The sequence below is a fragment of the Bubalus kerabau genome, chromosome 1 (genome assembly GCF_029407905.1).
Source record: "Bubalus kerabau isolate K-KA32 ecotype Philippines breed swamp buffalo chromosome 1, PCC_UOA_SB_1v2, whole genome shotgun sequence".
In the NCBI taxonomy this organism is placed as follows: domain Eukaryota; kingdom Metazoa; phylum Chordata; class Mammalia; order Artiodactyla; family Bovidae; genus Bubalus; species Bubalus kerabau.
Genome location: NC_073624.1, coordinates 238,805,458 through 238,949,636, shown reverse-complemented (window position 1 = coordinate 238,949,636; position 144,179 = coordinate 238,805,458). Strand labels below are relative to the sequence as shown.

General features: G+C 38.3%; 1 protein-coding gene and 1 pseudogene across 3 annotated transcripts; one reads left to right on the top strand and one right to left on the bottom strand.

Annotated features, from left to right (window-relative positions):
- Positions 1-69,621: 69,621 nt before the first annotated feature.
- Positions 69,622-70,630, bottom strand: LOC129642270 (galectin-4-like; annotated as a pseudogene).
- A 14,504-nt stretch (positions 70,631-85,134) lies between these two features.
- CLINT1 (clathrin interactor 1) lies at positions 85,135-142,678 on the top strand. Of its 3 annotated transcripts, XM_055560687.1 has the most exons (13): positions 85,136-85,409; positions 114,807-114,853; positions 115,177-115,281; positions 115,816-115,912; positions 117,376-117,484; positions 118,430-118,594; positions 121,527-121,704; positions 125,230-125,476; positions 127,574-127,643; positions 134,423-134,497; positions 138,019-138,311; positions 139,810-140,014; positions 140,966-142,678. In XM_055560687.1, the coding sequence occupies exons 3-13, from the start codon at positions 115,190-115,192 to the stop codon at positions 141,310-141,312; spliced, it is 1,878 nt and encodes a 625-aa protein (XP_055416662.1). In that variant the 5' UTR covers positions 85,136-85,409; positions 114,807-114,853; positions 115,177-115,189; the 3' UTR covers positions 141,313-142,678. The 3 variants fall into 3 exon arrangements, with proteins under 3 accessions (XP_055416661.1, XP_055416662.1, XP_055416660.1); XM_055560686.1 differs by lacking the exon at positions 114,807-114,853 and having other exon boundaries at positions 85,135-85,409; positions 139,864-140,014; XM_055560685.1 differs by lacking the exon at positions 114,807-114,853.
- Positions 142,679-144,179: the final 1,501 nt, after the last annotated feature.

Here is a 144,179-nt window from a genome sequence, read left to right as displayed (position 1 = left end):
TTTTACTTTATTCTGCTCTTCAGAAGTTATTTCCACCATTTTATCTTCCAGCTCACTGCTTCATTCTTCTGCTTCAGATATTCTGCTATTGATTCCTTCTAGAGTATTTTTAATTTCAGTAATTGTGTTTGTCTGTATGTTTATTCTTTAATTCTTCTAGGCCTCTGCTAATTGATTCTTGCATTTTCTCCATTTTATTTTCAAGGTTTTTGATCATCTTTACTATCATTATTCTGAATTTTTTTCATCTAGTTTGCATATTTCCTCTTCATTTATTTGGACTTCTGTTTCTTCATTTGTGTAGTATTTCTCTGCCTTTTCATTATTTTTTTTTTTAACTTACTGTGTTTGAGGTCTCCTTTTCCTAGGCTTCAGGGTTGAATTATTTCTTCCTTTTGGTTTCTGCCCTCCTAAGGTTGGTCCAGTGGTTTGTATAAGCTTCATATAGGCTGAGATTTGTGCTCAGTTTTTCTTTGTTTGCTTGTTTTTCCTCTGATGGGCAAGGCTGAATGAGGTGGTAATCCTGTCTGCTGATGATTGGTTTTGTATTTTTGTTTTGTTTGTTGTTTAGATGAAGTGTCCTGCACAGAGTGCTACTGGTGGTTGGGTGATGACAGGTCTTGTTTTCAAGTGATTTCCCTTATGTGAGTTCTCACTATTTGATACTCCCTAGAATTAGTTCTCTGGTAATCTAGGGTCTTCGAGTCAGTGCTCCTACTCCAAAGGCTCAGGACTTGATCGCTGGTCAGGAATGAAGATTCCACAAGTGGTTGGTTATGGCATTAAGGAAGAGCAAAACAAATATCCAAAAACAAGAAAACCCTAGACAAATGGCAGTTACAAAACCAGGCAAATAATAATTAAAAGAATGGAACATACACATATACATATATGCTATGCTATGCTATGCTAAGTCACTTCAGTCGTGTCCGACTCTGTGTGACCCCATAGATGGCAGCCACCAGGCTCCCCCGTCCCTGGGATTCTCCAGGCAAGAACACTGGAGTGGGTTGCCATTTCCTTCTCCAATGCATGAAAGTGAAAAGTGAAAGCAAAGTCGCTCAGTCATGTCCGACTCTTAGCGACCCCATGGACTGCAGCCTACCAGGCTCCTCCATCCATGGGATTTTCCAGGCCAAAGTACTGGAGTAGGGTGCCATCGCCTTCTCCGATATACATATATACCCATGAGCAAAGTCAAAGCAGTCCAACAAAAATACAGTAGATTGATCCAGCGAACAAAGGAAATCAAAAATTATATTTACCAGTTAAGAACAAAACTCACTAAAGCACAAACCTTGAAAAGAAAACTAAAGCAAGGTGCCAAGTGGGGAATAAAGCAATGAAAAAAGAAAAAAGAAAACTAACAAATATGTTCAGGGGAAAGGAAAGAAAGAAAGAATAGATATGCAAAGTTAAATAGAGGTAGATAAAGATTTATATACATTAAAGATTAACTGCAAGGGGAAAAGGACAGTAGGATAGGCAAACAAAGGAATAAATGTAGAAAAAATATAATAGGTTTAAAAAATTAAAATTTAAAAAAAGAGGAAAAAAAATGAAGAAGAAAGAAAAAAGAGGGAAAAAAAGGAAAACACAGAACTGCAAAAGCCCAACATAGAGGCAGAGGTTTATAACAACAGTAAAAAATGTGACTGAATATACATATATATATATATATATACATGTACACCCATAAGTAAAATCAAAACAGCCCAACAAAAATAAAGTACAATAGATTGACCCAGCGAACAAAGGAAACCAAAAGTTATATCTACCAGTACAAAACTAACTAAAGCACAAACTGGAAAACAAAATTAAAGCAAGGTGCCAAGTGGGGAATAAAGCAATGAAAATAAAACTGACAAATATGTTAAGAGGAAAGAAAAGAAGGAAAGAATAGATATGCAAAGTTAAATAGAGGTAGATAAAGAAGATTTATATACATTAAAGATTAACTGCAAGGGGAAAAGAACAGGAAAAGCAAACAAAGAAATAAATGTAGAAAAAAATAATAATAGGTTCAAAAAATTAAAATTAAAAAAAGAGAAAAGAAAAAATTGTCTAAAAGAAAACTCCACAGAACTGCAAAAGCCCAACGTAGAGGCAGAGGTTTATAACAACAATAAAAAATTTGACAGAGAGAAAAAAAACCTCAAAAGCTTAATTAGATTTCATAGTGCCAATAAAATGAACAACTACAATGTGGGGGGAGGAAAAGAAGAAAGAAAAAAATCCAAAAGAATCTACAGAACAAGTCAAAACATAAGAATAATAAATGTTTTTCTTGAGTCACTGCTGCCAGAATCCTTTCCCTCTCTGGGAGTCACAGTCCACCCCACCTCCCTAGGATGCCCCCCAACACTGTGCTGATCTCTGGACCTGCTGTGGGGGCAGCTCAGATTCTAATCTGGCCCTGTTCTTACCTCCAGTTTCCACAGCTATCAGAACTAGTGTGTTTTCTTTTGTGGGAGCTCTCAAGAACCTTTTATATATTCCATAGACACAGTCTGCCTAGTTGTTTGTGTGGATTTAATCTGCAACTTGTACAGCTGGTGGGAAGGTTTGGGATCTTCTTCCTTAGCCACACTGCCCCTGGGTTTCAATTGTGATTTTATTCCCACCTCTGCATGTGGGTTGTCCACTGGGGTTTGCTCCTGAGGCTGCCCTGGAGAACTTGGGTTTGCCCCTGTGAGGGCCAGGTGTGGAGGTTGTACAGCTGCTTGGGTTGCAGCAGGTACTCAGGGGAGTTGGCAGCTAGGGCAGCAGAAAATATAGTGCTCTAGAAGGGTATGGCAACCAGTATTGGCCTATACACTCCAGTATTCTTGCCTGGAGAACTTCCCTCCTTGTCAGAGAAGCCTGGCAGGCCACACTCTGATATCTATCAGAGTCTTTATTTGAGCCTCTTGTAGCTGGCAATCAGAAGGCCTCTTTGGCCAGTCTTTCTCCATAGCTCTGTCTATTCAGGCACTTAGAGGGCTCCCCTTGCCTGGGATCCTTCTCTGTTGTTCCATGCATCAGGCACATAGAGGGGACCACCCTGGCTGGGGTCTTACTGTGTAGATCAGCACATCAAGCACTTAAAGGGACACCCTGGGTGGGGTCCTACTCTAATTCAGTGCATCAGGCATTTGATGGGCCAGGCTCCCTATTGTTCAGCTGCCAATGCTGGTGTGTGGAGAGAGAGAGGCTATGGTGATGGCTCCACCCTGGGATTGCTCCACAATCCCTAAACTTCAGCTCCCAGCCACTGCACCTTCCAGGGGACCTGGGTCCCTATCCGGGGTATGTCTGGGGTATGTATGTCTTGGCTACAGCAAAAACTGTCTGATCCTCATTCCATTTAGGCTGCCACAGATCAGCTGTTTCACTCTCAGTCTTAAATGTTTCTCCTCTGACTCAGACAATTGCCCTGATGAGGGGATCGGACCCCTGCTTCAGTTCCCCCACTGGCCAAGGGCAGGTCTAGTCCTACTAACACTCCTGTTTTTTCCCCTAGTTCCTACTTCATCCTACCAAGTTTTGTGTCGTTCTATATATTCTTTTCCACTGGTCAGGTCCTCCTGTCTGCTCTCAGCTGGTGTTCTGCATGCACTTCTGTGCCTGAAGGTGTATTCCTGATGGATCTGTGGAGAGAGATGTACTCCATGTCCACTTACTCCTCTGCCATCTTGTTCTCTCTATCCCTGCAATCTTGATTCCAGCTTGTGCTTCATCCAGCCCAGCATTTCTCATGATGTACTATGCATATAAGTTAAATAAGCAGGGTGACAATATACAGCCTTGACGTACTTCCTTCCCAATTTGGAACCAGCCCATTGTTCCATGTGCAGTTCTAACTGTTGCTTCTTGACCTGTATGCGGATTTCTCAGGAGGCAGGTAAGGTGGTCTGGTATTCCCATCTCTTTTTTCCCACAGTTTGTGGTGATCCTCATAGTTGAAGGCTTTGGCATACTCAATAAAGCAGAAGTAGATGTTCTTCTGGAACTCTTGCTTTGTCTATGATCCAACAGATGTTGGCAATTTGATCTCTAGGGCCAACTAATTTGCAACTATTTAGATTGTTCCAGAAAAGAGAGGATTCACTTGGTGTTTTAGTGCATTGTGGGTAAGAAACGAAATTCCTCAGGCCTGAGGGTGGGGAAGAGGAAGAGCTGTCCCCCCTGCTGTGACCTTGGGAACCTCAGCCACAATCCCACCGTAGGGCTTGGCACCATGGTGACCACTTCAAATTGAGTGCCAGAAATTTTCACCATTTTCCTGGGCTGCATAAGCCTTGAATCTCCAAGCATATTAGGAAAGGGAGCAACTGCTGCCCCCATACCCACATATACACTCAAATGACTGGTACTATCAGCCTAGTCAAGCTTGCCAAGGGGGAGCCTCAGCTAGGAGTAACATTTTTAGGATATGTAAAAAGTGCTGCACCCCACTTCACGAAACAAATATACTGCCTACAACACATATTTCCTACCAGCACACAGGGAAAAAAAAATTATTTCCATTTCTTTAATATTAACCTTTTCCTCTCTTTCCTCCTCTTGGTTCTCTGATATTGTTCCTGCTGTACAGGTGATACTTGAGGCAAGTCACTTCTTGTTTCTTTTACATATTTGCTTGTTTCATCCCCTGTGGTCCTCCAGAAAATCATTTCCATGGCATTTTTCTTTTATCAGATCAATATTTACGGAATGTCAACTAGCTTCTGAGCACTTACTGGCAAATTAAGACCCACAGGCCAAATCCTGCCCACAGCCTGTGTTTGTGAATAGAGTTTCATTGAGATATATCCTCTCCCATTCAATTATGTATTATCTATGTATTTTCACACCTTATCGGCACATTTGAGTCTTTGCAACAGGGACCCTCAAAGCCTAGAATGTTTACTACCTAGTCTCTTTCAGAAAACATTTGCCAACCCCTGGATTGGCAGAAGAAAATTATACGTTGTACTGCATATTATTAACCTGTACTCTATCCATTTTGGAGGGTGATGTTTTAATAGAGGTCAATGCAAAGTGTTCTAAGAAATATCATTAGATTTTAATAGGTCCCCTACACTTAGTTTATAGCTGTCATATATACAAAGTTGAAGCTTAGTGTTGAAAATAATGAACTATTCAAGCTATATGGAGTCAAAACTAAGAATTTTTTATGAAATAATATGATGCTGGTTTCTTCTATATCCGTTAGTATTCAATTAGAAACAGAACCACTATCACTGTTACAGAATATCAAATTTATTATTTATTATAGAAATGATATTTTGCACAATTGTGGGAGTAGCTGGGAAAGAAAAGTTCTGGAAAAGGCAACTGGAAGATGAAGGGAAAGTCACTAAGCAGCCTTCCTGAAGCCTAGCCTCGGGGGACAAGCCAGGACAGAGTCGGGAAGCAATGAGGGTACAGAAAAGCTTGTGTCTACTAACGTCTACATTGACATTAACATTGACTGCTGCCCCTCCTCTCCCTCTCCCTTTATAAGAGTCCCACTTGCACCCATTCAAAGAACAGAAATGCATCCCAAAAGTCTAGCCTTTGGAGGAGTTATAACAGTTTACTTTATATTGGAGTAACAAGGGTCCACATTCAAACTCCTCATCTTTATCCTTTTATATAAGAAGTGATGATGATATTCTAGTTTTACTTCTCTGCAGGAGTTTCTGTCCCACTCAGAGTAAATGTTAAGTCTGGACTTAACTGATGTTGCAAAACTTCCAGTAAAGTGATTGGTTGAGTAATGGCTTTGAAATATCTTTGCAAGTTTGTTGACACTTCTCCCAGGAAATGTGGAGTCTAAATTCAAACTCCCCTTGATCACAGGCTGGCCTTAATGACTTCAAAGGGATAGAATGCAGTGGACATGACACCATGAGACTCATAACCAGATCACAAAAAAACAATATACCATCTACTTGGTTTTCCCTCTGTCCCTAGTACATGCATCTCTAGACCTCTGAGCTGTCATGTGTGTGTGTGCGTGTGTGTGTGTGCGTGTGTGTGTGTGTGTGTGTGGTCAATTGTGTCTGACTCTTTGCGACCCCATGAACTGTAGCCCACCAGGCTCCTCTGTCCATGGGATTTCCCAGGCAAGAATACTGGAGTGGGTTGCCATTTCCTTCTCCAAAGGATCTTCCTGACCCAGTCTCTTGCATCTCCTACATTGGCAGGCAGATTCTTTACCACTGTTCCACCCAGGAAGCCCTGAGCCATCATATACAAAGTCAAGTTACCCTGAAGGCACCATGCTGAAGAGGTTACATAGAAAGACCACAAAGGGATAGAGAAAGGTGTCTGAGGAGGACTGGTTGGCCAGTCTTCAACTGTTTAAGACTTCTAGCCCAGGCTAGGAGCAGCTTTCAGATGATTCCCTTCTCCAGTCTCCAAGCTGCCCCAGTGCACAACAGCAAGCAGAGCAGAAATGAGCTTTCTCCACCAAGCCTAAGACTGCAGATTTGTGAGCAAATTAGATGTTGAATTTAAAATCCCTGTAGCTCAAACAGTAAAGAATCTGCCTGCAATGCTGGATACTCAGGTTCTATCCCTGGGTCTGGAAGAACTTCTGGAGAAGGGAATGACAATCCACTTCAGTGTTCTTGCCTGGAGAATCCCATGTGCAGAGGAGCCTGGAGGGCTACAGTCCACTGGGTCACAAAGAGTCGGACACAACTGAACAACTAACACTACCACTACTACTACTAGATGTTGTTAAGGAGTAAAAGCATAAATTTTGGGGTTGATTATTACGTATTCATAGTAACTGAAATAGGACGCAAACCGAATTTTTCAAATAAGTTATGAAGTTCTAACTCACAACAGAGTTATGTAGATCTGCCAGAGATTAAAAAAAAATATGCATATACCAATACCTCACTATGGAAGTTTATTCATACATAATCATTTATCTATCTGTTCAACAAATATTTACAAAGCATCTACTTTGTGTTCTGGGGATTCAGTAGTAAAGACAAAAGTGATCTCTGCCCTGATGGACCATTCAGGCTACTGTGGGCTAGAGAGACACTGTGGGTCAGAGGGAGAAATTTGTGAGTATTACAAAAGAAGCCCAGGATGTTCTGTCAGATAATAAGTCAAATGTCATTTCCGGGAATGTCTGAAAGATACATTCACCTTAATTTGTAAGAGTCTTTTAGATCCTGGCACTGTTCCAGACATATAGAACAAAAGAAAAGATATCAATTTACAAGTTCAACAAATACAGGCTTCCTAGGTTACAGGGGTTTTTGGTGGCTGCTTTCAACTGTGGCAGTCATTGGTCCTTTCTCTGGATCAGACATACATAGACAAGATGCTAATTGTATGCTTTGTTCTGCACCTACTTTGAAATTATTTATAATGAAACTATAAGACTATCTTGGAGAAGGCAATGGCAACCCACTCCAGTACTCTTGCCTGGAAAATCCCATGGACGGAGGAGCCTGGTAGCCTTCAGTCCATGGGGTCGCGAAGAGTCAGACACGACTGAGCGACTTCCCTTTCACTTTTCACTTTCATGCATTGGAGAAGGAAATGGCAACCCACTCCAGTGTTCTTGCCTGGAGAATCCCAGGGATGGCAGAGCCTGGTGGGCTGCCATCTATGGGGTCGCACAGGGTCGGACAGGACTGAAGTGACTTAGCAGCAGCATAAGACTATCTTATCTAAGAAACAGTGCTGTTCAGAGTGGCCGTAGTTTGTTTGCAAATTGAAATTACTCACAAGATCTATATCAGAAGCTGAAAGCTGTCTCATCAGGCTGCTGATAATGAAGCCTGCTAACTATTCTAGTGCATAAAGTAGAATTATGAAAACTGATTCAGTCTAATTATCAAAGGGTCGGAGTTTTTCCGCTGTTCTCAAAATGCAGCCATTGAAGCAGCTCAAAAACTCACGGTCCAGAATTTAAATTACTTATTGCCAAGGCTCAGTGACTGCTCCAGGAATGAATGGAAGTGCTTAAAATCTCCGGACTGTTTGATTACAGGTACCCGTCGGTCATTTGCTCGGTCATGTTCAACTGTGCAATTAAAACAAATGGTGGCACATAAAAGGCTGCTTGAGGTAGATTTGGCCTGTGGGCAAAGTGCCAGTCTGTTAAAGGAAGTGCCAGGCATAGTGGTGAAAACTATAAAAAAGACACAGGCCCTCATGAAACATGCCTTCTTGGAGCTCATACTCTCATAGGGGATAAAGACAAGTAAATGGGTATCAATAACACAATGCCTAAGAGCTGCGCTTCAGAATGGTGTGGGATCAGGGAATGCTAATGCACAGAAGCAGCCTCTAAGCTGAACATTGTGAAGAATTCAGCAGGGCCACGGTCAGGGGAACGTGGGGAAAAAGAAAACACTGTCCAGACTGAGTCAGTTACAGCCAAGACACTGGAGAGACAGGATATTGGAGGAACTGAAAACATTCAAAGTGGTTGAAACATTAAGAGGTAAAATGATGAGCGGTAAGTCTGGCCAGGTAGGGAAAAGGGTCAGTCAGGTCATGGAGGGCTTTGTATGCCATTTTAAAGACGTTTAACTTTCCATTCCCTTGATTTTATTTTTAACACAAAAGATATATGTTCAACTAGCCTCAGAATTTTTTAAGAGATTCACTTTTATGAAGATCTCTAAAAAACACATAAACAAGATAATCAGTTCTCTGGTTGGAGGTCAAGAAGACAGAGAACATGGAGTTCCCACTCTCAAGTTCAAGTGTTTTTCTTCCAAAGACCAGTAGCTATTTACTCCTTTATCCACTCAGCCCTGAACTCTCTGCCCAGCAGATGGAGAGGGAGGCCACAGAGTGAAAAACATCATTGCTCATTTTCAAGAGAGAATTGTCCAGCAAAAACGATAAGGATTACTGTTTCTAAAAAGCACAGGAAGAGGTAAACATCGAGAGTTTAGAACTATCAAAGGTTTCCTTTTTAATGTAAGAAAGACTCCTGTGTAGGACATTTATGACATTTATCTGAGTCTCAGAAAAATCACATATCTTATAGTTCAGTACACAGTACATGTGAATATACTACCATCATCTGGCAGTCATCATTTTTACTGTAGACAAAGTAGTTACACATATGCAAATTTACCAGGTAACAGAATGACCGCCACTACTGCAAATTGCCCTGTTTGAGAAAGGACCCAAACCAAGTATAAGATGTCTCCCAGATTGAGTGTTAGACATTAAGTATACCCAGCAGGGTACCAGGGGGTAAGAATTAATGAATGAATTATGGTGGTTTAAAGAATGATGAATTAATGAAATATGATGCATTAATCATAGTGAATTAAATATAAATTACAGTCTAAGTCTGGACACAGGCCTGATGACATGAGACAGGGAGGGCTTCTAGAGCAAACATAATTTTGTGTTATGAAAAAACTTCACACTTGCCTGAACCAACCAAGCAAAACTCACAGTAAAGAAAGTCCTTAGCTTAAAACTGACTAAATAAAAAGACAAGTGTATTAGTTTTCTATTGTTGCTATAACAAATTACCACAAAGTTAATGGCCTTAAACCATCCACATTTAGTATCTTACAGTTCTAAAGATCAGAAATCCAGAATGAGTCTTACAGGCTAAAGTCAAGATGTCAAGAAGGCTATGTTCCTTCTGGAGACTCTAGGGGCAAATCCATTTCTTGCCTTTTCCAGCTTCTAAAGGCTGCCCATCTTCCCTGGTTCATGCCCCTTTCCCATCACTGTATTCTGTTGTATCATTTCCTTTTTTGACTCTCCTGTCTCCCTCTTTCTCTCATAAGGATGCTTGTAATTGTATGAATGTATGTATGTATGTATGCACATACTCAGTCACTCAGTCCTGTCTGACTCTTTGTGACCCCATGGACTGTAGCCCACCAGTCTCCTCTGTCCATGGGATTTTCCAGGCAAGAATACTGAAGTGGGTTGCCATTTCCTTCTCCAGGGCTTCTCTCCAACCCAGGAATCGAACCTGCGTCTCCTGCACTGTCAGGCAGGTTATTTACCTTAATCCAAGGTAATCTCTTCCCACCCCACTACCAACTCCATCAAGATATTTTTTTAATATAAATTTATTTATTTTAATTGGAGGCTAATTACTTTACAATATTGTATTGGTTTTTCCATACATCGACATGAATCTGCCACGGGTGTACATGTGTTCCCCATCCTGAATCCCCCTCCCATGTCCCTCCCCATACCATCCCTCTGGGTCATCCCAGTGCACCAGCCCCAAGCATCCTGTATCCTGCATCGAACCTGGACTGGCAATTTGTTTCACATATGATAAAATACATGGTTCAATGCCATTCTCCCAAATCATCCCATGCTCGCCCTATCTCACAGAGTCCAAAAGACTGTTCTATACATCTGTGTCTCTTTTGCTGTCTCACATACAGGGTTATCGTTACCATCTTTCTAAATTCCATATATATGCGTTAGTATACTGTATTGGTGTTTTTATTTCTGGCTTACTTCACTCTGTATAATAGGCTCCAGCTTCATCCACCTCATTAGAACTGATTCAAATGTATTCTTTTTAATGGTTGAGTAATATTCCATTGTGTATATGTACCACAGCTTTCTTATCCATTCATCTGCTGATGGACATCTAGGTTGCTTCCATGTCCTGACTATTATAAACAGTGCTGCAATGAACATTGGGATACACGTATCTCTTTCAATTCTGGTTTCCTCAGTGTGTATGCCCAGCAGTGGGATTGCTGGGTCATATGGCAGTTCTATTTCCAGTTTTTTAAGGAAACTCCACACTGTTCTCCATAGTGGCTGTACTAGTTTGCATTCCCACCAACAGTGTAAGAGGGTTCCCTTTTCTCCACACCCTCTCCAGCATTTATTGCTTGTAGACTTTTGGATTGCAGCCATTCTGACTGGCATGAGATGGTACCTCATTTTGGTTTTGATTTGCATTTCTCTGATAATGAGTGATGTTGAGCATCTTTTCATGTGTTTGTTAGCCATCTGTATGTCTTCTTTGGAGAAATGTCTGTTTAGTTCTTAGGCCTATTTTTTGATTGGGTCATTTATTTTTCTGGAATTGAGCTGCAGGAGTTGCTTGTATATTTTTAATTTAATCACTCCTCAAAATCCCATTCTGCCATGCAGAGTAACACAGTCACAGATTCCAGAAATTAAGACATGGACATCTTTGAGGGGCAGGGCATTATTCTGGCTCCCACAGTCACAGTAAGAAAGCAGATTGTAAGATATGAGGGCAAGACTTCATCTGGTTTATTCAACATCATCCTCAGCACACTACTGGCTTATCATCAGTACTCAGTCAACATCTATTTAATAACTGAGCAAATGAATAAAAAATATAAATGATGTGCCACTTCTGTGATAAATTCTCATGTAAATAAGGTATAGATGGTTCCAAAATTTGTAATTTGCTGTCTCTTACAAATAAAGGATTAAATGGGTACCAAGTTTCTGCTTGAGAAAATGAAAGAGTTCTGGAGATGGATGGTGGTGGATGGCTGTACAACACTATGAATGTACTTAATACCAAAAAACAATTTAAAAATTGTAAATGTTACATTTTACATAAATATTAATATACATATAAAACCACAATAAAAGAATATAGACTTAATTCAAATAATATAAAGTCAAGAAAAAAGTTATACCATAGCCCTTGACCAAAACCATAACATCTGACTTAAATAAATATCCTTCTTATTGCAATTCCCATAAGAGAAAGGTGTGGGATCAGCCTGTCAATGCAGGAGACATGGGTTCAAGCTCTGGGTTGGGAAGACCCCCTGATGAAGGAATTGACAACCCACTCCAGTGTTACTGCCTGGAAAATCCCATGGATAGAGGAGCTTGGCAGGCTACAGCAAAGAGTTGGACATGACTTAGCAACTAAACAGTAAACAGCATCCTCGGTCTTAGGGCTGAATCTTCTTCTCATTAATTTATTTGCCTCCTAAATCACTACAATTTATCACAGGTTATGTTCATTAAGCCAAAATATTTTCATTATGCTTTTTAAGTTAAACTAATACAGAAGAGAGCAGTCAAGCAATCAAATGTCTACCTGAGCCTTTGGTTGGTTAATTTTTCTAAGTGTCCTCATTTGTCTGCATCATGATTTTAAACACTCTCTAAAACACATTCTAACACACATACAAGCAGACATGCACACATCTGCACACAAAGCAAGCATCAACATGGTGCCAAAGTACTCTATGGGTTCACAGATGAAATCCAGCCAGACTGCTTGGGCGGGCTTTCCACAGACTCAACAGTCAGGATGCGGAGTGAATCTTTCACTTATTTATCAGTTCATTTGGGGAAACTGTAGACACAGACTCAAACAGATCATTCTCAATTTTTGTCCCAAAGCAACAACTAGGAACCAATTAGAGCCGTTCTTTTCAATGAAGCTTATTATTGGTGCTAATCTGTGAATAGAAGAGTCCAATTGTGAGGAAGGTTAGCAACCCCAAATAACACTCCCATAAGGTTTATTACACTTCTGCCAACACCTTCAGGTTGCCTTAATTGCTTCTTCAGGGCTGGTTTCACACAGAGAATGGAGTCATTTCCAGTGCTCTAATCTAGTTTTCCCAGCATCAAAAGTAGAAGACAAGGAAGAGCACAGAAAATTTGGGTCACTCTACTAAACCTGGAAGAGAGATATTTTTAAGTAACAGTAACTCACTCATTGGAAAAGACCCTGATTTTGGGAAAGACTGAGGGCAAGAGAAGGGGATGACAGAGGATGAGATGGTTGGATGGCATCACTGACTCAATGCACTTGGGTTTGAGCAAACCCTGGGAGATAGTGAAGGACAAGGAAGCCTGGCATGCTGCAATTCATGGGGTTGCGAAGAGTCAGACACAACTTGGTGACTGAACAACACACAATATTACACAACTCAAATCAATAGACTAGAATCCAGAGCCCAAACATGTCTTAATCAAAGTCTTTCGTGTTTCTTCTACATTACATACTGATGCACAGCTATAGAGTCAGCTCCCAGGAAAAGAACTAGCTGATATTTTTCTTCAACAAATATTGAGCAGTTATTCCTGTACCCTGCCCCCCTTTCAGCAGCCATGTCTCTCATGTTCTTGGAGGATTCCGGTCCCCCTGCCACACACCCCTGTTAAGGAAGAAAGCATTACGGCAAACAAACTTTCATGCCAACTCTAGCAAGAATTTACTGGGTGCTTACTCTGTTGCCTGGACCTCTACCAAATGTCTCATGTGCATTATAACATGTAAACTCTATTTCTTAGATATGATTGGATGAGACTGAAGTCTAAGACATCATTACCAAAACCAAAGCCTAAACTGATGACACCAGACTGAGTTCCAGGCCTTTCTATTCCACCACATTACCTTGGGGGCCATGACTCCATCTTCCCTACTTTAGTCAATGTCAGTAAGTGAAGTACAATATTGACTTTGTCATATAAACAAAGCAAGCCAGAATGGCAGTGAGGAAAGCAAAAGAACAAGGAGTCCTTAGCCAAGGGAAGAAAGGACATTTCTATAAACAATGCTCTCTTATATTTTGCTTTCAAAGAATTTCTTTATAGCAGCAAGGATTCTATGAAATACATTTGTGTTGGAAAGCACAAGAATGCATCAACATTTCTTTTGTGCTTTCTATGCCTTGGTTTGGAGGAGCCTCACAGAAATTATTCCTTCCAGGGTAAAGCTAACCCTGATCATAAGAGATATGTAAGCAAAGATGAAAATCCAAAGTCAGTCTTCATAGCATCCATGGCCCTCTCAATCCTCTAACCACCATCCAACATCTTAGAAAATTAGACTATATGGTTCCTAAGAGATTTGCTCACAAGAGGTTCATTATTTTTTAAATGAGGCTGGAGTAAAAATTCTCTTGTGAAAACAGCCTTTCTTTGGATAGCTTAATGTTATTTCCTGTCTCAAGATCTCCAGGGCAGAGAGCACCCCTTTGCAAAGTCAGGAGGAATGTGGTATGCAAGGAGAAAAGACTTTTTATAGAGACTCAGGTTAAGGAGCAAGAGAAAATTCAAGCTGGATCTTGACTTTTCTTCTTTTCTTTTCTCTCAACCAGTAAAACCACCCAAGAGATTTCCTGAATTCCTTCTACAGACCAAAAGACTGGAGATTTGAAAAGAGGGATTCTAAACTCTTAATTTTTAGCTTTCTGAAAAGAAATCTTTTTCTCTGAAATTATGCAGAGAAACAGGGTGCTGCTGCTGCTGCTGCTAAGTCGCTTCAGTTGTGTCCGACTCTGTGTGACCCCATAGACAGCAGCCCACCAGGCTCCCCCGTCCCTGGGATTTCCCAGGCAAGAGTACTGGAGTGGGGTGCCATTGCCTTCTCCAAGAGAAACAGAGTAATATCACCCAAACAGTGGTAAACAATCTTGAAAGAAACTGACTGGGGCAAATGAGTATGGCAAGGATATCTGCTCTCCTTTGAAAGTGACAGAAAACAATATAGTTGTCAGATACTAAGTTTCTAGCCTACAATACAGGACAAAGGAGGAAACTTCTCATGGGTGAAATTAATACACAGACAATCCCCTAGGTGGGCTATATGTACTTCCCAGGGAAGTTGGTGCATGAGCTCAGAAAGAATCAGAGTCAAAAGCAACAAACTGTTCCAGGTCTGAGCTAAGCTGATCAACAGCACGGCTTTCGCTTGAGCTTGTAAATTTAGACTTGAAGAGTTCGGTCTTCCACTGGCAAGACTCCTGGAGTGCTTGTTTCTGTTCCCCTGCTGGTTACAGCATTTGAAATCCCCCAAGTTGAGTGGCCCTAGTGGGGTGTGCAAGGAAAATTCCACTTCATCCAATTGACACCACGCTAGGGTCAAGTTGTGAGGTTAACCAAAACATTATGCTAAGTCAGAAAATAAACCACATGGGTCTTCCCCACTGACCCTGCCACCGTATCCATGGGGAAATCAATTCTAGACCTCACTTTCCTCCTCTGCAATGTGGGTTTGATTAGATCATCTCTAGCATTCCTCTAAATCTTCCCAATCCAGGTTTCTAAATTTATCTGTGGTCCCCTTTTATTTCCCTCTATTTCACATCCCTCTTCCCCAGTTTTATCACTTGCCTACAAATTCCAAGGCAAGAGTCTGTTGCAGCTACTTCTGTAAATGACTTCATCTGTAGATACTGTATGTGTGCATAGTCATTCAGTCGTCTCCAGCTCTTTGCGACACCATGGACTGTAGCCCATCAGGCTCCTCTGTCCATGGGATCTTTCAGGTAAGAATACTGGGGTGGGTTGCCATGCCCTTCTCCAGGGAACTTTCCTGACTCAGGGACTGAACCCATGTCTCCTGTATCTCCTGCATTGGTAGGCAGATTCTTTACCACTGATCCACTTGGGAAGCCCTCTGTAAATATTATCCAATATAAAATACACACAAACACAGTCAACAGGATAAAGATTAGTATCATCATTTAGTAGATGCAGAAAACTGAGATTCAGGGAGCACTCGCCTAAGATCAAAGATCAAGAAAAGTCCTGTGTCTGGATTTGAATCTAGAACCATCTGACTCTCAAACACACATTCTGACTACACCCTGCAGTCTCCCTGTGGGCCTGGACCTCTTCTATGAATCACATGACAAAAGGCTTTCACTCAGCTTGATCCCCTAAGTATCGAGCTTCTGTTCCCTGACAAAGTTTACTTGTCCTAGTTCTCATTTCCTACAGCACCTACCACTATTGCATTTTCTCTCTAACCAATGGAGGACTTAGCATCTATTCCAATCCACTTATAAAAAAAAGAGGAAGAAACCGAAGACAGAAGGGGCAGCTTGCTCAATGTCACAGAGTATGTACAAGTAAGGCCCAAATATAGCCCATATTTATGTAATATCTCTTTTTAAGCTATCACATATCAATAAAATCACTGACAATTAAAATATCACTGAATTCCCTTAGATCAATGTATTAACTCTCATGGATATTTTCTTTTAACAAAAAACACATGTTTCTTCTTAATAAGAGCTTATTTTGGATAATTTAGGAACTAAAGTAAATAGTACAAGAAAGAAATCCATTCATAATCCACCTAGAGAAGAGCACAATTAACTTTATTAAATTTACTTCCAGTACTTTTTCTTTTCCTTGACATTATTTCAGTTTTATTTATTTTTAAATAAAACTTGTTATTTTATGATTATAAAAATATATAGTCCCCAATGAGATACCCTTACATACCCTTCAGAATAGACTGACACAAATGAGATACACTTCAGAATAGAACATGGGCGAGGATATGGAGCAACTCGAGTCTGCTGACATAGTCAGCAAGAGTACAAAATAGTACAGCCACTTTAGGAAAATGTGTGGCAGTCTCTTACAAAACTAACATTCACCTACCCTATGACCCAGAAATCCCACACCCAGATATTTACCCACGAGAAAAATATCTCCACACACACACAGAAAGAATACCCATAACAGCTTTATTTATAACAGCCCCAAACTGGGACCAGCTCAGGTGTCCATCAACAGGGGACTAGAAATACACACAGCAGTGTAGTCGTACCATCCCCAGCAACAGAAACCAAGTACTGATACAAGCAACACACTGGGCAGACTTCAAAAACATTATATTGCATAAAAGAAACCCTACAGAAGACTATATACTATACTATACAATCCCATTTACATGAAATTCTGTAACAAGCAAAATTAATCTCTGCTGGAAAGAATTAGAACAGCAGTTGCTTTGGGGACAGAGATTGACTAGGAATGAGGGAACTCTCTGGGGTGATGACAATGTTATGTATCTCGATAAGGATGTGTTGAGTGAACACATTTGTCAGACCTCACTGAATGCTACATTAGATTTGTGTATTTCGTTGTAAGTGAATTGTATAAGAAAAAATACACAAACAAATATTGAATTTTAGTACTTGGGAAGAAGTGTACCTATGTCAACAACTTATCATGAAATGCATCAAAAAATAAGATGGATTAAATAAAAGACTAGATAGACATGTGATAAAGCAGGTGTAGTAAAATGTTCATTGTAGAATCTAGGTGGTGAGTATATGAATATTCATTGTAAAATCCTTCCAAATTTTCTGTAGATTTGGAAATTGTTACAATAAAATGTTAGGGAGAAAAGTTTTAAATATTATAGAAAGTATGAAAAATTCATGAAGTTCAAAGGAAATAAGACTCTCCCAAAACACTACTGCCTGCCCAACAGCAATACTGAAAACAAGAGTGAGCTGCTCTCCATCCTTTTTTTTCTGTATTTATGGATATGAATGGATGTTTCACAAAATTAGTATCAAACAGATTTATATCTTTCTATTACAAAGTAGCATTTTATCAATGGCCTTTTTCCAGATCATTAAGCATTCTTCAAAAATATTGTATTACAATTTATTTAAACATATTTCAAACATTTTAGGTTTTAACATTTGGGTGAACATATATTTTGCATGGGGCCTGATAACTACCTAATGCTTTTACTGAAAGGAAGTGTTTTTAGGGCAGTACAGCATTGTGGTTTAAAGAGTGCGCATGAACCCAACTTTACCACCTACTCCACTGTTACCTTGAAAACTTTTCTAAATGTCTCTAGATGTACTTCCTCTGTGCTCTGAGGTAGTTAGTGGAAAATGCCTAGCACTATGCATGGCATATAACTCCCCATAAATGACAGCTATTATTATTTCACCCAGCCATGTTACTTGTATATTATGACAGCTAGTTGAGAATATATCTGACAAAGGAAATACTCAGGGATACAAAGAAAGAACCATAGTCATAACAAGGACCATATCTGCTTTGACTTGGTATCACCATATCTTGCATGGATTCAATCACATAAGAGGTGCTCAATAAATACAAGCTGAATAAATGATGAGTGATATATAAAGAAGAGGGTAGCAACCTGGCTTCAGTTCATCTAGGCCTGAGACCAGCCTCAACCTCCCTTGTACATTTTTCCTGCCCCTATACCGCTCTGGAAGCAGCTGAACACATCTCTCGCTTGTTAGTTGAAATTGTATAAGACACCTCAATTAACTAACTGGGAGACCAGGGTTCAAAGTCTGGCTCCATCTCTTACTAGTGGTGTGTCTTTGGACCAAAACATTAGCAACAACATTCCCATTATTTTATTAGACTCTTCAAATAGTCTCCAATGAGGGAGAGGAAGCAGAACATGTCCTTCTGCTCTGTTCAGAGGAAGAAACTGAGGCCCAGAGAGGTGAAATGATTTGTCCATATTCTCTCCTCCAGACAGGAGACAGTCAGGTAAACAACCTCTACAGGCCGGCTTAGCTCTGCAAGTTTAAACTGCGATGTTTCCTCTTGACCACTGCCTGACTGCAAATAATTTCCCCACTGCACTGTTCTTTCTGCTATATCCTTCTGTGTTGCCTTCCCTCCCGGCTCCCTTCCCCAAAGCCAGCTGTGCCAAGCTGCGCTCGGGATTATTGACAGCAGAGGGGGTTGCTGAGCCAAACCGGGTTTTCTCCAAATAAGGAAGCAAAAGAAGTACTCTTGCCGGCTGAGATGCAGCCCAAGTTCCTCATTCTAACCCGAGTTCTGAGAAAGACACTTAGGTTGCAGTAGTACAAAATACCCTAGGGATCTGTGGTACAAAACATAATCCGTGAGGAACATGTGCTCTGGTCTTAGCTCTGCCAATAACAACTCGTCACACTGGGCAAGTCCCTTCATCAAAATGTTAAAAAGTCCTAACTCAGGGGTTCTCAGACCGAGCTGCTCATCAGAGGATCTCCAGGGCTGCGTATTAAAAATACACAATCTGGGGCCACAAACCAGACCAACTAAACCAGAATCTTCAGAGTAGAACCTACAAATCTGTCATTTTACAATTTAAGATCCCAAGATTTTCTAAAGCACAGACATGTTTGGGAACCACTTAACTAGATACACTCAAAGGTTCTTATTTTCATTCTAAGATTTAAAACTCAAAATGTGTTGATCTCTTTTCCACTTCCATAAAATAGGACTGCTTTTATTTCTGGTTTAATGGTAACTGATTGCCTAAAGAACTGTCTTAAAAATGATTTGAAGGCAGGTAGTAACAAAACACAAGTCACACATGTGAGCCACACATACAATTTTACATTTATAACCACTTGAAAAAAGTTAAAAGTAACAGGTAAGATTAATTTTAATGACATTTTATTTAACCCAATACATGCAAAACATCCTCATTTCAACTTGTAAAATTAAATATAATATATAGACTAACAATATAAAAATTGAGATATTTTACATTTTTTTCTTTTGTGCTACGTCTTTGTGATATGGTATGAATTTTACCCATACAGACTAGGTTAAGTTGGACTAGTCATATTTCAAATGATCAGTGGTCACCAAATTAGACAGAGCTGTGAAGCTGCATCAATAGGAGATAGCACAGTTATCAATTAGAAGCATCCACAACGGGCTTAGTTGGAGGGGAGGCACTTGTGCTTGTGCCATATAGTCATCACTGGGTAGTGACACCAAATGGCCTAATTACTAGTTCTCTGAAGATTAGGCGAAAAAAAGATCAGAGGTGACTCAGCCTAGGATTTAATCATGAGGAGGACACAGGAAATCCACACTAGTGATTAGTGGTTAGGAGCACTATAATTGAGTATAACATTAAAATAAGAAAAAGACTTAGCCAAAACAAGTGGTAGAACACACCCAAGCACCAGCACTTGAAAATATATGTTGTATTCTTTCTATGCAAACAATCTTCCTGTCAGGGTCAATATAATGGGCCTCCTGAGGAAGGGCTATTACTGATTGATTTATAAGAAGCATTCATAGTACGGTTGAATCTCCACTATGAGAAATAGCTGGCTGATATGCTGCAGAAGAAGTAGGAGAGAAGGGTACCTACAGCCATGAAAATAATAATGCAACCAGTAACAATAATAGATCTTATTTAAAATGTATTATTTTTAAAAGCACTTTATCCATTCTCATTTGTTCCTTACAACATATGGGGCAGGCAGGTGGGATGCATGTCCCCTTTTAGACTGGGGACCTGAGGTTCTGAGTGTTTGCCCAAGTCTCACAGCCAGAGAGTGAGTAGCATAGTTTCTCCACATGAAGCTCTCTGGTCCATATGGGAATTCAACCTTGGCCTCATTATCAGCGAGTTCTTGCCAGCTACTTACCTGATGCAGCTATAAATATCGTTAATTCACTTTTCAAAGGCCTTTCCTCTTCTAACAGATTAAGTTCCTGTTAGCCTCCTATTCACCCCCTCCTCTCTGTCTGCGTCTGCATCTCCTCTGTCTCTAATCATATGTGTCCCTGGAAGGTGTAAATGCCTTTGCCTCGGGCAAGGATGCCTTTTCTACAGCACCATGTGGAGCCGCCAGCCAGCTTGTAATGTGGGAGCAGCACTTTTCTCTGCAGGCTGAGTCCAGATAACAACTTGCAAAGTCATTCAGGAGGCATGGAAGGGTTTTGAACACAAAAGTGATGTGATGAGACAGGATGGTGTTTGAGGCAGGTAAATAGTTGAAGTGAAAAGAGAGAGAATCCGAAGTAAAAAGAGGAAGAAGAGAATCATCATCATGATCAATATCAATTCTCCTTGTCTTTCAACTCTTAACTTATATCACTTCCTCAGAGTCCAATCTATCTGTCCAACTTATCTATAAAGTAGCCATCCCCTCACTATAAGATCATCATCCTTTAATTAATGCACAGCACCTGTCACAGATGTTTTTGTTACTACCTGTCCCCACTCCAAGTTGACTATAAAGTCCATGAAAGCACAAACTATCTGTTTTATTCATTGATCTATCCACAGACCATACCAACTACACCTGACCCATAACAAACACATTAAATATTAGTTTAGTGAATGAATGAGAAGCTGAGCTAAGTATTTAACACCATTCACAGGTTATATCACTGAATCCTCACATTAATCCAAGGAATTAACTCTTATTATCTACACTTTACAGGTTCCCATAATCTAAGATGTGAGGTGACAAGAATTAATAATCTTCATACTGTAAAGTCCACAGTTGTCTAATCCCCAAATCTAAAATCCTTTCTTCAGTGAAACATTTCCTCATTCATTTCACACCTGCTTCAACATTGGAAACTGTTAACCCTAGGTTTCTCCTAGAAAATGTCTTTTAGATTCAGTCATTCAACAGAAGTTTATTAAACACCAGTTATGTGTCAGTCAGTATTCTAAGGCAGGTCTTTGCTGATGACTCAGTGGTAAAAAATTTGCTTGACAATGCAGGAGATGTGGGTTCGATCCCTGGGTCAGGAAGATCCCCTGGAGAAGGAAAGGGCAACCTACTCCAGTATTCTTGCCTGGGAAATCCCATGGACAAAGGAGCCTGGTGGGCTACAGTTCATGTGATCGCAGAGTCAGACATGACTCAGTGACCAAACAACAGCACTGTTCTAAGGGCAGCAAATGCAAAGTTTTGATGGCCAAGCAGGAATCAGGAAGGGTCCCAATGTGCCAATGCAGTTTTTCTCTCATCAATTTTTCTCAACCTCCCCCATTTTTCCTCTAACTCTCAAATGTGAGTTCCCCCAAGATCCAGCTGCAGGCCTCTCTCTGTGTACATTTCCACCTGTGAAGGTGATTTCAATCTACCATAGCCTCTTACAACAGTCACCTCTGTGCAAATGCCTCCTACATCTACTATCTCTAATATAGACCTTTATCCTAAACTCCAAATCTGCATTTCTTTCCTATTTGCACATCCCATTACCACTTGATCTCAATTCAACAACCCTAAAATGCATCTATCCATGGACCTCACCCTTTCAAACTAGCCAGCATTCCTGGTGTCTATTCTCTCAGAGAAGAAAGAAACCAAAGGGAAAAAGAAAGAAAGACACTAAGGGGCAAACTAGCAGTAGAAGAATTGATTTCATAGGATGACAGTCAGATTGGGCGAGTCTGAAGTAGAGTGCCCTGGTGAAGAAGGAATTCATAGGGCCTGGACTTCATCTTAGGCCTCTTCATGCTGATCCTGCTCAGCCACCTTTCCAATGGACTCTGAATTCTGTGTTTAGAGCCTATGAAAACAACAACAGAAGGATAAGACCCCCTCCAGACCGGGGAACCTTGAAGATCATATCTAGGTTACTCATCGCCTAAGAGAAAACATACACTAATCACCCCTTCCTCCAGATAGGCCACAAATTTTTCTGTATCTATTGCAGTGTAACCTCAGGTTTATTGATTATTGGCTAATTGTTTGACTGTTTGAGCACATGAGCACATAGCACGTGAATCATGGGGTTATTGGATTTTCCTTGGTTATGTAAGTCTCAAGGAATTTGGAGTGGTGGCTTCAGACATGTATACATGGAGTATAAAAGATTTTCACAAATGCTGGTCAGGGTCCTTGGCTAAGAGGAGACTCTGCCTTGGGCCCGCCAATGTAATAAACTGCACTCCACCATCTGCATTGTCCTTCTGAGTGAGTTTGTTTCCTGGAACACGTGGCTACAACACTAGAAATCAGGGCTTTAAGTACAGTGGACACATATTCAGCTGCACCTAGGGAACACCAAAAGGTCTAAAGTCTTCATTGTAGAAAGTAGGATCAAGAGCTCCTACAGAAATGTTCAAATCCTTGCAATTAAGTCATTATACACTGAAGCCCCCCCTTTCATTGATTCCACTTCAATCCTCATGTGGGGATGGACTAGAGTTAATAAGGAAAACCTTTAAAAATACATGGGCTTCCCTGGTGGCTCAGACAGTAAAGCATCTGCCTGCAATGCAGGAGACGCAGGTTCAACCCCTGGGTTGAGAAGATCCCCTGGAGAAGGAAATGGCTACCCACTCGAGTATTCTTGCCTGGAGAATTCCATAGAGTCAGACATGACTGAGCAACTAACAATTTCAAACAAATATACTTTCTTCTAGTACAAATTCAAAAGTTGCCCAAAGCATTTGAGTTGCAAAAACAACTGGAATACCCTTGACCTAATGGAGCCAGGTAAAGGAATGCAGAGATTGCCTAAGACTAGCCTAAGAAGTCAACTCAACTTCCCATTACCAGTGGAGGAATTCCCTATACTAAAGAAAAGAAAAGCTGAGTTTACTGAGGACAACTGCTAACCAAAAAAAAAATACCTGTGTGCTGCAAATTCTCTGAGAAAGAATGCCAGGATTAATGAATGATTTCTGCCATAGTGGGGAGGAAGATACAAAGTAATAACAGGATTATTTCACATAGTTGCCACCTGGGTGGTCAGACAGTTTTTAGATGTATTCTACTAATCATACTCAACAAACATCAACATTTTCTTTTTGTACAATGAAAAAAAGCAGATTTAATTTTGACCAAATATATTTTATTTGAATTAAGCTAAGGAATAGCTGCAACAATACTACATTGACATGAGTTTGAGTAAACTCTGGGAACTGGTGATGGACAGGGAAGCCTAGCGTGCTACAATTCATGGGGTCACAAAGAGTCGGACACGACTGAGCAACTGAACTGAAGGCCAAAGCCATAGGTTTAATCCCTGTGGGCAAGCAAACTTTGCTCTAGGAACAATTCCTAATTTCACCTCTCATCAAAGTCACATATTTACTTATAACTGTAATCTAGTCAGTTATGTAAAAACTAGATCAAAATCAAATGCACTGTTGGTATTGAGATGTAAATTCTCCCCAAATTAACCTGTAGAGTCAATGCAATCCCAATCATAATCCAAGCTAGTTTCCTAATAGAAACTGACAAGTTGATTTTTACATCTAAATAAATGCCATAGATAAGCAAAATAATTTTGAAAGAAGAAAAGAACAAAAGAAACACACACTGCCTAATTTCAGAAGCTATTATATAAAGTTATTTTAAAAATAAAATGTAATATTAGTAAAAAGACATAATTACAGATCAGTTGAACAAAACAGAGACTCCAAAGAGAGATCCACACATACAGACTCAATTTATTGATAACAAAAAACTAGGCAATTCAAATGGAAAAGGATAATCTTTTCAACAAATGATACCACAAAATAAATTTCATCTTTCCTTTAAACAATATACAAATAATAACTCAAAAGAAATCAGAGTTAAATGTAAGAATCAAAACTATAAAACTTCCATAAGAAAACATAGGAGACTCTGGAGTAGATAAACCTTTCTTAATTCAAACCTGTGAATACAATAGATTGAACTTAATCAAAATAAAAAATTTTGCTCTACAAAAAACATTATGAAGAAAATGAAAAGTCCCAGACTGGGAGAAAGTATCATCATAGTAGAGACTTGATGAAAGATTGTAACTAAAAAATATTTGTTTGTTGGTGTTTAGTCACTAAATGTGTTCGACTCTTTTGCAACCCCACCGATTGTAGCCCACCAGGTCTCTATGTCCATGGGATTTCCCAGGCAAGAATATTGGACTGGGTTGCCATTTCCTTCTCCAGAGGTTCTTCCTGACCCAAGGATAGAACCCACGCCACCTGCATTGGCAGGCAGATTCCTTACCACTGAGCTACCAGGGAAGCATGGGTTCTTTATCACTGAGCCACCCAGGAAGCCCAACTAAAAACATAAAAAACACTTAAAACTGAATAATAATGGCTTAAAAATAACATATGCAAATATTTGAACAGTCATTTCACACACACAAAGAAGATATACAGCTAGCAAATAAGCACATCAAAAGGTGCTCATCATCATTAGCAATTAGGAAAATGCAATTTAAACCACAATGGGATATCATTACACAATTCCTAAAATGGTTAAAATTAAAAAGACTGACCAGACCAAGTTGACGAAGATATAACTCAAATTTGCACACATTGTTGGTAGGAATGCATAATGATAGGACAACTTTGAAAACAACTTGAGGGTTTCTTAAAAAGTCAAATATATACCTACTATAAACTTCAGACATTTCTCTCTCCTAGGGATATAACCAAGAGAAAACAAAGTGTATGTCCATAGAAAGACATATGTAAATATTCATAGCAGCTTTATTCGTAATAGGCAATTGGAAACAACTCAAATGTCTACCAATAGGTGAGTGTATAAACAAACTAAAAATTCATACAGTGGAATACTACTCAACAACAGAAATGAACAAACTGTAGATACACACAACATGGATGGACCTCAAAATAATTAAACCAAGTGAAAGAAATCAGACAAAAAAGACCAATACTGTATGATCCCACTTACATAAAATTCTAGAAAATGTAAAATAATCTATAGTAAAAGAAAGCAGATCAGTGGCTGCTGGGGAACATATCAATAGTAGGAGACATGAAACTCTTGAGAAGTGTGAATATGTTCATTACATTGATGCCTGTGATGGTTTCACAGGTGTAGACATATGTTAAAGTAATCTAATTGAACACATCACATAAGTGCAATTTATTTTATGGCAATTATACTAAACAAGCTGCTTTTTAAAACATGAGAAAAGACTAAAAATTTAAATAAAATGTTTAAGAAATTATATTTGATTACAGAATTACAGATACTATACATTTTCCTTTGCCTTATTTATATTTTCTAAAATTCTGATATTATTATTTTTGAAGGTTTTTTCCCCTCAAATATACCTTTATATTTGCTCATGATAACAAAGTTAAACAATAAAGGAGTTTAAAAGGTAAAATCTACGCATCACCCTTACTACCACTATCAAATCCCAATCCCAAATTAACCACTGTTAACAACTTGGTATGAGGCTTTCCACACTTATATGCAGAGTATATCATGCGAAATGCCAGGCTGCATGAAGCACAAGCTGGAATCAAGAGTGCCCAGGAGAAGTACCAATAACCTCAGATATGCAGATGACATCACCCTGATGGCAGAAAGGGAAGAAGGACTAAAGAGCCTCTTGATGAAAGTGAAAAAGAAGAGTGAAAAAGTTGGCTTAAAACTCAACATTCCGAAAACTAAGATCATGGTGTCTGGTCCCACCACTTCATGGCAATAGATGCGGAAACAATGGAAACAGTGACAGACTTTATATTTTGGGGGCTCCAAAATCACTGCAGATGGTGACTGCAGCCATGAAATTAAAAGAAGCTTACTCCTTGGAAGAAAAGTTATGACCAACTTAGCATATTAAAAAACAGAGACATTACTTTGCAGACAAAGGTCCATGTAGTCGAAGCTATGGTTTTTCCAGTAGTCATGTATGGATGTGAGAGTTGGACTATAAAGAAAGCTGAGAGCCGAAGAATTGATGCTTTTGAATTGTGGTGTTGGAGAAGACTCTTGAGAGTCCCTTAGACTGCAAGGAAATCAAACCAGTCAATCCTAAAGGAAATCAGTCCTAAATATTTATTCGAAGGACTATGTTGAAGCTGAAACTCCAATACTTTGGCCGCCTGATGCCAAGAGCTGACTCATTGGAAAAGACCCTGATGCTGGGCAAGATTGAGGACAGGAGGAGAAGGGGACAACAAAGGATAAGATTGTTGGATGGCATCACTGACTCCATGTACATGAGTTTGAGCAGTCTCCAGGAGTTGGTGATGGACAAGGAAGCATGGCATGCTGCAGTCCATGGGGTCACAAAGAGTCGGACACCACTGAGCAACTGAACTGAACTGATGAGGCTTTCCAGACTTTTTTAAATGAATAAATTAACATGAATTGTGTATGTGTGTGTATACATACACATACATAGATTTTTTTCCCCATTTCTGTAGGAAGTTAGATCATGTTGGGTTTTAGAGATTACTGAAATTACACTAATTCTTAGAAAGGCATGATGCATGATTCTACCCATTAGAAAATGGACCTGTGACTCAGGGTCATTTCATACTGGGTCCAGTGGTTCCCTCATTCCACCTCATGTCAAATACAAAATTTCTGCTTTGTGCATCCAAACTTATAAATTTGATCAGATCTGGTATAATATTCCTTTTACCCTCACCCATCCAGATTCATTCCCTAACAAATTCCCTAGATTTCTTTTTTTTTAATTTATTTATTTTAATTAGAGGCTAATTACAGTATTGTATTAGTTTTGCCATATATCAGCATGAATCTGCCACGGGTGTACACGTGTTCCCAATCCTGAACCCCCCTCCCACCTCCTTCCTCCTCGCCATCCATCTGGGTCATCCAGTGCACCAGCCCCATACAAAATCTTTCAAAATTGTTGGCACTTATGATCCTTCCCCATGAGTTACACTTTGTACCTTACCTCCTGACTCCTGCCAAAACCAAGTTTGGGTTAAGTCTATAAGCAATGAGAGTGATAGAAGGTAGGTAGTGAGGAGGAGGGGCATTCTATTATAAAGCTACCACTTCAAGAGAGGCTCTTATAGGTACTTCAGTCAAGGGAAATGGGACTTCTCCAATATGAAAGGTCACCACTACTAACCAGAAAGGTCCAGCAAAATGTGGAGTTTAACAAATAACAAACGTCAGCAAGGATGCAGAGAAAAGGAAAGTTGATGCAACCACTGTGGAAAACAAAATGGAAGTTTCTCAAAAAATGGAAATAGAACTATTTATGACCCATCAATTCCACTCCTGAGTATATAGCCTAAAAACAAAAACATTAATTCAAAAAGATACATGCACTCCCCCCTGACAATGTTCATAGCAGCATGATTTATAATTGCCAAGATAGAGAAGCAACCTAATTGTCCATCAATAGATGAATGGTTAAAAAAGGTATACATGTGTGTACACACACACACATACACACCAGAATATTACTCAGTCATAAAAAAAAAAGACTGAAATAATGCCATCTGCAGTAACGTGGATGGAACTAGAGATTATCATACTAAGTGAAACAAGTCAGAAGGAGAAAGACAACTATCATATGATGTTACTTATATGTGGAATCTAAAATATGACACATATAAATTTATCTATGAAAGTCAGGGGCCAGAGATCAGCCTGCCACGCAGGTAGAAGAATAACCCTGGGGTGGCCATAGGTGACAGTGAGGCCGGGGAGCCCTCCACCCAAGGGCATCCTCCTACTTTCAGCTCCCACCTTCCCTGGACCCCCTTTCCAGAGACTCTGGTGGAACATTTGCTCCAGCCCCCCCAGGCAGCACTTTGACCAACACCCTGTGGGAGGTGAAGGCTTGTATGTTCAAGGAGGACCAGCAGAGGGATGACCAGGGCACCAGTCATGTGTCGCTAGCTACATGCAGAGGCTGAACGGCATGTCCCTGCTTGTCAGGGCCAAGAGCAAAATTAATCAGTGGGGAGAAGCTGGCAAATACCTTTAGAACCTTTCAAATATCCCCCCACTGCTGTGTAAGCTTCACAGATTTTTAAACAGACGTCAGGGTTCAAAGACCAAGTTGTTTTAATATAAGATTTTCACATTTTTAAAGACTCACTCTTTAGGGATTGTCACTTCCCCAGTGGCTTACCATGAATTTCCCTTAAAGAAAAAGTTCACATCAGTTGTTTCAAACTGGAGAACAACAATGCCAAAGAAGTTCTCACACTACTGGGAATGTTCTATGCCCCACATCAGACTTCCCAACCTGAGGATTCGGCAAAAGGACTGGGAATCCTCAGGAAATTGGACTTTGAAGGACAGGAGGGTTTGATTACAGAACTTCCACAGGACTGAGGGAAACAGAGACTCTTGGAGGACACACAAAAAAATCTTGTGTGCACCAAAACCTAGGGGAAATGGGTAGTGACCACACAAGAGACTGAGCCAAACCTGCCTTTGAGGGTTTGAGGCTCTCCTGCAGAGGTGTGGGTCAGCAGTGGCCTGTCATGGGGACAGGGGCACTGGCAGCAGCAGTACTGGGAGGTGCATATTTGCATAAGTCCTTTTTGGAGGTCACCAGTAGCCCTACCTTAGATCCTGTAGACGCTAGGACTGAGTCGCCTCAGGCTAAACAACAAACAGGGAGGGAGCACAGATCCACCCATCACCAGACAATTGGGTTAAAGATTTACTGAGCATGGTCCTGCCCACCAGAGCAAGACCAAGTTTTGCCCATAGCCAGTCCTTCCCATCAGGAAGCAAGAACTATAATCCCACAGCCTCCAGAACAAAACCCACAATTACAGAAAGCTAACCAAAATAATCACATGGATCACAGCCTTGTGAAACTTAAGGAAGCTATGAGACATGCCGTGTAGGGCCACCCAAGACGGACAGGTCATGGTGGAGAGTTCTGGCAAAATGTGTCCCACTGGAGAAGGGAATGACAAACCACTTAAATATTCTTGCCTTGATAAGCCCATGAACAATATGAAAAGGCAAAAAGATATGACACCAGAAGATGAGTCCCCCAGGTCAGTAGGTATCCAATATGCTATTGGAGAAGAGTGGAGAAATAGCTCCAGAAGGAATGAAGAGGCTGAGCCAAAGTGGAAATGTCACTTAGTTGTGGATGTGTCTGGTGGTGAAAATAAACACCAGTGCCATAAAGAACAATGTTGCATAGGAATCTGGAATGTTAGGTCCATGAATAAAGATAAATTGGGCGTAGTCAAGCAGGAAGAATGAACTGGGAATGGGAAGAATGAACATATACATTTTAGGAATCAGTGAACTAAAATGGAAAGAAATGGGTAAATTTAATTCAGATGATCATTATATCTAGTACTGTGGGCAAGAATCCTTTAGAAGAAATGGAGTAGCCCTCATAGTCAGCAAAAGAGTCTGAAATGCAGTACTTGGGTGCAATCTCAAAAATAACAGAATGATCCTGGTTCATTTCCAAGACAAACCATTCAAAATCACAGTAATCCAAGTCTGTGACTCAACCACTAACGCTGAAGAAGCTGAAGTTGAATGATTCTATGAAGACCTGCTGCTGCTGCTGCTAAGTCTCTTCAGTCGTGTCTGACTCTGTGCGACCCCATAGACGGCGGCCCACCAGGCTCCCCCGTCCCTGGGATTCTCCAGGCAAGAACACTGGAGTGGGTTGCCATTTCCTTCTCCAACGCATGAAAGGGAAAAGTGAAAGTGAAGTCGCTCAGTCGTGTCTGACTCTGCGACCCCATGGTCTGCACAAGACCTTTAAGAACTAACACCAAAAAAAGATGTCTTTTTCATCATATGGGATTGGAATGCAAAAGTAGGAAGTGAAGAGATACCTAGAGTAAAAGGAAAGTTTAGCCTTGGAGTACAAAATGAAGCAAGGCGATATACTTTGGAGTACAAAAATAAAATGTTTTGCCAAGAGAAGTCACTGGTCACAGCAAACACTCTCTTCCAACAGCACAAGAGATGACTCAACACATAGACATCATCAGATTAGTTCAATTCAGTTCAGTTGCTTAGTCATGTCAGATTCTTTGCGACCCCATGGACTGTAGCGTGTCACGCTTCCCTGTCCATCACCAACTCCCAGGGCCTGCCCAAATTCATGTCCATCGACACAGTGATGCCATCCAACCATATCATCCTCTGTTGTTCCCTTCACCTCCTGCCCTCAATCTTGCCCAGCATCAGGGTTTTTTCAAATGAGTCAGTTCTTTGTATCAGGTGGCCAAAGTATTGGAGTTTCAGCTTCAGCATCTGTCCTTCCAATGAATATTTAGAACTGATTTCCTTTAGGATTGACTGGTTTGATCTCCTTACAGGCCAAGGGGCTCTCAAGAGTCTTCTTCAACACCACAATTCAAAAACATTAATTCTTCAGTGCTCGGCTTTCTCTATCAGAGAAGGCAATGGCACCCCACTCCAGTACTCTTGCCTGGAAAATCCCGTGGACGGAGGATCCTGGTAGGCTGCAGTCCATGGGGTCGCTGAGTCAGACATGACTGAGCGACTTCACTTTCACTTTTCACTTTCATGCATTGGAGAAGGAAATGGCAACCCACTCCAGTGTTTTTGCCTGGAGAATCCCAGGGACGGGAAAGCCTGGTGGGCTGCCATCTCTGGGGTCGCACAGAGTCGGACGCGACTGAAGCGACTTAGCAGCAGCAGCAACAGCAGCAGCAGCAGCAGCTTTCTCTATAGTCCAACTCTCACATCCATACATGAGTACTGGGAAAACTATAGCTTTGACTACATGGACAATTGTCAGTAAAATAATGTTTCTGCTTTTTAATATGTTGTCTGGGTTGGTCATAACTTTTCTTCCAAGAAGTAAGCATCTTTGTAATTTCATGGCTGCAGGCACCATCTGCAGTGATTTTGGAGCCCCAAAAATATAAAGTTTGTCACTGTTTCTCCATTGTTTCCCCATCTATTTGCCATGAAGGGATGGGACCAGATGCCATGATCTTAGTTTTTTGAATGTTGAGCTTTAAGCCAACTTTTTCACTCTCCTCTTTCCCTTTACACAAGAGACTCTTTAGTTCTTTGCTTTCTGCCATAAGGGTGATGTCATCTGCATACCTGAAGTTATTGATATTTCTTCCGGGCACTGTTGATTCCAGCTTGTGCTTCCTGCAGCCTGGCATTTCGCAAGATGTACTCTGCATATAAGTAAAATAAACAGGGTGACAATATACAGCCTTAATCTACTCCTTTTCCGATTTGGAACCAGTCTGTTGTTTCATGTCCGGTTGTAACTGTTGCTTCTTAAACTGCATACAGATTTCTCAACAGGCAGGTCAGGTGGTCTGGTATTCCCATCTCATTAAGAATTTTCCACAGTTTATTGTGATCCACACAGTCAAAGGCTTTGGCATAGTCAATAAAGCAGAAGTAGGTGTTTGTCTGGAACTCTCTTGCTTTTTGTATAATCCAACACATTTGGGCAATTGGATCTCTGGTTCCTCTGCCTTTTCTAAATCCAGCTAGAACATCTGAAAGTTCACAGTACATGTACTGTTGAAATCTGACTTGGAGAATTTTGAGCATTACTTTGCTAGGGTGTGAGATGAGTACAATTGTGCAGTAGTTTGAACATTCTTTGACATTGCCTTTCTTTGGGATTAGAATGAAAACTGACCTTTTCCAGTCCTGTGGCCACTGCTGAGTTTTCCAAATTTGCTGGCATATTGAGTGCAGCACCTTAACAGCATCATCTTTTAGGATTTGAAATAGCTCAACTGGAATTCCATCACCTCCACTAGCTTTGTTCGTAGTGATGCTTCCTAAGGCCCACTTCATATTCCAGGATGTCTGGCTCTAGTCCAGTGATCACACCATTGTGGTTATCTGGGTCATGAAGATCTTTTTCATATAGTTCTTCTGTGTATTCTTGCCAGATAGTCAGTACCAAAATCAGACTGATTGTATTCTTTGCAGCCAAAGATGGAGATGCTCTATATCGTCAGAAAAAACAAGACTGGGAGCTGACTATGGCTCAGATCATCAGTTCCTTTTGCAAAATTCAGGCTTAAATTGAAGAAAGTAGGGAAAACCACTAGGCCACTCAGGTATGACCTAAATCAAATCCCACATGATTATACAGTGGAGGTGACAAAGAGATTCAAGGGATTACATCTGGTAGAGAGATAGCCTTAAAAACTATGGACAATGGTTTGTAACATTGTTCAGGAGGTGGTGACCAAAATCATTCCCAAGAAAAAGAAATTCAAGAAGGCAAGGTGGTTGTCTGAGGAGGCTTTGCAAATAGATGAGAAAAGAGGACAAATGAAAAGCAAAAGAGAAAGGGAAAGTTACACCCAACTGAATGGAGAGTTCCAGAGTATAGCAAGGAGAGATAAGAAAGCCTTCTTAAGTGATCAATGCAAAGAAATAGAGGAAAACAATAGAATGGGAAAGACTAGACACCTCTTCAAGAAAATTAGAGATACCAAGAAAACATTTTATGCAAAGATGGGGACAATAAAGGACAGAAACAGCAAGGACCTACAGAAGCAGAAGAGATTAAAAAGACGTGGCAACTGTACACAGAAGAACTATAAAAAAAAGGCCTTATGACCTGGATAACCACGATGGTGTGGCACTTACCTAGAGCCAGACATCCTGGAGTGTGAAGTCAAGTGGGCCTTAGGAAGCATCACTATGAACAAAGCTAGTGGAGGTGATGGAATTCCAGTTTTCATATCCTAAAAGATGATGCTATTAAGGTGCTGCACTCAATATGCCAGCCTTTGACTGTGTGGATCACAATAAACTGTGGAAAATTCTTAATGAGATGGGAATACCAGACCACCTTACTTGTCTCCTGAGAAATCTGTATGCAGGTCAAGAAGGAATAGTTAGAACCAGACGTGGAACAATGGACTGGTTCAAAATTGAGAAAAGAGTATGTCGAGACTGTATATTCTCACACTGCTTATTTCATTTCTATGTAGAGTACATTATGCGAAATGCCAGACTGAATGAATCACAAACTAAAATTAAGATTGCCGCGAGAAATATCAATAACCTCAGATATGCATATGATGCCACTCTAATAGCAGAAAGTAAAGAGGAACTAAGAGTCTCTTGATGAAGGTGAAAGAGGAGAGTGAAAAAGCTGGCTTAAAACTCAGCATCAAAAAACCAAGATCATGGCATCCAGTCCCATCACTTCACAGCAAATAGATGGGGAAATAGTGGAAACAGTGGAAGATTTTATTTTCATGGGCTCCAAAATCAATATGGATGGTAACTGCAGCCATGAAATTAAAAGATGCTTGTTCCTTGGAAGAAAAGCTATGACCAACCCAGACAACATATTAAAAAGCAGAGACATTACTTTGCCAACAAAGGTCCATCTAGTCAAAGCTATGGTTTTTCTAGTGGTCATGTATGGATGTGAGAGTTGGACTATAAAGAAAGCTGAGCACTGAAGAATTGATGCTTTTGAACTGTGGTGTTGGAGAAGACTCTTGAGAGTCCCTTGGCCTGCAAGAAGATCAAACCAGTCAATCCTAAAGGAAATCAATCCTGAATATTCATTGGAAGGACTGATGTTGAAGCTCAAACTCCAATACTTTGGCCACCTGATGCAAAGAACTGACTCATTAGAAAAGACCCTGATGCTCGGAAAGATTGAAGGCAGGAGGAGATGTGCACAGCAGAGGATGAGATGGTTGGATGGCATCACTGACTCGATGGACATGAGTTTGAGCAAAGTTTGGGAGTTGGTGATGGTCAGGGAAGCCTGACATGCTGTAGTCCATGGGGTCACAAAGAGTTGGACACAACTGAGCAACTGAACTCATTATACCAATATATTTTTTTTAATGGAGGTGCACAGCACTGAACATTACTAGAATCTGCCCAAATATCACTACCTTAATTTTCAGGATCCCACTCCTGCCCACACAAAACATAAATTTAACATAGGAGACCTTGTAAGATTTGTGAACACCATTTGTGTTATAATTCAGCCACTCACCGGATTAGACTTCTGGTTTGATTTTCAAAAGCCTAACCCCATGGCTACAAAAGGTAAGATTTTTTTTTTTTTTTTTTTTCAGAGAAGTTGTAGAAGCTTTGTGTCTCCTTATTTGGCCCTTGAGCTAAGAATTAAAATCCCTGAGCCTATTATTTTTTTTATCCAAATTCTCTGGTGCCCTTCAAGTAGTTAATCAACTCCACTGTTTTTATATTTTTATTTCTACTACAGTGTTCTCTGGTAGCAGCTACTTGTTATCTTTCATAGTAGGCACTTGGCTCCAGGTGACTACAGGTGATCAGTTAAGTAACTGATTAGCCACTATATACCATATATATCAGTATCCCATTTACCACTGGCAACAGGCTCATTTATGTCATAAAAATCAAATCAGATCAGAGCTGATTCCAGATTCTAATCCTTAAGGTTCAATTTCCTGGAACCATTCCAGTACCAACAGCTCTATCAGAGAGGGTTCAGTCAGGGAAGTGCACTCACCCTGAGTATATAAAACAAATACTTTAATATAGAAATTGGATCTTACACAATTGTGAAAGGAATTGGGAAATAAAGGTGAAGTAAGGAAAACCAGATGATCAGAAGAGTCGCTAACCCGTCAACCCAAGAGGCCGAGAACAATCAGCCTCTGAAGTATAACTGCAAATAAGGAGCTTGTGGAAAGGTCTGTTCAAAGCTGTTGTTTCTGTGCTACTATTGCCTCTGTGGGTCCACAGCCAAGCGTCTGGTGCTGAGTCTGGGGCCCACAGTTACGAGGACCTGAGAGCACCAAGGGATTCCCTGGTGGATCAGTCAGTGAAGAATTTGCCTGCAAGGTAGGAGATGTGGGTTTCATCCCTGGGTCAGGAAGATACCCCCGAGGACAGCATGGAAACCCATTCTGGTATTCTTGTCTGGAGAATCCCAAGGACTGAGGAGCGTGGCAGGCTACAGTCCATGAGATCACAAAGAGTCGGACACAACTAAAGCGACTGAGCACGCGCACACGAGAGCGCTAACAACAAACTGGAACCCTCCCAGCATCTGTCACTACAGCTGACCACAGCAATCCCCTGAGAGTAATGGCCACTTCTTCATTTCCATCTTCCCAATTTCACAAAAGCTCCTCTTTTGTTCAACTCTTAACACAGAACAGTATAGGAAGGGAACTCTGGGAAATGATTTCCAGTTAAACCAAGTTGACCCAGCATAATTTAGCATGTATAGTATATAGCTGTCTCATGCTTTCTTTGTTCCTTTATTGATTATATATACTTAAGTTGATCCTATAAGCTGTTTAAAATTGCTGCTACAAATATCTTTGAATATGTTCATATATATATATATATATTTATATTTTAACCAGTATTTTTAATATACATTCTTAGAATTAACATTGCTGGGTCAAGGATATATGCATTTCAAGTTTTTATAGATGAGTTCAAATTGTCCTCCAAAATGGTTATGTCAGTTTACGCTCTTTTCTGCCTTGTTTCCTTGTCCACACTATTATTTGCCAATGCTTCATTTCTTTGATTATTAAAATGATTGAGTCTTTTATATATTTTGTATGTCAAGGTGTTCATATTTCTTCTTTGACTTATGTTTATATTCTTTTCTCTTTTTATACACAATTGTCTCTTTCTTGTTGATTTTAGGAGTTCTTTATCTTTTAAGTGTATTTTAGGTAAATATTTGCAGATATTTCCACTAAGCCTGTAGTTTACATTTTAATATGATTTATACTGTTTGACTTTTAATGTGTTTTGGTTACAATCCCATCATTTAATAATAAAAATTTCAATCTGGGCTAGAGGGCTTAGTGATACTGTAACTCTGTCAATGTAAAAATTCCCTACTTCAAGAGAAACCACAGATGTATAGATCCTATTGATGGCAGATTGGAAGCAAAGCTGTGCTAAGTGAAGCAAAGAATTGTAACTATTCCTCTGCTCTAAACAACCCAACTATAATTTTGAGAAAGTCCACAGAATCCTAATTCTGAATACAGAAAATCTCTTTGAATATTTAACCAATAATCACATTAAGTCTCAGAACTCTGACTGGAATTTCTTAAAGCCTATTCAACCAAGGAACACTAAAAATGAGGCACCCATGCTAACATCACCACCACAACCCCCTTTTTTCACTCATGGTATATGTGTTAGTCACTCAGTCATGTCCAACTCTGCGACTCCATGGATCGTAGTCAACCAGGCTTCTCTGTGGAATTCTCCAGGCAAGAATACTAGAGTGAGTAGCCATTCCCTTCTCCAGGGGATCGACCTGACCCAGGGAGCGAACCTGGGTCATCCCCTTTATCGGCAGATTCTTTACCTCCTGAGCCACTAGCGTAGACAGTGCTAATTGATTATTCTTTCTTTCAGAGCCCACATGTGATCTAAGAAGCTTTCTCTATGAAGCATTCAAGGGAGCTGCTACCAATCAGTCAGATAAAATCTGTTTTGCTACCCTGTCTGTAATCCAACCTTCCATTTTCAGAGGAAGAAATGAAAGTCTAAGGCAGGGATGTGACAACACAGGAACTTGCAGCAAGTAAACTGCAAAGCCAGAGTTCAAAACTAGCTTTCTGCCTCCCAATCTAACATGTCTTCTATGGGACCACTGTATCTTGTCTCTTTTGACACCACTAGAGAAAGCCCTTCACAGAGGATTTGGTGAAGACCCTTTCAAAGAGTGACTACTACATAAATGGTTTAGTCACAGCATATGTATTAATAGTATACTGATAGCTTTAGAGCTGGGTTAACAGGGGACTCAGTTGGCAATGAATCATTTATAAGAGGCCCTGAAATACAATGACAAATATAAGAAAGTGGATATCTTGTCTCAGCGAAAGCTCCATATGGAATTGGGCGAAACAATGAATAAGTTGCTTACAGAAGGAGTGGAGAGCAAGGGTCCTGTGAAGGAGCAGACTCACTACCGAGAGATAGTCTCTACGCTGGTGGTCTGATTAACTTTTGTTTTGAAAAGTGGAGCAATAATAAATTGTTGGGGACAATCAAGGAGAGAGTGAAGGCTAACAAAAGCTAGCCTTCTCTCAGTTCTTCCCTTACATACATCCCACTTTGCCTCTAAACTGATCCTAAACAAGTATCTAAGGACTGTCAATTTAAAGGATCACTATACTATTGCTCTGCTCTGAGCACCAAATCATTGATCCTTAGGAGGCAGTTCCCTGTCTCCAGAAAGCTCTGTTTACCCCTGCCCCAAACTCTACTACCATCCTTGCATCTTAACTACTCGACAACAGCTTTCCTGATTCCCACCCTGCCCACTGCTACCTATTTCTCCTCTTGTTTATCATCTGTAAGCTGATTAGACCCTGGGAATGTGCCACCTGTTATCAGAACCTCTCTATGAAGAGACAAGTTGCTTCTTCTCTACCAGGCACAAACTGAGCCTTTTCCTTATTTGCATCCATGCGGCACCTGGTTGACACAGTCAGTGCTCAAAAAATACCTGTTGATGAAACGGCGAAAAGGAAACTCATGGTGACCTTGGGCTTGACTTTCAAAGGGTCTGCGGAGATCTTAGAAGCACATAGAGTTCCATTTCCTCAAAGGCCTATCTGATTGGCTCCTGTGCCATTCGTGGTAGGATTCTGCTTAGAGAAGCATGATTTGTGAATGGCCTAAACTGTTTTTGTATTTTGACTGACTCCCATTTTATCACAGTACTATATAAAGAATAGCAATTGGCTTATATCTGCTCTCATGCCTAGGGCTAGCAACAATTGTGACACCCACGATGTAATTTATTTTATCGTGTTTCATAAAGGCTGAAATTAGGGAGAGATGAGAAAGAAGGAAAAGTGGGACAGGAATAAGAGGAAAATGTGGTGGTTGGTCATGTGAGCTCACTGATAAATGCAAATCTTTATCTAGAAGAGTGGTTCTTAACTAGGGGGAGATTCTGTCCCCCAGGTAGATTATCACATTAAATACAGTGCATGCTAAGTCGCTTTAGTCATGTCCAACTCTTTACAATCCTATGGACCATAGCCTGCCAGGCTCCTCTGTCCATGGGATTCTCCAGGCAAGAGTACTGGAGTGGGTTGCCATGCCCTCCTCCAGGAGATCTTCCCCACCCAGGGACTGAACCAAGTCTCTTACGTCGCCTGCATTGACAGGTGAATTCTTTACCACTAGCACCACCTGGAAAGCTCAAGTACTTCCAGTTATATTTACTAATATTCCATTCTAAAATTTATTCATTGTCTCTCTGAAATTCAAATTTAACTGCTGCTGCTGCTGCTGCTAAATCACTTCAGTCGTGTCTGACTCTGTGCGACCCCATAGACGGCAGCCCACCAGGCTCTCCCATCCCTGGGATTCTCCAGGCAAGAACACTGGAGTGGGTTGCCATTTCCTTCTCCAATGCATGAAAGTGAAAAGTGAAAGTGAAGTCGTTCAGTCGTGTCCAACTCTTCTCGACCCCATGGACCGCAGCCCACCAAGCCCTTCTGTCCATGAGATTTTCCAGGCAAGAGTACTGGAGTGGGGTGCCATTGCCTTCTCCGTCAAATTTAACTATGCACCCTGTATTTTTAACTGTTAAATCCAGTAATCCTATCCAGGGGACACATGGCAATGTCTGAAGGCATTTTTGATTGTCATAACTTGGGGGTTATTAAAAGATAAACTGAAGCATGCTAACATTTTTAAGTTTATTTGAGCAAAAATCAATTCCTATCAGGCAGTACCAAAGGGAAGTGATCAGGAACCTCCTCCAACAGGATCAGGGGCAAGACTTTTAGAGATAAGACACAGAAGCAATACAAGGAAAGTATTTCATTGGCTATGACTTAAGCAGTTGTCTTATTTGGGAAAGCCTAGTTTAGCCATTTGTGCTTGGTTAAACTTAGGTTTTGAGTCCATAACCTTGGGGCATTTACAGGCTTAGTTGTGGTTGCTTTCATAGACTGCTAAGGTATTATAACCACTTCAGTTTAATGGCCTCTTTGTTTAATTAACTTCACAGGGTGCTAGTAGGTAGAGGCCTGGGATGCTGCTAAACATTCTCCAAGGACCAGGACTGTCCCCCCACATAGCAGAGAATGACCTGGTCCAAAATGTCCATACTGCCTCTGTTGAGAAGCCATGATGTAGAAGGATCATTTTCATCCCTAAAAAGTATCCGCTGCTGCTGCTGCTAAGTCGCTTCAGTCGTGTCCGACTCTGTGCGACCCCATGGACTACAGCCTACCAGGCTTCTCCGTCCATGGGATTCTCCAGGCAAGAACACTGGAGTGGGTTGCCATTTCCTTCTCCAAAAAAGTATGTAGTACAGCTAAAATAATACTGTAGGAAAACAGTGTGTGTATGTATATGTAAGCATACCTATTTTCCCCAGAAAATATATCTGCAAAGCTTCTCTCATTTAAATCTACAAGCTGTAATGATCTAGAGTTTTATCACAGTAATTTCTCCAATTTCTCCCAGGGCAAATATGATGAAACTCAGATCAAATTTTGGGGGAGAATATTCAGAAATAGCAAGTGATTCTCCAGGACCTCACAGAGACTTAAGGAAAATAGAACTAAAGCTCACAACTGCTAAACACATTATTCATTCCAATAAAGCCAGTCTGTCTGCTCCTCTTGTATTCAGCTCTCACCATGCTCAGAATCAGGTGATTGCAATGGGTTTTCATTTCCAAGAGATCAAAAGTTTTCACAACTGATTAGTATCCAGAAAGCAACAGCCTCCTTTAACCTTGAGATGCAAATAGCCTGAGATTGTCAAGGGATCTGAAGGGCTGGAGGATTTGATGGAAGATCAAATTCCCGACATTTCCAGGGCAATTAGTTTCACACACAAAGTCACAGGAAGGTCCTGCCTACTCTCCTCGAGCAGGGAAGCTGTAATAAGGCTCCGAGCTTTACAAACTTGGACTAATTGGTCTGCACTCACCCAGCACAGTTCATTATTGTTATCCCTATTTCATAAAACACAGAAGGTGGGTAGAAATCTTTTTACTCCACCACCTCTGGACGCGGGCTTCTTTAATATTTCCCTCTTTGGATCACTAGACACAAACTCCAGGTACCAAAGGTGGGGACTCCTCTGCTAATTATTCATACTAGAGGGAAGGAAAGGTCTAGAATTAAGTCAAATCTCTTTTCATGTGCCTCTTTAACACTCCATTTGAAAGAGAGTTCTGGACTCAAAAAGGTTTAAAACAGTGCATCTTATCTAATAGTTTAGGAAACCAAGGAGGAAGTTGCTGTCAATTAGTCAGGACTTTGGAGCATGAGCTAAATTGGTTTTGAAAGACCTGATTGCTGAACTGCTTCCCGAGCACTGGTGGCCCGGGACTGGAGCCACCGCTGAGTTCTCCGGGCGTGCCATGGCAGTTGAGATCCAGCCAGGTGGCCGAGTTCATTTGGTAACTCAAATGCAGCCTGTTGTCACAATGGATTTTCTACTCACAAATGTACAGTTAGGTCTGCATGTCTTTTGTCATCACCTTGGCTCTCTGAAGGGCAGCATGTCAGCTTCCTCCAGGGCTACTTAATGGCTGGAACCTTCCATCTGGGACTCTGCCTGATCGACGAGGTTTACGACAATCTCAGACTTTCTGGGGTTTTCACCTTGGTGTTTCCCTTCCTCTGGCACCAATGAGGCTTCATCTTATGCGAGCTGGCAGCTGCTTTCTCAAATGGGTCAAAGGATACTGGTCACAAAGACTTGCCCAGAGAGAATGTGGCCAGCCAAAGATGTTGATGGGATCTTTGCTGGCAGGATTGACTCTGAACAGCTCAGTACTGGCTTATTCACACTTTTGACTTTTCCCTACCTTTCAAGAAAAAGGTGAGGCTGATAACAGGAGGTTCAGGCCCTACAAAGGTTTCTGTCCTCCTCACCTCTAGGGGATGCTTGTAATAATAAGGTGTGGTGGTTAAGAACAGGGCTCAAGTCTTTGCCATTTTACTAGCTTTGTAACCTCACACAAGTTACTTTTTAACTGCAATTTCCTCCTCTACAAATGGGGTATATTGATACTGAGACCACAAAGAGTGGTAGGGAGCAATAAATGAACCATTGGCACATGGCAAGGACTCAATAAATAAGAACCCTGAATAGTGGTGGTGGTGGTCTGCACTTCCCCTGTCAATCAAAGTCATGCCAAATTTAAGCCTTCAGGCCCACTCTATGATAGCCACAAAAATCAATCATAAATAAAAAGTCAAAACTCCAAGTTGCTTCATTTTCTTGTTTGCCTGCTGAATTCTAAAAACCTGTCTCTATCTCTTTCCAGTCCCGATGCCCTACTCCTGCCGTTTTTACTAGAAATCTACACCACTCTTTGACCTTCACTCAGTCAGCCCTGTCACAAGCACCCTGGCACACATTAAAATCCTGCTGCCCACTACAGCAAAACTCCTACCATCTCCATCTCTCTAGTCTCCTCCAGCATCCCAGGGAACACACTGGGCTGGCTTGGGCACTGACAGGTCATACCACCACCTTCAAAGGGTGACTTAAGGAGTGTCAGGAGGCTATACTTGATCAAGGACCTCCCCCCTGGTCAGTTCAAAGCCTCCCATTTGTCCTTACTGACCTAAAAGGTCCAGTGTGAAACAGTTAGACAACATCAACTAACCCAGGAACTACTATAGAAATGTTCATTTAATACATGAGAGATGAAGGAAAGACACTTCTCTTACTAGGTATCCAATGAGTCACTAGTTTACAAAAACTGATCAGATTAGTGCATCAAAAAGAGAGAAGACAGAGAGCTGGGTCACAGATGGGGAAGTTTTACTGGGATCACAGGGAGAAAACATTTTGCTGTATGAAGAACAGGCAGCTCTGAGGACCATAATTATTGGAGGAAGTGTGTGGGCTTGATATGCAGAAACTCAAAAGGTAAGAGGCCCAAGGTTGTAGGGAAGAGATGTAGGAAAGGTCAATTTTTCCCATTTTCCGACTTACAGCCTGAGTCTTGCCGCCCTGAACCAGAAGGCAACAGCTGGCTGGCTGGCTATGCATATTCATGAACCCATGCTGCTGCAGACAGAAAGGTGTGAATATTTTAAATCTATATTTTCTGTTTCTGTCAGGAGCTTGAAAATTTTCTGCAATCAAATTATGGAAGGCAGGAAGTTTGAGGGTAGAAATTATCGTCTTTTGGGGCTTAAAGAACAATAATAACCTTTTCCACCTGCAGGATCTGTTGGGTAACTTATAGCAGAAGAAAGGGTCAGGGGAGGGCACTCCCTGAGGGGATTTTCCCATGTCCCTGTGGTGGTTCGCTTTATGTGGGGAAAGAATTCAAGGGCAGAAAAAGCAATGATAAATGCAGATCAGAATACACAGACTTCTAAAGTATCTCAATTTATAAAGTTACTTTGTGTGACTTAAAGCAGCTGAAGTATGAAATGTGATTTCTTTGACTTCCATAGATGCCATTAACATTTAGCATCTAACTCCCTGATGCCTGCACACTTAACAATAAAGAGAAAAATAATGTAGGCACATATGGTAAGGTTAAAACTCTCCCACTTCAACCCCAAATCTCAGTGATTCGAGAGAGAAAAGTTTATTTTTCATTCCCACCACAGTCCAGGGTGGAATGCAGTCCCTCAGGTACTTGGATCCTTCCAGTGACTTCTCTTTGGAGCTGATCAAGAAGGCAGAAGGAAAGTGCCCAAAGAAGGCTTTCCTGTGCTTAAACAGCTCAGCCCAGAGGTGACTGATATGGGAACTAGTCACATGGTCCAGACTTAATACAAGAAGCTAGAGAAATGTATGTCCTCAGGCAGAAGAGAACATGGTTTGGCAAGCACCTCATCTCTACCATAGCAAGTAACATTCATTTTAGCATCTAGTCAGTTTCCCATTTGATTTTCCCTCTATTAGCACAATATATAATGCAGATCATGGCTGTGTTGAACAACATTCAAATTCAAAGTGTTCGTAGGAAGCATCTTCCTCTAGATGGCCACATCCTTGCCAAGTTTGCTGTCACTTCGCATTTCCTGACCATAACAGAAAGAGCTAATTAATCATGACATTTTTCCCTATAACTCCAGTCACAGCCACATAATCCTTCTCAGTACGAAACAGTATATAGATACAGATATATAATACAGTATATAGACACTCAGGATCAATGGATCCGAAGCAGCTTGTAATACAATATCTATTTTCATCAAGAATCACTTGATTTTTTCCCTCATCTCACATTTTATATATGAAGGAACTGAAAACTTAGGGAAGTAAAATAACTTCATTCACTGAAAAAATTATCTTTTCTCCCTACTATACACTAGAAATGCTAAGCTTAGACAATACTCCTTCAAACAAGTTACAGGCCTGCCTCCAGAAACTTATGGGAAAGTGGAAGTCAGATGAGAGGAGAGTAGTTACAGTGCATTGTGACAAGTACTAAGAAAGAGGTAAGGATGGGATGCTATGGGAGAACTTGGCAGTGACATCCAACCTGTTCTAGATGAGGGCTAGGCAAAATTTTCTAGAGGAATACGCATCTCCACTAATCATAAAAATGGACAAACTTTAGTCAAGCAAGGGGTGAAGCTGAAGGATAAGAACATTTCAGGCAGAGGAACCAGCCTATGTAAAACTCAAAAGGTAAAAATCAGGATGGCAATCCATAGAAAACAGTAAGAATTCTATTTAGCCTGACTGCACTCCACAATACAGAGAGGTGAAATAAAGGGTGTATCAGTCAGCTACTGCTATATAACAAACCACCCCAAAACCTGGTGGCTTAAAATAATAGCATCATTATTATTGCTCATGAGTCTGTAGGTCAGCTGAGCTGTTCTTCTCATCTTGGCTGGCTCATTCACATGTCAGCAGAGAGCTGGGCAGGTAGCCTTTCTCTCGCAGGTCTGGGCAATAGCTAGCTATAGACTGACTTAGGAAAGCCCTGGCTGTGACACCTAGGCTGTCCTCCAAATAGTCTCTCATGCCCCTGCAGCCTAGCCTGGCCTTGTCCACATGGCAGTGGCAGGGTTCCAAAAGTGAGAGCAAAAGCACTCCAAGCCTCTGATGCCAAGGCTCAGAAATTACAGTGCCACTTTCAGTGCATTCAGTAAGCCAAAGTGACAAGGACAACTCAGAGTGAAGAGGTGAGAAAACAGACTCTGCCTTTTGATAGAAGAAGCTACACAATCTTTTTGCAAAGCATGTGCATATCAGGGGGAAGGATTTAGTCTGTTTTTTAAAAAGTCAAACTGCCACAGAGAGAGATCAGTGGCAAGAAGTAAACTGTAAAGATAGACAGGGCCAAGAAATAAAAAACCTAATTTTCCAAACTCAAGTGTTCAGAGAGGCAATGGAGAAACATGCAGGAGTGGCATGTTCAGATTTGAACACTAGAAAGTTGTTACTTTAACCCAAAAGATAGTTGAAGGCCTGGATTATAGCAGGAGAAATGGATTACGGTGGTTGGAATTAAGAGATAACTACAGATGCTACCTGTCATAGGGGTGAAAAAGAGGGAAACATCTAATATTTTATAGCTGGTGAGTGGAAGAGCTTAAAGCCAGGCCTTCTACACTGCAATCTCATGTCACTATCTTTTTTCCCCTAAGTATAGTATTTTAAGTTCATAGATTTTTCCATCCCTCCCCTACCAGTTAGTGTTTTATTGATTGTTTTCTAAACCCATTACCAGGAAACAGGCACCAAGGCCATTGTAAGAAACAAACCTCGTTAAGATATGAAGCCCTGCTTATCACATCTAACTGTCAGCGGTAGAAAGCCTTTAGTGATAGAGAAATAACAATAGACCCCAATAACATGCGTATCCACCTGGTGTGGCCTGGAAAATCATTAACCATTGTTAGATAAAGAAATCACAACTATTGCTTTCCCAGGAGCATGCGTCTCAAAGTTGCTTATGTGAGAAGCAGCTCAGTTGCAAATCAACACCTCTCATTAGGAGCATTTACCCTTTGGACTTTCAATTTAGGACACACTCATATTTGAAACTATTCTGTTTTTCTCTGCCCACAGCATCTCAGTCCTTTGGCCAGTCTCTCTCAGCCAGCAGTCTGCAGGTCTCAGTTGAATATCAACTGTTCTAAAGAATAACTTCTCCAGAACTCTTCCCAAGTCAATCCCATGCGTGCCAAATCAATGTTGCCCATATTTTGTCTGATCTTTGTAAGCATACCCTCCAAATCTGATAAAGTCCACCTAATTGGTTTTGTAGATCAAGGTGACAAACAGAATCTGTTTATTTATTGTAGACAATTGACCATGCATGAGTGCTAAATCTCTATAGTCGTGTCCAACTCTTTGTGACCCTATGGACTATAGCCTGCGAGGCTCACCTGTCCATGGATTTCTCCAAGTAAGAATACTGGAGTGGGTAGCCATTCCCTCCTCCAGGGGATTTTCCTGACCCAGGGATCGAACCTGTGTCTCTTATGTCTCCTGCATTGGCAGGCAGGTTCTTTACCACTAGCACCACCTGAGAAACCCACAATTGACCATACACTGCACTTTTCTAGCAAGGAGTTCCTTCATTTAATAGTACACCTTGACAGGTATGAGTCAGCTGTCATTATTTCTTTGTTTTCAAGTCCAATGTGACAGCTGATCTGCAAAGACGGTCTGCTGCTGCTGCTGTCGCTTCAGTCGTGGCCGACTCTGTGCGACCCCATAGACGGCAGCCCACCAGGCTCCCCAGTCCCTGGGATTCTCCAGGCAGGAACACTGGAGTGGGTTGCCATTTCCTTCTCCAATGCATGAAAGTGAAAAGTGAAAATGAAGTCGCTCAGTTGTGTCTGACCCTCAGCGACTCCGTGGACTGCAGCCTTCCAGGCTCCTCCATCCATGGGATTTTCCAGGCAAGAGTACTGGAGTGGGGTGCCATTGCCTTCTCTGCCCACCCTTTATATCACATATCCTTTTTCAGGAATTCCCACCAGGAAATAGAAGCTGTTTCCCCACCTCTTGAATCTGATTTGGCCTCATCACTCACTTGAACGAACAGAATATGGCATAAGCGGCCTTGGCGTCTCAACTGACCTTGCAGCTTCTGGTGTAGCTTTCTTGGAGCTGCTGCCACGTTAATTCATGGAAGCCTGCCAGAGAGCCTGCCAAGTTAGCCAATTGCAGGATTAAACAAGAGAACATGTACTGAGTCCCTGTGGAAAACTAAACAAGAGACTATGTCCTGAGTGCCTAGCACACAGTAGGTGTTACAGTAGATGTGAGTTTCTTGCCTCATTTTCTGTGGTAATCAGTTTCTATCAAGGTAAGGTTTGAATTAAATCAGTAATTTTTTCACATTTCTCTTTAAGAGCAGGAGAATGGTTTTCCCCTTTTCCTTGTTCAGAAATGTACTAAGAACCTGGTGTGAGGACGGCCAGTTGAAGTATGTCAGATACGATTACCATCTGAAGGACAACAGCAGGGCTCTTCAAAAACCCTCTGCCCCTTACTGAGAGAAAGGGTTCACTTTGTAATATGTTCTCAAGCCATGGGCACAGAGAGGACTTTGAGTTCTGAATACTAAGTATAGTTCAAAAATCCAACTCATTGGAAAGGAAAAAGGAAAATCACAGGTTTTACAACAAAGTCGCTCTTCAGGTTTTCAGAATCACTTGAAAAGACCAATTTTAGTGTTTGCCTGCCAAACCTGAGTATTTTTGTCCTATGGCTGCTAACCACATAGGTCTCCGTGGGTCACCAAGGCCTCAGAGACCAGTCTGCTGCAGCAGGAAAAACCAGTCAAACTGGTGGGGGGCAGTGCAACCGGTGGTAACTTATTCCTTCCTTGGGAGTCCTTTGAGATTTACAAAGAGAAAGGGGTATGGGAGGTGGGTGGTGGCAGAGGTTGTGTGACATTCTCTTGCCAAGACAGTTGTGATAGCAGCCGCAGAGCCGATAACAGTCCAAAATCTGGATCGTCATAAACGTCCTCACTGCCAGCAGGAAATACAATCAGCCAGGGTCTGCAGTCTTTCAAAAGCACCCATTCAAGACTTCAATGTACACACTTCCATTCTCGGAGACTGTACCTCCTATACAGGGTGCGTGGGCGCTCGGGACAGAGAGTAGAGAAGGAAGTAAGAAAGTCAATAATCCCCATAACCAGGTGCTTTAGCTGGGGCGGCAGGGTGGGGAAGATGACTCCTATGCCAGTTTTCTTTGGCATATGAGTTGACACTTGCCAATACTTGCTATGAATTGAAGTCTGTATGAAAGTTATTTTAATGAGTAGAAATTGTGACTCGATACTCCAGATATGAGCAATGTCACATATTTTTATGTTTATAAACCACACAAAATCCACCTTCATGTCCCAGACAACGAGGTCAGTGAGAAGATGACACCCATCATCAGTCATTTTTGTGGCTTCTCTCCTCTGCCTTGGTTTGCATCAGAGCATGGGTGGGGTGTGTTCCAGGGGGGAATGTAGGTAAAAGCTCTGGGCAGTCCCTTCTGGTCACTCTCACTACTATGCCTTTTGTGTGCCATGATGAAAAGCTGCTCCCTCTCCCTATGTCCCAAGACCACAAAGGCTGCGACACCCTTCCCAAGAGCATAGCATTCACACAACCACTTAGTGGCCAAGGGCCTGAGATTTTTGAAGGGCTTTGTGCAAGAGGCAGCCCAAATTTCAGACACCCTGCACAGAAGTCTACAATCCCCATCCTGCCCTCGTCTCCAGGACGGAACTTCAGTACAGCCCTCGCATCTGGAAAATAAACAAGGTTGTCAATGCACCTGTGGAGCAGGAACCTGAAACTCAAGGCTGCCTGTCCTTCCTCAGATGGAAATGGAAAATCTACCTCCTCATTCTTCGGCTCTGAGTCTACCACAATAAATAAAACAAAGCATAAACTAAATAGTTATAAATGGCAGCCTGTCTGATGCTGAACTGTGGTCATTTCTCTGTATTTCCACTGTTGGTAAATAACAGTAAACTTTTCTTGATACTTTCTTGATGTGTAAAGTTGCTTGACAACTTGTCCATGCTTTCTTTGTCCAAGCTACTATGGTTTCTAAGACTGTCAATTCTCAGGGTGTCATCACCAATTATTTATGTTTCAATATAATTACAATATGATGCAAAACTAGGTACTCATGTATAATGATCCCTTCTAATAATCATCATTATCCTATATTACCCTTTATTGAGAAGTTATTTTGTGATAAGCCTATGTTAAAAACTATACTTGCATTATCTAATTTTGTTCTCAGAGCAACCCACAGAAGTAAATGTTATTATCCCCATTTTCCAGTTGTGAAAATCAAAGCATGGAAAGACTAAATTGCTCATGATCACTAGCTACTACACTAGTAGGGTCAAGGTCAACCTCTATGATACTTCGTCTTCTACCACATACAGGATAAGCCCAAGTGTGGCTCACCAAGACCCTACTAACCCCTCTGACTTTGTACAGCCACAAGTATAATTTCAGGTCCATCAAAGAATATGCAACTCCCTGAACACAACCTGTTGTTTTATGCCTTGGAGCCTTAGTTCCTTCCTATGGGTGTCTCTGCTAGGATCACCTGCTCCCCACTACTTTTGCTCATTCATTTCACACAAATCAGCTGAGACATAAGCTCCCCAGAACTTTCCCCAATCCTTTCACCAGGCTGGGTTTGTCTCCTCACTCTGTTACCCCTAGAACGCTAGGCATTCTTCTGTCTTTGTATGTACACTGAAGCATAGGATTACATTTCCTATTTATTCATCTGTCCTTCTAGACTTTGAGCTCCTTCAGAGACAAGAGTATGTAATATATTGTAGAGGTTATATAATATATAGAAATATACATTTTATATAATATACATTATATTATATATATATATATAATATGTACAAGACCCTTGAGTCCACTGTTAATCAAAGCACAGATGAATGACCAAGGGAGTTATATCAAAATACCAAAGCATATCTGTATATCAATCAGTCAAATAGTATTTATGTGCATATGCTGCTGCTGCTGCTGCTAAGTCGCTTCAGTCGTGTCCGACTCTGTGCGACCCCATAGACGGCAGCCCACCAGGCTTCTCCGTCCCTGGGATTCTCTAGGCAAGAACACTGGACTGGGTTGCCATTTCCTTCTCCAACGCATGAAAGTGAAAAGTGAAAGTGAAGTCGCTCAGTCGTGTCTAACTCCTAGCGACCCCATGGACTGCAGCCTACCAGGCTCCTCCATCCATGGGATTTTCTAGGCAAAAGTACTGGAGTGGGGTGCCATTGCCTTCTCCATATGTGCATAGGTAGACATATAAATATATACATATATACATATGTCCTGTTATATACATTAAATTTATATTTTATGATACATTTGTATTTTATATATATTTTTAATTTCCAATACTTCATAAATTCTCTATTGTATATTAGATACACAATAAATATTTGCTAACTTCCACTTCCAATAACATTAAGTGAGTTTCTGATGCTCATCTAAAAGTATTACCTACAGCTTTGAAACAATAAGTTAAAAATGATCACCATTTAATCTAACCAGTATTTATCATAGTCACTTAAAAGAGCATAAGGAGATCTTGGAGAAAATTCAGGATGGCATATAGATGAAAGACTGTCTGGAATGGGAAGTAAGGAACTGAGTTCAAATCCCTTGTAGCTACTTTCCAGCTCAGGCACTCCCTAAGCTTCTATTGGTTCATCTATGGAACAGGGTGAATCATATCTTATTTATTAATACCATGAATGGTTTGTGTGAGGAACAATTAAGAGAATATTTATGAATCCTGAAAACATTAAACAATTAAATGGTTTTGTTTTGCTTTTCACAGAGCCTGGGACATAGTAAATATCCAATAATATTATTTAAATGAATTAATTATTAAACTCTTCATTCTCTGGTTGAGATATCAGAGAACAGGTTAAATAACTTATTTAAGTTTACCCCTAAACTATATAGTCACTGGAAGCAAGACATTTTTTTTATTCCCAGCACCTAACACAGTATCTGGCCCATGGTAGATGTTCCATGAATTTGTGGAAGAAAGGGAGGAAAGAAAGGAGGAACATCATAGAGCTGAGAGTGACTGAAAAGAGACCCTTCCATCTGATCATGTTATTGGGTAGTCAAGGTCAGTGGTTCTCAACATATGGCCTGAGAACCAGCAGCACCAGCATCAAGTGGAAACTTGTTAGACTCACAGACTTAGAAAAAGAACTTATGGCTGCCAGGGGGAAGAATGGGAGGAAGGGATAGTTAGGAAGGTCGGTATCAACATGCACACACAGCTATATTTAAAATGGATAACCAACAAAGACCTACTGTATAGCACAGGGAACTCTGCTCAATGTTATGTGGCAGCCTGGATGGGAGAGTAGTTTGGGAGATAACGGATACATGTATATGTATGGCTGAGTCCCTTTGCTATCCACCTGAAACTATCACGACATTGTTAATCAGCTATTCTCTAATACAAAATAAATTTTTGTAAAAAAGAAAAGTTAAACTTGTTAGAAATGCTCAGGCTTCATCCCAGATTTGCTAAATCAGAATCTCTGGAGATGAGTCCCTGTAATCTAGATTTTAACAAGACCTCCAAGAAATTCTGATGTGTGCCAAAGTTAGACATCATTGTTGAAGGAGAAACTCTTCATCATTTGCTTACATTTGAAACAAGAGGGACAGGGTGAATGTATTGATATCTTTTAAATAATTTATTCAAGACACGTAATATTATTTTAATTGTTATTTCCTTCTAAATTGATATATTTATGATACAAGGCGGGTACATTGTTGGAAAGATTGCATCAATAACACAATATGCTTTTGGTTAACAATAATATTTACTGAATTATTTTCTAAGTATAGAAGAGTACATGATCATTGCTAATAATACGTATAATACTGAGAATTGTAATCACACCTACATAGTTCTGCTACATACCAGGCACTATTCTAAACACTTTTTCTATCTTAAATGACTTATTGCTCAAAACGATCCCATAAGTAGGTATAGTTTTTATCACTTCCACTTTTCAGAGGGAAAATTGAGGCATGTAGAAGTTACACAACTTGCAAATAAAGGTTACATGGCTGGTAGAGCCAAGATTTGTATCCATGCAGTCTAGCTCCAAAATCTATGAGATTAACCCTATTATACTATAAATCACCCATAATTTAGAGATAATCACTGATTATTAATATGTATGAAGGATTTAGAATTTTCCTTCAGGTTGGTAAAATATATATATATGCACTCACATCTGTGCATTTACATGTGTATATAATATATTGGCAAACATATTTACTTATAATTTATTTATTTACATGTAAATAATTTTAATAGTTTTTACATTTTTAACTTATCTTTATATTTTTTACAAATACATTTCTTACAATTTACAAAATAAAATTGAGTAATATGCTGCTATAGCCTAATTATTTTATTTAATAATATATCATATACACATTCCAATATTACTTCAACTCTAAAATAATTGTAATGGCTATACTGAATTCTCTTCTAATTTAATCAGTTTTCATGTTGAACAATCAGATTATATCCAACATTTTGTATGATAACTTGGTAATGAACATCTCTGAACTTAAGGCATGATGATAACACACTTCAATTTTAAACCTCTGAATCATTCTTTAACATGGTCCCACATAAATAAAGAAAAATAACTCTCTCCAAACTGTACATACAGTCAATAAACTTTCTTGCTTTAATACTTTATGACAGCAAAATCTAATTATGCCCTCCAGTCCAGCAACAAGACTATCTAATAATTATACAAGTCATTTAAAAATACTCTAAGTGACAATTTTATTAGCTTTATATTAAGGAAACCACAGGCACTATCATCAGAGATTCAGAGAGGCAGTAAAAGAAGAACTGAATAGCAATAAAAGGTCAAAATATTTATGAAGGAAAAATAAAGCTCTCTTTGCATCTAAATTTATCCCAAAGGCTAGACAGAGTCTAGAACACAGCAAACGGTTTGTGAATGAGCCTGCCAATGCAGGAGAGGCCAGTTTGATCCCTGGGTCAAGAAGATCCCCTGGAGGAGGGCACGGCAACCCACTCCAGTATTCTTGCCTGGAGAATCCCATGGACAGAGGAGCCTGGTGGGCTACAGTTCATGGGGGTCACAAAGAGTAGGACACAACTTATCAACTGAGCACACAGGCACACATCCATCTAACGCCAATTAATCAATGAAAATATGAGAGAGACTAGAGAAAAGGAGAAAACAGGCCCCTTTTCCAGACTTCTCTGAAAAAGGCTATTCATCCCATGGAGGCAAATAATTTGAATATGATTCATCCACCAACACTAGAGACTAATATAAATAGTAAAGTGATTCATTTACACACCACCACATGTGGTACAGCCTTCTAGGGCCTTGGTGTATTTGTTTGGATTTGGCCTGAAATCTCCCAAATCCAAACTCCCAAGGAACTTGAGGGAAACAAATTTATTTAAGTCAAACTGGAGGGGCCCAGGATGTTTGCTGCAAGCTAATAATAATAATGATAGGACCTCTGTGTCCACACCTGTTACAGTGGGAAGGGAAGGTATGACTCTACTAATCCAGATTTAAGTACAGAATCAATGCTGGGGAAGACGTGTGGGGAGGAGGCAGGTTGGTAGTGCCAAGTGTTTCAGGAAACTCCCTCTTCCTCTGCGTGTTGTGTGTGTGTGTGGAATCTGGAAAAGGAAACACCCAACAGTTCTTAAAGTTAAAATGACACTGTAATATGGAAGTGGAGCCTTATATTTAGAGTAGTTGTGGTATCTGTAACTGAAGAAGAAAAAAAAAAGATTGAAATAGATATATACTCCCAAGAGTGAGAGGGTCATTTCAGCGTCAGAACCTACCAAAACCTCTTTTCGTGTCATTATCTCCTGCACTTTCTTGCCAAAGGAAAATTTCATACAGCGGAGAGACAGGTTCTTCACGTATAACTGATCCTTTCAGATCCCATAAGTAAATTTTAAAGCCATGCTGTTGACGCAAATGTTTGAGAATCCCAAGTCGATGAAGTTGGAAGGACGTTCGTGTTCAACAACTCTCAATCTAGCATTTCTCATGAGAAAATGAAAGCCTAAAGAGGTGAAGTGACTTCCAGAATCACAGAACAAATTAGGGGCAGAGCCAGGATGAGGGTCACAGCTTTGATTTCCACTCCCACACCACATGGCCACTGCCCCATGCTTGTGACCTCAATGCTATGATATTACACTTCCTCAGACTATCAGCTAACAAATTTCATTTTACCCCAATACTGCTTAATTCCTTTGTATTCTTTTATTCAACACCTATTTACTGAGTACTTTCTAGATATCAATGTTCTAAATGAAAGTGAGAAAGTATTTAGCAAGTTGTGGTCCTTGTCTTCATAGATTTGTGGGGATACAGACAAGGAGTAAGTGAAGAAGATAAGTTCAGATGGTAATAAATACTATGAAGACAATATAATAATGTGGCAAAGGGTGTCTAGGATTAGAAGAGGCTACCTTCTAGAGAGTAATCAGAAAAGGCTTAAGTGACCCAGATGACATTTGAGTTAAAACTTGAAATATGAGTAGGAGTTGGTCAATCAAAGATGTAGGTGAAAAGCATTTCAAGCAGGGAATAAAATAAGTGCAAAATCCCTGAAGCCGGAATTCCAGCTCCAGATTAGATGATGTAAGCACGTTCTCTCCCACAGATGTGGCTAGAAAGCCTCAAGTTTTCTTAAACCATTGAAGGCAAATTGGAGAAGACCAGAATTTGAAGTACCAGCAAACCAGCTGTGAATTTTTCCTCTTGTATCCTCAATCTGGTTTCTAGACATCCTGATATCCAGAGTTGGGCAGTAGGCACAGAAATAGAGGTTGAGAAGAAGCCTTCTAGCTCTAGGGTAATGCTAAGGGAGAAAGGAAAATTTCTTTGGGTTTGTTTTCTCATGAACCAATCCTCAGACAATTAATTCCACAATAATTGTTAATATTGATAACAATAGTAACAACAGCCAGGGCCTATAGATGCCTACATTCTGAGGAAGGGAAGCTTTCTCTCTTATCAGAGGAAATTTGGTCCTAGGGACATGGGAAGAACATCTATTGTTTTCTTCTATCTCGCTATCCTCCCAACACTGATGCAGGCATGGTTGTAGGAAGTCCATGGCTGAGTTATACCTAAGGGCCTGAGGACTGAACAGGGGAACAACAGGGACCTGGAAAGTACAGGGAGCTCATGGAAAGGGAGGAGTCAGAAAGAATTCTTTCATTAAAAAAAGAAAATGCAAACGACTCAAACACATAAAAAGATATTCCATCTCTTTCAGAGAGAGAAAACTAAAACCATGCTGAGGTATCACTTCTCACCTATCAGATGGCAAAAGGTCCAAAAGACTGACAACATATTCTGTAATATTACTTTGAGGAAACAGATCCTTTCATTCCTTTATGGTGGGAAGGCAAAATGGTACAACCTCTATGGAGCTTAACTGGCAATATCTACAAAATTCTCATTTTCTCTTTGACCCAGAAATTCCATTTCCAAGTATCAATCCCAAAACTACACTTTAAAAATATGAGAAGTTCTGTGTATACCATGTCAAATGCAAATTGCATTACTTGGAGTAAAAAAGACTAGATGCAACTTTAAATGTTCATCAGTAGGAAGCTGGCTGCATAAATAACAGTACATGCTCACAATGGAGTTCTCTAAGCTGTAAAAATGCTATGAAGTGATTTCTAAGGTATAACAATGAGTGAGAAAACAAGGCAGAGAAGTTATTTCAGTAAACTCCTGTTTAAATAAGTATATGTTTATATATACATGATACTTATGGTATACACACATACACACACACACATGAGGTTGTTGTTGTTCAGTCACTAAGTCGTGTCTGACTCTTTGCGACCCTATGGACTGTAGCCAGACAGGCTCCTCTGTCCATGGGGTTTTTCCAAGCAAGATTACTGGAATGGGTTGTCATTTCCTTCTCTGGGGGATCTTGCTGATTTGGGGGTCAAACCCATGTCTCCTGCATTGGCAGGAGGATTCTTTACCACTGAGCCACCTGGGAAGCCCATATAAGAGATTACATATATTTAAAACAGAATGTTACCTATGGGAGAGAGAGGGAAAAGGACAGAGGGAATAAGATGAGAAACTAGACTCAATATAATTTGTTTTGTAGATTAGACTTCTAACCATTTAAATGTTTAGATGATTAACTAACAAAAATAAAAGCACTCCCTGAGAAATAAAAACAAAATAAGACAAAAATTAACAGTATATTGAAAGGAATTATTTCACATAATTTTAAAACATAGTGATTTGGCAGTATATCCCCAGTGGAGAAAAAGAACTGCAAAACTACCTTAAACTATGTTTAGTAATCATATTGCTATTATTATTCTGAAACTATTATACTCATGGTAGAACAAAGCAAATAAATTATAGTTAATATTGTTAGGCACCAATATTTTCAGATTAGAAAAAAATAAATACAAATACTATGAAAATCAAAGAAGTTATGTAATACTCTGTAATAATAAATTTCATATTATTATGAACTCATGATGCCTTTTCTTCTTAAAAAAAAAAAAAAGTATGGCCAAGATCTCTCCACTGAAATGTCATAAAAACAATAATAACTCCAATAACAATGAACACTGCTAATCTTCAGATCATGGGTCTCTAAATACCGTTTCCTTGGAGAAATGCTTGACTTGAGGTTGGAGCAGAAAATGTAAAAGACAAGCTTGGCTATCTTGTCATAATAAAAAGCAAGGAAGCAATTAAAGAAGTTTGGTGTTGCGTCAAAAGGACTCAGGAGCCATAGTGAAAAAAGCTCCCCTTGGACAAAGTTGAAGTAATTTGAACATTAAAAAGAATAACATCTGTAATTAATTCAAACAAGTCAAAAGTATTAAACTTCATGAGTTCATTTTTTTTTTTAAAGCATTTTTGAAAGATGCCAGGGAACCAGCTCAGTATTCTAAACACTGGTAAACACAAAGAAAATCAAGCATAGATTTTTGTTCTTAGTGTTTCCAAACAACTGATGAAGGAAACATTTCTCTTAAGAAAAGATTCCAGTTGCATGAAGTAATGATTGAATCAGAATGTGACCATTTTTGCAAACTCTGAATGAAATAATGCTAGTTAATAATCATCAATGTCAGCTTATATTACCACAGAGAAAGACAACCTCTCGCTATATGCCTCATGATGGAAATTCCCAACACCACGTGTGTTAGTTTTCAAGGGCTGTCGAAACAAAGAAACGTAACCTGAGTGGCTGAAGCAAAAGAGATTCATTTTCACACAGTTCTAGAGGCTAGAAGGGTGAAATCAAGGTCTCAGCAGGGTTAATGTCTTCTAAGGCCTCTCACTTGGACTTGTAGATGGTCCATCTTAGGTTTTCTTATGGTTTTCCCTCTGAAATTGTCTTTTTCCAAATTTCCTCTTCTTCTAAGGACACCAGCCATACTGGATTAGAGCCCAGCTTAATGACCTCACTTTAACTAAATCACCTCTTTAAGGATCCTATCTCCAAGAACAGTTCACATTCTGAGGTACTGGGGATTATGATGTCAACATACAAATTTGGGGGAGACACAGTTCAGCCCCTAACAATATCCACAACATATTCTTGCCAAAAACTAGAATCTGAATTAGATCAAACCTCTACTTTACAGGAAATATACCAGTTTACAGGGAATACAGGGAGAAGAGAAACATGTTAAACAATATAATAGGAAGGGGCTTCCCTAGTTGTTCTGACGGTAAAGCATTTGCCTTCAATGCAAGAGACCTGGGTTTGATCCCTGGGTCGGGAAGATCCCCTGGAGAAGGAAATGGCAATCAACTCCAGTATTCTTGCCTGGAAAAATCCCATGGACGGAGGAGCCTGGAGGGCTACAGTCCATGGGGTCGCAAAGAGTTGGACACAACGGAGTGATTAACACACACACACACAATTTGCTACATTCAGAATTTGAAAAACTCCAACTGACTTACTTCTGTAACAAATAAATTGCAAAGACAAAAGAAAAGAGGAAGAAAAGTACCCACAGAGTATCAGTAGACCTAAGAAATATACTAATCAAATGCTATCTATGTGCCTCCTATGGATCTCAGTTAAACCAAGCAATTTTTTAAAGGACCGCTCTATGAGACAATTGGTCAATTTGAATATTAACCAAGTCTGAGATTTTTTTTACGTTATTAAGGAATTGTTTTTAGGTGTGATAATTACTGTGGTTATGTTTTTAAAACAATTCATGTGTCATGACGTTAGATTCAGTAGATTCATGTCATGTCAGTAGATTCAGCCAATCCTAAAGAAATCAGTCCTGAATATTCATTGGAAGGACTGATGCTGAAGCTGAAGCTCCAATACTTTGGCCACCTAATGCGAAGAACTCATTGGAAAAGACCCTGATCCTGGGAAAGATTGAAGGCAAGAGGAGAAGGGGACAACAGAGGATGAGACGGTTGGATGCCATCACTGACTGAATGGACATGAGTTTGAGCAAGCTCTGAGAGTTGGTGATGGACAGGGAAGCCTGGCGTGCTGCAGTCCATGGGGTCACAAAGAGTCAGACACAACTGAGGGACTAAACTTACTTACTTACTTAATATGGTGTCAAGTGAGTGTGTGCTCAGTCCTGTCCTACTCTTTGAGACTCCATGGACTGTAGCTCATCAGGCTCCTTTGTCTATGGGATTTTCCAGGCATGAATACCAGAGTGGGTTGCCATTTCCTACTCCAGGGGACCTTCCCAACCCAGGGATAGAACACACTTCTTTTGTGTCTCCTGCATTGGCAGGCAGATTCTTTACTACTTCACCACCTGGGATATGATGTCAGGGATCCATTTAAAAATATTTCAGTGGGGAAGGAAGCACACAGAGCAGCAATGAGTTAATGCTGATAACTGGGTGATGAATACCAGCTCTCTACTTCTGGGTATGTTTTAAGTGTTCCATAATTAAAGGCGTATAAAGTAAACCGTAAATGAATGAATGAATGGGTGGCCATGAATCCCACTGGCCAAGAGCCAAACAACTGAGATGGAAACAGGGAAGATCAACATACTAAGGGAGGCAATTGGAAATAAAATTCAACTAACACATGACAGCGACTGCCCTTTGTTGAGTAATAGAAAGCTTTCAGGACAAGGACTAGGCAACATCATCCATCTACATGCATAGTCACAAATTTCTACTGCCTTTCATCTTTATGATATTCCTGGAGCAGGGGACATATTGGGTCATTTTACAAATAGGGAATCCAAGATTCAGAGATGCCTGAAACCACAAGCTGGTAAGGACCTGAGACAAACCCAGGACTTAGATCTACTATATATATCCCCTTTCCCTTACACCACTCTGCCTCTGGGGGTTCAAAAGAGAATGGGATCATGGCCAAAACTTGAGTCAAGAGGGAGTGGTCTTTTATTATCTGGAAATAAAACTTTGTTTTCTTTCTTTGTTCTTATGGAAATGTGTTTTAAGAGCTTCTTTTGCTTTGTCCTCTACTTGTACTCTTGATTTTTTATTTTTTTTTTTAAAAAAGCACACTAAATGGTCCTCATAAAAGAAATGTTTATAGTCATATTTCTTCTGCAGGTTCATTTTTTAAATTCATATATTTATTTATTAGGCTGTGCCAGCTCTTAGTTGCAGCATGCAGGATCTTTAGCTGCAGCATGCAAACTCTTAACTGTGGTATGCGGGATCTAGTTCCCTGATCAGGGGTCAAACCCAAGCCCTCTGCATTGGGAGCAAGGATTGTTAGCCACTGGACCAACAGGGAACTTCCTGCAGGCTCATTTTTACAGTAATGAATACCAAGCCTTTTTTTCACCTCCAGTGTAATATACGTAGAGCTATAACACCAATTTGAAAAGTATAAATAAAACAGAGATAGTATGGAAAATATATGTGCATTCTTTATCTTATGCTATTAGTTTCTAGGTATTCCTTTCTGCCAAAATAAAACTCTTCAGACATGATTCATATGCACATGTTATCTCAAATAAAATGGCATCCATCTTTTTTCATTTGTAGAGTATGCTTTGGTTCCGTTTTTATTTTCACTACACTCTTTTTAATAACACAGGGAAGTAGACTCCATTTTTAAAAGATCTCCATCAAGACAGGTAACAATGAAAGGATCAGCCCTTGAAGCTGAATCCTGGCTCACCGGTGATTCTACACAACCAGGCATTACTCAAGCTACTAGAATGTCAGTTTCTCTCTCACCCCAGATTTTTATCTCCCTCATGAAGGTTAGGGAAAGAGTTGAGGTGGAGGTGGACACTAATGATTTGTCCCTTCCAGAATCATGTGCTTGATTGCTCCTTCAAGCTGCTTGTTCTCTGGCCACGTCTCTATCTGCAAAGGTGTTGGGAGGGTCTGGGGAAAGAGAGCCTTTACTTTCCCTTTATGAATCTGCCTCGAATCGAACACAAAGGATTGGAAGTACAGGGATACATAGAGGCCTTTTGGTCTGACATCTCATTTATGAAAGGATTAACATTTTCCTTTACAGACTTTTCTAAGTGGAGTTACATATAAAGATAGAAAAAGGCTGACAGGAGTGGGAGATACTGATGTTTGCCTTGCCTTTCAGCTTTAGGCTTGTATCCAATCCCTGAGCTACAGCACCCATAGTATGCAATTTGTATACCAGGTAATTACCCTGTTAAGAGCACACTTTCATTGCTTGTATTTTGCATGTGTGTGTTGCAAAGCACTAATTTGTGATATGTAAATGTTTAAAGCATACCAGTATTTTGCAATCATATTTTGTAATTTCCTTGTTTTTTAATACAACGGCAGCCTCAAAAAATGGAGTTGCTCTGGCCTCTTTGGATATCTGAAAAGCCTCTGAGAAGAGGAAGAGGAGAAGGTACGGTAATAACAGTCACAGCAGTGTACATATACTAAGCATTTCTATGAGCCAAATGCTGCTTGGTATCCTAATTTGACTTGTTAATTAGCTTGTTAATTAACATGTATTAATTAATTTAATCCTCACCTAAGAGGTAGATATTATCTCCATTTACAGATAAGGAAATTGAGGCACAGATGATAAGAAGCTGGGTATCAAACTTTACTGAAGAGTTGGCAGAAGCCAAAGGGAATTACAGAGTGTGAGGGAAATAGTATAAAACTAAATACTAACTATAGCTGTCTGTGATTAAAAGGAAAAGCTGCTAAGGTTAAACCCTTCATAAAGGGAATTTCCTTCCTGGAAACCCTGTAGATCCTATCGTTGTTTCTGGACCCTCATATTCTCATATGAGAAAGCAGCTCTCTTCTCTACCAATCTCTAGAAAACCCACCTTTCCTTACAGGGACTGCTCTTGCAGGGTCATATCTCTTCCCCGACCTTTCCACTAGGGAGTGTGTTCGTGCTCAGTCATGTCTGACTCTCTGCGACCCCACAAACTGTAGCCTGCCAGGCTCCTCTGTCCATGGAAATTTCCAGGCAAGAAAATTGGAGAGGGTTGCCGCTAGAGAAAATATCTCAAATTCTGAGTTACACAGTCTGGCATAATACATGGAGTTGGTACTCCATGTGTCCAGCCCTCTTTGGTGTCTCTCTGACATGATAGGTGACAGTTAAAAATCATCTATCTTGGCCTGTCAATAACTACTGAATCTACCCTAAGCTTAACATTAATCATCAGAGGCAGTTAAATCTAAACCACTCCATAGGGTTACAAAGAACTGAACCAAAATGCTTCATAATTTGCAAATGTATCTGTCCCAGCACTGGAGTTAGGGCTCTGAATTACCATGATTCCTTGATGGGGTTCATTGCCCTCTTCCCTCAGTATGGTTTCCTTAGGCAAACCATCTTCCTCTCCATAACTCTCTGGGGCGGATAGGAAGTATGTCAGTGAGGGTATGAAGGCTTAGGTCTTCCAGCCCCACCACAATATAAATAAGGTCATCTGAGACTTTTTTTAAAAACATACTTCCTCTGTATTCTAAGACATCAGTAAAAGATTGTGGTTGATATCACTCAGTTACATTTCACCCCAGCACCAAAAGTATTTGAGAGATACCTGAGGGCTTGGTTGTTAATAAATACTGTATAACTACTTTCTCTAAGGTAAGTACCAGGGCTTGGCCCTTACCCAGCTAAGTGGTAAGAAATCTCCTGTTAATGTTTTATTATGATAAACATTATTTGGGGCTGGCTCTAAACACAGGGATAAATTGGTACTATCAACAATTCAAGGTCAGTTTTTAGAATGAAAGCAATGCACAGAATAATAAGTTCTCCAAAGCACTTTTACACCAACTACATTGTTTCAGTCTCATGATAATGCAGAAAGGTCGTTAGACTTGGCATTATTACTTCCGTTCAATGGAACAGGAAATTGAATATTTAAGTGATTGGGTAAGGTCACTCAGCTAATTAAAGTGCAAAGCTTGCTTTCAGACAGCCTAGCCAAAGCATTGATGTTTGCCTCCTTTATATCTGTAAAGCATTTCAGTTATTCCCCTAATGTATAGTTCTATAGAAATCTATTAAAACTCATTTAATCCTTGTGATGGTTAATCTTATGCATCAACTTGACTAGGCTAAAGAATGCCCAGATAGCTGGTAAAACACTGCTTCTGTGAATGTCTCTGAGAGTGTTTCTAGAAGAGGTGAACATTTGAATTGGTGAACTGAGTAAAGCAGATGGCCCTCCTCAATGTGGGTGGACACTATCCAATCTGTTGAGGACCCAAATAAAACAAAAGAGTGGAGGAAGGGTGAATTTGCTATCTCTGCCTGTGAGCTGGAATATCCTTCTTCTCCTGCCAGCGACATCAGAACTCCTGGCTCCTGGGCTTTCGGACTAGGCCTGGAACTTACATCATTGTCTTTCCTCAGCCACTTCCCTTAGTGGGTTCAGCAGTGTGTTAATCAAGAATACAATCTGACATATATACACTATGATGTATAAAATAGATAACTAATGAGAACATGCTGTAGAGCATGGGAAACTCTAATCAATGATCTGGGGTGATCTAAATGGGAAAGAAATCTAAAATAGAGTGGATATACTTATGTGTACAACTGATTGACTTCACTGTACAGCAAAAACTAACACAAAATTGTAAAGCAACTATACCCCAATAAAACAATAAAATAAAAATTAAAAGGTAGACATAGGGAAAAAAGAATACAAGCCTGAGATCCTGGAATGACTTCTGAAAGAAAAGTACTCAAACTGGAGAAGACAAAAATTCCTTATGGAAACTAGGAGACAGCAAAAAAATAATTCTAGATATTATTATTGACATTAGGAATACCTTCTGAGAGTTATCATCAATCAACTAAAATATGTCATTGGGGAAAGAATAATATTTTCAACAAATGGTGTTGGGACATTTGCACTGGATATTCACACACGAAAAATGAAATTGGTCCCTGTATCATTATATAAAATTAGCTCAAAATGAATCAAGGGCCTGAATCTAAGAATTAAAGCTATAAAACTCTTAGAAGAAAATACAGAGGTAGAGCTTTGGAACCCTGAAATAATCAATACTTTCTTAGAATCCACACCAAACAGACAAGTAAGCAAAGAAAACATTGATAAGTTGGTCTTCATCAAAATTTTTGAATGTCGTGCTTCAGAGGACATTATCTCTGAAGAGAATATCAAGAAAGTAAAAAGACAATGCATAGAATGGGAGAAAGTATTTGCAAATCATCTAGCTAATAAAGGACTTATATCTAGAATATACAAAGAAATCTTACAACTTAACCATAAAAAGAAAAAAAATTCAATGAATATATGGGCAAAGGACTTGAATACATAATTCTTCAGAAAAGATAACAATGGCATATAAGCACATAAAAAGATGTTCAACATCATTAGCCACCAGGGAAACACAAATCAAAACCACAACGAGGTACCACTTTGTACCTACTAGGATGGCTATAATCAAGTCTTAAAGAGAATGTGAACAAACCCTCCATACATTGCTGGTAGGAATGTAAAATAGTGCAGCCACTTTGGAAAACACTCTGTCAGTTTCTCAAAAAGATAAACAAAAAAGTATCATGTGACTCAGCAGTTCTGCTCCTGGGTTTATACTCAAGAAATTAACATATGTACACACAAAAGGTTGTACACAAATGTTCACATTACAATTATTCAAAGTAGCCAAAAAGCAAAAAGAATGCACATCAATTGAAGTATAGATATACAAAATATGGCATATTCATACAACAGAATAATATTCAGCCATGAAAGAGAAATGAAAAACTGATATATGCCATAAATGAATGAACCTTGAAAATACCATGCTTAGTTTGAGAAGCCAGACACAAAAGGTCACATATCACATGATTCCATTTATATAAGATGTCCACAATAGGCAAAGGCACGGAGACAGAAAGTATATTAGTGGTTGCCAGGGGCTGGGAGGAGAGGGAGATGGTAAATAACTGCTAATAAATATGTGTTTAATGACAATGTTCGGGAATTACACAGTGGGATGTGAATATGCAAAGAAATAGAGGAAAACAATAGAATGGGGAAGACTAGAGATCTGTTCAAGAAAATTAGAGATACCAAGGGAACATTTCATGCGAAGATGGGCGCAATAAAGGACAGAAATGGTATGGAACTAAGAGAAGCAAAAGATATTAAGAAGAGGTGGCAAGGATACACAGAAGAACTGTACAAAAAAGGTCTTAATGACCTGGATAACCACAATGGTGTGATCACTGGACTAGAGCCAGACATCCTAAAATGTGAAGTCAAGTGGGCCTTAGGAAGCATCACTACGAACAAAGCTAGTGGAAGTAATGGAATTCCAGCTGAGCTATTTCAAATCTTAAAAGATGATGCCATTAAAGTGCTGCACTCAATATACCAGCAAATTTGGAAAACTCAGCAGTGGCCACAGGACTGGAAAAGGTCAGTTTTCATTCCAATCCCAAAGAAGGACAATGCCAAAGAATGTTCAAATTACTGCACAATTGCACTCATTTCACATGCTAGCAAGGTAATGTTCACATCCGTTAAGCTAAGTTTTAACAATACGTGAACCAGGAACTTCCAGATGTTCTAGCTGGATTTAGAAAAGGCAGAGGAACCAGAGATCAAATTGCCAACATCCATTGGATCATAGAAAAAGCAAGGGAATTCCAGAAAAACATCTATTTCTGCTTTATTGACTATGCTTTTAAAGTCTTTGACTGTGTGGATCACAACAAAATATGGAAAATTTTTAAAGAGATGGGAATACCAGACCACCTGACCTGCCTCATGAGAAATCTGTATACAGGTCAGGAAGCAACAGTTAGAACTGGACATGGAACAACAGACTGGTTCTAAATAGGGAAAGAAGGACATTAAGGCTGTATATTGTCACCCTACTTATTTTACTTATATGCAGAGTACATCCGGAGAAGGCGATGGCACCCAACTCCAGTACTCTTGCCTGGAAAATCCCATGGACGGAGGAGTCTGGTAGGCTGCAGTCCATGGGGTCGCGAAGAGTTGGACACGACTGAGCGACTTCACTTTCTTTTCACTTTCATGCTTTGGAGAAGGAAATGGCAACCCACTCCAGTGTTCTTGCCTGGAGAATCCCAGGGACGGGGGAGCCTGGTGGGCTGCCGTCTATGGGGTCGCACAGAGTCGGCCATGACTGAAGTGACTTAGCAGCAGCATCAGCAGCAGAGTACATCATGTGAAATGCTGGGCTGGATGAAGCACAAGCTGGAATCAAGATTGCCAGGAGAAATATCAATAACCTAAGATATGCAGATGACACCACCCTAATAGCTGAAAGCAAAGAGGAACTAAAGAGCCTCTTGATGAAGGTGAAAGAGGAGACTGAAAAAGCTGGCTTAAAACTAAACATTCAAAAAACTAAGGTCGTGGTATCTGGTCCCATCACTTTATGGCAAATACATGGGGAAACAATGGAAACAGTGACAGACTTTATTTTCTTGAGCTCCAAAATCACTACTGACAGTGACTACAGCCATAAAATTAGAAGACGCTTGCTCCTTGAAAGAAAAGCTGTGACAAGCTACACCTAGATGGTGTATTAAAAAGCAGAGACGTCACTTTGTTAACAAAGGTTTGGATAGTCAAAGCTATGGTTTTCCAGTAATCATGTATGGATATGGGAATTGGACCATAAAGAAGGCTGAGCCCCGAAGAATTGATGCTTTCTAACTGTGAGCAAGAGAAGACTCTCAAGAGAAGACTCTTGAGATTCTCTTGGACAGCAAGATCAAAGCAGTCAATCCTAAAGGAAATCAAACCTGAATATTCATTGGAAGGACTGATGTTGAAGCTGAAGCTCCAATACTCTGGCCACCTAATGCAAAGAACCAACTCATTGGAAAAGACCCTGATGCTGAGAGGGATTGAAGGCAGGAGGAGAAGCAGGCGACAGAGGATGAAATGGTTGGATGGCACCATCGATTCAAAGTACATGAGTTAGAGCAAACTCCAGGAGATAGTGAAAGACAGAGAAGCCTGGCATGCTGCAGTCCATGGGGTTGCAAAGAGTCAGACACAACTGAGTGACTGAACAATAGCAACAAATGTGAATATGCTAAAAATCACTGAATTAATGTTAGAAGACCAAATATTATGCTATGTGAATTATATCTCAATTAAAAAACATAACTTCCAGCTTCTTAAAGGTGCTACATTAAGGAAGACAAATAAATCACTTAATTCATGGAATCTAAACCCATCACCACTGGAGAAGGCAATGGCACCCCACTCCAGTACTCTGGCCTGGAAAATCCCATGGACAGAGGAGCCTGGTGGGCTGTAGTCCATGGGGTTGCTAGGAGTCAGACAGGACTGAGTGACTTCACTTTCACTTTTCACTTTCATGCATTGGAGAAGGAAATGGTAACCCACTCCAGTGTTCTTGCCTGGAGAATCCCAGGGACGGCGGAGCCTGATGGGCTGCCGTCTATGGGGTCACACAGAGTCGGACACGACTGAAGTGACTTAGCAGCGGCAGCAAACCCATCAGCTGGGGCTTCCCAGGTGGTGCTAGTGGTAAAGAACTTGCCAGCTAATGCAGGAGACTTAAGAGAGGCAGGTTTGATTCCTGAGTTGGGAAGATCCCCTGGTGGAGGGCATGGCAACTCACTCCAGTATTCATGCCTGGAGGATCCCATGAACAGAGAAGCCTGGCAGGCTACAGTTTATAGATTTGCAGAGTTAACACAACTGAAATGACTTAGCATACATGAAAACCATCATCAGGGAACCCAGTAAGAAAAAAATAATGTTCAGAAAACCACCAGGGAGGTCAGTTTGGCTGTTAAGACTCTAAAAGTATTCTAGGAGCACTCCACATCAGTCTCTAGGAAATCTGCATCATGCTTATACCATGACCAGCCCCAAAGTGAAGCTACAGTCTTAGGACAAAGCTGATCTCATTTCTCATTAACCTCTATCTTGCCATCTTTCAGATGTTTCCTCTGCAGTATCAGAAAGAAGCAAGGTCAAATTTATGACTCCTTCTCAGATAAATGAACTCAATTCATTCAATATGTTTTATTGAGGTGCCAGATACTTCTTGGACCCAGGGAATCCATCATGATCAAGGTGGATGTTCTTCTCCATTGATTAAACTCATATTCTAATATGAAAAAAAGGATAATAAAAATTATGCTTTTTGTCTTCAAGGGCCTTCCCATTCCCAATCTATTCAATAGCCTTTTCTGATCTGCTTCTGGAGAGGTGGGGTGCATATCTGTGGAAGGTATAAACCAGACTCCCTTTTACAAGCAGGAAACAGGCAGCAAGAAAAGGGAGATCAGGGTATTTCTTCTCCCTGCCTCAGCCCTACAGTTCTGGCAGATTTCAACTACTACATCTCCTGTAAAATAGACTTTCTCCGCAGTGCCAGATCTCATTGGAAATTCTACTTTCTTCCTCTGACTTTTTATACCAAAGCACATGTGGTAAATTATCTGAAAGAGTTAGTTGCTCAGTTGTGTCCAACTCTGCAACCCCAGGGACTGAAGCCTGTCAGGTCCCTCTGTCCATAGGATTTCCCAGGCAAGAATACTGGAGTAGGCTGCCATTTCCTCCTCCAGGGGATACTCCTGACCCAGAGATTGAACCTGGTCTCCCGCATTGCAGGCAGATTTTTTTACCATCTGAGCCACCAAGGAAGAAAGGAAGATTATCTGAGACAATAGCTACCGATGATTCATTTCAACCCTTTATGTTCATACTGATCCGCCTCTTAATAGGTAGTATCCAGTTTGCCTCCCCTTGAAACTGGACTTGCCTTTTGACTTGCTTTGACCAGGAAAATGTGGCAAATGTTATGCTCTGTCAGTTCTGGGGTAAGTCCTTAAGAGGCCCAGCAGCTTCCACTTTGACTTTCCTGGGACCCAGACACCTAATAAGCACTCAGGCTAAATTATTAAATAAGGAGAGAAAGAGATATAGGCCTAGTCCAACACTCACCAGTCCAGCCCACTCCAGCACAGAGGCAACAGATGTATGAATGCACCCATTTCAGATCCTCACTCAGCTCCAGGTGAATTTCCCCAGCCAACTCTATCAAGTACAGAGTGGAGATAAGCCCTTTCTACCAACCCCTACTCAAATTGAATAACTGTGAGCAAATAAATGGTGGGTATTTTTTTAAGTTACCAAGTTGTGGGCAGTCTGTTACACAGCAACAGACAACTGAAACTGATGGTAATGGGTCCTCACTGCTGCTAGTCCCCAATACTCGACATCCTTATTAATACCCTTGCCCTGACCTTGACTCCATGAATGGTTCATTGACTTCATTCTCTTGAAATAAATCCTTTTGAGTTCTGTTTCACCAGAAAGAGTGGTGTCTCTGCCCCGGGCCACAGAGCTACAGCTTGGAATTGCTTTCATATCTCTGGGTAGAGCACTCATTTCATTTGCCCCACTAGGCTGGATATTTGAAGTAGAAGAAAAACAGAAAGAATGGGAACAGCTCCTTCCCAGCCATGTGTGCTTCCTCTCATCTCCCAATATACCTGAAAGTATGATTTTTAAAATGTATTTATTTATTTTGGTTACGCTGGGTCTTAGTCGCTGCTCTCTGGCTTTCTCTAGTTGTGGTGAGCGGGGGCTACTCTTTGTTGCGGTACACAGACCCCTCATTGCGGGGCTTCTCTTGTTGCAGAGCACAGGCTTTAGGCGCTCGGGCTCAGTAGTTGTGGTGCATGGGCTTTAGTCTCCTGTGGCATGCAGAATCTTCCCGGACCAGGGATTGAACCCATGTCCCCTGCAATGGCAGATGGATTCCTATCCACTCTACCACCAGGGAAGTCTTGAAAGTACAACTTTGATGGGTGTGCGCCATACTGCCCAAGAAGAACCAGGACTAAAAAATGGGAGGGACGTTAAAAGGGACTTTTATATAAGGTATGAAAGCATATTTTTTCCCACAGTTAGAAGTAATTTGAAAGGCAACATATTTTCATCAATACAATTGGCAAAAACTGTAAAGAGCAATAGCATCTAGTGCTGATGAGGATGTGACAAAGTGGGCTTTTCAATATGTTGCTTGGTGAGAGTAAGAACTGCTGTCCTCTCTTTGGTACAAAATTTGCCAACATCCTTAAATTAAAAAAAAAAAAAATGCAACATATCTTCCCCTGGCCCCACTTTTGAGAATCTAGTCTAACCACCATATGTAAAGATGGATGTACAAAGATCTATTTTATTGCAATACTGTTTACAGTGGCAAAAATAAAAAGTAGGAACAACCTGATTATCCACCAATAAGAAAATGGTTCAATAAATTATGGGACATTCACATTAAGTGTGATTCACAAGGAATCACACTTGTATTAAAAAAAAATGAGTTAGATCTGTATTTATTTAGCTAAAGGGATATTTATAATATACTATTAAGCAGATATTTTAAAAAGCAAGCATCATGTATAGCATGATCCTAAAGCAAAACTTACATATGTGCACATAAATTTGTTTATATTTGTATGAACATGGAGACAGTATAGAAAAATACCTATCATGCTTTAACAAGATTACCTTAGTGGGGTGAAAGCAAATGGAAAAGAATTAAATTTCCTATATGTATTTTTGGACTGTTTCACTTGTTGAGTATATGTCACTTTCATATTTAATTCTCCTGTCCCCACCCCTCTTTTCCCCTGAGGCAAGCAGACCTAATTTGTTTCACTTTAGATCAATTTAAACTGTTCTAGAATCTTACATAAATGGATTCATACACTTTTGTGTCTGGCTTCTTTTGGTTCACTGCTGTGTCTATGAGATTCATCCAGATTGTTGAATATATTTGTAGTTCATTTCCTTTTGTTGCTAAGTTGCATTCCATTCAAGTGGTATATTACAATTTGTCCATATCCTGCTAATGGACATTTGGGTTGTTTCTAGATTTTGACTATTGTAAATAAAGCTGCTGTGAACATTCTTTTTTTTTTTTTTTTTTTCATGAGACACCCTCAGACATTTTATTAGGGGCTTAGAAAGGGTCCTACAGGATCTTCCTCTGTGTTCCCAAGGGTTATGGGCCCAGGAATAGATCAGATCTGGACGTAGGACAAGGTGACATCACCGTGGATCTCCACCAAGTCCACCCTCTGGAAGGCTGAGAGGCGATGGGAGAAGTTGAAGAGGTGCTGGCCATTGGCATACACCTTGAAGCGATCTGCACCACAACAAACGGACAGATCAAAGAGCTGTCCAGGACCAAATGGGTTGTAGGGGACCTTCCTCTCCTCAGATCCCCAAGAGCCATTCAGAAAGCTGTTCCGAACCACAGTGCCCTCAGTCATGTGGGGGTTAATGTGCAGAGCCGTGTCCCCAGAGGAGCCCACCTTGAAGTTGATGACAAAGCTCTTGGCTGTGGGGGGTATGTAGCCCTTGATAATGATGGTTCTTCAAGCTATGAGCCCCCCTTGCAGTCTCCCATTAAGTGGCACGGGCGGGTTGAAGGCTGGGGGTCCCTCCATGGTAGGCAGTCTGCTTTGTTGTTGATAGTACTGTCCGGGACTTGGGTACGCCTGAGCAGGCATGGGCATCTGGTTTGAGGGGGGCTGGCCTCCAATGAAGTTAATTGATTGAAGCATCAGGTCGCCATCCACATGCAGGTGGGTGGCCATCTGCAGCAGGATCTGGTGCTTAAACTCATGGAAGGGAGTCCCATTCACCACCACCTGGAGAATTTCAGGGACAGAGGAGCCTGGTGGGCTGCAGTCCATGGGGTGACAAAGAGTTGGATACAACTGAAGCTACTAACACAAATCTCAATCTCGCAAGAACACAGAGGGGCAAGAAGATAAACGCGAAACATGTCAGAAGGGTCTCCATGGTGGAGGAATGGCAATAAGAAAAAGAGATGAGAGAATTTGTATTTAAAAAGTTCTAAATGAAAAAAAAAAATTAAAAGAAAAAGAATTGGCTAACAGGCAGAAAAGAAGGAAAAGAAAAGAAAAAAGGGAGGAGGGAGGGGAAAGGGAAAGAGGGAAAAAGAAGAAAGAAACGGCGGGTGGGAGGGAATAAGGGAAGAAAGGCAGGCAGGCAGGCAGACAGGAAGAAAGCTGAACATTCTTGCACAATAATTTTTTTATTGAAGTATAGTTGATTTGCAATGTTATGTCACTATCTGCTATACAGAGAAGTGATTTAGTTATACATACGCATACATCGGAGAAGGTGATGGCACCCCACTCCAGTACTCTTGCCTGGAAAATCCCATGGGCGGAGGAGCCCGGTAGGCTGCAGTCCATGGGGTCGCAAAGAGTTGGACACAACTGAGAGACTTCACTTTCACTTTTCATTTTCATGCATTGGAGAAGGAAATGGCAACCCACTCCAGTGTTCTTGCCTGGAGAATCCCAGGGACAGGGGAGCCTGGTGGGCTGCCATCTATGGGGTCGCACAGAGTCGGCCATGACTGAAGCAACTTAGCAGCAGCAGCATACATACATCCTTTTTTATATTCTTTTCTATTATGGCTTATCAAAGGATATTGAATATAGTTCTCTGTTGCACAATAATTTTGATGTAGATTTCCATTTCTCTTGGATACATACCTAGTATTTGAATTACTGACTCAAAAGACAAGATATATAAGGATGCAAGAACATATTTTACTATTGAAAATTAAACAAAACAATAACATTTCCAATGAAAACTTTGAAGAAAGAAAATGAATCTGTACTTCAAAAAGATAATAATCATTGCTATCTTTTTGTCTACTCCCTCCCCTCCCAATAGGTGTTTGCGTTTTGTCTGTCAGTTCTTAGGCTTCCCAGGCCAGACCAGTGACCCACTACTTTTCAGGATGAATCATCAAAGATGAGGAAATTCTAATGCTATACTTGCCCAACAGGAACTCGATTTAGATAACACCCACAAGAAGCCTTCAGATTCAAATGATAATTTAAGAGAACTGCTAACACACAGGAAAAGCAGCTTCCATAATCGGAAACTTCTTGCAAATCAAACAAAACAAACCTCATAACACTCCTTTTCTATAATAATAAGATGCCACCAGAATAGATACTTAGCATGAAAAAGAAGAACCGAGTCAAATCAATACATCAAGAAAAAGAGTAGCAGAAGTAACCCTACTGCAAGGGAGAGTTTATAAACAAACTGAACTAAACCTTGGTAACTTTCCAAACTTAAACTGAAAGTCCAGAATGCTACAAAAATCCAGTCAATAACAATGAAGACCTATTCTAGGAAGGATTGGCTAGAATAAACACTTTTTTTTAAGTGTTAATAAAAGGGCACTGCATGGACGGAGGAGCCTGGTGTACATGGGGTCAGAAAGAGTCAGACACGACTGAGCGACTTCACTTTCACTTTCACACCATCAATGACAGATTTTAGGGGTACCTGCTAAACCCATGGTCCACTGTCACCCTTTTTCTTAGAAGTGGCCTCAAGTTTTAACTCATAGGAGGGTCAGAGTATCAGTATTTCCTCTAGGATATGGCTGTTTGGACCAGAGATGGGTCTTTTACAGTTCAAGTTTGGATTCTAAGTGTCATGGTAAGAATGAATTATTTTGTGCAAGTAGTAACATGGTCTGATATAAGAATTGAAAAGATCTTGGAGGAGTAAATTAGCAGGCATTTGCAGTAGTTCAGGTGAGAGATAATTAAGGTCAGCGATGGCAGTGCGAGAGAAGCCCTGCTGCTGCTGCTGCTGCTAAGTCGCTTCAGTCGTGGCCGACTCTGTGCGACCCCATAGACAGCAGCCCACCAGGCTCCGCCATCCCTGGGATTCTCCAGGCAAGAACACTGGAGTGGGTTGCCATTTCCTTCTCCAATGCATGAAAGTGAAAAGGGAAAGTGAAGTCGTTCAGTCGTGTCAGACTGGTAGCAACCCCATGGACTGCAGCCCACCAGGCTCCTCCATCCATGGGATTCTCCAGGCAAGAGTACTGGACTGTGGTGCCATGAGAGAAGCCCTAGAGAACCCTTCAACATCTACAAGCCAGGGAGAGGAACAGAGGATTTCTGAAGTAACTGACATGTAGGCCTAAAAGACTATGGGGTCTTGAAAGCTAAGACAGAAGGAGTTTTTGAGAAGGAAGAAGTGATCCATTGTGACTTGAGAAGCAATGACAAGGAGCCTGTTTGTGAAGAAGACAACACTCTTTAAAGAGAGCAGAGAAACGGGGCTGTAGCAGGAAGAAGATAAAGTGACAAGGAAGTGACTATAGCATGTTTGTACTTTCTTGTTGCATTGCAGAAAAAATCTAAAAGGCCATGTTCTTAACCTGACATACGAGAATGCAGGTGATGAACTGCACAGAGGTCAGGAGGGCACAAAGCAAAGCAGAGAAATCCATGGAAGTGGGTTGAGCCAGGAAATCACCAGCAAGCCGTGCTCACCTCCTCAGCTCATCTCTGATCACTCTTCCTGTCCCCACTCCCACCACTGGGCCTTCTTTCACCCAGAAAAAAGCCAAGCTGCCTGCGGCCTTGAGCCTGGGCACAGGCTGTTCTTTCTGTCTGGAGTACTCTTCCCCTCTCCGCCTCATTAACTCAAAATTGTATTTTCACCTTCACTTTAAATGTCTCATTCCCAGAGAGGTCTTTCCTGGCCCTTTTCTCTATCCCACTGAAGGAAACACCACCATTACGTTCTCTCATAGCACCTTGGTTTTTTTTCCTTTTCTTTTTAAAAAATATTTATTTATTTGATTGCATCAGGTCTTAGTTGTAGAACAGGGGATCTTTTAGCTGTGACCACCCTGTTCTTTTCTCCTACAGTACTCTTTATCACATACAATGACAGATTTACCAAGGAATGATTTCTTTAACATCCATCTACTCCCTCAGACTAAATTTCGTGAGAACAGGAATTTGTGTCTGTTTTCACAGTACAGTTCTTGGCAATGGGATCAGATCAGATCAGTCGCTCAGTTGTGTCCGACTCCTCGAGACCCCATGAATCGCAGCACACCAGGCCTCCCTGTCCATCACCAACTCCTGGAATTCACTCAGACTCACGTCCATTGAGTCAGTGATGCCATCCAGCCATCTCATCCTCTGTCATCCCCTTCTCCTCCTGTCCCCAATCCCTCCAGCATCAGAGTCTTTTCCAATGAGTCAACTCTTTGCATGAGGTGGCCAAAGTACTGAAGTTTCAGCTTTAGCAATGGGATAAATGCCCAAATATCAATGTATATTTATTTTAAGACTTAATGAACCTGTTCTTGTACCCTCTCCACATCACCCATGATCTCTGGATACTAACAGTGTAGCAATGATAACAGATCTTATTTAATCTGTTACATGTCAATCAGTGTGCTAAGAATTTAATCTATACCATCTCATTCACCCAGGTAAATAGCAGGGAGGGAACACAGCTCCACCCATCAACAGAAAATTGGATTAAAGATTTACTGAGCATGGCCCCACCCATCAGCACAAGACCCAGTTTCCCCCTCAGTCAGTCTCTCCCATCAGGAAGATTCCATAAGTCTCTTATCCTTCTCCATCAGAGGGCAGACAGACTGAAAGCCTGTCTGCTTTCAGTCACAACCACAGAAAACTAACCAATCTGATCACATGGACCAGAGCCTTGTCTAACTTAGTGAAACTATGAGCCATGTAGGGTCACCCAAGATGGGCAGGTCATGGTGGAGATTTCTGACAAAACGTTGTCCACTGGAGAAGGGAATGGCAAACCATTTCAGTATTCTTGCCTTGAGAACTCTATGAACAATATGAAAAGACAAAAAGATAGGACACTGAAAGATGAACTCTCCAGGTTGGTAGGTGCTCAATATGCTACTGGAAATCAGTGGAGAAATAACTCCAGAAAGAATGAAGAGATGGGGCCAAAGAAAAAACAACACCCAGTTTTGGAAGTGACTGGTGATAGAAGCAAAGTCCAATGCTGTAAAGAGCAATATTGTATAGGAACCTGGAATGTTAGGTGCATGAATCAACACAAATTGGAAGTGGTCAAACAGAAGATGGCAAGAGTAAACATTGACATTTTAGGAATCAGTGAACTAAAATGGACTGGAATGGGTGAATTTAACTCAGATGACCATTATATCTACTACCATGGGCAAGAATCCCTTAGAAGAAATGGAATAGCCATCACAGTCAACAAAAGAGTCTGAAATGCAGTACTTGGATGCAATCTCAAAAATGACAGAATGATCTGCTTTATTGACTATGCCAAAGCCTTTGACTGTGTGGATCACAACAAACTGGAATATTCTTAAAGAGATGGGAATACCAGACCACCTGACCTGCATCTTGAGAAATCTGAATGCAGGTCAGGAAGCAACAGTTAGAACTGGACATGGAACAACAGACTGGTTCCAAGTAGGGAAAGGGCTACGTCAAGGCTGTATATTGTCACCCTGCTTATTTAACTTATATGCAGAGTACATCATGAGAAATACTGGATTGGATGAAGCACAAGCTGGAATCAAGATTGCTGGAAGAAATATCAATAACCTCAGATATGCAGATGACACCACCCTTATCGCAGAAAGTGAAGAAGAACTAAAGAGCCTCTTGATGAAAGTGAAAGAGGAGAGTGAAAAAGTTGGCTTAAAGCTCAACATTCAGAAAACTAAGATCATGGCATCTGGCCCCATCACTTCATGGCAAATAAATGGGGAAACAGTGGAAACAGTGTCAGACTTTATTTTTGGGGGCTCCAAAATCACTGCAGATTGTAACTACAGCCATGAAGTTAAAAGACACTTATTCCTTGAAAGAAAAGTTTTAACCAACCTAGATAGCACATTAAAAAGCAGATTCATTACTTTGCCAACAAAGGTCTGTCTAGTCAAGGCTATGGTTTCCCCAGTAGTCATGTATGGATGTGAGAGCTGGACTATAAAGAAAGCTGAGAGCTGAAGAACTGATGCTTTTGAACTGTGGTGTTGGAAAAGACTCCTGAGAGTCCCTTGGATTGCAAGGAGATCCAACCAGTACATCTTAAAGGAAATCAGTCCTAATGTTCATTAGAGGGACTGATGCTGAAACTGAAATTCCAATACTCTGGCCACCTGATACGAAGAACTGACTCATTTGAAAAGACCCTGATGCTGGGAAAGACTGAAGGCAGGAGGAGTAGGGGATGACAGAGGATGAGACGGTTGGATGGCATCACCGACTTGATGGACATGAGTTTGAGCAAGCTCCAGGAGTTGGTGTTGGACAGGGAGGCCTAGCATGCTGTAGTCCATGGGGTCGCAAAGAGTCAGAGACGACTGAGCGACTGAGCTGAACTGAACTGATCTCATTCACAGCCCACAACAACCCTTTGAGTCAGGAACTCTTTTCAGCCCTATTTTCCAACAAGGGCACCAGGATTTAGTCAATATCACACAGCTTTACGTTGCAAACCAAATTCTACCGATACCTTAGACAGTGCCCTGACCTTCCTCCCTCCCCCTCCCCCATTACAGATCAGATCAGATCAGATCAGTCGCTCAGTCGTGTCCGACTCTTTGTGACCCCATGAATCGCAGCACGCCAGGCCTCCCTGTCCATCACCAACTCCCACAGTTCACTGAGACTCACGTCCATCGAGTCAGTGATGCCATCCAGCCATCTCATCCTCTGTCGTCCCCTTCTCCTCCTGCCCCCAATCCCTCCCAGCATCAGAGTCTTTTCCAATGAGTCAACTCTTCGCATGAGGTGGCCAAAGTACTGGAGTTTCAGCTTTAGCATCATTCCTTCCAAAGAAATCCCAGGGCTGATCTCCTTCAGAATGGACTGGTTGGATCTCCTTGCAGTCCAAGGGACTCTCAAGAGTCTTCTCCAACACCACAGTTCAAAAGCATCAATTCTTTGGTGCTCAGCCTTCTTCACAGTCCAACTCTTACATCCATACACGACCACAGGGAAAACCATAGCCTTGACTAGACGAACCTTTGTTGGCAAAGTAATGTCTCTGCTTTTGAATATGCTATCTAGGTTGGTCATAACTTTCCTTCCAAGGAGTAAGCGTTTTTTAATTTCATGGCTGCAGTCACCATCTGCAGTGATTTTGGAGCCCAGAAAAATAAAGTCTGACACTGTTTCCACTGTTTCCCCATCCATTTCCCATGAAGTGATGGGACCGGATGCCATGATCTTCATTTTCTGAATGTTGAGCTTTAAGCCAACTTTTTCACTCTCCACTTTCACTTTCATCAAGAGGCTTTTTAGTTCCTCTTCACTTTCTGCCATAAGGGTGGTGTCATCTGCATATCTGAGGTTATTGATATTTCTCCTGGCACTGCCTCATAAATACCTTTCAGTGCTTTTGCTTATTTGTTTATGAAATGGCAACCCACTCCAGTATTCTTGCCTGGAGAATCCCATGGACAGAGGAGCTTGGTGGGCTACAGTCCACGGGTCGCAGAGTCGGACACGACTTCACTTTCACTTTTACTTTCTGTCTTCCATATTTGACTATAATCCCCTTGGATAACAACAGGTTTTGGTTATCTGTTTAACCCCACTGCACATGATGCTCAATAGACACCAAATGTCAACTCTTTCCTACCAGAAAGGAATGACTCGTGCTGACTGACCTCTTGCCCTACTCCCAGTCTTTAGCCACATTCATTCTGTTTATTAAAGAGCAGCAATTTGTCAATTCGACTCTTGGTGTCCACTGCAGTGTGCTCTTCCTAGAGCACAATTCTTTTACTGAACTGATAAGAGTTCAAGGATCAGCAAAGTCTCCTGAGAAGTCGGGACATCTGGGGGCTTTCCCAGGACATTTGACTTTATCCAGAAAGACTCTGCCTCAGAAACCAGCCAGCCCATCCTTTCTGATATCCACCCCAGTCACTCCTGAATCTGACTTAACAGCCAGATAAATTCCCACAGTCACAAGAAACATAGTTGCTTCATTGATGGCACCTTGGCTTCCTGTGAATAGAGTTTTCAGAGATCCAGCTACTAGAAACAGTGCACCTTCTCTGGGCTCGCCTGTGGTCAGGGGACAGAAGGAGAGAGAGCACCCCAGAAGACAGGAAAATGATTCCAAGAGCACCTCAGCCCCCATCTCACTACTGCCAGCACCTGCACACTCTTGCAGAAGGACTGCAAGAATAGAATGTGTTGGCCCTTTAGAGCACCTACCAGGGTCTCTGAATAGATCCGCCTGAGCCCTGCTGACAGCCCTGAAAGGAAACTGCATTTCAGCCAAGAAGACCAGAACAGAGAGTTGGCGAGGGCATGCCCTGCTACCAGCTTATCTGTGACATGATGCTGTGGCTCCACTTAACTCCTTCCTCTTCACTGCCACCTTTTCTTTTCAGTTATCTTCCATGGCATTCTTTTCTCTTTTGCTCTCCACAACCCAACTTTTCTGTAATGTAGACCAAATTAAAAAAAAAAAAATTGCAAAGATTTGGACACCACTGAGCACGCACACACTCACGCAGACCCTACCTTAGACTTATAGTAGTTAACAACTATTGCTTTTGTCTATGTAAACAACTATGGCTTTCTTCAGTTTCTTCAGAGAGCTTTTGGTTTTCACTCTACACAGTTCTCCTAGGGCTAACGATCGCACAATGCATGGCAGCAAGACAGGTACGTGAGCCAAATTGGGCCAGTCAGTCATTCCCTGTGCTATTAGACTCAGTGGATGAAAGACTAAAGTGTTTCTTTCCCACTGGTTGCCTAACCAAAAAATGGAACCTATTCTCCACAAGCTAATACCCTATTTCCTGCCAACTAGAAGAAACTTAACTGCAATAAAGGAACATGAAAATCAGAGAGAGTTCTGACCGTATTTGCTAAGATCCTGAGGTAAATTCAATCTCTGAACTCCTCTATCTCCTGGGTCAATAAATTCTCTTACTCTGGTTAGGCTTAGGATACTCTGATAGACCAATCCCTCATTATAAGGAAAAAGTTGAGATCTACATAGTAAAAACAGTGAAAGTGGTAATTGCTTAGTCCTATCTGACTCTTTGTGACCCCATGGACTGTACCCCGCCAGGCTCCTCTATCCATGGAATTCTCTAGGCAAGAATACTGGAGTGGGTTACCATTCCCTTCCCCAGGGGATCTTCATAATCCAGGGATCAAACCTGGGTCTTCTGCATTTCAAGCAGGTTCTTTACCATCTGAGGTACCAGGGAAGCCAGAGATCTACATAACAGATTGATAATAATAAGGCAGAATTTAGTGAGGACTGACTGCATGCAGGACACAATGTGAAATGAGTTATTTGTATTACCTCATTCAATCCTCAGCATGTCACTTTGAATTTACTATGTTTACCAAATCTATTTGCTTGTTTAATATGTCTGTTTTATCTCTGACTGTATGCCCACCACCTCACCACCCAGCACAGTGTGTAGAACATAGTAGCAGCTTACTAAATACTTGTAATATTGAATAAATTTGGCAAATTAATATAATCACTAGCAGCAGTAATAGTAGTAGTAGGAGCACTGTGCTGTGATAGGTCACTTCAGTTGTGTTCGACTCTTTGCAACCCTATGGACCGGAGCCCACCAGGCTCTTCTGTCCATGGGATTCTCCAGGCAATACTGGAGTGGGTTGCCATGCCCTTCTCCAGGGGTCTCCCTGACCCAGAGATTGAACCTGGGTCTCTTACATCTCCTGCATTGGCAGGCAGGTTCTTTACCATAAGCAACACCTGGGAAGCCCAAGTAGCAGGAGGATCACTAACATTTACTGAGTGTTTATTTTGTGTTAGATTTTTTTCTAAGTTATTTTTAAACATTAGCTTATTTAATTGTCTGAGAAAGTTTTTAAGATGAGTTTCTGTTATTCCTCATTATGATAAGAAAACTGAGTCACAGAAAAGAAAAGATAACACCTAAGTCGTGTCCGACTCTTGCAACCCAGTGGACTGTAGCCTGCCAGACTCCTCTGTCCTTGGGATTTTGCAGGCAAGAATACTGAAATGGGGTGCCATTTCCTTCTCCAGGGGATCTTCCTAACCCAGGAACTGAACCCAGGTATCCAGCATTGTAGGCAGATTCTTTACCGACTGAGCTATAGGAGATGTCAAATAATTCCAAAGTCACATATTTACAGCTAGTAAGTAGCAAAACTAAGATTCAAACCCAGGCAATCTGGCTCCAGAGATCCAATTCACAACCTCTATGCTTTATGAGTTTACTTAACTTATCCAGAATGACCAAGCTACTGAATAGCAGATATAGAATTTGGACCTAGGTTTGTTTGAGTACAGATCCTGCACTCTTGAACCACTACTTTATACTTTCTCTCTGTGGTTAACTGACTGACAGTTCACAGTATTACATATAATTGGGGCTCTGGGGTTGTACAATACATAATCTGCCTAGCTCTTGTGGCAACCCTCATATTAATATCAGAAATCAAGTATCTTGACTTCTAGAGAAAAGCAGTTATGTGTGATCAAAAACAACAGTCACTAGGTCAAATACTGAAACCAAGGTATAACTCTGCCTCTTGTTTCAGTTTGGATACTGCAAGAAGCAGAAGCCAAGCTGGAATTAGAAGTGTAGATTAGAGATTTATTAAAGGATAAATGGAAGAAGGAACAAGAGTACATGGGAAGAGTCTCAAGCTACAAGAAGTTCTGTCAAGGGAGAAAGGAGAAGGAAGGAAGATTGGGTTGGAAGATAATCTGTCCAGTTGCAGCAAAACTGAGGAAATGTGGGCCAGGTTGGGGCAGAGGGGAGCCAAAGGAAATTGCTGGCTCAGCAAAGGAGTCTTGCATTGGCTGGCTCCAGAACACCTTGCTCAGTCATTGCCTGGGAGTAGCCCATTGACAGCACAGCCTTGGCATAAACGCTGCACCTCATTCTAAAGAAGTAGAAGTGGCTGCTGGAGCTGTTAGCTATCCACACTCCCCTCAATGGGTTCTCTTGAAGAAAGATCTGGGAGGTGCCTTCCCATGGCTGCCACAGCCCTGTACTAGGAATTAAACTCCTCTGAAGGACACACCAAGGAGCCAGCCATAGGAGATAAGCATACTTATAATTGCTCCTCACACATAAGTAACCCTGCTGAGTACATTTGCTTTCAAACCTTGTGCTGGTTTGGCCTCATTAAAAGCCCATTTAGTAAAAAATATGTTTTCCTGAAGAGGGTAGGTGGGACATTTTCTTGTTTATTTTTCTACTGTGGACACATTTAAATTGCCACAACGATGTTACTATGGAAACTGCTCTCAAAGTTGCAAGATAAAGGGTAAAAATGGAACACTTTGTTAAAATGCAAATGATTAGTCTTTGGAGACCAGACCACTTTTTAACAAACTCTCCTTGTTTGGTTCTTCTATTAAAGGCTCTTTTGAGTCAAAGGTAGACAGGCAGGTTTTTTGGTGTTACATTCTAGATGGCACTGGTCAACTGTGAACAGACCACAGGTGACAACATTGGAATAAGTCTAGACACTTTCAAACTTGTTTTTGGAGCAGGCAAAGCAGGTGACAACATTGTACTCATTGGGTAACTCTGGTGAAGTTGATCATGAATTACTATGAACGTGTAAACAGGCCTAGGGCAGGGAAGGCCGTTATTTTCATGCCAGGCTCTTTCTGCTGGTGTACCCTGGACCTGCTTGTTTGAAAGTTAACTTGCTGAGCTCTTATTTATGGAAAGCAGATTCTCTTTCTTATCTTCCCTGGCCACATTCCACCTTTCGAATCTTGAGCTGGACAGTCCATTCAACATGAAACACAAAATTCTCATTTGAAAGCCCTATTTCTCTGCCTCTTTACGTGCACCTCCCCACCCACCTCTTCAACTCACTTTACTTCTGTCTGCCTGAGCACTCCTATCTTGACAAAGCTCTCAGACAGTTTTGATCTGATTTGTGCTTTTTATACTTTTCTGCCTGGCAATTCTTTCAACTTGTTTTGGTGAAATCCTGAAGTCTTACTGAAAGCCGTTCTAGAGCTCAGTCAGTCAGTTCAGTCACTCAGTCCTGTACAACTCTTTGCGACCCCATGGACTGCAGCACGCCAGGCTTCCCTGTCCATCACCAACTCCTGGAGCTTGCTCAAACTCATCTCCATCAAGTCAGTGATGCCATCCAACCATCTCATCCTCTGTCTCCCCCTTCTCCTCCCACCTTCAATCTTTCTCAGCATCAGGGTCTTTTCCAATGAATCAGCTCTTTGCATCAGGTGGCCAAAATATTGGAGTTTGAGCTTCAACATCAGTCCTTCCAATGAACATTCAGGACTGACTTCTTTTAGGATTGACTGGTTGGATCTCCTTGCAGTCCAAGGGACTCTCAAGAGTCTTATCCAACACCACAGTTCAAAAGCATCAATTTTTCAGTGCTCAGCTTTCTTTATGGTCCAACTCTCACATCCATACATGACTACTGGAAAAACCATAGCTTTGACTAAATGGACCTTTGTTGGCAAAGTAATGTCTCTGCTTTTTAATATGCTATCTAGGTCGGTCATAGCTTTTCTTCCAAGGAGCAAGCATCTTTTAATTTCATGGCTGTAGTTACCATCTGCAGTGATTTTGGAACCCCAAAATATACAGTCTGTCCCTTTTTCTATTGTTCCCCATCTATTTGTCATGAAGTGATGGGACCAGATGCTATGATCTTCAGTTCAGTTCAGTTCAGTAGCTCAGTCGTGTCTGACTCTTTGCGACGCCATGAACCACAGCATGCCAGGCTTCCCTGTCCATCACCAACTCCTTGAGTCCACCCAAACCCATGTCCATTGAGTTGGTGATGCCATCCAACCAGCTCATCCTCTGTCATCCCCTTCTCCTCCTGCACTCAATCTTTCCCAGCATCAGGAACTTTTCAAATGAGTCAGCTCTCTGCATCAGGTGGCCAAAGTATTGGAGTGTCATCTTCAACATCAGTCCTTCCAATGAACACCCAGGCCTGATATCCTTTAGGACAGACTGGTTGGATCTCCTTGCAGTCCAAGGGACTCTCAAGAGTCTTCTCCAACACCACAGTTCAAAAGCATCAATTCTTCAGCGCTCAGCTTTCTTTATAGTCCAACTCTCATCTCCATACATGACCACTGGAAAAACCATAGCCTTGACTAGACAGACCTTTGTTGACAAAGTAATGTCTCTGCTTTTTAATATGCTGTCTAGGTTGGTCATAACTTTCCTTCCAAGGAGTAAGCGTCTTTTAATTTCATGGCTGCAATCACCATCTGCAGTGATTTTGGAGTTCAGAGAAATAAAGTCGGTCACTGTTTACACATTTTCCCCATCTATTTGCCATGAAGTGTTGGGACTGGATGCCATGATCTTAGTTTTCTGAATGTTGGCCATGATCTTAGTTTTCCAAATGCTGAGTTTTTAGCCAACTTTTTCACTCTCCTCTTTCACTTTCATCAAGAGGCTCTTTAGTTCTTCTTCACTTTCTGTGATAAGGGTGGTGTCATCTGCATATCTGAGGTTACTGATATTTCTCCCAGCAATCTTGATTCCAGCTTGTGCTTCATCCAGCCCAGCATTTCACATGATGTATTCTGCATATAAGTTAAATAAACAGGGTGACAATATAAAGTCTTGACATACTCCTTTCGTGATTTGGAACCAGTCTGTTGTTCCATGTCCAGTTCTAACTGTTGCTTCTGAACCTGCATACAGACTTCTCAGGAAATCTTCCAGAGCTCCTTCCAGTTATTCAATGGATGCAGTATGAGGAACTGATTTGACCTGAAGAACTAACTACGGGTCAGGTGTTCTAGATTCTTGATTTGGGATCATTTTTACCTAGCTTCATGACTAGCAGCAATCGATTTCACGTCTCCATTGTGAATCAGTCCTCAATAGAAATTCTTTTCTTGCAGGTTAAAAAAAATTTTTTTTTGCCATTTCCTTTTTATCATTAAAGTTTCAGCTTAAATAAAATGTCCTCAGGGGACTTCCCATGCATCCACTACAGGGGGGTGGGTTCAATCCCAGGTGGGGGAACTAAGATCCTACCTCCCCCCTAAAAAAAATGTCCTCAAAGACACCCTAAATATTCCCTAATACTATTTTCCTCTAACATCATTCTCTATAACATTCTCTTCTGTTTTCTTCACTTTCTATCAGCAATTATCTTAAATGTTTCCTTGATTACTATGTTTTCCTCCAAAGACCTTTAAGATCCAAGAGAGCTGAGGCCTTGTCTGTCTTCTTCCCAGCTGTGTTCTCCACTCCTTCAGTTCAGTTCAGTTCAGTCACTCAGTTGTGTCCAACTCTTTGCGACCCCATGGACTGCAGCACGCCAGGCCTCCCTGTCCATAACCAACTCTCGCGTTACTCTCTCTCGTGATACCATCCAACCGTCTCATCCTCTGTCATCCCCCTCTCCTTCTCCCCACTCCTCTCACATAGAAAATGTTCAATAAAAATTTGTAGAATGTAAAGAACTGTAAAATTTAAGCAGTTTGACCAAATGAACTTTAAGAGTGTTTGTGGCTCTAACATGAACATTGTCAAAAAATGAGTAAGTGAAAAATAAAGTGACAATAATCATTGCAATAAAACAATGAATGCCGTGTAGGTGTGTATCTACACTTTGAGAATATACACCTGTCAGGTTCTTGGATCCGTCATAATGTCGTAGTGTTGTTTTTCTACAATTTCCCATGGAGTGTGAACTGAGGTTCTGAACTTTATAGTAAGTACCTAACAAGGATATTAAGTATCTGTCTAAATATAAGAGCACTGTATGGTAGAATTAGAATGGAATAGGTTTTAAGATACAACCTTTTCAATGTACAAGGATGGAAACTAAAGCCCAGGGAAGGAAATATATCTGGGCATTTGGAACCAAATACAGAATTACTTCTGTCAATGAGGAGTTCATATGCCAATTATACTTCTTATAGTCATCGCGTGCACGCGTCACTTCAGTCGTTTCCGACTGAGATCCTACGGACTGCAGCCTGGCAGTTTCCTCTGTCCATTGTTGTTGTTGTTGCTCAGCCACTCAGTCATGTCCGACTCTTTGCGACCCCATCGACTACAGCACACCAGGCTTCCCTGTCCTTCACCATCTCCTGGAGCTTGCTCAAACTCATGTCTATCGAGTTGGTGACGCCACTCAACCGTCTCATCCTCTGTCGTCCCCTTCTCCTCCTGCCTTCAACCTTTCCCAGCATCAGGGTCTTTTCTAATAAGTCATTTCTTCACATCAGGTGGCCAAAGTATTGGAGTTTCAGCTTCAGCATCAGTCCCTCCAATGAACATTCAGGACTGATTTCCTTTAGGACTGGTTGGATCTCCTTGCAGTCCAAGGGACTCTAAAGGGTCTTCTTCAACACCACAGCTCAAAAGGATCAATTCTTCGGCTCTCAGCTTTCTTTATGGCCCAACTTTCACATCTATATATGACTACTGCGTAGGGGTGCGGAGAATCCGGAGAGCTTTTTTACCGAAGAATCCTAACTTTAGCTTTCCTCTGAAACTCTTTCAGCCTAATTTGGCGCACAGAGAACTACAAGTCCCAGCGTGCCCCGTGCGCAGCGGGCGGAAAGTCAGGCACTTCCGCTCCACGCAGCGCCTCTGCCCCCGCGTCTCGACGTGTCACTGGGCGCCGCGGCTGTGGCAAGAGAAGGAGCTGACTGGGGGAGTTTGAGGCGGCGGGCGGCGGCGGAGGCGGCGTGGACAGCGGCAGCGACCCCGGCCTGGATCTGCCCCGGCGCGGAAGTGTTCCGGGGTCCGTGGGGTACAGGAGAGGGAGGTGGAGGCCCGGCCCGCTCGGGCAAGATGTTGAACATGTGGAAGGTGCGGGAGCTGGTGGACAAAGCGTGAGTATCGGGGGGCAGTTGTGGCCGAGGCCCACGCGGGGGAGGGGCGGGGGGGAAAGGGAGCCGGTTCTGCGCTCCGGGCCGTCCGCGTCACGCCCCCCAGATGGGTCGGCCCTATCATGGCGGCGGGCGACTCTCTTCTCGGCCCGGGGCCGCGTCCCGATCCGCCAACCGAAGGGACCTTTTCTCTGTCGAAACATCTTAGTCCCCTTATCTCCTATCCAGGCCTTCCTCACCCTGCAGCTACCCCACCCCTCTAGGCGCGGACACTTTGATCAGGGGCGGGGGCAGGGTTGTCTCGAGCTGGGTCACTGCCCTGGCCGGAGAACTGTCTTGGCCCCTGGCTTTTGGTCTTTGCCTCCTGGGCAGCAGTGAAAACTTGAGGCTGGGGAAACTTATTTCAGTGGCTCCCTGTGCTCCTCAGCGGTTGTAGAGATCTTAGGCCTGGTTGGGATGTGTCCTTTACCTTGCTGAGCTTCTTTTAATTCCTAATGAGCCTGAGGTATTGTAGTGGGTGGTAGGTGTAACAAGTGGCCATTGTGGTCAGACTGAAGTTACTCAGACTCTCTCCTTTGCTTTTCTAACACTAGTGAGAGTAGATCACCATGTAATTTACTGTGATTCCTTTCCTCTGTTTCCTTTTCCACTACATTTCATTTTTGGAGGGCCATTTGTTCCATTTAGTTTAATTAACTAATCACTGAATTAACAAGAAATGTCTCCCAAAAAAGGAAACAACCAAGGTTTATATCCTGTTGATCTACTTGTAAGTACAGACAGGTAAAATGACTAATGCATAGCTGATAGTCTTTAAGATTTAAGTGATCACTTTAGTATCTTACTACCCTAGGGAAACCTTAACACTTACATTGAATGTATCATATACATTATAACAGTGGTTAAGTAAGGTCTTCTAGAACAGCAGGAAGTAAAGTTTAAGAATTTAACTAGTCCCCTTCTTTTCAGGTTTTAGTGATGATATAATAAGTGTAATGGCAAAAACAGTTCATTTGTGCCACTCATCCAATCTAAAATCAGGAAGTGAGGATGGCAAATTCTTGGCTTTCTTGACCCCCCAAAAAATAACTTATTGTAAACTGCTATGTATAAATTAGATCCAAGCATATAATGTACAGCACAGGAAATACAGCCACCATTTTATAATAACTTTAAACTGTATAATCTGTTAAATTATCGAATTACTGTTTGTACACCTGAAACTAATAAATCAACTATACTTCAGTAAGAAAAAATTCAGTGGCTTGGATAATGCATCAGATAGAATTTAGAGTTTGACTGTATTTTCAAGTTTTCTGTGCTACCGAGAATGCAGTAGAGTGCCTAAGGAGCACAGATTTCTGAACCTGCAGAGCTGGATTCAAGCTCTGTAACCTTGGCAAATTACTTACCCTTGAAGTGTCCCAGTTTTCTCAGGTGAAATATGAAAATAGTGATGGATATTTACCTTAGAATGTTGTGAGAATTAAGGGTGAAGAACTTAAATAGCATATAAAGGCCATAATGCAGTAAGTTTAGATCAGTATGCTTTTGATAATTATAGCACATGTTCTACATCAAGAGTAATATTAAAATTCATTAAGAGAAAAGCTCCATGTTTGAAAAGTGATTTGGTGGTTTTGCTTTGTCAACCATTTATTTGACCATTAAGTCCCCAGTCCTTTATTTTGGTTTTGTTTTGCTATTTATATATCCTTTGCTTTCCAAAGGTAAAAATAAAATCATGTTTTTGTTTTTTGGGTTTTTTTTTAATCCAAGTTTATTGGTGGTTCTTTTATATATGGTGTAAAGGATACCAGCTTAAACAGTCTTTGAAGATCCAAAAATCTCTACAGAACTATTTCTTAACCAGAGGTCGGTGGAAGAAAAAATCACTAAAAAAGCACCTTCTTACCTTAGGGGACTAAATTTGTGGTACTCAAAAATTTGAAGCAAGGTACACTTTTTCAGGAGACAAATCAAGGCAATATTCTTGCTCTTGTTGTTCTTTTCATGTTGTTTTTCTCACCTTTGTTACTAAGTTTCAAGTACCTCAGATTAAATTTGTCACATAAATAGCTATCAGGTCAATCTAATGGAAGAGCTGCTGTTGAAAAATACCTTCAGTCTTCCTTTTTACTACCCAAATAAGAATGGAAACCTGGGGATTTCCCTGGTGGTCCAGTGACAAAGACTTGGGGCTTCAGTGCAGGGGGCCCGGCCGGGTTCCATCCCTGGTCAGAGAACTAGATCCCACATGCAGCAACTGAGACTAGGTGCAGCCAAATAAATAAGTATCTTAAAAAATTTTAGAAAGAGTGGAAACTTAAACCAAGTTACTCAAGAACATGTAAGAATGTTGCCACCAAGGACTTTTTAAAAAACTTTCAGTGGTGTCTGACACATATTAGGATTAGAACATGAGGTTATTTTACTGATGAGTACTTAATTTTCATCTTTCACTGGAAGAAAAGAAATAGGTCTTCCACCCCAAATACAAACATTTTACAAAACCAGTACCTGTGGCATTATGCCCATTTAGACCGTTCATCTTAAATTGCCATAATGGAAGTGAAACAGATCCATAGAACAGCTATTCAGGTTATCAGGGGGATAAGGTGATGAGGAAACTTGCAAAAGAGGAAACAATAAAGTGATTAAGGACTGCTCTCAGAGCTGTGTTGAATAGAAATGAGGCTTTATATGATATAGCCCTGGCTAGAGGTTTGGGGAGACCTGGGTTCACCTTCTGATACTGCTTTTTAAATTAGCCATATGTATAATTTGAGGCAGAATCATATGACTCTCCAGAGCTTGGATTCCTTATCTTTAAAATGATGGGATTGTATTAGAATGACTTTTTCCAACCTTGTTGGCATTTTGGAAATACGAATTTCTGTCAGGGGAAAAATGGAGCAAGTATTTCATAACAGCAGATGAATTTTAGAAAGTCATTATCCACCAGAGACAGTTTCAGCTGAAAAGACAGTTTTTCTATGTGACAATCAATAAATGTTATATTTAATTGCTTTATGCAATAAATAAAGTGCAATCCATGACTCTGGAAAATTAGGACTTTTTATTTAGTATATATCCCTACCCAATTGAGGTTTATACTTCAGAAAGAAAAATGCTCTTGTGTCCTCTGAAGCTACTGTTAGATCCAGTATGATGGCAGTTCTTAAGTATAATGATATATTTTAAATATTGACTTTTGAGAATTTGAAAACTTTCACGGAGGGTTAGGGAGATACTTTCCACAAGTTTTGAACCTGCTCGTGGTATTAAATGCCTCTGTTTTGCAGGACATTGTGGAACTGAGGAAAAGTAGATAAAACCAAAAGCTCACCAGAGCTTGGAGTGCCAATTTCCTCCCACATGTACTCAAGTTGCATTAAAGGGAGCTGTGGCAGGAAAGGATAAGTGGCACCACTTCCACCAACTGGGACTAGCTTGATCACTGTCATCCTTTGACCTGCCTCCCTTCATGTGATGATGAAATAAAATTGAGCACTTTAATATTTTGTTACCCCATTTTTGGTATGAACTGAAAGTTGCTGCAGTTCTGTTGTGTTCTTCAAATTTTGGAAATGCAGTGAAGGTAACCTGGTAGTGGAGAATCAAACCACTTACTACTGCTTCCTGTTCAAGGCCAGCCAACCCTTCTCTTTCATGCAGGGAGTAATATTAATGGTAAATCTATTTCATCAGTGGCCCTTATTCTCTTTAAGATAGTGATTCAAGCTGCTAGCAATTGCTATAGATTGTCCATTTTAAGTTATTCTCTTAAGCATAGCTTGCATTTTTTCCCCTTTAAGATGATTTTTGTTGGTGTATTTGCATGTTTTTAGTTTCTAAATGTTTGCATAACATAATAGAATTGTGCAAATTTCTATTTTAGTCTAGCTGACCCCAGAAGGAGAACCTTGCTTTTAATAGAAAATATTTCATTCAGTTATTTCAACAGTTAATACATTTATTATTTATTGGAATAGTACTGTATTTTTTGGACTTGAAAAATAAAATACCTGTCTTAAAAAAAATTGCCACTACAACTTGAACTTATCATTGGTTTTCCCTCTCAGTCCTCAGATGTATTCCCCCTAATTTCCCTATCTTACTAGTAAATCTCTGTTCAGTTTGCTTCTTAGAATTTAAAAATAAAGGTGATTTTCAGCTTTCTAGTCTCTCCATATCAACTTTTCTTTAAACCAGTTGTTATTGCTGAAACAGTAAATTCATTATCCTGTCATCCTCTCTTCTAGTAACTGGACACAAGTAAATACTAAGAATTTAATTCCAAAGAAAGATGAGTTTTACCTTTTGCGAGCGTATTTTAGGAGTGGTTTTTCTGTAGTTTAAATTAGTCTAGTTAGTACTGTTGCCAAGGTGCTTCTTAAAAGCTCTTAGCTGCATCTTACGTTTTCCTGTGCCCTAGTGTTTTCAAGCAGTTTTTCGTCTGTTTACTGATACATCCATTGAAAGTATTTGGCTTTTTAAATTTTAAGTACCTCTAACTAACACTCCTAGGTTTTACAAAGTAAGGCTTCATAGTTGAACCTTTTTCTGTGCTCTTGTGTTATTTTCTTCCTATTTCCAATGTTTATTTATTATTTCCTTTAAGAAAGAAAGAGTATAGGCAGCTTAAGTAACTTTTTTTAATCGTGAAGAAATTTTATGTTTCATATTTAGATCTAATTGGAATTTAATTTTGGGCTTTTATTTTGGAAAATTTTAAATATATCCAAAAATGGATGTAGTGAATCCCTGCTTACACAGACCTAGCTTCAAAGTTTGGCTAGTTTTGCTTTATCCCCACTCCATATTATTTTGAAGCAAATTCAAGACAGTGTATCATTTCATTTGTATCAGTCTTCAAAAGGTAAAGAGTCATCTTTTTTTTATTATTATAACCAGATTATCATACCTTTTAAAAAAGATGATTACTTTATATCGAATGTCCAGTCATCATTCCTTTCTCATTTACCTCTTGATTCCTCTTTGATGTTTCTGAGTTGGTGGGTGTATCTCTTGATTCTCTTTTTGTCTAGGTTCAATCCCGGTCTTTTTTTTCACTCATACTATTTATTTGTTGAAGAAATTAAGTTTTTTGTACTTTCTTCAGTTTGGATTTTGTTAATTGGTTCCCATACAGTTGTTTGTTTCTCTAATGTCTATATGTCCTGCAATTTGGTAATTGTATCTACTCACTTGATAAATTCCAATTCCAATTTTGGGGACAACAGGACTACTTCATAGAGTCAAAGTACATTTGCAGTACTTTTAATGAGTCTTATGTATAAAGATTAGCTCTTTTTAGTCTTAGCTGACATTACCTAACATTCTGGGACAGTATACTTAACTGTTTATCTTTTTTTTTTTTTAAGGTGTCACTTCTTATGACCTTTCATTGTTAGGTCTAATTATGTATACTAGTCCCTGTATATATTTTTATATTACTTTTCTAGCTATATGCACTGTCTTATACTTAGGCACTTCCATCTGGTGTTGAGTGAATCTGGGAAGAAGTTTGTGGTTCAGAGATTAGAAATGGATTGAAATCCTAAGTCCATCACTAAGAAATAGTGATCCTGAGGATTAGGACAATATCTCCAAACTTTCCCATCTATAAAATAGGATGGTATTTTGTTTTACAGAGTTCTTGTGAGGATTAAATTTGAAACACTTAGCGTAGTGCTTGACATAAAATAAACTCTTGAAATGCTACTTTTATTGTGCAAAGCACAAAATAATTTATATAACAATTTATAACAGAAAAAAATCAAAAGATATAGTTTGAAGGAATAAAGAAAATGTCAAACTAAATTATTTACAAATGTGTAAGAACTGTGTCTTAATCCATAAATCATTATTTTCAATGTGTATTCACCTAAATAGACACATTAAGCAACCCATAGAACTCATAAAAATATCTCTGTTATGTATGCCTTGTGTTGTGTTTAGCAAACCACAAATGCCTTTAATATTGTAAAGCATATTACAGAAACGCTTTTGAAAGACACGTTGAGGAATAAAGTCTTTGGAAAGACATATTGCAATTTCCATCTGCTCATTTTTTTTCAGCTTGTATTTCTCAAGGTTTTAAAGATGCTGCTAATATAAAATATTTCTCCTAAAATACATAAAGATTTATGAAGGCAAATTGAAGTGGACAATCGATCCTTAAAGAAACTGAACAGAATCAAGAAAAGTAACTCTAAAATGTGATTCCCAATTCATAATCTCTGATAGTAGATGAGCAGTATATACAAGAAAGGGGGCTTCCCAGGTGGCTCAGCGGATAAGGAACCCGCCTGCCAATGCAGGAGACGCAGAAGGCATGGGATCAATCCCTGGGTCAGGAAGATCCCCTGGAGAAGGAAATGTCAACCCACTCCAGTATTCTTTCCTGGGAAATCCCATGGACAGAGGAGCCTTGTGGGCTGCAGTCCCCATGGGGTTGTGAAGAGTCAGACACAACTGAGTGAGCACACATTTACAAGGAAAGCATGTTACAGTGTGCTTTCCAGTTTTTCGATACACTGTCCCAAGTTGGTAAGAAATCATTTTGGCTTACCAGAGTTCATTAGCCAGAAAATTAAATATAGGTAGAGTAACATAATCGGAGAAGGCAATGGCACCCCACTCCAGTACTCTTGCCTGGAAAATCCCACAGATGGAGGAACCTGGTGGGCTGCTGTCTATGGGGTTGCACAGAGTCGGACATGACTGAGCAACTTCACTTTCATGCATTGGAGAAGGAAATGGCAACCCACTCCAATGTTCTTGCCTGGAGAATCCCCGGGACGGGGGAGCCTGGTGGGCTGCCGTCTATGGGGTCACACAGAGTTGGACACGACTGAAGCGACTTAGCAGCAGCAGCAGCAGAGTAACATAATGCATTCCCACGTTGGAACCAGTTGATAGCTCCTCATTACTGTAGATAGATCTAGCTAATGAATTATTAAATATGAATAATTTTGTTAATGTGCAACAATAGCCAGGCGTGTTTTGTACTTAAGATTAAGTCCAGTTAGCCCTGTTTTGGAGTGTCTTCTTTTGACATAGGAATTTTGCTTAGTTTATAAATTCTCAGGAGAGTAAGTTTCAATCCCTGGGTTGGGAAGATCCCCTGGAGAAGGAAATGGCAACCCACTCCAGTATTCTTTGCCTGGAAAATTCCATGGACAGAGGAGCCTGGCTGGCTATAGTTCATGGAGTCTCAAAGAGTTAGATACAACTGATCACACATGCACACACCTGGAGAGTAAGTTATACATAATTCTAATTATGAATAATTTTTTATAGTGAAAGTCACTCAGTTGTGTCCACCTCTTTGCGACCCTATGGACTGTAGAGTCCGTGAAATTCTGCAAGCCAGAATGCTGGAGTGGGTAGCCTTTCCCTTCTCCAGGGGATCTTCCCAACCCAGGGATCGAACCCAGGTCTCCTGCACTGCAGGCAGATTCTTTACCAGCTGAGCCACAAGGGAAGCCCAACTTTTTATAACTTCCACACAAACTCATCAGGTAAAATTTTTCACTCAAAAAAAAAAATTCTTATCTAGATACTGGCGACTCATCCCACCCTGGCCCCGCTTTTGTTTTTCTCTTTGGCTGTACCATCGTGGCTTGTGGGATCTTAGTTTTCCCACCAGACCTTGAATCAGACCTTCTCAGTGAAAACGTGGAGTCCTAACCACTAGCCCACCAGGGAATTCCCTTAGATAGTCTTTATTTTTGTAAGAGAAAGAAGATATACATTGAAAATTCAATTTGTTTTTCTTGCTATTTATTTTCATGCAATATTAGCAATCATTAAAGAACATTCATCACTTGTAATTTTTAAGTGACTTAAGATTGTATGATTAAAACTTCTTATTAACAGTTAAACCATAATGGTATGATATGTTTGGTTTATAGTTATAAGTTTGGTACTGAATGGGTTTCTGAAGTATATTTCATTTCTCATGAAGCCAAATAAACATTTTAATCCTGTAATCTGCACATAGCAACAAGGGTGATCCTTTAAAACTGTTTAAATCACATCGGTTCAGAACTCTCCAGCCACTTTTTATTTTGCTGCTCACCAGCCTGTACTTGGTCTAGCTCTGCGGCTCCCTCTGACCTCATCTCCCACCACTCTCCCTCATTCACTGTTCTGTGTCAGTCTAATAAGATGCCTGCGTTCACACAAGCTGCTCTGCTATTATTTTAGCACAAGCCACTTCTTCTACTTTTATTTACATCTGTCCATCTGCTGCCTCTGGGATGTAAGCCTCTTGAGGGCAAGTCCAGATACTTCTAATAAATCATTATTGAGTATTTGCCATGTGCCAGGAACAATAGTGACAGCATTATTATTAATATTAGTTTGTGGTTGAGAAAATTGGCCACAGAGAAGTCCAGAAACTTCCATGAAATAACACATATAGAAAATAAAGTCTAGATTTAAGTCTAGTGTCAGCTTTTAGAACATATATTTCACAGTTTTTGCTAACTTGTACAAGACATTACTGTAATAAAGGTGAATTACTGGTGAATTACTGGTTTTACTTAAACCAGTTAAAAAGTACTTGGAAGAAGTTTGTAAGCTTCTGAATCAAATTCCATAAGCATTCTTTTTTTCCCTATATATACTGGTCATAAAAGAAAAATTTTTCTAGCCTCTGAATATTGTCTATAAGTAGGATGCCCTTCAATGATCGAGATGCAAACAGTTGTTTTGTTAGTGGAAAAGGAAATCTTAGCTATTATAATGAACTTACTCATTGTAATTAATCCTAAAAAAAAGTTCATGACAGTCATAAGCTGTATCATAGGTTCAAAATTACCCTGTAATCAGCTCCCACAGCTTTAATAAACTTCCCTCAATTCTTTGATCTTTATGTCAGTTAGCTATGCCTGTAGTGCTGTGTTGTATTAATCCCTGATACATGTCCAGAGTTTCCCAACTTTTCTTACACTCAGCTTAAATTGGGTAATTTGAAAATAATTTTCCTTAGTTCAGTATGTGCCTATCCAAGGAGGATGGCGTAGTTTGTAAATATCTAAATGGTATACAATAACTGAAAGTACATTACTGATATTCTTCCTCATCTTACAGGGATCCTTCAGTGAGTGCGTATTAAATATCTACCATGAGCACTGTAGAGCACTGTAGACTGAGTGACAGACCTTATGGTTCCAGTGCAGCTTATGGTTCTGTTAAGTGGATGCACATGACAAGCACATGAAAAAGACAGAATAATATAAGATGGTATGATAGCCAGATTTGTAGTATAGGTAAATATGGTGAAATTCAGGGAATGGAAAGAACAGTTAAGACTGAGCAAAAGCTTAATGAAGTAGATAAATCCTGGTATTTCAGTGTTTCAAAAATGTGTATCTGCTGAAAGGACGATAAGGCCGAAAAAGGTATTAAACATAGAATGAAACATCTGAAACACAGGTCAAATGATGTGGTCGCTAATAAGAACCTACTGCTGAATGGTTCCAAGTAGAGGATGACATCAGTGATACTGTCTCAGAAGCTGTTCTGTTTCAAAAGGAAGTTCCCCTTCTATCCCCAGATAGTCCAGATTAAATAAAGCACAGGTGTTTGATGGTGTGTGTTTGTTTGAGAGTTTGAGGGGAAATAAATTATATAGGTTTCAAAATTTTAGTAGTAATGTTCTGGGAACAATTTCTTTAGTGTCAGAAAAGTTGAGTCTAGTTTTTGGGATTTGAAAGTCATTTGAGTAAATCTAAGTTTAATTGATCTTAGGTAAATCTAAGTTTAATCATGGATGAAAGTGGGAGAAAATTTTGCTGACAATTTAAAAATTTTAAATAACACTTAAAATTTAAAAATATCAAGTATTAGAGTTCACTTACAGGTAGTTCTATAAACTCAAACTTTGACTGCTGAGGTGCAGGATTTCTCATTATTCTATTGATAGGATTTCTTATATTCTTTCAGTTCGTGTTTGATATTTGGCAGTACATCTGAACTTAATCACATAGAGGTGGAAATACCTATAAGTGATGTGGTCAAACTGTACAATGTCAAGCATTTGTGTCTACAAAGGTGTAATTTTCACATATTTCCCAGTGTAGGATGTTTCATCATTTTCTCCTCTTAGAAGGGTTTTATGCTTTTCTTTAAGCTTAACTAATTTTGGTGCTTTCTTTTACATTACTTTCCTGAAGAAATCTCATAATACAGTTAATAATTGTTGTTGTTTAGTCACTAAGTCGTGTCTGACTCTTGCGACCCCATGGACTGTATGTAACCCACCAGGCTCCTTCGTCCATGGGATTTCCCAGGCAAGAATACTGGAGTGGGTTGCCATTTTCTTCTCCGGGGATCTGAAGAAGGGATTGAACCTGCATCCTCTGCACTGGCAGGTGGATTCTTTACCACTGAATCACCAGGGAAGCCCAATACAGTTGATAAAATTATCTTAATAGGATATTTTAAATAGGTTGCCACATATTTTAAAAGGAATTTGTTATGAGTATGCCCAAGCTGAGCTAACTTCTTTGAGTTTCAATTTTGTTTTTAAATGAGGGGTGGAAGGAGTAATTTGAGGGAAGACATAAGTCAAGAGACTTTGTACATTTTTGTATAGAATGGGGATAAGATCTACTACCTTCTAGGACTGTTAGAATTAAATGAGATAATATATTATAAAAAGGTTTACCATTGTGTTATCAATAAATTCTGGTTCTTTGGTCTTGTTTAATCATGAGGTAACCTTAAAAAGCTGTAACCTAAAATTAAAAGATAAAGGTGAACAAAAACTCACTCCTTAGATTAGTTCCAAAGAGTAGGAATTTAAAAGTTGGCCAAACTTTTTAATAAACTTTAAACCCCTTTAACAAAATCTTTACTATTAAAGTTATTTTAGTAGCTACTATTTTGTTGTACCTATAAAAACTAGAATTGGGATGTATAATGCTAATAATTCTTATGCTGCATCCATTTTTTAATACCCTGGGATGTTTGATTTGCTTCTGAGATCAGTTTAACATACACATCTCTTGATAAAGATAAATATCACACTGTCCTTTCTTTTTTGAGAAGAAATTGATTTACTAAATAACCTATTTAAGTGACCTTAAGCAGTTGTCAGCAATAGGAAAGATAGTTTCACAAGTAAACTTATACACAAAACAATGCAAGTCTGAAGCTGCTTTAAGTACAGAATAGGACTGTTTCTGATTTTTGAATAGGAATAATATTCCTGTACTTAAAAAAGATATGTACCTCAGGAGCATATGCTTGCAAAATTTATTAGAAATGGCATTTGAGAAACTTGTGCTTGCATTGATAATGTGTGTCATAATATATATAGTTGAGTTTGTAATAACTGGTATTTCCAGAACAATTTTCAAATAAATGTTTTATGCTGAATATTTCTTTAAAAGTTATTCTGGCAAGTGGGAATCTATGCTCTAGTTATTCAGAGCCATAAATAGAATATTACTGTTGTATCTAAATGTAACATTTTACTAGCTTTTATTAACTTTTGTCATTAAAAATAATAATATTACTATTTTTCATGAACACTTTGTAACTAGAATAATCCTATAGTCATTGAGGTTGTGATAGGCCTATTAGTTGCTTGAAATGTTTAACCTTTAGGATTTTTTACTCATATGAATAAGATTGCTTGACATGGTAACCTGGTTTGAGGCAAGGGGTATGGTGGTTGATGTACCAAAAGAATAAGATTTGCATACATTATATTACTAATTGTTCCTTTTTAGTGTAACTTAATTATAAAATAAAATGACGCTAATTATAAGACATCAGGTGAGCCTAAATATCATGTTTTAACTATAAACTTCCTTTACATTAAAATTGATGCATTCTGTATCTAAAAGCATAACATACAATGTTCACTGTATTAAAACTCTTTAATGGAGGAATGATTATATTTGTCATGCTGTTTTATTTTCTGAGCACTTTCTTACATTCTGGCACAAGCTGCTTCAAGCTTATCCTATATTTTCACTACTTCAGCCCTGGAGTTGGCGATTTCTGCAAGGATCCCTGGTTTTGGTTGTTTTTAGCAATGGGACACATTTTTAAAGGAAATGTATGGTGGACTAGAGAGATTTTTCTGTCACAGATAAGATGTTGCTAGAATTCCCTATGTGTAGGAACACCTACAGTAAAAGAGTTGGCACATGGGATAAAGACCTCTTTGGCAGTGCGGTGGTGGTATTTTTCTTTTGAATAATTAAGGTTTTACATTTTTGTTTCATATTTTTAAACCTTAAGATAATTAAGATTTGTGAAGGGTGCTACATTGCCATTCTCTCCCCAACAATGCAATTTGCTTTCTGTAAATCACTTAAGTATGAAAAGACAAATAGCAAAGCATTTTCTGTTTAAGTATATATATTGTAGATAATGTGATGATGTCAATAAAATGCCCTCTAGAATGTACTTTTCCTAATGGTATTTCATGTTACAACCTGTAATTCACATACTGAATTCCTGTTTGGCTTTTGAATTGTTTATACTAGCAGCTGATTACTGAGTAATTTAAGTCTCACTTAATTATGGCAGTACTATTCTAATTAGAGTGCTGAATGTTGGCACTTTATTTAGCAAGCAAATATAAAATACTTGATTGTGACATTTGTGGAAATAAGTATTGAAGAATAATTTTCTGTCGATAATCTTAGGATATCTATCTTAAGTGTAGACATAATGCCTACTTTACCCCCAAACCAAATAGATAACCCAGTTGGAATATGAAATCCTTGTGATCTAAATTGGAAGGAACTGGTCCATATGTTGAGAATCTCATTTTCTGAACAATTAACAAATTATGTATGTATAAATGTAAAAAACAGCAAGATTATATAATATTAAATAATTAAAACAAATACAAGTAATATGAACATAAAGAGTTAAAAGAACTTGAGAAATTTGCTGGAAATATAGCCCTGGTGTTGGAATTTAACATAGGTAATCTCCCTTTGGCTATGTTGAGATATATAAGGAATAAGCTGAAAACAACAATATATAATTAACATTCCTTTTAGACTGATTAGTTTTTTTTTTTTTTTTTTTTGGGCTGAAGATCCATCACTTTCAGAAAGAGATAGCCAGAGAGGACGAGGGGGCAGAGATACAGAGGCATTCTGGCAACACAAGAGAAACAATCCTAGAATGATAACATTTTTAAGATATGAGTTTTTTAGAATAAATGGTGATAATCTTTTCATGAATGAGTTATATATTCTTAATACTTAGATAATCTCATAATAAAGAAAACTCAAATTATAGGTCTGCTTCTCATGTCAGACTACCCATATGACAAGGAGAATGAAGTACACTAAAGGTTGCAGGGAAGCCACAGGATAACCTGGCTTACTCATCTACAAGGGCTTCCCAGGTAGCGCTAGTGGTGAACTCGCCTGCCAATGCAGGAGACTTAAGAGACGCAAGTTCAATCCCTAAGTGGGGAAGATCCCTTGGAGGAGGGCATGGCAACCCGCTCCAGTATTCTTGCCTGGAGAATCCCATGGACAGAGGAGCCTGGCAGGCTACAGTCAGTAGGGTCGCACGGAGTCAGACAAGACTGAAGCGACTTAGCATGTGTGCATGCATGCATTCACTTAAATAACTGTTCACTGAGCATTTGGAACTCTTTCAGATACTTAAAGTACAGTTGTAAGCAAGTTTTGGTGGGGAAGAGATAACTAAAAAGAAAAAGTAAGCAAAATAATTACATTTTTTGAGTGTTATGAAGAAAAGGGACTGAAGTAGAGAGTGGTGAATGGGGCTGTTTCATTTAGGGTGGTGATAGTAGGCCTTTTTGGAGAAAGACATGGCAACCCACTCCAGTATTCTTGCCTAGAGAATCCTGTGGACAGAGGAGCCTGGTGGGCTGCTGTCCATAGGGCCGCATAGAGTTGGACACGACTGAAGCGACTTAACACGCATGCATGCGTTGGAGAAGGAAATGGCAACCCATTCCAGTGTTCTTGCCTGGAAAATCCCAGGGACGGAGGAGCCTGGTGGGCTGCCGTACAGAGTCGGGTCGCACAGGGTCGGACACGACTGAAGCGACTTAGCAGCAGCAGCATAGGCCTTTTTGAGGATATGATCTGTAAAGAATTTAGAGCACACAGAGTAAAGGAAGAGTGTTTTATCCTTGGAGTGTTTCACTCATGGAGTGAGCAAATAAGGAGCTAGTGAGAATATTAGAGAACAGTGTGGCAGGAGCATGTGGAAGAAGAGTGGTAGGCTCAGGGATTTGTGGGTCATTGCATGGAGTTTGGATTTATTTTAAGTATATTAAGCAGTGGAATTTTGATAAGCAAAGGAGTGAAGTGATCCCATCTATGTACCTTACTGTTGGTGCTGAGTTGAATAATGGATTGGAGGTTGAGGTGGGAACATGAGTAGAAAGGGGCACTGGTTAAAATCATGATTATAGCATAACAGTTATGGAATGGAATGTAAAGTGGGCAATAAAATGTGTTTGTTTGCCTCTTATTTGTGTTACTTTGGAAGGAATACATGAGAATTACTGTTATACAGTATTTGCTTTGTTCTTCTGTGGTAATAGATTGTGCAAAGTAAGAGCCTGGTCCAATATATAGGAGTTTCAGTTAACAAGATGCCGTGCAAAAGGAGGCTTGTATATTAGAATTCCAGCATCTGGAGAAGTGAAATCTACGATGCTTTCAAATTCATAGTTGATACTGAGCAGAGTATGAGATTTAACAAAATTTTTTTAGCCTTAAATTTCATATTTAGCTTTTCATATATTTATATGGGACACAGAAGTCTTAGGCCAAGGTATCTTACCTTTTAAAGTCTTTGCTGGGGGTCAGTAAGCTAATTTTAGGGCTTATAATAATTTAACAAATCTTTCAGACTGACTCCAAAAAGCCTGGGATTGAAACATCTGTGACAGCTCTTTAAAAAGAAATTTTGTGAGGGTATTACTTCTCATATCATTCTGTTTGTGTATATGTATATGTTGGTCAGCGGGTGTTTATTTTAGTCCTCTCTATTCGTATCTTAATCTCAAAGTCCTTATCTTCCATTCCCCCCCCGCCCCCCCACCGCCGTCTTGTTACTCTCTGTTACCAAGAGATCATAGATTTCATTTATGTATTCACTGGTCAGTTATTAAATATTCCATTTTATGTGAGGCATCCATTGTTAGGTACTGAGAGGGAAACAAAAATGCATAATATATAGTACAGTCAGTACTGATTAATTGAGGTAGTTATGTTTTTAAAAGTTACTGCAAACACTGAATCTTTGTTCTTAGAGGAAATACAGGATTAGGTTCCTGTGGGCCTCTGATCACAACATTTTCATCAACCAGTTAGTATGTAACCTTGTTTTATCTGTATTTCTGTTTAAAGATGCCTTCCGTATTACATATATTGTTGATTCATTAACATTGAACCTAGGGCCAACTATATTACATGTCTTATATGCAGATATTTTTTCTATAAGGCACATCATAACCTCTTGGAAACACTAGACAGCACTTTAGCACTCAGCTTGGGGGCCATGTTAAACAACAAAATCAAGAGAAATCATAAAGATGTGAAAAAATATGGCACTGAGTAAACCAGAGAAAGGACATTTGTTTACAGTATGAGAACTGAAACGAGAGCATCACCTTTTTGACCTCATCTGGGACTGTAAGACAGATAACTGAGAGTTTTGCTGCACACTGTTCACAAATGACCATGAAAGTGCTATGAATATTGATTTTGGTGTTAAAAATATATTTTGGCAAGGAAATAAACTGAGTCCTCAAATAGTCAACTCTACTTGCTTTTTAAACATACTAAGGAAATTAAATTCAGTTATAGCCGTTGTACAAGGCAGAATATAATTCATAAGAGTTATAAATGTAATGTTTATTTCTTCATAGGAAAGGAAGATTATGGGTTGGAAAGAGTCAGGAAGACTTCATTTTTGCATCTTTGTTTAAAACTAGGGTTGATTTTAACTCAAAGAAGAGGTGGGGATTCCGGGAGTGAACAGTTAGTCAGGTAAGAAAGTAAAGTGAAGTGTTAGTTGCTTAGTTGTGTCTGACTCTTTGCAACCCCATGGACTGTACCACAGGCTCCTCTTGTCCTTGGAATTATCTAGGCAAGAATACTGGAGTGAGTTACCATTCCCTTCTCCAGGGGATCTGCCTGACCCAGGGATTGAACCCATGTCTCCTGCATTGAAGGTGGCTTCTTTATCATTGAGCCACCAGGGAAGCATGCTTAAATTTCAACTAGTAATACAATATGATTATCTCATAAAGTAAATGAAACAAACAGAAGTAGTGGGAGAAAAGGCTGGAGAGATTGGTTGAGGACTACTATCAAAAGTCAATTAGTACTTTTTTAGTCAGAGGAAAGAAAATATTTAAGAATTATAATCCTTTTGTTCAGTTATTCAATAAATATTTACTAAACATCTGCTGTCACCAAACCTGTTCCAGGTACTGAGGTTCTTAAGTGAGAAAGACAAAATCTGTGTCCTCTGGTTGTTTTCAGTCTAGAAGGTGAGACAAGCAAGGAAACAAACATGCCCATTATATAGTGGCCCAGTTTTAGTTTTAGTTCAAGGTAATAGAAAGCGCATACTATTCTTTGCTATGTAGAGCATATAGGCAGTTCCCCAAAGTTGAAAGAAGATTTCTTGGAAGAAGTAACATTTAAGCTAAAATCTGATAAGGTGGGAATTAGGTGGGGGGATGGGATAGATGGGCAGAGGATTTAAAAACCAAAAGAAAGTATGTGCAAAGACCTGGAGAGAATGGCAGTGGTGGGACTGAAAAAATAAATTGGTATCTCATATGAAGGATTGAGGACTTCATCTTGAAGGTAATAAGGAAATCTTTGCTGGATTTAAAATGGGAGGTCAGATAAATAGGATTTTTATTTCGGCAGGAGTTCACTTTGGCTCTAACCTGTTGGGAGATAGATGGGAAGCAGACTAGTTACATGGTTGTTGGCAGTAATCCCTGTGAGAAATGGTGGTAGTGGACTAAGGTAGTGGAGGTGCATGTGGGAGAAGCAGATGGACATATTTGAGAGATACTTAGAAAACAGAGTTGAAAAGGCCTGGGAATGGATTGGATGCTGGCTAGAAGAGGGGAGAGAAGTAATCAATAGTGATGTTCAAACTGTAACCCTGGATGGTACTGTCCATTGCACAGGAGGAGGAAGATGTTTCGGGGAAGATGGATTTAATGAGTTTGTGGTAAGCTAACATGACCAACACTAAACACTAGGAAGATGAATCTGTTTTGCTTTGGAGGATGAATGAAAGGATAATACACCTGAATTGGAGAGATTGTTAAATGCTTTTGTGGGAGCCTAGGCTGGAGTTGAGTACCTATATTTTTAATGCAGAATGAACAGGTTTTGGAAATTAATAGGAAGTAGGCACTGTGGGAAGAGACTCCCAAAGATAACTCCAAACATCCCAACAACTGTACCCAACCTGCCCAGCTTTTATCATGTGCTCTGAGATCATGTATCAGGGTGAAAAATGGTGAAGCTGCCTCCGTGTTGCTACCTCTTAAAATACATAGAGACATTTTCTTGTTAAAAAGCAGCTCTAATTTGTAAGAATAGTCATTTTTTCCACTTTGGGACTATTGGGGTATCTCATATGGGTATTGATCCTTGTGAAAAATGTTAGGTCTGCATGAGGGAGCCTAGAAAAGCAGCTACTAGTGTGAGAGTAAGGCCCGTGGGGAGACGTCATCTATCTCTTCCTGAGCTCTTTGCTGTGTTTCTTTTTGTTAGCTGTGCGTTATAAAATGTCATAAAATCAGTAAAATATGCAGGAAATAAAGATATTTAACTTTATTTAACTAATAAAGATATTTAAATAAGATATTTAACATGGTTATTAAATGAAGATTAAGAAATTAAAAATTGAAGCTAAAATAAAGTGAAAACTTTGGAGTGGTTGGAATAAAGTTTTAAACATTTAAAAAACCCAATGCAGAAAGGGTTAAAAAAGAGTAAAACAGATGAGACTTAAAATAATATCAAGAGAATTCCCTGGCAATCTAGTGTTAGCACTTAGGGTTTTCTCTGCCGGGGCCACGGTTTGATCCCTGGTTGGAGAACTAAGATCCCTCAAGCTGCGTGATGTGGCCATATTAAAAAAAGAAAAAACTAAAATTAACAATAAAGATCAATCAAGGTTTTTTGTTTGTTTTTTAAGTATGATAAAACTAGGTAAGAAGTAAAGCAAGGTAAAAGGCTGAAAGCCAACCAACAGTTTAAAAACATAAAAGGTTAAAGGAAAAGCTATTCATGAGATTAAAGATAAATAATAGAAAGTAAAAACAATGGTAAAATAAAAGGTATCAGCTGACAATATTTTTAGAATTTTGGGGGAAAAGGGCCATTTTTTAAAAATACATTGAAATGGGTTTCTTGGGACACTTGGGAAATGCTCCAGGGAAAAGGTATGTTATCCCCAAAGGTTTAGAAATATTTAATATAGTCCCCTCTTGGAGACTCATAATGCACATGAGAATAGTAAAGTCTCCAAGAAGTGTTGCAGTAATAAAGTTGCCTTTGTTTTATGTAACATTTCCTAAACCTCACCATGGAACACATTTCTCACATAACACCTATTAATGTCTCCCAGAGTATTTTTCGCAAAACACTAGAGTGGTGTTTCAGAAGAAAATAAAAACCGAAAATCTTAACAGTTACAGAGATATGTGTTAAAAGAAAAAAACGGTCATCTGGAAATAGAAAATGGTTTTGGGTTGGGGCTTGCATTCATTCCTTGGGAACAGGCTCCTTTCGAGGCAGCAGTGTCCTTTGGAGCCAAGAGCCCGAGAGTAACTTGATACTTCTATCTTCTGGCCTTCTATCCGTAGCTGTCTTTTCAGAAAGCTTTTATCTGTGCACAGCATACAGGCTGCTGAGCCAGGGGAGTGGAAGCCAATCCTCGGCAGAATTAGATCAGCTCAGCCAGCGGGCACTTCCCTAGCAAGTGTAAAGAAGTTGTATATACAAGTACTATTTTTCTTCCCCCCCAAATTAGTGTTTTTTTTTTTTTCATTGTATAAATGAAATTTTAAATGTGTGCCTCCACCCCAACACTTTTTATGGGCTTTTTAACTTTAGGCTTTGTCCACATGCACACGTGTTTTTATCTAGTTGGTAGTAGTTAGTGTTCATACAATTTTGTATTGTTAGAGCTGCTTTCTTACGGCTATGAAGGGAAGAATTTCCTACTGGTGGCTGCCTCTGCCTGTTCTGTTGCTGTTTTTCCAAGCACACTGCTGCAGCATTTTGAGAGCAGCTTCTCATTCTGCTTTCCTGAACCACACACAATAAAAGTCTTCCATTTTGCCACCCTCCTCAAATCTTATTGCTGCCAGAGTGCCTCTCTGGAAATAATAACTTGTAGCATCATGGGACTAGCCTACATTGGGAAAGCTTTTCTCTAATCCTGTCATCTGCTGTCCAGTTCATGTTAGCAGCACTTGTGCTAGAGAGAAGGGCTTCCATATAAGACCTGTGAATATCCAGACACTTCCTAGGATAATAATTTGTGCTGTTACACAGGAAACCGAATGGAGAAACTGGTTGCTGTGGCTTTTCTAACATCCTTTGTTCAGGTAGGCACTTCATGGAATCAGTTACATGGACCTTGTTTTTGGCATTTTGAAAGCTTAAAATTCTACAACTTACAGTATCTAAATTGTAGATATAAACTTCATGCTGAGAAAGTTTCTTTTTATAATAGCTTAAACATCTTTTTGTTTTTCCCATAATTTGCTTTTGGAATGTCTGACTCTAGTAGCTGATACAGATGAGTTAGTTTAGTAAATCCAAAAAAATGTTAAAGACATTATCAGATGATATCAGATTACCACTATAGGACAAATTGCTGCTTAATGTAAACTAAAACCCTAGAACATGGTTGGTGGTACTGAGATTAAAGAGAGTGAACTTCAAAATACAAACTCTGTTTGTAAAATGGCTTGTATTGATACTTGTCCTGTCCCTTAGAGAAACTCATTTCCAGATCTTTGGCCATTTTTAAATAATAGTCATCCTGCCTTGAAGTGTAGTTATATCTTTGAACTCTTCATTTCAGCATGCATACTGTGGGTCAGATAGGCTGCCAGTTACCTTGACTATAAAGTTCCACAACAATGAATAGCATAGGTAAGTAATAAGTATTAATGCCAGTATATTCTAAGGGGCCATATAAAGAATATCTTCAAATTAAAAATGATAAATTCTGGCAGAAAAATAACCATGTGTGGTAAATGCTTTACATGCCATTCAATTTAATCTCAGTAATACATAGGAACTACCTTTCAGATTAGGTAGCTGAGACACATAAGTGGTTGATTTGTCCAGGGATCAGAGATAAGATATGGGCCCTATTCATTTCTAATAAATTATTGGTCAATTACTATACATATTTTCTACAAAATAGCCATAAGAGATGAAGCAGATTGTGAAAATTAGTGGTTGTACAGTGTTTTCCTCTAGTGTGGCCTTGTGTTTTGGACCAGTTCCTAGAATCAGAGTCAAAGCCCAAGCCTGTTTTAATGTCTGAATATGGGCTGCCATCAAATGGATTATTTAATTTGGTATTGCTAACCTCTGAAGTTGTACAGGAAGGGAAATAGTTTTATAGTTTCTTCCTCCTACAGGTCATAATTTAGTTGTGGACATCAGGATGTTTTTCTTGACTTATCTGATCCATATAGTTTTCCTTTGCACATCTGTTACATAAATTACTAAACTACTTCCTTGAAAAGTTGCCAGTTTGTCACACTAGTAGTGATCAAGGGGTGGTACATTTTGGAAAAAAAAATTAAATGACAGACTCTGAGGGGCAGAAATCCAACTACCATCCCAATTAAAGGTTTTGTGGTTTTTTTTTTTTTTTGGATCAATTCCTATATTTTTTTGAGGCATTGAAATAAAATTATATGTGGTTTCTAATGTGTTTCCCAAAAGACCATAAATATTTAATGATCTTTCGTATAAAATGAGGTATTTTAGTTACTGCTTCTGTTAAGTTTTTATCTTTTCAGTGATCAATTTATTTACACATTCTAGTCTGGTACAGAGTTTGCTATTTGAAACTAAATTTGGAATGTTGGTTTCTTTAACGACTTTGCCCTTTCCTGACCTTGAATTCTGCATAAACCATAGAATAATGATTTTTCTGTGTTTTTCTTTTGCGGGGGGAGGAAATTCATAAGATTTATTATTTCTACTGGTTACATGTTAGGACCATTTTACACTTAAATGATGAAAAAATCAGAAATCTCAGAAATATTAGATGTGGGTCTGGTTCGTTTTGGCTTATGCAAACTGATAATGAATACTGGAAATTTTCATGGAATGTTCGATAAATTTACTAAAGCAAGGAACTAAGTTATTTTTTTAACACTCATTGTGAAATTGTGTGGCTTTGGAGTGCTGGTTTTGAGCTTGTAATCTTTAGATAAAGATATCATTTGGAATACTGAAAATCTGTAATGGGTGTTTTTAGAGATTAAAAGAGAAAGTACGTTATAAATTGGTTAGTGTCAGTTACTGATAAAAGTTCTTAGATTAATTTTTTTTGCATTACATTTCCTACTGTTGTAACCATTCTTTCTAAAGTACAGTAGAGTCTTGATTTTTCTGTTCAGAGTTTTGAGTTTTTAAACTCTTCTTAAAGCGGATTTGTTAACAGGAAATAATGTTTAATTTTGTTATGATCCAAATCTGACTTGCATGTGTGGAAACTAGTCACTTAGCTAAGCTAAGTCAGTCACTGGTATCCATCTTGCAGCTCAGCTTTGTTGTGTTCCAACTCTCGGGCTGTGGTAACACCTTAGCTTTTTTGTGAAAAACGATTCACAGAAAGCCTGTGTTTAGTATTGGTATTGAATGTGGCAGAGCCTTATAAAATTCACAGACAGAAAATAGAAGTTTTATACATATTTAAAGAGGAACGCATTGGGTCTGGTGGTACCTTGGATTGACGACACAATCAAATCTATATGGAATCAGTAGAAGAAATTTATGGAACATGTTCTGCCATGCAAAAGTTGCTTACCTAAGAAATATAATTTGGTTAATTTAAATATTGGTTATCTTGTATTGAGGAAGTATAATATGCAGAGGATACTTTAATTCTTGATTGAATTTGGGAGATTGTCAAGAGTCTGCATTTTTATACACAAAGGTCTTCAGTTTATCTTTCAACAATGTTAGGGGTTTATTCTTATAGCTTCTTCTACCTTCAAAGTAATGCTTCATTTGTTCTCTGTTCATTCTACTCCCTGCCCTCCCCCCTCTCCCCACCATGCCACTGCAATGAAAAATACTTCTATAGAAAATAGTTTTGTAGAATTTATCCTTCCACTTTATCTGTACGTAGTACAAATGCAGTGTAAAATTTTGAGTTAAGATTGTAAGAATATTGAGCTGTATCTATCAACAGTGTTCAGTAATAGGAAAACACCACAGGTGATTAAAATTCTATACTTCAGTTTTCCAACCCCATAATAGTACTGGTCTGAACTGTTATTGAAATTGAAGGCCAGCATCACTCAGAATGCATCAAAGAATTTGGTGGTAGGATTGATGTGATAATAGCTTTTGATTAAAAAAGAGTATATAGTCCTTAATTTTCTTACAACTTAAAACAATTAGAATTTTTAAAAGTATATCAGGGGTACTTTTCTGTTAAAACTCAGTATTCAAAAAACGAAGATGATGGCATCCGGCCCCATCACTTCATGGCAGTTAGATGGGGAAACGATGGAAACTTTATTTTCTCGGGCTCCAAAATCACTGCAGATGGTGACTGCAGCCATGAAATTAAAAGATGCTTGCTCCTTGGAAAAACAGCTATGAAAAACCTAGACAGCATTTTAAAAAGCCAGAGATACTGCTTTGCCAACAAAGGTCCGTCTAGTCAAAGCTATGGTTTTTCCAGTAATCATGTATGGATGTAAGAGTTGGGCCATAAAGAAGGCTGAGCACCAAAGAATTGATGCTTTTGAACTGTGGTCTTGAGAGTCCCTTGGACTGCAAGATCAAACCAGTAAGTCCTACAGGAAATCAATCCTGAATGTTCATTGGAGCGACTGATGTTGAAGGTGAAACTCCAATACTTTGGCCACCTGATGCGAAGAACTGACTCATTGGAAAAGACCCTGATTCTGAGAAAGATTGAAGGTGGGAGGAGAAGGAGAAGACAGAGGATGAGATGGTTGGATGGCATCACTGACTTGATGGACATGAGTTTGAGCAAGCTGTGGGAGATAGTGAAGGACAAGGAAGCCTGGCATGCTGCAGTCCATGGGCTCACAACACAACTGAGCGGCTACCAACAACTTTTCTATTACCTACTACTATGTGGAGAGAGAATAATTAATATGGTGTTTTTGAGCATTAATACATTTTCCGTGGTTTTAATGTCATATAGGCAGGCTGCTTGAGTTTTAAACTTAGTTTTTCTGCCTGTGCCATATTTTTCAAATGTATTCAGTATCTGGCTATAGTATGATCTTCATAACTTGATCTTTAAGTATCCAGAATTATTTTAAAAGTTAGAAGCTTTAAAAATGATTATGGGACTCCCTTCCTCCCTCAATAAAACCTGATAAATTGCTATGTAATATTTATTTGGTTTTAATGTTTCTTGACTTTGAGAGCTAAAGAATGAGATATAATATTTCAGTGCCTATTATTCTTGTTGATTATTTTTAAAAGTAGCAGGTTAAATATTTTAGCATTTTAATGTTCTTCTGAAAAGTGAAAAGGAAAACAGAAGGTACATAATCAGCATAGTCCTCTGTGTAAATAAGTGATCATAAATAATATGCACATGAGCATATTGTCAGTACATATTTATAAGTGGAAGTGGATTGATATAAGGTCATTTTTTTTAAGTAGCTTGGTTAGTCTTTTCTGAAATCTTGTTACTGCAGGAGCATGGTTAAGAGAGCCTCAGATTTTAGATGTTTTCAGTCTCAGTTGTTTCCTATTTAAACTGATGTTTTCTTTACATTGCTTTTAAGAATATGTATGTTTAAGAGAGGGGTACATTGGTTTCCTCCTTTTTAACTGGTTAGTTTGTATTTAATTTTAGTAAAACCAAAGGAAATGTAATTTCCATGACCAAGAATATATTTTTTAAAATATTAATTCAGCATTCAGTTCTTTTTGTAGCATAACTTGTGATGTCATCTTACATATTAACTATATTAACTAGTAGACTTTTAGCTTAGGTGATATTATTAATTCTCTGATTCTGCAGCATTATGGCATAATAGGAAATGGGCTACATTTAATTAAAATTCAAAACCCTAACATCTATTGCTGTTTACTAGTCTTTTCATCCTGAGTGTAAGTTGATTTAAACTTCTCTACTAAGGAGATGCTATTAAATATTTTTCCCTTCCTCCTTTCTCAAATTTTTGAATTATTTTTTGGTAGAGGGACTTTTGCTAGTAATGGCAGCGCTGAAGAGAAAGTGGCAAGCATTGGCTTTGTTATTTTGTTACTTCTGTAGTTTTCAGTAGTTAACTTACTAGTTTTCTTATGGAGGGAGTACTGTAGTTTTTTTTCTTTGTTTTAGCATTATAGCTATTTTATAACTAAGATGCTATGTAATCAAACATGAAAATATCGGCTTTAGCAGCATTAATTCTTGTACTGAATCATTACTTGTGTTAGGACATTATTCATTGCTTTGTGTTTCCTTTTCAGATCCAGAAAGGGCTTTTTTTTTTTTTTTTTAAATGGGTAGCAAATACCCAACCAAGTAGATGAACCAATTTTCCCACCTCCCCTCCCTATTTCTATACATTAAGATTTTTTGATAAAAATGAGAGTTATGTATTTGTCAAATTTAGGAGTACTAGACTTCTTGGTTATTGACCATAAATTTGATACCATTCACAGGGACTGTAGTAACATCTAACTTGGCTTTAAAATATGAGTATTGAACCTGTAATTGTTCAGCTTGCAAGTAAGGATAATGTGGTGAAGACCATCATCCCCTGATGAAAAATGAATGTCACATGGTCCATTATCTAGCTTTTAGAGCAGGTATTCTTAAAATTATTTCCCTGCTATTTTGGTTAGAAACATTTTTAAAAAAGAACAGATTTTCCTGGCTTAAGTAACTTGTTACCTGAGAAAACTATCTTTTTTCAGTGTTTATTTTAAGAGTATGTTATTGTTTTTAGTAAGTTTTTAAAAGATTAGTATTTTAGAGGGAGCATTATAATTTTACCTATATCATAAAAGTATATTCTGAAATCTGTGGCATTAAGATTGAGAGGTCACTTTTAAATATAGATTTTAATGTCTAGAATCATTCTTCTCTAATACAGTTGTTTTTTTAAGCAAGTTAATTTCAATATTAGGTACCTAAGTTGATCCCTGTGGTTTTACACAGGTAGCATTTGGTATACATATTTTAGTATGTGTACATACATATGTGTAGTTATTAGTTTGCTGCAATTATTAGTCTGATGATAATAAGACATTCAGTTGAGTTCAGTTCAGTTCAGTCGCTCAGTCGGACATTGGAAGTACAAATAATACTCATTTGATATACCATGATGCTTATTTGCCTATTAATAGTTAAAATGTTGCTAATGATGATATAGTACTCATTTGTATTCTTAATGGCATTTTAATACTTTCCTCTTTGTTACAATATAATATTCATGGGGGAAATTTTGGAAAATACAGGAAAAAGAAAATAGTTTGAAGGAAAAAAAAAAACATTATTTAAAACCATTACTTTGAATGCTGTGTTTGTCTCGTCTCTACCTCTGTTTTTCTGACTCTCTTGTGTATGTAAGTGTGGATGTTTATATGAAAAAACACAAATTGAAAACCGTCTAATAGAAAATACTGTTAAATATTTTCTCCTGAATTCAGAATGAATAGTCTTTATAATAACTTTGAAACAAACAGTAGAAACTATTAAAAATATGGACCCATCTTATTTTATTTTTTTTTTAATGTAAAATTAAGCAGGCTAGGAAAAAGACTTTTTACTAAATCAATTTCAATTTTCATTATCCTTTGTTAGCATTTAGGACTGGATTATACCTATACTTACCTTTTCTCTTGGTTTGTAGTTTTGTTTTAGCAAAGAATATTCTTGAATTTTTGGCAGGAAAAAAATACCATAAGACTAAGTTTTTTCTTGTCTGTTATTTTACTGATTCTTCTTTAAGGACATTAGAAGAATCATTGACCATCTGTAGGTCAAAACTCCATTTTAGCTTTTACTTTCAACCAATTTTGCCTCTAAACCCTGGACCAAAACTATTACCAAGTAAAATAATGTGGTATTTTATCAGTAGTGACCAGTGAAATAAGCAGAAAATGAGGAATAAAGAGGAGGGCCAAAATGAACACTAATTATTTACAAATTGAGTAATTGAATGAATATTGACTGTGTTCATATAGCCATAGAAGCATATGTAGAGGACTTGAGGGTGTAACTTTTAGAAGTTCGCATTGAAAATCCAGTGATTGGGTGTAGTGCTGGACTGTTCAGAGTTAAGTACTCCTCTTGGGGACTGGTAGTCAGTCTTGTATCCTATTGCTGGGATGTTATAAGGAGCAAATGTGAAAGTGTGTACGTGGTTTGATTTCAATTGTGGGTTTTATCCTTATAAAAAGCAGTAGTTCTGTATTGCTTTAAGGTAAAAATCTTCAGCACATGAGCAGCTTCTTAATGTTCTTCACTCTGGTCATTCCCTGGTAATTTCCTGTAATTTTGTTTGCAGAGTGGATCCTCAACCTTTGTCTGAATTTTCTGTGTTTTAAAAAGCTGATGAGAGATCCCCCTCTAGTGTCTGAATTACCCATTCTTAAAACATTTATGTCAGTCATAAGTTTTAGGAATTAAGCTAGCTGTGTTTTCCTTTCACATCTGGACATGATTTTTTTTTTTAGCTTTTCATTTATGAGGGAAAGCGGGGACTTATTTTCCTTTCTTAAAAAGGTCGCTAGAATTATGGGCAGGGTGTGGATTGGGGGCAATAGAAAACATAGGACGGGAAGGATCAAAATGCTATTTTTACCTTTTTAGAAATAATTATTTTTAGGTAACCTGGAATAAGGCCAAACTATACACTGTTGTTTTGTTTTAGTTTACATTTGTTCCTGAATTAAGTGTAGCTTTAAAATACTTCTTTTGGAATTCTTCATTAGATCTTATCCTGAGTGGTTTCAGTTTCTGGAAAGCAGTGCTTTCATTGGAAAATGGTTTCAAAACAGAGCCTGATACTTTTCATGGAGTTTTCTAACTTTGTTACTTTTTGTTACTGTTGTTGCCATATTTTTCCATATTGTTGCCATTTTATACTGTGAGTATGTTCTACTGGCAAGTTGTCCTTTTACATAGTTCCCATTGTTTTTCAACCAAGGAAATAGGAGATTCTTAAGATATTGGCTCTCTGCCACCTCTTCCTCTTAAACACACAGCGCTCAAACACACAGGCCTTCAGTTAAGAATCTTGTGAAGGGTTAGGGAAACAGGACCTTTCTCATTTGACCCATGGGCTTTTGTAACTTGAACAAGGAAAGTAGTGTTCTGAAAGCTGCAGCATTTATGAAGGCTCTTGTAAAAATATTTCATGTACATGGACTAGAGATTAACTCTTTTCATCTCGTTCTTCAACAAATTAAACAGTGCAAACAGTTTCAAGTGCTTTCTTCGTCATGAAATGCTTGGATGAATTATAATCCTAATTGCTATTGTTCATTCCCATGCTGCATTTTGACACTATTAACTGCCTAACGCATGCATTCTTCAACCAGTAAGCATTTTGAAATCTGTTATTTTGTGGCATCTTAAATTGCAGATATGCCATTGGCTGCCTTGATTTTATTTTGGTTCCACTGTTAGCAAAAATTAGGAAAAAAGTTATCTCTATATTTATACATAAAATTGCCAGTAGAATGATCACTGGGTTTTTATAAAAGTCCATTCACTAATAGTCTTAAATTTTAAAGAGGCAGTAGAGGCCATGGATTTATTTTAGTGCTAGGGAAATAATTTGTATTCATGTTATCAAACCAGTGTGGCTTTCTCTAAGATTTGAAAGAAAGTAATAAATTTCATTTTTCTACTTTAATAGAACTGAATTCTGAATGTAAACCTAGAAGCCAGATTAGTTTTGTGATTTGACAAGTCATTTATGCATAATGGTTCCTTTAAGATTTGAACTAATACTGTTTATTAATTGAAGTATTTGTAATAAATTTGAAGTTTATATGTGAGAGATTTGAGTGCCAGTTATTAACAAACCTTCATTACTTAAAACAGAACTTTTTTGATAACTGAAAAACCATATAACAAAAGTGGGGTAGATATAACTAATGTCATTGTCACATCATGTTTAGTTGTTCAGTTGTGTCTGATTCTTTGTGACCCCATGGACTATAGCCTACCAAGCCCCTCTGTGATGGGAATCGTTTCTCCAAGGCAGGAATACTGGAGTCGGTAGCCATTCCCTTCTCCGGGGAATCTTCCCAACCTAGTCTTCGAACTAGGGTCTCCTGCATCACAGGCAGCTTCTTTACCATCTGAGCCATCAGGGAAGCCCATAACAGTTAGCAATTTCTCACTTTTTGACTATTGCTAAAACTCAGTTTTAAGTGGACGAATTACCAAATTCACAGGCATCTGATACAATAATTTTTTCTGTAATAATTGGAGCTCTCTATGTCAAATGAGCACTACTACAGTATGTCACATTCTTAAAGTATTTATTCCTCAGAATGTCTTTGAATTCTTAAATCCATATAAGCATGAGAAATTCTTTTTTAACAACCAGATGTTTTGCCATCTCATATCTTAATTGTAAGGTGCTTTTTTCAATGGTAGTTCCTTATTATAAAAATATTACTTAATATTTTAAAATTCTAATGGGGATATTAGCTAGATACTGTACCGTGGTATACCATTTGATATGTTACTCTTTGAGGTAGTAAATAGTATTCCTCCTTATTCCCATTTTTACGTTTAAGGAAACAGTAAGAGAAGTAAAATAATTTTGCTAAAGATCACAAAGTAATTGTAGTCAGATCTCTCTGACTCCTAGAACCCATGTTTTGGACCACTGATGAAGTCTTAAGTGAAAATTAAATACATTGTCATATAATCCTCTGATGGAATATTATGTAGCCATTAAAAGTAAGAGTTACAGTGACATAGAAAATGTATGTGGTACAGTAAATGAAAAAAGGCAAGGATTACAGTTAAAATCCATCGTGATTCTAGACATCTTTAGTGTTTGATATTTTATTGTGTTTTAATTTAAATACAGTATAAATAACATTCAGCTTCTATATAATTTTGCTTATTAACTTAAAGAATTTCTGTAAACAGGGGACCTAAGACTGAATGTAAACCAGGTCTGGTCAGCAAACTGACAGGTTAGTTTTATAATAGACTTTAGCATGTTCAATTTCCTTTTTAATTTGACCTAAAGCCATTTTTTACTGGACTTATGCCAGCTCTAATGTAATCTCTCATTTATATTCTTGAAGGCTAATGGAATAGTAAAATCTTCCTAAAGATAACTTAAATGTGTTATATAGTGTCCTAAGGGTAGCTTTTGCACAAAAGATGTTTTCTTTCCCACCCTGTAGAGGTATCTCATTAGGACACCCAGTAGTGTCATTATTAAGTTTTCATGTGTTTCTCAGTTTTGATGCTAATCTTTGTGTGTATGTGCATGCATTTTTTTTGTCTTCAGCACCAATGTGGTTATGAATTATTCAGAGATCGAGTCTAAGGTTCGAGAAGCAACGAATGACGATCCTTGGGGACCTTCTGGGCAACTCATGGGAGAGATTGCCAAGTAAGTGATAATTTGACTCAGCGGTGCAGAAAGAATGCAACTATCTTTACCCAGAAACGTGAAATTTGCTTTCAGTTTTAAACTGTTCAACTACCAGATACAATAAATTTTGCATATAATCGTTCAGATATCAGTGCAGGAAATTTTATGAGGATCCATTCCTCCTAAATATTAGCTCAATAAAGTAAACAAAATTTTTCTTTTTCAATGAAGTTTAGAGACTTTCTGTAGCTTAACTATGTAAAATTTTGACAAATGCATATAAAATGACTTAAAACTAGGAAAATTTCTTCCTGACAAACAACTGGCTGACTATGCCACTGAATGAAGGGCTTATGAAATATGATATTAGTGTGATTTATGTGCTAGATACTATATAAAATAGACATTTTTAAGGTACCATATCTAAATTTTTTTTAAATTAAACTTATTTTTTAAAGCTCTTTAGGAAAATACAGTAACTTAGAACAAGCCTGCCATCTACTGTCAAATCAACATACTACAAACTCTTGAGGAAAACTGTTCTTTTTTCAGGGCTACCTTTATGTATGAACAATTTCCAGAACTTATGAACATGCTTTGGTCACGAATGTTAAAAGACAACAAAAAAAATTGGAGAAGAGTTTATAAGGTATGGGTATTAGTCTGTATTTGTTATTTGACATGTAGAAGACATGAAATTTTAAAGTGTACGTACATAAGTGATTATGATAGACATTGAATCCTAGAATAGAATATTCTAAAACAGATAAAAAATTGATTTGCTATTTGAGTTGTATTTTTTAATCACCATAAACAGCTATTCATATATTTGTGCATATCGAAAGTAATGAATCTATAGTAGTACCTATGTTTAGTGTTGGAGCATTTAAGATAAAACCACCCTCTAATATCATTTGTCATCTCTACATAAAAATTTTCTAGTAGTATTACAGTATTGTGCACCAGAAATGTGTTATTTTTAAATATAATAAATTCTAAATCATTAAAATTCTAACATTTTAAAACTTACAGATATGTACTCTTCTGTTAGATTCCTTTCATTTAATTCTGATCTCATCATATAGTGTAGAATTCTAAACAAGATAGTAATCGGTTCTTCCACCTCCACTATATTTTCTTGCTGCTTGGAAGGTTTTTTTATGCTTTCCAAAATGTCATTATAATGTTCATATATGAAACTTTAAAAATAACATTTCTGGCTTTCAGTGTTAAAAATTAGTGGCTTTATTTAGTTTCATGTTTTTGATGTTGTTTGTTTCTGAAAACATTTACTGTCATTTCTTTAGCTTGTACAGTAGTAATGATGAAATAGTTTAAATTCCTATAAATTAATTTTTTATAATTAGGGGGTTTTGTTTTAATAATTCTAGAGTAAACTACTTTTTTAAAGAATAAATTCCTGCTCAGATGAAGGTTTTTTGTCCCTCAGTTCTCCAGCCTAACTAGATTTTCATAGGTCTAATCATCTTTATGTGAGGTTTATTCCAAACAAAGTTCAGAATTCATAATTCAGTGATTTTTTAGTGCATTCACAAAGTTGTGCATTGCTACTACTGTCTAAATCAGAACATTTTTCATCACCTCAAAAAGAAATTCTTAATGTTTTTTTCTCATATTTGTTGACAGTAAGTTTTTTAAACAAAAGCCACATCACAAACCTCCCAAGTTAAATTTTATCTGGGAAAAGTGCTCTGAGATCATATAATTACCAAATAATTATTTTCTTTAATGTTTCTAACAGTAAAACTGAATCAGCTTTCTAAAAGCTTAGTGTTCATTTATATCATACATTCAGATTTTTCCTAACATCTTTTTCCTAAAAGATTAATTTTTTTAATCTTTTGACACATGTATCCAGTGGACAGTTTATAATTATTTATTATGCTTGGTGTAAGAGGAACTCTAAATTGAAAATACGAGGTTTTAAACATACTTAAAGTCTAATGTATGGTAAAGAATGCCCTCCCCCCCCACACACACATACAGATTATTTATTTGCTGTTAATTTTTTTTTTTTTTTTTTTAAGCTATTTACCAGAGCTCTACCAGAATTTATTTCGTTAAATCATTTGGTGCTTTGTATTTTTACAGTCATTGCTGCTCCTAGCTTACCTCATAAGGAATGGATCAGAGCGTGTTGTTACAAGTGCCAGAGAACACATTTATGATTTGCGATCCCTGGAAAATTACCACTTTGTAGGTGAGCAATAGAAAAACCTTATAAGCAAATTAAAACAGTAGTTGGAGTTGTCAGTCACCTGAACCAGCTTAGAAGCTTCTCTGCTCTAATTAGAATGTGACTGTTGCTGGTTGTGTGACGAGTGCAGAATCCAAGACGTGGGGCCCTAGAGTATTAATTAGTGAAGACAAGAACTTGCAGAAAAGACTGGCTAATAACAACAGAACCAACACAACATGAGTGTTCGGGTTTATATTAAAATATGCACTGGAGACTGGTCCCCTGTGGTGTCCATAAAGGAATAGCTTTAATCATATGGGAAGAAAAGGTTAGAGCTCCAAAACACACACATCTGTTTGAAGCTGGGGTTTTTTTCCTCCCACCAAATAATATTTACTGTGCAAAGGCAGCAAGGCCAGAGTGTGTTTTGAATGTGAAAGAGGATACAGAATGAACCACATTTCATTTTGTAGTGTACCCCAGTTGAAAGCACTTTAAAATTTCAGTTTTTCAGCTATACTAAATCCTGGTAATTCGTGTTTTTAAACTTGTATTGGGGAGAGGAAGGCACTTAGGTGCTTTTCAGTCATTAAAATGTAGATTTTGTTTTGTTAAAATACTATAGAAAGAGAAAATAACATTTTTGGATATTAGTCCATTTTTGTATGATTATTGTTAGTAATCCTTTTTAGTGGATCTTTAATTGATTTTGCATGGCACCGTTATCTGTGGTCCTTTTTAGTTCATTTCTGCAAGCTCTTATAAGCCAGAATTGCATCTCAAGATTTAGGATTTGATGAGGAAATGACAAAATTCAGTAACACAGTTTGCCTCTTTTTATTAATTTAAAAATATTGAAGGTGGTTTCTTACTTTGAAATTTTCATGTCTTTGTGTGTGTGTTAAAAGGTTTAATACATATTAACTGAATTCTTAAGGTTTTGTTTCTCCCTTACCATCCTCACAGATGAGCATGGCAAGGATCAAGGTATAAATATTCGCCAGAAGGTGAAAGAATTGGTTGAATTTGCCCAGGATGATGACAGGCTTCGTGAAGAGCGAAAGAAAGCCAAGAAGAACAAAGACAAATATGTTGGGGTTTCCTCAGACAGTGTTGGAGGATTCAGATACAGTGAGTATCAAAGACAGATTAGCACCTGAACTTCAGTTTAGCTTCTTGGGTATATTTTAAGAATCACGGAAGACAAAAATGCTATTTTGAATATATATGATACTAAGACATATGTAATACTCATTTTGTTTGCTTTGGATCCTGTGAATCTGTTTTTTTACTTTTGTGGTTCAAGAGTATGATTTTAATCATTAAGCATTATTGAATGACCAAACTTTGAGTTGACATACAAAGAATAAAATAGATATATGTCCTTTCCTCTTCGAGTTCCCATTCTAAGAAGAAAAGGATTCCTCTAACTTAACCATTTAGAGCAATTAAAAAAGTTTGATCAGGAGATTCATCCTGCTAATTCGAAACCAGTTTAGTTATATTTTTGGCTAAAAATAGAGCTGCAAGTTAGTCCATCCTTAATTCCCTCCCTTAATTAAGCACTGTGTTAATTTGATGTAGAAAAAGGTAATGATACCATCAGTTTTTCATCTAGGCCTGTCAGATATATGTTCTTAATATATTTAAGGACAGCTAGAACATTAATCTCTCATGTTTATTTTTAATGTATAATATAGTTTTCCTAAAATAGGTCACTAGGTAGGTGCTTGAAACAGATACAGAAAGTAAGAACTCTGTTTCACAGTATGTTCCTTTGGACTCGTTCTGTCTTCTGTGAATGCTGACAGTCCCTTGCCATTTTGTGTAAGGGACTGGCCGGTGCTTTGTATACTTAGCAGCTGCATATTGGAACTCTCTAACCACCCACAACCATAGCTGTTTTTTATATTTGAATTTCACTGAGATCTCGTGATTCTTCATTGTAAACATGTAAAAATCTTCTATTTCTTACTTTGTATCTATAAAATATCTTCACTCTTTTGCTCCTCTGCTTTTCTTGCATTAAAGAAAAAGTACTGCAGTTAATAGGCTAATGTTTCTAATGGCAGAAAGATTCCTTTTATGTCTCATATCACATACTAGTCAGTCCTTGAATTGGCAAAAATGTTACTCTTAAATTACATAAATATGTTTTGGAGTTCTTGTTTAGGGAAGTAAGAAGTCTTTTATTTTTTACCCACGTATTCAATAGATATTATTTAGATTTTTCAAGGTAGCTTTAGCAGATCAATGTGGTTTTTAGCAGAAATAGCTATTTGCTGCTCATTCTACTTGCTAGTAGTCCTTTTTAAAATCAGTGCAATATATAATTAGATGCATTTAGACAATTGAATAAGTGAATAAATAGTTCAGAGTGAATTAATTACAGCATTTGCATTAGAGATAGAATTCAGTGTCCTGTGTATCTGCATTGGTTTCTTTTATACGTTGTTTTTAATGCTATATGTATTATTCAGAGACTTAAGTAGTCAACTTTAACTATTTTACATGGTTTTCATTTTGACATTAAAAAATGTCTTGCCAATATGCAGTCTCTTTGACACTTTCTTAGTATGATGTTTACCATGCTAATCAGTTTAGTTTTCATGTGCTTTTTTCATTTTTTCCTATAAACTTGTTTTTTTCAACGCCTAGTTCATCACATTGTTACTGAAGTGTACATATACATTGTTGGAAAGCTACTCACTTTTACAATGCCATCCTGGCTTAAATTTTGTTCAGAAAACTTTTTGTCATGTTCTCTATTTAGTAGACATATTTTTAAATCCTCAAACTCGTACAGAAAATTTTGCTCTGTAGTTTTACTTAGTAATTCAACAAAATGGTTTTGTTCAATCTCCAGTGGGCATGTATGCCATCCGAACTTGTTAACCAACTTTTAAGATAAAAGCTCAATTATCCACCTTTTGATTATTTTGCTGTTTCTCATTGGTCTTTCCTTTTTCTCTGCACCCTGCTTAGTTTTCAGTCTTTTCTTCTTTTTAACCTCACGTGATTTCTCTGACATTTTACTCTTGGCTCTTAAGTTTGGACATGGAAATGGAAAAGGTTCCACTTAGTGCCTGCAATTCCTATCTCTTCTCTAGGTCTTCAAGGACAAGGACTAGAACAGATTTGGGAGCTTTTTTCCACTGCCAATGATCTACTGACTCAATTCACAAATTCACACAGAGAGTCCCTAGGTTTTGCCAGTCCCAGCATATGTTTGGACTTGGTGTTTGAATAGATCATCACTATTCTGAACCACTTGAGCATATTTCATCATTCTAGTCTGTATAGTTTTTGGTAGTTAGAATATTATTTTCTCTTTACAATAATTGAAAGGTGCTTTCCCAGGTGATGAAAGACATTTATTTTTCTAGTTTGATAGTTAAGAATGACAGTTATGAGTCTTTACACTATTGAGATATGTAGCATTCAGAATAGTGTTTCCTATAGTTTGTGTCTTTTAAGAGATTGTTGCTGTCCTGATACTTTTCTAATAATTGAAAAACCATTAAGAGATGAGAATGAAATATAATGCAGTAAGCGACTTCTGTAAAAATAAAAAGATTTCAGGACTTCCCAGGCAGTCCAGTGGTTAAGACTCTGCACTTCCATTGTAGGAGTGCAGGTTCCATCCCTGGTCAGGGAACTAAGATCCCATGTGCCTCATGGCCTAAACAAACAAAAAACCCCGCAAAACCACATAAAACCAAAAAGATTTCCATTTCTCTTTTGCTTATACATCCTGTTTTGGTTTTTGTGTTTTCTTCTACTCCTTTCAACAGCCCTTAAGAACTTCTGGATATGCTGTGCTTTGCATTAAGGTTGTATAAGTTTTCATAAACAAAAGCTTTTGAATCTGCATTCCTGCCACTTAATGACTGGCACTCCATGCTGTGCCTTGCTGTAATTGTGTTGATTCAGCACTGTGGGAGCTTTCTGTTTTCCTTTGAAAACTATTTTATTATGAGGAAAAGCTTCAGAAATAAGGACTATAGACCCTTTTTGAATTTAATGTCCTTAGAATCGCTTCTCTTTTTAATGCTTTATATAGGTGAAAGATATGATCCTGAGCCCAAATCAAAATGGGATGAGGAGTGGGATAAAAACAAGAGTGCTTTTCCATTCAGTGATAAATTAGGTGAACTGAGTGATAAAATTGGAAGCACAATTGATGACACCATCAGCAAGTTCCGGAGGAAAGATAGAGAAGACTCTCCAGAAAGATGCAGGTATTAACACTTTGTCTCCTGGGTCTCTCGGAAAGGGTACTAAATTTATGCAGTTGGGTCTTGGGTTTTTTTGTTTGAGTGTTGGCATTATCTGAAATTCAGCTTTTATTGTTTGTTTATTTAATGGATTTTATTTTTTAGAGCATTTTTAGTTTTATAGAAAAATCGTGCCTAAAGTACAGGGAGCTGCCACATAACCCCACCTCTCTGAGTACAAGCGTGTGTTCACACACACTTTCTTCTGTTACTGACATCTTGCATTCATGTGTACATTTATTAACAATTGATAACCAGTATTGTTAACTAAACTCTTCAGTTTGCATTAGGGTTCACTGTGTTGTACAGTTGACAGATGCATAGTGTCCACCATTACAGAACCACACAGAGTAGTTTCACTCCCCTAAAAGTGCTTGTGTGAAAATATGGAATAGTCTGTGAACTGTTGTCCTTGCATAGGGACATACTAGTCTAGTTCCCCAACCAGGGACTGAACCCAGGCCATGGCAGTGAAAGTGCCGAGTCCTAACCACTGGATGACCAGGCAGTTCCCAGGGCGTGCAAATTTTCTCTGTATTGTTCCAGTTTCTGTATATGCTTTTTTATGCATATAGTGTGTGTGTGTGGGTGTATGTATACACATACATACATAATATATACAGTATAGCTGTTTATAAGATGGTAGATCAGACATTGTTTGCACTTAGTATTGGCACATTTTCCTTGTCTGTGTCCATTTATTTCTAAATTTGATCACATTTCGTATATGTTTTTATTCAGGCTGTTTAATTAGATTTTTTTTTTCCAGTAAGAACTTTGATGGTTTATTTTGTACTTGAGCATCTGATGATCCAGGGACCTAAGGTATTGCTGAGGGATAATGAAGTTTAGTATATTAGGTTTAAAACAGAAGTTAAGGGGGTTGAAATTTTAATTCTTTCTGTGACACTTCATTTAGATTCTGTGTCACTGTATACCAGAAAAAAAATCCAGATTGATTTTTGAGCTAAAATATTTTCACATATCACCTGTATTTTTATAGATTTTATTTTCTGATGATGGGGTATTCGTATTTAGTTTCACATAGAATAGTACTTGGAACTTTTTAGCATTCAGTTTTTGTTCTTACCTATCAGTATAGGTATTAATTAGTCTTTCTGCCAGTTAAGAGGGTAAAATATATAGCATTTAATCTGCAAAGCAAGTTTTATAAGATCTTTGTCATTAGTGTCTCACCGTATTGCTAGTAGATAGTCTAGAGCAAGGATTTTACCCTTATTTTTTGGAAGTAAAACCTGAGGCCCAATCATCTGTGTGGAACTTGCCTATAGTTATACAGAGATGCAACCACAACTTCAAGTGAGTTCATCTAACTTAAGTACCATCTCTTTTTCTCTTATTAAAAAAACTCTTTGACAGTTCAGATTAGGGGTTGTGGAAAAGAAATAAAAATACAGTTTTGAAACTATTAAGGTTCATCTATGGAATTCCTGTCTATTTATGGAATATGGTCTTTGAAGAACCAGAATTTATTTTTAATAGTTTGAATATATTTTACAACTAGATTTCTAGCTCTTTTATACTTAAAGTATATGCATATAGTAATAATAAATAGTTGAACTTTGGAAAATGATGCCTACTTCAAATACTCTGGTATTTTTCCCTCATTAGTGTTCTTGTGGCCTTAGCGTTTACATTTTTGGTTTGATTTAGAAAACATAATGGCCACATATTCTCTTGTTATATCCTGAAGAAGTATGGCAATCAGGTAGGTAGGCTGGTTAGAGATCTAACTACGTACATTCTCGTTCTATTAACTTTCTCTTTGCCCTCCACACTCAATTTTTCTTTGTTTTTGTCTTCCTGTTCTTTTTTTTTTCTTCCTGTTTCTCCCTTGATTTTTTTTCCCCCTACATTTGCCTCTAAGACAGGATCAGGATCTGTAAGAGTTCCTAAATCTTTTAAATAGAGTATTCAGATTTAAAAGAGTGAAAATTCAGTGTGTTGTTTGTTTTAGTAACTAAAGAGCACGCTAGGGACTTTATTTCTTGGAGTATTTGTGAGAGAAGAATGGATTTTTAGACAAAGTTGCATGGGACCTCTTTGGCATGTTATCAGAATTTCAGACTTTTCATTCATCATTATATTTAGAAATTCTTGAACACTGATCATATATGAAGCTTCCATTTCATTGTGTGCTAGTCAGGTTTTTGTTCTCAACTTGTAAAGAAGTTATCTTGCTCTGGAATCAAATTGAACATGAGAAAGGTAAGAAATTTCAGTTTTAGATACAGGATTGATGATGGGAATCTTCAGGTCATTTGTTGCTAAGAAGGTAGTGACAAGGGCTTTTGAATACTTAATCAGAACTAGTAGATTCCTTAAAATGCTTGTAGATAAAAATACATTTAACCCCTTTACTCAGTGTGGGAAGTCATTCTTCTTGATTCTTGATTTATACAGGCTCCAAATTGATTTATATTTAAGTAGAAATTGCTTTAGTCTTAGTTAATTTGCATCAGTAATAATACTCATAATTTTAAGGAGAATTTTAAGTATTTTATTTCAGAATATTTATAATTTAAACCACCTACTCTAAAATTAAGAAATAAAGGTAATGGAACATATTTCAGGTAATTTCTCTCTCTGTCTTACTTGCAACAGAAAAAACCCCTCAATACATCATTACTGGAGAATACATTATTGCTGACATTTTTAATTTGTGGCATATGAAATATGCATTTTTTACTCATTCTGCATTTTTATTTTATGTTTTTACTTTCACACTGTTAAGGAAAATAATTTTTTTTTTAATATGCCCAAAAAAGAATTATTTCAAAACATTTAAAATACATTTAAATTTTCTGTAGAACAGTTTTCATAGTTTTGTAAAAGTTTGATCTCCTGATTCTATATATAGTAAATTAGAGCACAGTTGTTGTAAAGTGCATTATCTCCTGTTTCTGCATTTACAGATGAGAGTTTAATCATTTGAATTCAGATAGGATGATATTTAGAAGATATCCATTGAAATTATAATTATATATTTGCTTAGTATATGGGAGTCACTGACAGAATTATGTTATATAAATGAAACTGTAGTTGTTGCACAAAATCCATTTCAAAAAAATGTACCTTGCAGTTGTTTGAGCTCCCAGGGTCTCATTAGTTGATTCTGATATGATAATAATTCAGCTAATTTATTTTTTAATTAAACTTTAAATCTATTATAAATAAGCACCTGAATTATTTCAGGCCTTTTTATTTGTACACATTTATGTAAATGCTTTTTTGTAGCAGTGTTTTAGTCTTACCTGGGGAATTTGATGGATTCCCACTTCCCCTCCCCAGGGCACAGATATCATATTCAGATAGCTTAGATAACATTGTCTTGATCACTGTCAAGTAAGTCAAAGTACAGAATTTTGGAGTGACTGCATTTGAAATTCTTTACCTCAAATCACTGAAGGCTCCATTTAAAAATAATCTCTTGTCTTATTATTTTCCTTCATTTTTAATATCTTTTAGTGACAGTGATGAGGAAAAGAAAGCAAGAAGAGGCAGATCTCCCAAAGGTGAATTCAAAGATGAAGAGGAGACTGTGACGACAAAGCATATCCATATCACACAGGCCACAGAGACCACCACCACAAGACACAAGCGCACAGCAAATCCTTCCAAAACCATTGATCTTGGCGCAGCAGCACATTACACGGGGGACAAAGCAAGTCCAGATCAGAATGCTTCAACTCATACACCTCAGTCTTCACTTAAGGTGCGAATGGCACAAGTTTACACATTATACACAATTTTAGTCTTAAAAATTTACTTTTAGATTTATTGCATTAGTAGTCTCAGGCATTTCTAGGTAATCTTATTAATTATAGATCATCTGGCATATATTACTCAGTCATTAATAATAAGAAATCTCTTTGGAGGAAGAAACCTGTCCAGTTGCTGAATGATTATCTATGCACTTTCTGTGGAAATAGTAATGACACTCTTGGTTCATTTGGGAAAAGTTGTGAATCAGAATGTAGTGCCTTTATTTCGTACTAGACACTACCACTGTATGAAGTGCCAGATTCATTAAGGAAAATATGGTAGTGTTTGGAAGTTGTAAGCAATGACAATGTGTATATATGACAAGTTAATATATAGGGGAAATGGTCTTGTTTAATACAGGGATGGTGCCTGTGATGGGAGGTTAATTTGCCTTGTGGTCAGTATTGATTAGTGGCAGCATTACTTCATGTACCATCATCATTTTTTTTTCCAGCAAAGAAATGAAATCCACTTGCCAGATACCTGACTGCAAGCTAGTCTTTTGGGCAGAAATCTGCCAAAGAGGGAGGTTTACCCCAAAAGGCTAAAGAGTTGTTTTGTTACTGTACCCCTACTAGTGTTCTCACAGTTTGTACCTGCTCATCAAGTGTAGCCTATGGAAAATATTTTGCTAATGTATTCTGTGAATTGCAGGTGACTCTAAAAATAAAGCTAGTCCTACTTAGTGGCAAGAACTGTGTCAACTTTTCCCAAATATTTTCTGGTGTTTCACTCATGTTGTCCTCTTTATAGATTTGATGAAAACCTCAAAATTCAAAATTATAACTCAACTTTAGTTGCAGTTAAAATGGGGAAATGGCGCTGTTATTTCTTTGTGTGTTAGCTTTCCCCTGCTGTAGATACAGTTAGTTTACTGATGACTCTCTAAGATTTGGTAGTCATAATTAAAACCCAGATACATGATGGTTGTCATATGGAGAATTCATTTAAGGTTGCATGAGGAAAATCATTCAATCTGTATATGCTTTTAAAACAGTAAACTGAAACTTTTTTCATCTTAAAAGATTTTAATATTAATTTGTAGTACAGCCTGAATGTATGTCACACCAAAAATATTTTATATTTGTAGTATATATGCTTTTTGACTTTCTTTTACTGCTGAACAGATGTCTTGAACTCTGAAGTTCTTGAAAAGTTACTCAGCCACTTCAGATATCTTTCAATCTCAAGGACTTTTTGAACCACAGTATACAGTGTTTTAATCTTCGAACCTCAAATTAATATGCCTACTTATTTATAGTATTTCCCTATTGCTAGCACTTTTGTTCTAATTTAGTGTGTTTATATTGAAAATATTGGACCTGTGTATTAGAGTGTTTAGGACTATGGAGAAGAGAGAAATTACAACTCTAGCCCCACAGTTTGGAAACTAAATATAAAACATATGTCAAGGTATATCACACCAATATAGAATTATACTGACAAATATGATATACAAACAGTGTTGCTAAACTTCACAGAATCATAAAATTGTAGAGCTGGATAGGATCTTGGCCTCCAATCCAGTAGATCTCAGACCTTCTTACACATTGAAATTACCAAGGGAGCTTTGTAAGACTTTACAGACCAGGATCCCACCCTGGGCAATTACTATTCAGCATATTGTATATATATGTGTATATGTATATATGCGTATAAAATGTGTGTGTGTGTGCTTCTCAAATGATTCTGCGTTAATATTTGAGTGGGATCTGGAAGATACGTTTTCTCATAGTGAAATACAGTAAGAAAAGAATTGAGAAAGTAATCCAGGATTAGTGGACATGCCAAACTCATCTGATTTCGGAAAAGAAAGGAGTTAGGGGAAAGAGGAGTGTGGATAAGTTAGGAATAGAATTACTTAAAAATATCTCTTTAAAGGGATTCAAGTTCACTTTTCTTTTTTCAGAAAAGGAAATCTGCCTTTATTCAGATAATTACAGGTTTTTGTGTCTAAGTTGAGAATTGGAGATGAGTAGAGCAGATTTTTTTTTTTAAGTGGTAGAAATTTGTTTCCTAAGCTTATTAGTTCTGTGTGTGTTTCCAGACTTCAGTGCCTAGCAGCAAGTCATCTGGTGACCTTGTCGATCTGTTTGACGGCACCAGCCAATCAACAGGTAAGCTTCGACATTGGCTTTTGGTTGGTTTCAGAGTAATTTTTTTTAATGGCAAATAAGAGATGGAATGAAAATTTCTAAAAAATTTTTCTTACAGTAGATTTACTTTTAAAGTGAAATTAATAAGCCTTAAGTATTATTTAGGAGGAAATATTTAATTGCCTAAAATAAGGAAAACGAGTACTTAAGTATTTGATAATTCAGTAATCTCTCAATTTCCTTAGAACTGAGTATTTGGGGTCCCTTTACTTTCTCTATAAGTGAAATATATTGCTCTTCCCATTTCACTGTCTTTTCATATTCTGAAATTAGCCATGCCTAGAGTTCATTTCAGAGAAGGCAATGGCACCCCACTCCAGTACTCTTGCCTGGAAAATCCCATGGATGGAGGAGCCTCATAGGCTGCAGTCCATGGGGTCGCCAAGAGTTGGACATGACTGAGTGACTTCACTTTCACTTTTCACTTTGATGCATTGGAGAAGGAAATGGCAACCCACTCCAGTGTTCTTGCCTAGAGAATCCCAGGGACGGGGGAGCCTGGTGGGCTGCCGTCTATGGGGTCACACAGAGTCGGACACGACTGATGTGACTTAGCAGCAGCAACAGAGTTCATTTACACTTTTCATTCATTTATTCAGTAAACATTTATTGAGCCAGACACTGGCCTGGGTGCTTGAGGTATTGATATAATGCTTAGTAAAGGGTCACAAATAGTTACACATATATAGAGGAAAAGGGCATTCTGTGAAAGTGTGTAACTATCTACCTTACATATTTTAAGAGGGCTATATCAAAAGAATAATAGTCCATTCACCATGATTTTCTCACGGAGAAGTTTAATGATTTCTTCAATTTGATTTCTAATATGTGGTAGATATTTTTTTTATTAATCCCCAATAAGTTGTTTTCAAGAAAATTGGTCCTTTATGGTTGCATTTGAGGATTGTGGAGTCATAATAAACTACTACAAGTCAAAGTAGCTTAATAAATCTTTGTTTAAACTCCATTTCACAATAAAATATAACTGGCAAGATAGGCATAGAAATGTCAAAGTAAATCTATTGTTTCTAGTTGTGTGTAATGATTTTTCAAAACTTAATTATTTTAAAATTTACATTAGAGTTTAAGTGAATGTTTATGATGAAAATTACTTCTCACTGATAGTTTAGCACATGTGATTAATTTATTTTAATAATTTACAGTGGGATTATTTTCTCCCACTCCTTACCTATTACCATAAAATTAATTCTTAGATTGGGTGTTAACTTACTAGGGTGTCTCGTTCAAACCAATGTCTGAGATTCTTCAATTTCCAGTCTCTCTTTTTCTGTAACTATAACTGTTCCTAAAATTATTCTTTAAAATCTATTGAACTGTCATGCCCAGAGTTACAAACAACTACATTAGTTGTTTAACAATTTATGTGCTGTCTTTTTGTATGCTGAAGATTTTAACTGTAGTATTAACTGGTAGTTAGCATGTAATCATATAGTAGAGACTTAGTGTTACAGAATATCAACTATTTTGGACTTCCTGGTATGAAATATTTAAGAGCCCCTTTCATGCATCTGTGGAAAGCTTTAATGGAGCAATCAGAGAAGAATTAACTAGGAAGGTCAGATGAGTGAATCCAGCTTTTCCTTGGTGTTATCAGGATTACTTTGAACAGAGAGAATTACTAAATCCAACATGCTTCCTTTACTTGTCAAGAAACCTTTGAGTGATTTTTCTTTTCCAGTGCTAACAGTAGATTGACTAATTAAATAGAAGTAGTAGTTAATATTAATACAGTAATTGAGACAAAGTCTGAATAAAATCCGAAATATTTCTTGTCTTAATTTTTTAATATTTTCTAAAAACCATCTGATAGTGGGTTGACAACCTAATTATTTTTTAAAGTTCTCTCCTATTTGAAACAGTTTGTTTAACCAGTTTGTGCAGAACCCCCTCCAATCAGTAAGATGAATTTCATTACCATGAATTTCTATTTAAATATTTTTAGTAATAATACATTTTAAATTGAATTCAGCAGTGGAAAAAAAATTGTATTTTAAATCTATAGCACCTGTATGTGAGAAAGTCTTAAAGAATCTACCATACTAGCATTGCTGTTTGGTATGCCATTTGGGTGTCATTTACCAGATGTGCCTGTGTTTATAATGGTGCCATCATGCAAGTAATATGGGCATGAACTGTAAACCTAAGCAGATATGACTTCTGTACCACTCACCAGAAAAATGTCTCCTTGGAGAAAATGAATTTTCTTTTTTTACGTGTTGTTACATCCTTCTTGTTAGCATCTTTAGAAGTATATGTGGTAAAATCATTGTGGAATATCAACCAAGTTTAAAAATAGACATATGAAACCCATTTATCAAGATTTATTTGAGACTGTCTTGATAAATATCCCACTCTGGTGATGTTCTTTTAAGATCTGTACTCAAATAATATTTTGATGACTTTTATGTATAGTATATTTGCTGTATTTAAAAAATAAGCCAGTTACAAATATAATGCCAAGAGTCATTCTGTTTCATTTTTTAGTATATCTTGTCCTAAAAGTTTACGTTGTCTCCTTTGTCACTTTTGTAATTAATGAATTTAGGTCTTGATTAACATACTATTCTGTAAGTTATTTCTAGTACAATTAATGAGGTTGAAGAGAAAATAGATTTTACAAGGCTTGCAATATGTTTTGATTTTAAGTTAAAAAATACATAAGATTAACATACATCAAATCCAAAATCTTCACTTTATATACATTTGAACCTGTTACCCTCTATCCAGTTAGTTAGTTGAGAATATTTACATGGATATGGGCTTCCCCGGTAGCTCAGCGGTTAAAGCGTCTGCCTGGAATGCCAGAGACCCGGGTTCGATCCCTGGGTCGGGAAGATCCCCTGGAGAAGGTAGCCAAGTTACTGGTTGTTACAAACCAATTTATATATTAGAATTTTCATGGGAGTTGTCTCTAGTTTAAACCAAGTTTACTAAAAATGTTTTGCCATATTCTGTTTTCACTAATTAAAATTAATGTATGCTCATTTTAGAAATTTTATGGAAAAAAGTAATTCACTGTAACTGAGATAAAGTTAACTGTTAATAATTGGGGTGAATATTCTTATTTTATATTTTCTATATTATCAGTCAGTATATTTAAGCATTATCTTTCAAATATTTTTCAGGCTTCTAGATAAAGATTTTTATCATTATTACATTTTTTTTAATTTCTTTTTCACTTAAAATCTCATGACCATTCCTTAACGATAGTTGGTATTTGCATACCTTTAATTGCTTTATAATCTTAACATTATCTAAATATGCTGTAATCTACTTGATTGGTAAGCATCTTATTTTTTGGACATTAGGTTTTGTTTCCAAACTTTTCTCTGTTATAAAAGTAGTGAAATAGTATCTTTGAAAATATTGCATTTTGGTAAGGAGAAAAATAATATTTCATTTTATTTTGTATATGTTTGATGACTGAATTTGAAACTCTTCATGTTTTATATGCCAGTTGTAACTTGTCTATTCATTTTCTTTGTCCTTTTTTTAAAAAAATGGGGTTGTTTATCCTTATTTTTTTAAAAAACTTATTTAGTTATTCATCATATATTTATAATTTTTTGCATTTTCATTTTGTATTTATTAAAATTCCTCTTGCAAAAGTTTTCATAATATAATCTAGATTAAATTCTTTATTAAAGAAAATGTCCATTTGTAGTTAAAGCACTGTCTAGTTCAGCTGTGTTTTTCCTGTTCACAGTATTGCTTTGGAAATACATGTTCCCAGCTGGTGACTGTAAATAACCTCCTTGCTGCCCTGAAAAGGCAGATGGAAATGGTTCATTTATAATGACACCTCTCATGTGGGAATCTTGAAGGATAGCTCTTATTGTGAAATTTAGCAGTCTTCCCCATGCAGCAATTTTTGGTACATTATTCTTATTTAAATTCCCTTAGATGGATGTTATCTAGAAAAATGCTTAAATATAGAAATTTTGTTAAATTTAAGCATTGGTATGCATAACAACATGCATATATGGATAGTCCCTTCTCAGAGTGAGAAACTTTTCTAAATGAAATAAAAGATTTTTAATTTCTGAGATAGTTTCCAAAGTTGAGGATCACATTATGTAAAACATAAGTAGAAGCATAATCTGCAGTACTTCAAAAGATGGAGAAGAGTTAAATCCCTTTCAAGGAAAGGTGGCTTCTATGTGTAAAATATTTATATTTGTGTTTCTATTCTTTCCCCTCCAGTGTTCTTAAATTAGTCATATTTGAAATTAAATTCCCTATAGTATGGTTGGAGAAAATAATAATATTTGCTGTAGATACATTATGAACATTGTATAATTTTAGTTTAGGTGTTAGGAGGTAGAGCAGTAGAATAACTAAAATAGATTCTCACTTGAAATATTAAATTCAGGATGTGACAAAAATAAAGCATGTCACCAGTATGAAGTTACGATTTCACGTTACTCAGTGCTTTTCTTCACAGCATGAATTTTCTTTGTAGCCCGGACTGGATAAGATTTCCCTAACTTATTTGGCATAATAAATTACATACTGATATCTATTCACTGTTTAAATGAAGAAAATGAAAATAATCCCCAGTTTTCCTTCTATTAATAATCCCTTAATGCTATAATAAAAGATTATCTTTCTGTTACCTAACTGTATACTTGGATCATATGTGCTTGTTTATATAGTTAAAAAATATAGCTCACTGATCTTTTGTACACATCATCTTTTGTATGTATTATGACATATGTACCTTTAGAGAGAAATCATTGTGATATTTATCTTTAGATAAAGCAGAAGTAGACATGTGAGCTTTAATTGTTGCTCAGAGTAGAGAACCTCAGCCTTCATGGAAGTTAGTTCATGGTGAATGGGTATATATGTGAATTTGTGCATCTGTTATGAGGTGAAGAAATGAGGAATTCGTTAGACCTGCTGATAGGTGACTATAGTAAATGTGCATTAAAAAGAAATACCAAGTATACATGTATCAGAAACTGATTTGTTCCATTTATTACTGCTGGCCATTTATTAAGAAGGGGAGATGGTTCTAGTTTAATTAACCCAGTTGAGTGTAGCAGATGGGGCAGAATGTCTTGCAGCGATAAGACAATTCAGAAATGGCACCAGATGTTGGAAGCTGTCCCTGGTGGTGTTTGAGTGCAGCCCAGATGTTCTAGTCCCACCTGGCTAGTTTCTAAGCACTGCAGGCTAAGCAGCTGTGATGTAACCTATATAATGTTCACATAACACTAAAAGCACTATAATTGAACTGCTGCTCTAAATTTCTAAGGTTGTGACTCTTTTAAGAGGTGAAATCTTTAAGGACAAACAAAAAACAAGGACAGCTATTTAAGGTTTTAGATCGGTTGACTATTGCTATTTCCTTGGTAACTGAATTGGGAAGTGGAATATAAAATTTACTTTTCAAATTGTAGATAAAAGGAAATATTCTTACTTATGTAGTGTTTACAAGTGAAAATTTGTATGAGAATGTGATGTTATGCAAGCAGAGATTGACCTGCAGTCTTATGATTTGAATCTCACCTCTTTAGAAACACGAGTCTGGAAGTAGCAAAAAGCTACTATTTTTTCAAATACTAAAAATGCAAGTATTTGCAAGTAAATAGTAGGAGAAAAAAAGTCCACCTAAATCATTGCATTCATTGTTTTTCCTGTAGTTATTAAAACTGACTTCTATGCAGATCAACTTCAAAGTTTTTTTTTCCTCTATTTTTTTAAATACCAAGCTGCAGAAAATGTGTCACAGTTTCTTTCTCTTTCTAGTTCTTTTTTTTTCTTTTCTTATTGTGCACTGTTTAAGAGAGAATTACAAGCATTGTGACATTTTACCCTAAAATACTTGAGTATATGTCTCCTTACAGCAAGGACATTTTCCATCATCATCATCATAATATAATGATCATACTTTGGGAATTTAACATTAAAACAGTATTACTGTATAATAGATCATATTCACATTTCCCTGGTATCTCAGTTACCTCATTTCATTTACTTGCCATGTTCCTTTAGGCTTCTTTAATCTGGAGTGGTCCCAGTCTTTTTTGTCTTTTATGATGACATGTTCTGAAAAGTCTGGAGAGTTGTTTTGCAGAATGTTCCTTGATTTGTATTTGTCTGATTTATTCCTCATGATTGGATTCTGGTTAAATATTCTGGGAAAGAATTTCTACATGGGTGATGATCTCGTTTTTAGTCCCTTATATTAGAAGGCCTATGAGTACTATTTTCTCCAATTATTAGTGACATTAAGTTAGAGCACCTGACATTGTTTAAGATGGTATCCATCTAATTTCTGCATTGTAAAAATAGCTTCATCCCTTTTTATTTTTAAATAATCTGTAGGGTGATGATTTGAGAATATTTGATTATCCTATTACCCCAAAACATGTTTCCCAGGTTTTAGCATCCATTGAAGATTCTTATATAGGGCGTGATTGGTCAGATAAACTGTATGCCTACATTAGGTTTGTGAAGTGTAAGTAAGGGATAACTTTAATAACAGTTGTATCAATCAGTAGATACAGAACTGAGGGTATTAGAGAGTCGGTGATAGCTTAAAGGGAACATGGTAGCATAAAAAGCTAGATCAGCTAACTAGCTTTTATGATAGGTCTTGGGGTCTAATATATTGAGTAATTTTTGAGTACTGTGCTAAAATAGCTTCCTAATAAAACTGCTATCAATTGTGCTGTGGTCCTAACAATTTTTCCCTCATATTTAATTTCTAGGCGGCTCAGCTGATTTATTTGGAGGATTTGCTGACTTTGGCTCAGCTGCTGCATCAGGCAACTTCCCTTCCCAAGGTATGATATGATTTGACTGGCCAGAAATCTAGAGGCAGTGAAAAGGTTACCAAAACAGCTCTTCCCCCACCCTGTTCCCTATCTGCTTCTTTCAGCCATTTTTCTACTTGTAGTATTTGTAATTCCCACTTATCAAAGAATTTATTCACAAAGGTATTTTATTAGGCTGGTTCACTTTCACTTTTCACTTTCATACATTGGAGAAGGAAATGGCAACCCACTCCAGTGTTCTTGCCTGGAGAATCCCAGGGACAGGGGAGCCTGGTGGGCTGCCGTCTCTGGGGTTGCGCAGAGTCAGACACGACTGAAGCGACTTAGCAGCAGTGGCAGCAGCAATATCGTAAATGTGCCCAATGAATTAATTTCATTGCAAACTACTCAGGTACACCTAAATAAAATTCTCCTCACTCATAAGTGACTCTTGTTTCGTTTTCTCTGGAGGGAGGAAGGGGGTGGGGGTAGGTGGGTAGGAGTGTGAATAAGTATAAATCTCATCTTAGCAAAAGAAAATATTAATGATTTTCTTGAATGAAATTCAGGGACATTGGAATTGGGCAGACTATTTTGCCAAAATTCATTTCTTTGAAATTTAGGTATCTTAGAATTTTTATGAAAAATAACTGAACTTCATTTTGACATATCCTTGAATGTGAGGAAAATAAAACTTCCTCATTCTATGTTAGTTAAATAAGAAATTTTAAAATACCCTAGATTTGCTGTGATCGATTCACAGTATTTGTAAAGATCAAATCATTATGTTGTCTACCTGAAACTAACAGAATGTTACATATCAATTAGACACTCAATTTTTTTTTTAATGGCAAAAAAGTTTTAACATCTAAGCAAAATACAGACTTAAACATCGTGTATTGAGTGAAGGGCTTGTATTTTTCCCCTTTTTTATTAATATGTTTTATCTTACTGCCTCTGCCATATACTTTAGTATATGAGCCTCTACCTTTCTAAGATTCGGAATAATGCTTCTTGTCATGGTTCTTTATAATGTCTATAGAAATGTGTAGAATGGAGTCTTAAGTTCATTATTAAGTGTCTCTTAGGTTGTAAAGTGTTGGTTCTAATGTTTGTTTTTTCTGTAAAATCTGGTCAGTCTCAAATTTGAGAGATAATATAAAAAACTTACATATAAAAATCATAAATATGAGGTGAGGCAAAGAGAAAAAACTCAGTCTTGTTTTCAGTAGAGTTGTATGTCCCCATTATTAATTAGATTAAAATTTATATTTAGTAACAGCTAGTTTAGGTTTGTGAGGATTTAGGAAGAAAGTTGCATAGTTTTTAATGTGAATTGGGTTATTTGGACAACTTGTATAAATTCCAAGTATTTCCCAGAAATTAGCATTGTGGAGTAATGAAGTGCTTCATTTTAAAAGTGTGACTATGACTTCTAAATGTTAATACCTTACTTTAGGCAAATCAAAGTGGAAAATAAACATTGCCCCAGTTTTACAGGCTGCTTGTGTAATTCTCAAAAGTTTTTATGTATATAAAGTTGCCTACTATGCAAATAAATCAAATATGTTAATGTTGGTAAGTGATGCATCTCTTCATCTGTATGCATGTGATTAATATAACCTGATCACCATTACGCAAGGGGCTGAAACTGTTGGAACAATGATTAATCATTTCTGAACAATATATGCCTCACTAGAAATCTCTTCCTCTCATGATTAATCATTTCAGATAAAGTTTTCAGAAGGGGCAACACATTTTGCCCCAGTTTCCATTCTTACTCTGTTTTCTAGATCAAGCAGATAGAAAATCAGCATACAGTTTACCTTTATCCAGCAGTCTTCCTTAAAGTAATTTAAATTGTTTAATATATAGAACTAATTGTAAAACTCTTAATTCAGTCATTTTTGTAAAGATCAAAGACATGTTTTAGCAAAACCCTGAGGTAATGAATATTAGCCCAGTTCTTACATTAAATTGTTGATAGAGCTTGGGGTTTCTAATGAATTATTTTCTCTTTTGAGGGTGCTTATAATATAATATGGTAATAGAAGAATATAATTGTAAAGACTTAATGTTATTGTTCTCTTTTGATATTTAGCATAATGAGATACAGTATTATAGTGGTTGCTTACCTTTTAGGCTAGACAAAATGCATTTCCAAGTTGTAAGTGAAGATAGCAAAGCAATGGTGTGATTAACTCGGAACTGCACACTATTCACTTTCAGAGGACAGTTCACATGTAGCTCTTTCTTCACCTTTGCTTTTTTCAGCTTCCATTAATTCATGTGTATCTGTTTGTCCCTTTCTTGAAGTAAGGTTTGTTTATTTTGTATAGACTAACTTAAAAAAATTTTTTTTAAGTATAACTTGACTTTATTGTGTTCTAAATACTTAATATTGTATGCAGAATTTATAGAAGTTTGACTTACACTTTTATATGGCATTCCTGAAGGAAAGAGTGACACTTGAGCTCACCTCTGTCTTGTCACAGTTAATCCAAAGTAACAATAACAAACCTTAAATGGCATTTACTATATATTAAGTTATTTAATCTTCTCAACTTAGATTTTTTAAAAAGTAGGGCACAGGGAGCTTGCCTGGCTGTCCAGTGGTTAAGACTCTGCGCTTCCACTGCAGGGGGCATAGGTTCAATCCAAAGGTAAGGCATATAGAAGATTAAGTTAGGGCCACACAGCCAGTTAGGGACAGAGTCCATTCTCTAAAATATTTCAGTCTATTAATTAATCTATTAATTTTTATATTATTAAATACATTAAGTTCTTAAACTTATTATACTTTGAAGCATAGTGACAGTTTTGTTCCTTTTTAAAAAAAATTAGCATGAGTTCCCCTCTTAAGACTTGCCCCACTTTTTAACGTAAATAGATTGAACAGTTCCATTTGAAGTGAGCAGTTTTCTAAGGTTATAATATCATAGCTCTCTGTAGCCTTTATATTTTAAGTGGAAGCATGGCCAAATGGGTGAGAACTTCTTACAGAAATTTACTAGTCCTACTCTTAATTTCGTTGCATTTTTGTTTTATGTTTTAATGAATTTGGGGTTTTATTTCCATGAGATGGTATAAGTCATAGCTTGCTTTCTCTTTGACCCTTTCCAAATAATGAATGAACCCTCCCAGCAAAAGGTTTAACCAGTTTAGAGTTTTGTTCTTGTTTTGAGGGGAGCTTAGCAGCAGCAGCAGCAGGCTAGTTCATATATAATTTAGCTAGAAACATAGTTGATATGCATGCTTAGGTTGAAGGAAAGTTTTGGTTTCTATCATTTCATGGTGTTACCTTAGACCTGCCAATGGCCAGAGATGGATTTTACTTTATATGTGGAAGTTTTTATTTTTTCTTTGCCACCTTGTTAAATAACACTCATGGAATATTCATGAGAAAAAATGATGTCCAGATGGAGATGGTACCTACAGATGCTAATTTGGATGGACACAGATCAGCTCTAATTTGTTTCAGTTGGTAGATTGTTAAATTTGTTCTAGGCATGTCAGAAACTTTCTTACCCTTATCATTCTTTCTTTCTCAGTAACAGCAACAAGTGGGAATGGAGACTTTGGTGACTGGAGTGCCTTCAACCAAGCCCCATCAGTCCCTGTTGCTGCCAGTGGCGAGCTCTTCGGCAGTGCCTCACAGCCAGCTGTAGAGCTTGTCAGTAGCTCACAACCAGCTTTAGGCCCACCTCCAGCTGCCTCAAATTCTTCAGACCTATTCGATCTTATGGGCTCATCACAGGCAACTATGGCATCTTCCCAGAGTATGAATTTCTCCATGATGAGCACTAATACTGTAGGGCTGGGTTTGCCCATGTCAAGATCACAGGTAAGTTACCTGCCTCCCTTGGAAATGGTAATTCATAATTTTTGAGGTACTGTGACTAATCTAATGGAAGATTGGCATAAAACAGAAAAATAAGTATGTGATACATAGATTACTTTTGTACATTGCATTTACCTTGTGCCCTTTCCCCTGGAATAGTCATTTGGTTCTCCAGGGCAAGGCTTTCTCACCCATCTGGCTGTCCATGCAAAGCCAAGTGTGATACCTTTCACAGAGGAGGCATTTGCTGAAAATTTTATTGAACAAATAATTGGTATTTATTTTAATAGTTTAAAAAAGTGTTTTTAAGAAGAAGGAATAGAGAGATATTGCTAATACAGAAGAGTATTCTCTAAAATAATGTTCTTCCCTATTCTGGGCCTCCTATACATTATATAATGTTTATATAGGCTTTCAACTCTCACTTTCATAAAGAAAAACAACTGAATAGGAACTTTGTAATTCACTTTAAAAAATTAAATCTAAATCACCTAATACTCACTCAGAATTAAAACAAGTGTATATTTGTCTGAATTGTACCAGGAACTTGCTATTTTTGACTCAGGCTATTCAGAATATTTGCTTATGATGCTAATTATTCATTTTAATGTGTAGATTATCTTCTTTGGGGTGTTAGGATGAAGGAAGAGATGGAAGAAACAGAAAGGTGACTCATCTGTATAACAGATATTAGACCTAACATTAAAAACAAAGGACATAAAACCCATACCAGTGCCATTAAATTGAACTGAACAAGCCCAAGCTAGTTTATTCTTTATAGTGTTTGTTTCATATGGTCTCATCATAAAGCCAGTCTACTTATTTACAGTCTTAATTGCATCTGTGTTGTGATTCTTTGCATTGGTCCATTTTTAATTATTCCTCCTACTCCTATCGCTTTCCCTTTTTCTGTCCTTGCTGCAGTTATTCTGGTAGTAATTACCAGGTACCTCTGCTGCTTTTTCCTGAATCTCTCCTCCTGAATTGGTCCATATTATAGCTAGTTCCACTAGTGTTGCTCACTTTAGGCAATAGAAATGTACATGGAGCAAGGCTACATCAGTCGGGTTTTCTGGAGTATAATTTGCTGTCTTGATGGTTTTGCCCTTTTTTTTTTTTTTTTTAGCATGAGAACTTATACCCTGAATTCCATTTTGTAAGAATAAATTTCCACTTCTGTATTTCCTTAAAGTTGTACTAACCTGAAGTTAGTAGTTACCTTGGGATGGTGGCTTCTAGACTTGGGGTGATGGGAGGATAATTGTTAATGTAAATATCTTAGTTTTTTCTCCAAATATGATTTGGACTTCAGGAGGAATATTATGGGAGGCTAGTGGTACAGGAAGGGTATTGAAGACCTTAATACAGAACATTAAAAGTTTCAGAAGTTTATTACAAAGTCTAGTATATATCAGTATTTGGAGTTACTGTGATTAAATTGCCATTTGATAATCTTTATAGATAAGATACTTAATTTTTAGAGCATTTTTCTATTTTCCAGCCTTTGCAAAATGTTAGCACAGTGCTGCAGAAGCCTAATCCTCTCTATAATCAGAATACAGATATGGTCCAGAAGTCAGTCAGCAAAACCCTGCCCTCTACTTGGTCTGACCCCAGTGTAAACATCAGCCTAGACAACTTACTACCTGGTATGCAGCCTTCGAAACCCCAGCAGCCATCACTCAATACAATGATTCAACAACAGAGTAAGTTACTGCAAGACATCCATTTGTTTGTGTACTTGTAATCCTTTGCCCTTATGCCAGGACTACTTTAAAACGTACTGAAGGCAGCTTTGTGTTCACATTAAGATTTTTTTTCACATAAGATCTGGTATCCCTTCTGCCGCATTAAATTGCTTTGTATTCTGGTCTTAGCATGATAACATTTATTGTATGATGGTGAGTTTTAGGAGCCTGATCACTAAAATAAAAAATACTGTTTTTAACATAGGCAGATATGTCAAGGAAACAAAACTCATCTGAACTCCATAATCCAGGGATAATCACTATTAATTGATATTTCTTCACATTCCATCTTTGCTAACCGCATTTTTAATGCTTTAGAGTGTTATGTCTATATTTCTTGGAGTTCACATTCAACATTAAATTGTTGTTTGTCCTGTGTTGAATATTCTTAAGAAAGTATGACTTTTGAATCTTTATAGTTATCCATCATATTACTGGGCAGTTCCTCTATTTCCATTGTTTCCAGCTTTTTGCCATAAATAACTCCATGATTTTGTGTAAATTTTGTATTTGTGATTGTTTTCCCTTAGTATGATGTTCTAAAAATAGAGCAAGTCAAAGGATAAAACCTTTTTAAAGGTTTTGATACACAATAGCTCTTGACAACTTGTTACGTTGGATTCAATAATAGATTTTATAGGAATGATTTTAAATTGCCTGATGTTTTCCCCCAGGCCACTCTTACTATTTCTACATCTTGGGGAAACCAGAGCTGACAGCCACTGAATATTTCTCAAGAGTAATCAATACAAGTTAATTGACAATTGACTTCTCTTATAAAATCACTATGAAGTAATTTTATTGAGGCTTACAAGTATTGATGGTCAGGAAGGTTGTATTATTTTTCTGCTCTCTAAGTCTAAGATTATTTATAATGGTAAAGTTCTTTTGTCTCTCTTCTTCTGTTAGATATGCAACAGCCTATGAATATGATGACCCAAAGTTTTGGAGCTGTAAACCTCAGTTCTCCATCGAACATGCTTCCTGTCCGGCCTCAAACTAATCCTTTGATGGGGGGACCCATGCCTATGAGCATGCCCAATGTGATGACTGGCACCATGGGAATGGCCCCTCTTGGAAATAGTCCAATGATGAACCAGAGCATGATGGGCATGAATATGAACATAGGGATGTCAACTACAGGGATGGGCCTGACAGGCACAATGGGAATGGGCATGCCCAACTTAGCCATGACTTCTGGAACTGTGCAACCCAAGCAAGATGCCTTTGCAAATTTCGCCAACTTTAGCAAATAAGAGAATATAAAGGAACAGATTGAGTGAAGGATTTTTAGCGGTGTAGATAGGTGATGTTGGGATGGAAAATGCTAATCAACTCCCCTTTCTTTTATCAATTAATTAAAATAAACCTACATTAAGAGCCAAAAAGGCTGTTTTATAAAAGTGAAATGTCTAGTATTTTAGATGGCCAGGCAAGGGCACTTCAGATGAGGCAGTCTGAAACATTTTTCCAGTGAGACCACAAATGGGGTAGTGAGATCGTTGAAAGCCTTTATAAATTGAAGAGCCAATTTTAATATCATAATATGTGGGAAGACTAGAATAGGGCTGAATAAACATGTTTGAATCTCTAATTTTATACTTTTCTTTTCCTGAAGAACTTGATTTTTCTGTCCCTGAATCACCTTGTCACAATTGGGTCTGTTCCTTTTACTACCACTCGTGAGTCCATATATGAAATCATTAAAGTTGGATGATCAGTTTTTTATAAAAATATATATTTTTGTCCAAAAAAGGCATACATATGTGATTATGGCTAAATCAAAGGTAACTGGAATGTATATACTTTTGCTAATGTTCCAACAACACTGCTATTATACTATCCAAATTTTTATTGTAACAAAACCTCTTTAAGCAATTGGTGATAGCTATGGGACTTTTCCCATTTCTTCTGCTATAATTATCCTGTGCAGAACTAGAAAAAATATTTTTTTCGGGACTGCTCTATGGTTTCCTTTAAAAAAAAAACCTCCAGTATTTTTGGTTTTAGCAGTCATTATTTACACTTTGCAGTGATTAACCTGGCAAGACTTCCCTTCCATGTTTATCCCTGTAGCCACCATGTAATAGTCAGGAACAGTCAAAAGAGAAAAATATTTATTTTTTTTGGTGTCTTTTAAAAAAATTGAAAAGGTGAAAATTCATTAAGACCTTAAATATAAATGTAAGAACTCAACAATGTTGGCTTTTAGATTTTATACAGTATTGTTTTGTTTTGGTTTTGAGTGTATATAATATGGCATTAGCAATATGGTTCCAATAGAGGCAAGTTAAATATCTATATTATTAAAGGATACCTGTAGCAGTCAAAGATTTTATTGATTTAATGCAAATAAAGGAAATTAATTAAGATGTTTTTTGTTTTCCTGCTGTAATTCTGCATTAAGCTCACATGAAAATCATGATTCTAGAGTTTGGAATGCAAAATTGTTTCACCCTCAAGCTGGGAATATTTTTTAAAATGAATAATATAGGTATCAAATTATTACCTCCCCACTTTGTGTTGAAATTTTTTAAATTGATGAAACTTTGTTTCCATTGTATTCATAAAGTTCTGTTATACATAACATTAAAATGTTCATTAAAATCAATGTTGAACTGCTTTTTCTTTCATTATGTTAGACATTTGAGACCGTTTGGGGAAAAAATAATTATAATTTGGGTAAAGTAATTTTTATGAATAATTTAAAATTATTTAATGACTTCTCTATTCCTTCCTATCAGACTCTACTGTTAGGAATTAAAAATGAAGCAGCAAAGATATCCTGACCTGCTCCATTTTTGCTAATGTTCCATCTACAACATTTCTAATTAGGCAGAAATTCATGTACTTCTGCTAAGCAGTAATGAAAAGTGATTCATTTGCTGAATAAGAGATGAGAGAGAGTGTAATTAGCTGACTGTGGTTTTTAATCTTTCAACAATTCAATGTGTTTAAATTAGTTTCAAAGAATAGGAGCTTTCAAGTGCTGTTACTTCAGAGCAATCAAACCAGGCTCTGGTAGCAGCATGGAGAGTATCTTCATTGATATTTGAAATCTGTAATCTTGAATTTTTTCTTTAAATTGAGAAGTATAGCATCACCTTCTCAAATATATACGGTCCTTAAAAGAAATAGTTTGTTTCTAAACTTTTGTGTTTAAAAAAATTTTTTTAATAAAACTGAGATTTATCTCAAGCATTTTTTGTACTATGGCTTCTTCTAGTGTTGTACTTCTGAAGACAGAAGTGAGCCCCTACCTTAGTTATTACTGTGTCTCAACATACAGTTTGCTGTTTTACTAGTAGTTTCAGTTTCAGAGCCCATGAAAAGAAAACAAAACTTGCCTCATTGGAATTCCATTCGGTTTAATGATTTATCTCTGAATATTTGCTTAATATTTGGGGGAGTGAAGGAGAATTAGTTACTGTTCTTGCAATTTACATACACTTGTGTGAATCTCCACTGCCAGATTCACTTTTTTTCCCTCTTCAGATGTTTTTTACTTCTCTGTTATGATCTTCAGGAACCATAAATGTATACAGTGTTTTTGTATAGTACTTTGGATGTTTATTTTTTTTTAAATTTTAATAAATTGCCTGAATGATATCAATAATGCTATTGGTTAGGGGCTAGTCACTAATAAATTGAGGCCTATAGGTACTTATATTTGGAAGGAAGAGTTAATACTTTTTTTCTCTCAAGTATTTATGAAATAGTGAAATAAAGCTAACTGTCCTGAGCACAGAACACACCTTAATGGTGAATAGATTTCTGAAACAAACTGGCTTTGTGTGCTGTCCTAGGAGATAGCATTGCATTGTAGAAAGAGCATGGACTTGGAAGCAGATCTAATCCTATTTCAACCTCTCACTTTCTGTGTGACACCTTGATCAATTTATCTGACTTCTCTGAGGCCTCATATTTTTTTCTATAATGAACTTAAAATTTAAAAGTGTTGAGTAATTAAATGGTGAGATCAGCAGCCCTGACATATATGCTATAAATGTTTGTTCTTTGCGTCTCGTCTTTATCATTTATGTAAATGTGCTTCAGTGTCAGGAACTTCCTATGCACCAGTCACTGTGCCAACCATTTCACCACATGTCATTTTAACCCATAT

Excerpts from the sequence above, each read along its gene's own strand:
- CLINT1 (XM_055560685.1), top strand. The coding sequence starts at position 85,369 with ATGTTGAACATGTGGAAGGTGCGGGAGCTGGTGGACAAAGC. Across the intron at positions 85,410-115,176 it reads CGGGAGCTGGTGGACAAAGC|CACCAATGTGGTTATGAATT; the intron begins GTGAGTATCGGG and ends TTTTGTCTTCAG. Across the intron at positions 121,705-125,229 it reads GACTCTCCAGAAAGATGCAG|TGACAGTGATGAGGAAAAGA; the intron begins GTATTAACACTT and ends AATATCTTTTAG.